Source organism: Sceloporus undulatus, chromosome 3 (assembly GCF_019175285.1).
Source record: "Sceloporus undulatus isolate JIND9_A2432 ecotype Alabama chromosome 3, SceUnd_v1.1, whole genome shotgun sequence".
In the NCBI taxonomy this organism is placed as follows: domain Eukaryota; kingdom Metazoa; phylum Chordata; class Lepidosauria; order Squamata; family Phrynosomatidae; genus Sceloporus; species Sceloporus undulatus.
This window is the reverse complement of record NC_056524.1, coordinates 125,535,657-125,665,696: the sequence shown is the minus strand read 5'-3', so window position 1 is coordinate 125,665,696 and position 130,040 is coordinate 125,535,657. Positions and strand designations below refer to the sequence as shown.

Sequence of the window (130,040 nt, the reverse complement as noted above, 5' to 3'; positions counted from 1 at the left end):
CCACTGCTACTGAGGGGGAGAGTCACTGCAATCTCTGGAGGGCCGATTTAGGGTCCGGTGTGGCTACTGAGTAAGTAGCCATGCCAATCTCTCCGGGTGTACTTTCCCACCAACTGACAGCCCCCTCCAGGGTATCACGTAGTGCAGTCCACATCCTCCAGACTCCCATAGTGAAACCATTGGTAAGATCTAGTTAATAGTTGCTTGGGAGACCACCAACTAATGCCCGGTACTGTAGACTATGGGGCTCAACAGACCGCCCAAAAAGGGCAGGCTGGAGCTGCTCGTTTTTGCTCCTGAGGGAGGCTGCAGCAGCCAACCCGTGCAGCCTCCTTCCACAGCAAAAAGAACTCACTAAAAGCAGGTTCTTTTTGGTGCACATGGCACACTGTCACTCATCGATGACACAAGTGCGGCACCATGACGTTCAGATGCTGAGCTGCTCTTGTCTCATCATGTGGATGGGGCCGCACCATAATGACGTTGCCGCTGTGAGGTAGGGCTCAAAAGCATGCGGTTGCTCCGCAATCCCGAGCCCTAAAATCAGCCCAGAATACCGCTTTCCAGCAGTCTGTACCGGACCTATATTTCAGAAGAAGGAACTGGCAAAACTATCCCTGAGTAATCCTTGTGTAAGAAAACCCTGTGAAATTCGTGGAAACAACATAAATTCCAACTGTCATCTTCTGACCTGGGAGGGAGTCAAAGGACAGGCCCAGCGCCATCGGGCCTGAAGAGGAAGAACCTTCCCCTCCCTCCTTCCAACTGTCATCTTCAGACCTAGAGGGAATGAAAGGACAGGCCCAACGCCATCGGGCCCAGCCTCGATTAAGAAGAGCCCTCCCTTCAGTCTATCTGCCTTGGTCCAGGCCTCAGAGGGAGAGAAGAATGCTGGACCTGATCCCCTCCTCTCCTCTCCCCACCATTCCCTTCTCCTTTTGTGTCGTGTCTTTTAGATTGTAAGCCTGAGGGCAAGGAACCGTCTATTATCCCCTCTGTCGTAAGCTGCCCAGATTTTCAGTGATTGGGCGGCATATAAATAAATCCTATTATTATTATTATTAATTGACAGTTGACTTGAAGACACACACACACACACACACACACACACACACACCCCTTCAGGGACCAGAGCCTTCTTCATGATCATGTATCTGATGAAGGAGACTTTAGGCAATGAATTCTTTTGCTAAAACAAATCTTTAACAGTGTTAGAACACTCTTCCTTTTTTTCTGACAACTCTGTGATACATCTTCTTGATTGGGATTACCACTGTAATCCCAAATAGATGTGGTTAATACAAAAGTCAACCAATTAAGAATTAAGGCAGTAGTCTAGTATCTGACACAGCCCTGTGTTTAAAAATAGAATTGCTTAGATCTTTCACTAAAGGAATCACAGGGTAGCTATCAAAGACAATGTGCATCTCTTTTGTGAGTTTTTGACACTGTTATATCTGCTTCACCAACTTCTTTTCTAAGAGCTTTTATGCTTAAATGTAATTCATCTCCTGTTTGAAGAAGAAAAAAAGCAGGTTTTGATGTTATACATGCTGTGTGTACTAAAGGTCCTAGCTTCAATCAGTATCATTTTTGGGTATGGCTGAGAAAGGCTCCTGTCTGACACTTTAGTGAGCTGCTCCTAATGTTCACTAGCCTTTCCCAGTTGTGGACTTCCAGATGTTGTTTCCTACTATCACACAGCATTGCCTATGTTGGCTGAGGCTGACCTATGCATGGGCCAAGCTAGGTCGGCATAGTGATCATAGTCCAATCTGTGGAAATCTAAGGATTGAAAAGACTTGCACACACACTACCAAACTAGACAAGCCAGTGGTCTGACTTGATATGTTTCTTACACGATAAGATCTTTGGTTGCACATGCTCAGCTTCCAGTTTACTTAAGTGACTTTGTCTTTTGTTTTCCCCAACTCTTTCTTAATCTAATTAGATGATACAGATAATGTAATCAAGGACTATGGATGTGTTCCTGTAGAGGAATCAAAAATAGTCGACACTGGCAATTTTTGAATCTAAATGTTTAAATCCCAGTTCAGTAATCCCTGTCAACATTCTGGGGATCTTTAGCTAATAAACTTGTAACAACCAGCCTATAAGTGATTAAGTGTTGAAACATTTTGGGTTGATTTCTCAATCGTTTCAAGTGGTACAGTCATCGGTAATGTGAGGTTTTCTTGAAGAAATAGACCGAAATGGCAAGTTCACAAGTTCAGACAGGAAGTTCTGCATTAGTAAAGGATGATCCACACCATATTTCACATCTGAATGAGACGGCTGAGCAAGTCGGTGCCCAGCATGTCGGTGTGTTGAGATGAAACATATATAGCAACAATACTAAAATACATGAGAATGCTTAACATTATAAGATTAACAGATCTATGGGTTTAGTGTGGAACTGAAATAAAAAGAAGTTTAATCCCTTCTCATCATATTTTGATCAAGCTTGGACTTGTATTGGGGTGTTCAGTGTCCATAAACTATGCTTCAGAACCTAATCTAGAAATCCAGTAAATACCTCGATTCAGTGTAGAGTGATTTAAAGGCCATTTAGGCCCCTTAGAAAAAAATAGAATATTAACATTGGGGTCTCCAGTTGGTTGTCATTTGAAATAAGAAACACAGCTATAATTTTTTTCCCTTTTTGCCAGAACTGGGCGAAATTTTCAGGTTTATTCGCAAGCACACATCACAGAGGAGATGCCATTTGCCAAACTGGTACAGGGAGGTTGTTTGCTTTCTGTTCACTTGGCACAAAAATCACCAAAAGTGCAGTAGAACAGAGTGAATGATAGAAATGAAGCATAATGTGGAGGAGGTGGAAGGCCTGGAACACCCATATTAGCTATATTATGTTTTAATTCATACTATATGTCACTTTGTGTATCATACTGGGAGACAAGTAGCATATGAATTAAATAAACTAATAAATAAATCCAGTATTTTCCAAGCAAGAACTTTTTCAACCAACCCCCAGTGGATACCAAAGGCCCACTGTATAAGGAAAATGTATTGGAAGTTGTCTCCTAAACCCACCTTAACAGACCATAGCAGCATTGGGCAAATAAGTCCTTTCAGATGCTCATCATGGTAAAAGGAGAAGGATGTTTCTGTTCCCTGCCACCAGAAAGGCAAGCTGCATAGGATCCTTGTTGCAATTCATGGTTGCAAGTGCAACCTCACTTGCAAGGAGTGGGCCAGAAACATCATCATCTTTGCACCCTGATTGGCAGCTGAATGGACCTCCTTTGCCCAGTTGGCTTCCGGCTATTAAGATGGAGTTGGGGGCTAAGAGATGTTACTTAGGCCTGGTACAAACGGGCGCTTTGTGGCATGGTGGCAGCAATTTTACGGTTCGGGAGCACTCAGCAATCGCATGCTCCCGAACCCTAATATGTATGGGCGATGCCATCTTGACACAGCGCTGTCCATACGGTGCGCGCATCTATGACGTATCTTGTGCGATGTAGAATGTTGGTAAATATATCCTTGTGTTTATTCCTAATGTGTGTTCATACTGAGCTTTAGTCTACATTGGGAGCAACATGGGGCTCATCCAGACTGATCAAATGCATCAGAACATGGTGGTTTTTATTGCTGTACCTACCACATTTATTTCTGAGATCCAAAATCTTGTCCTAGTGAATTTCCTGGTAATTTCTGTTCACTACCACAACATTTTACTCCTTAACTGAATATGAACTTTATGTTGTCCTGGGACATTCATTTTGAATTCCAAGCACTTATTATGCATTTAGGGGCTGCTGTGGCCCTGATCGGGCCTTTCTGTGGCACAAAAAGGAGCAGAAAAAAGTGGCTCCTTTTTGTGGTGCGGAAAGGGCACCATAGTCACCAGCACTGCAGCTTTTCAGTGCTCATTTGGCCCAGTGCGTGTACACACTGCACCATGGGAGCATTGTGATGCCTCTCACCATGCATGGCACCACACTGGCATGGGGTAGAGTCGGGGAGCACAGTATGTGGTCACCATGCCCCCATTCTGCCCTGATGCTGGCGTTTATCACTGGTCTGTACAGCCTCATAGTTTCATTTTGCTTTGGGGCAGTGCTTTCTCTATGTAATGACCTGAGCTGTGGATGTTAATCTTTCATGCATTCATGCTCCACATGAGAATTTCCAGTTACTTACCTATAGGAGCTAATTTCCCCCCTTTTCCTTTAAAATCTAGAGCAAAAGAGAAGTCTTTTTAATCCTGTTTAAAGGGAGGGATGAGCCAGATTTGGTGTGGAACTAGCCCCATGTTATGGGACAGTCCACACTCAAACTGGGGCTTCAGCCCTGTCTTGTGACAATTGGGTGCTGTCAAGGTGAGGGGAAGTTGGTTCATTTGGCCAGTGCAGACGTGCCCATGGTAATGGTGGCTAATAATAATTGTTCTATTGAGGCAGACTTTTAAAAACCTAACAATGCCTGCTATTTTTGCTATTTTTTCATGAGTTATTACATATATCTTCTGGCATAGCCACTATGGAATTCGTGAAGCAGGATGGGTGGATCAGTCTATCCCAGTTAAATGTGTTCCAAATGGGCCTTGCAAACACATCCTTTAATAGTATGTGTTTATAGTGGGTGCTGCAGCAGATCCAGGGCTATGAGGTGTATGTGAGAGAAAAGTCGCAAGTTTTAAAGCAACTATTTTGTGGATTGGGAAAAAAACTTTTTTGTGTCCTGTGTCATTTCATTTACCTGAGAATATGGAGAGTGGCCAGAGCTCAGTAACACACATTTTGGACTACAGGTTCCAGATTCCTCCATCTCTCATGATCTCTGGCCTCCGTTTGGGTGATTCTGAGAGTTGTCTTCCAAACAGTAACTTTCCCAAGCTCTGGGTGTAGCCACTTGAAATTGTGTTCACTACGGATGTGAGGGAGGGGAAGGGATGACAAGATGACAATGGAAGAGAACAAGCAGGAACTGTGGCTCCTTTCCTCCCACAACACTGAGAGATTTAAAAGTATAGGTTCAGTGCCTGTGGAAAGAGGTATCTGTAGGGCGCTGTGCATTTTGTATTTGGGGGCAATTCATATGCAAAAATCTGTCAAATGGAACCTGAAGCAAAAGAGTTCCTTTAACACAACTACATACAATAAGGGAATTAGAGAAAGGAATTGTGGCCAAATGCTGTAGTTCCTTAGTTTCAGATATGCATGTAACGATGTTTACAAATGTGTGGGTAGATAAACTTGACACTGAAAAGCCTCATCAATTAAAATGTGACTTTAAAAAAAGAAAAGAAAAACCACAATCTACATAGAATTCAAAGGTATAGCCATGCTAGTTTGAAAAAGCAGAATGCAAAGGGATCTTGTAGCACCTTTGAGACTAACTGAAAAGAAGAAGTTGGCAGCATGAGCTTTCATAGACTTCAACCTACTTTCTCGTGCATCTGAGGAAAGAGGCTGAAGTCTATGAAAGCTCATGCTACTATCCTCCTTCAAAGGTGCTACAAGATCCCTTTCCATATTCATAATTTACATATGCACTCTATTCTGTTACATAGAGGGTAAAACAAAATGCAATTAGGTGTGCTTTTAAAATATATATTCATATGTTTTTAATAGCGCTTTAAGTGAATGTTGTAAAAGTAGTGTTTTAACAGGGCTGATAGTTAATGTTTTTTAAAAAAACCTTTGCACTCCAAACTATTTTAGCTGTTTTGTTTTAACTTACATTGTAAGCTGCTTTGACTCCAATTTGGTAGAAAGGTAGGATACAAATAAAAATAATTGCTGAAATCCTATATGACCTTTCATTTAGTATAAATTTGCATACACTTAAATACAACTCCCATATAAGATAACAAAGATGCAACCTCCATACAGAGTCCAGCCAACAACAATTATTGTTGTTGTTATTTTAAAGTCTAGAGGGATACACCATTGATTGTCAAACAAACAATCTCAGATGCCCTTAAAGGAACACAAGATGGCACCATAGCTGAAGATTTATCATAATTCGTTCTCAACATCCTTGTCATGTTTCACGGCAGGATGTGGAGCAGTTCGTACCTGGCAAAATGGAAAGTAACTTTGTCAACTGCCATTAAAAAGATTACACTTTGTTGTATCTGGGCCATGGGATAATTATACCTAATATATGTAAATTGCCATGTGGAAATAGGGAAATTGCAGAAGAGTTGGGTGTAACCACATTGAGGGTGTAACCGTTCCAAGCATGGGAACCAAGCTTCTGGGCTTATTTTTGAGAACAATGCTATGCATGCCAGGCTATATCTTATATCTCTATGTACCTTTAAATATATGGAAACAAACTTAAAGTAGGATGGGCCACAAAATATATGTTACAGAACACTCCCACCCACAAATAACATTGCTTCTCATCTATTTATGATAGAGTCTGAAAGCTTATAGTCATCTCAGTTGCATATGTACACATCTCAGTTATATACATACAGACAAAAAGCCCTTAAGACTGTCTACTAAAGGAGATTCATCTGTTGATTTTAAGATGACACTGCCAGATATTTAAAGGATTTGGTATCTTAGGAAACAGATATGGTGTCGTGGTTTTAGCATTAGACTAAGACTTTGGGAGAGCAGGGTTCAAATCCCTCTCACCCATCGGAACTCAGTGGGTGACCTTGGGCAAGTTGCACTCCCTCAGCCTAAGGGGAAGGCAATGACAAACTCCCTTTGAATAAATCTTCTGAATATATCTTGCCACAAAAACTGTGATATGGTTGTCATAAGTTGGAGTGAACTTGCAGACACATAGCAACAGCTCTTTCTTAGAGGTATTGTTGCATGGCAAAGATTTTCAGGATTCACCATTTGGTCAGGACCACAATTCCCAAAAAGATTCAGTGGTCTGCTGTTAGATGTGTTTAAGATTAAAACGCAAAGGCCACATTTTTTGAGAGCATTTGAAGAATCTGCTTTTTGATGAAGTCCTGCAGCAAAAGGGCTTCAGGGACGGTATCTCTTGTGGGAGCCAAGAGTGGAAGATCTACCATCCCTCCACTTTTCACATTGTATTTTTTCTGGTATACCAATAGTGGCTGTTCTCAAGGCTACCTCCAGAGAACTTTTCTGAGCCCTTCTGCTTGAGCTGCATGCTTTTTGCTTCAGCGGACATATGACTAGAGCAGTGCTTCTCTGACTTTTTACCCTTGCAACCCCCTTTACATCTACATGAGAACATCGTGTGCGCCCGTCATGTAGATGTGAATCAAAATATCTTGCTCAGTGTGCATATTTTCATCCACATATTCATATTTTAACATTTAATAAGGAAATAAGTTTGTTCAAATCAGGACAGCTTTATTTCAACAAATTCAATACTTAACACGTGTAAATTTTACATATACTCTCTCTCACACTCAGCCACACTTACATGCACCAATGCTCACAGATATGTATACACCCAGGCTGAATCTGAACTGCAGAAAAAATGCAGTTTGACACTGTTTTAGAGATGGAATCCTGGGATTTGTAGTTTGTTGTGTCACCAGAGCTCTCTGAAAAAGGCTAAATATCTCACAAAACTACAAATCCCAGAATTCCATGGCATTAAACCATGGCAGTTAAAATGATGTCAAGTTGCATTATTACTGCAATGCAGCAGATTCATTCTTTCTTTTACTCATACACATCCTCATTTATTCTTGGCTCATGCCTGCCCTTCATAGAGCTCCAGCATGGATGTGTGGACAATAACCACAAAGAGGTAATTCAAGAGAAGGAATATCTCTTACTTGGTGTAACCTCTTTCTTCTACACAAAATTGTTCATTATAAAAGGTAAGGGTATTTATTCTGATGCTAACTGTGGATGCTAGCTTCTGCACTGTTATGAGAAATGACATTCCCTCATGCCAATGGCAAAACAAGCTTCAAATAACTGTATTTCTCAGAATGGTGGATGTTTACTTGTGTGAAATAGACCATAGAATTTATGGTTCTGAGGTCCAGAGAGCTAACAGGAAACAAAGTTAATTAAATTGTAATAACATGTAGGATTATTGGCACCATTTTATGTCTGAATGAGGTAAAAGCTCTCAATTCCTCTGTGTTTCTCAGATATTGCTACTATTATGTTTTTTAAAAATGAAAAATTAAAGAAAACAAAACCAATATTCCCCCTCCATAAGGGAACCCCTATCTTGTTTGGCTCAATGGTGCTGAATCCGTTTGGGGCAGAGCACACAATTTTCTTACTGCTTCAACAGGCTGTTAGAGACGTCATTTCTGACTTATGGTGACCCTAAGGCAACTCTATCACAGGGTTTTCTTGGCAAGTTTCTTCAGAGGAGTTTGCCATTGCCATCCTCTAAGGCTGAGTGGCACTTTCCCAAGTCCACTGAGTGGGTTTACATTTCAGAGCCTGGATTCGAACCTTGGTTTCCAGAGTCCTGGTCCAATACCACACTGGTTTGCTTGACAACAATGGCAGAGATTATTTTTCTTGCCTGATCATCTGAAGAGGAAGGTCAGCCAGCCAATGTGAGGGGCACTCACAGACCATGCTGGATGAGTGCACACACATCACAGATGACTCCAGTGCATAGAGGTTCTTTTGCTTGATGCAAACAGTATTATCACCTTTGGGACACTTTGAGACAGCTGCTTTCATAGCACCAAACTCTAATGTAAAATGATTAGCTCCTTGGCATTGGGACTAACAGCCATCAGCATTGCGATCAGTCTGGCTAATGCAGCATGCCTTACCCATAGAGAGACTGTACTGTCTAGTAGCACCCTAAATTCCAGTGTTTTCTTTAATGGAAAGATTCACTTTTCCACTTTTGCTGTTGTAATCACTTTGCTTCTCAATATATCACAACAAAGAAATAACACTGAGGCACTAAAATCGTTTTAAGATGCTTTTTTTTTATTTCCATGGTTGCACATTGGGTAATTAAATAATATCTCAACAAACTCATAAATGGGTATTTAAACAGGCTGCTAAATAGTTACAGTACATAGAATAGAAGGGGTTTACTTAACTGTTAGCGAAAGTATGCAGTGTAAATGTCGCCACTGATCATTTTGTATGGGCAAATTAAGGTATTTTGGTGAAGTGCTCTTATAGAAAATACAGAGACATCTCAAGTAACTTGGAATTATGTCCCAGCGTCTGTACTTGCTGACTATATTGGCCCATTTCATGGTTGAGTCAAGGGGGTTATTTAAAAATAAAAATAAAACCAATATAAGGTCCATTTACCATCATAAGACATTCTTTTTCCAAAATATAAATGAAGTTTGGCAAATAATATTTATACAGAAAAATAGTTTTAGATTTTTCCAAATTCAATGTACTCTACAAAATTACTCTATAATAAATAAAAATGCATGTACTTAATATTTTTATATTTATGCTAATTGATTAATCAATATTATTACAGATTTGAAGCAAGAGGCACAGAGATTAAACAAAGTGCAGCCGAGCATGGACAGAGTGAGAAGGGAGCAAGGGCTGGGTAGTGTGACTTTGCTTTTCTCAAGAAAATGCTATCCGAAGACAAATAGGCGCAAGACTATATTTGCAAGACCTCTGCTCTAGACAGCCTCACTGAACTGAAAAGGGGCAGACTGTCTTTGCAGGTGCAACTTAGAACTGGCATGCAGGTTCACACTGTTAGTTCGACAGATAGATACATTCTGGTAAAAACAAAGAATCTGGTTTGAGATTCAAGCCAAAGAAAGAAGCCAGAACAGCCAAGTCAGGCAAGCAAGAAACCAAAAAGAGGAAGCGACGTTTGATTCAGGTGCCCAAAGGGCTGAAATCAAGATACAGATCCAGGTACCTACTCCTATACACCCTGTTTGAAGAGAAGAATATCAGGGCAGGACAGGAAAGAAGGAAGGAGAGCAGGGAGCTGACTGGAGCACAAATAAAGGTAATTCAGTAGTGGAGCGAAGAAGGGCTGATAAGGCCTGCAAACAGAGAAGCAGGAGCAAAATAAAGTAAAGGTGCAGAAATTAGTGGGTTGACGTGTTATTGGTAAGCTGTAAGAAAGCAGGTAATGGTTTCAGCCAGGGCGACTACATTCAAGAGTGGCCTGTGTGGTTTTCCTTTCTGCAGGTATGGCTTTCTCTGCCTGTACAACCTCTGTGACTCATGCTCTTATACTGTGATACTCAAATCACTTATTCCAGCTTAGCCCCATTAAAATCAACAGAACTACTCTGGAACAAATAGCTTAAGGGTTCACATAAATATCTTTAACATGTAGGAACAGAACTCATATGCCAGTACAGCAGAACTCTCTTTTTTAAAAATATGTTCTCTTCTTTTTTTCAGGAGGAAAACTCAGGTAAGGTAATGAAAATTTGATCCTTAATGGATAGAAAATAATATTGGTGTGATTCTAATAAAATAATTGTTTAAACATAATATATTCACTAAAATGTTCTTTCTACACTTTAAATATTTAAACAACATATATAAATTGCCATTTAGTGTTGTCCAATAAACTATCAAATGTTTAAAATGGATCGTTGTTTAAAAAAAGAGCCAACAACTACAGATGTCAGTAAATGGCCATGTTACCAATCTAGTTATAGTGACTGAGAAAATTTACAAGTAAAAATAAAAAAGATACATACTCTTCACAAAATAAAACAAATGCAAGATTACAAACACTATGTTTACCATCAGTTTGAGGGCAGAGTGTTCTCCCCTTTAGGTGATCAATGCTAGTGTTTTAATATAAACAGATGAGACATTTGAAAAACAAGATTAACACTGAAAAATAATTCCATTAACAACAAAAAATCAATTAGTGCTTCTGTTCTCTCAGAATAGGCAGTGTTGCCAAAGCTAAAAAATTTAAAATCAATCTGAAAAGGCTAAGTTAAAATACTGCAATCATTTATCATGTTCACATGGAAAAAAACCAGATGTTTAAATTATACATATTTCCATAGGACAGCTGCTTTTTTGTTTTATAAACAATAATTTAAAAACCATGTACTTATGTGATCTATGTGCAACATATAAAATGTGAAATGTGACATATTTGGTACAATAGTGTAGGAAACAAAATTTAAAAACAAACCTCCTACATTAATCAAATGTATATAATTACTTTGTAAATCAACACAGTATTTAAAAAAGTAAACATTAAAATCTGTTTTGTCCATATATATGTATGTGTATATATAATATGTATATAGTTGTATTAAAGATATCTTCTTATTTCTGTGACATAAAATAAGCTTTTAAAGAAAAAGTTAAAAGAACTAGTTTCTTTCTCTGTGCTGTAATCCGGTTACAACTTCTTTAACCTGATTTTAAAAATACGGCAGCAATAACAATGGATTAAAATGAAGCTCTCTCTACATCCTGTTTAGTATTTTTCTCATCATTTAAATTAAAGTCACTTACCAGTTTTAACAATGACTGCATTCAGTTTGAGATAAATCAGAATATCATGCTAATCTTTACCTACAGCCCCATTTCTTTAATTGGGAAGAAGTTATTTCATAGCAAGTTCTTTTTGGTAACCTGATTGTAAATCTGAACGTTTAATCACTTGCTGTATTTTCAATTATAGACCGCAGTGTCACTTAGTTTCAAGTCTGGTGTGGCAAAATTTAGGCACTTCTGCAAAGGCTTCTTTTAAAAAATATTCTCTCTCTCTTTGTAAAATAACATAGTCAAGACTTTAGGGTATGAAAGTCATACCGTGCAAAGGTTTAATTTAATTCTAGAATGCCATGATTCTGGTACAGCTTCTCCATACATGTCCAAAATCAGCTCATGCGCATCTCTGCAATTTGTGCTTTACCTTGGATCCTCTATTTGGAACTTTCAGGTGGTGATGTGCAGGAATACCGGTTTCTGCTTTCACATCACCTCCTTTGTCTTGGCATCAACTGCCCAGTAGAGAAGTGAGCTTTTTTAGAGAGTACAAAATTGGCAAAGGGTTAAAAGTTAAATCTGCAGTTCATATGTATTGGCCAAGATCCAAAGACCTACCATGGTGTACCCATGGTCTTACAGTCACCACTTTGATTTTGAGTTCCCACCCTTTCAGCAAGAAACTGTTTTGCCTTATCGCAAACTACTTTTGAAACTCTCCATCCTTTCAAAAAGTAATTCATCATGCAAAGTAGGTGGGGTTGCTGTTCGACTAATAAGCATCCAATGTGACCGTGTCCATGTGGAACTAATCATGTGGCTCTTTGGACCCTGGGTTTAGTGGCCAATGTACATCACTTATTGCTAACATTGAAAGATTCATAAATTTGTGAACCCTATATATGAATAGGACTAATTACATTAGCTATAATTATGGTGGTAATACGGTATTTCTAAGAAGTAAACGGTGTTGTAGAAAACTTTTAAAACTAAAATGTTACCCTTTTATGTCTTGAACCATCACAGCTGGCACCAGGTAGTTAACTAGATTAGTTTAGAGTATACTAAGCATACCATATTTAATATTCATATATGATATAGCAGCACTAGCTCTTTGTGTTTGTGATTTGTCCAGACGAACAAACTCTTTACTCAGCATGCAGTTTGTGGCAATTCTATTGAGGAAGAGACAGGGTAGTATGTACAGTAACAATGCTTTGCTGTTCTCAATGAGGCCTCTTGACATTCCATTCCAATCCGGTTGACTATTTCAGGATTATCTGTTAGAAGAAAAGAAAACACTGTTGGATATGCTATTGGATTTTTTTCTCCACTTTTAATTGATACATCTTTCTTTTTTCTTACATTTACCTCAAAATGTAAACACAAAGATTCATTTAAGATTTTTTTTACCAACTAAAATTATATTGCATGCAAACAATTTACAGTACAAGTGTTCATTCATTTCAATGGGGGAAGGGGGGAGTGTTGAAGAATTCCTTGATAGATTGTCCTTGTCAGATGGCTCCTAAGACATTTCTGTGCCCCTAATCCTTAGTTTACTTAACAGACACTAGTAAAGGTTGGCTACATTCAGATTATCCTCTCCGAATGACCCTAAAGTAGGATGTAGCCTAGAATACCTCTGTGCCATATAATTTCTTCTTTCATGTACACTTCTGTTTATAGCCATGGTCTGGCACTGGTATTCAAAACAGGAAAGCTACACATATTAAAATCTAGGACTTCAGACTGGAGACTTGCTTCCACCATGTGAACAGCCATTCCCATTGTGCTCAATAAAAACTGCCTCCAAGTGTTTTGACAGAAATGAAATGGTAGTCTCTTATTTCATTGCACATGTGGCTAATGTATGTACAGTAGGCTAGTAAAATTTGTTCGTAACTTCTATGCACCTATTTGCAAGGTCAACTAATTTATACTGATTTCAAGACAGATCTCTCAGTAATTTCCTGAAGTTTCATATTCAAAATTCTGCTAATTGTTTGCCAGTTAGATTAAAGAATGTGCAATCTGTATGTACACCCTGAGAGACAGTGGACATCTAATTTGGGATAATCTAGGATGATCCAGGTTGATTTTCAACATTCTGTGTATAAGGTCTTAAGCATATACTGTCAACTAGGGAACAGAAGATACTGTGCTAGCATAAGGCCTACCAGTCAATCCTAAATATAAATATAGGACTACATTTTTTTTCCTAGGGAGTGAAACAATATCCAATGCTAGACAACAGAATTTATTAGAACTCTAATAAAAAACTCTAACTTTTTACCACTCACACTTCTTCTACAAAGGTGCTACATTTTATATGACACAAAAGATTCAATAATCAGAGAAAGATTATAACCCCAAGATAAAAATATATTTCCTATGCACTAGAAAAGGATTTATATTTTTGGATGAGAATTACCTTTATAAATAAACTATTGATATCCAAAACAAAAGTTAAAGTGCAGAATTGCAAATGCAGAATACAGTCATTCCTCCTTATCTGCGGGATAAGCATTCACAGATTTGATTATTCTACGGGCCCATTCCCACTATGGTTTAAACAGGATCTTGTCGAATCACGATCTGGTTTAAACCACCATGGTCCCCACTTGGGAATCAATTTGGAACCAATTTGGCAAGGGGGACCATAGTTTCCCCCAATGTAACCCATGTCAATAAGATGCTGTGTTTTTTTACTTCTTTTTGGGCTGAATCGATTTATTTGAGAATAAATCGATTCAGCCCAGTGGGAACCCAGGGCGGATTCGAATCCACCCTGGCAGCCCGTCTCCATCCCGGCCATGGCTCTCTCCATCCTTCTGGCCATACCGCCTCCCTTCTTTCCTTCTTTCTGCTCTCTTTTCTCCTTCCCTCCACCGACCTGCCTGCCTGCTGATGGCTTTGTGAGGCCCAGCAGTGACAGCAGCTGTCAGGGCTAGGTGCTGGCCCTCTCCATTGGTCCTCCTCCTCCTCCTCTGTCTGATCCTGGCCAGATCCTTCTCCACTGCCCGATATCCTTCTTCTCCTCCTTGGTAGACCTACCTTAGGAGGCCACGGAGGAAGGAGAGAGGCAAGCCGGGAGAACGGAGGCATGCATGCTGAGGCGGGTGGTGGAGAAGGCGTCCTCTGTCCTCCTGGCCTGCCTCTCTCCTTCCACCGCAGCCTCCTTCCATGCAAATAACATGGGTGCCAAGAGACATTCTGGGGACATTAAGATATCTGTGGTTGCAGCCATCTCAACTGGCACTTCCCTTCAGAGCACCAGGCCTTTTAAAAAGAAAAAGAAGATAATGATGAGGATGAGGATTCCCCCCCCCCCCAAAAAAAACCCAGAATGTCAGCATTAGTAGTATTGGGCCCCGGCATCTGCTCAACCATGTTGGACCCCAACACAAGGCTTGCTAGGTTAAATAAACCAACTATGAATCTGTAGAAGGGCTGCTTTTTATCTACTTATTTACAATAGCATGAATTTAAATGTTCAGTACAAGTCCTATGATGGAATTAGTGCTCACAGATACTACTATAAATTGCAGAAAACTCCAGATACCTTCAGTTTCATCCTCATTTCTATCATTTGCCAAGAAAGGCTGAAAAATGGCCAAAATTGATGTCCAAAAGCAATTATCTTTTAGATATTTTCTTGAATGTTACACTTTTCTTTTCTTTTCTTTTTTTTTTGGTTACATTTTTCATTTTAACAATATTAAAGGAGCTTCCCAATTTGAAGGAAATAGTGGGGTAAAAGGAAATTATTAATCCTACCAGAGTTATTCCTTCTCACCCTAAATAGCTTTCTGGTTTCTTCCTCATGTATTGCAATAAATTAATTGTTATGTTTACTGTTATAACAATATGAGAAGACACTATTAAGATACTTGGGAATGGAAGAAAATAAGATTGCATATGTACAGTATGGTGATGGATAAGAACATGTTACAAGAAATGTTGGTGTTAGCTAAAGACTAAAAAGAGCAACTGTCAATGTTCTAGTGTTGCACATAGGATTGCATATTTAAGCTGGACTAATGGTGAATATTGATGTGGAAAAGCAATGGGCAACACAGGCTTTAAAAAGAATGGGCTGTTTATGTGTGGCTACATTTTCCACATTATGTTTGAAGATATTCACCACATTTTATTTATAACACAGGAAAATGCTTTATACATAATCAGACCATTGGTCCACCTAGCTCAGTCTGCTGCCACATTGCAGAAATGATGCAGTTTGATACCATTTTATATGTCATGGCCCCATCCTATGGAATCCTGAGATTTGGACTCGGTTGTGGAACCAGAGATCTCTGACAGAGGTGGCTAAATATCTCACGAAACTACAAATCCCAGAATTCCATAGCATTCAGACATGGCAGTTTAAGCAGTAACATTAATTCTGCAGTGTTGATAGAGCCTCAATGTTGCTTTCTGCACATACTGGCAGCAGCTCAATATGTTTGTAGACAAGGGCCTTTCTCAGCCCTACCAGAAAATGCCAGGGATTTTTTGCTCTTTCACTAATATTTAACATTTGTATAGCATGTGCAGGCACTGAAAGTGCTTTACACACATTATCCAGTTGAAATCCTTACCACAAATCTGTATGGTAAATCACTATTATTATCCTATAATCCCTTCAGATGGGATAACTGAAGTTCATCCCATCTATGACTGACATAGCTCACTGCTTCTCCTTTGTTTTTAATAATTTCACCCAGGTCTTGGTAATGTGATCATATATCAAAAAGCAAAAGTAAAAGGAATGTAATTTGTCAATTATTCAAGGACCTTATTTAGCCTTTTTCTAAAATGTTAGTAACTGTAACTGCGGATATTTACTATTTACGATCACAAGCTGTTATTTGGAGCAATTCTGGAAGGAAAATATGAAGCAGAATTCACAGGACTGGATCCAAACTTGGTATAGGCAACTGAGGTGGCAGAAGTGGGTTTCCCTGGATCTATATCATCCTTTCCAGCCCACTGAAAAATGTTACACAGAGGATTTGGTAGATCCTGCTTTTACTGGGATAAACTGGAGTACATTGCGGGGGGGGGGGGAGTAATTGGAGAACACTCCAAAATCCCAGTGAGGACATCTTCTGTCTGATGAGCTTTTCTAGTTATGGCAGACAGATCTTGGATTCAGAACCCACATTTTCTAGTTTTAATATACAACGATATACATGCACTCTGTAGACTGACAAACAGTGTAAGCCCATACAAGCTGCCATTTTGATGTACATTTTCCTGGATCTAGACTAGGGGGCTGCATTGTTTCTCTGTTCAAAGTGCAATCCTATGCATGGGTATTCAGAAGGAAGTCCAATTGTGTTCAGCCTTCTAAGACAGCATATTTCACTCCCATGTAGCTTATACCAAAAGGACATTCTTCTTAATAATTAGTCCCCTTTCTTGTTATTTGAACGAGATGGTACAGATTATACTCTCTGAAGAAATGGCAAATGCATTTTCTCCATCATCTATGTGATATGCTTCAAATATTTGGCTATCACATCGGTTCTTAACTGTCTTTTCTCTTGATTAAACATACCCAGCCTCCCTCAAACTTTCCTTACAGAAAGTAAGGGAAAGCATCTATTTTCCTCACTGGGTTTGTCATCCTCTTCTGGATGCACCCATTTTTCAGTATCATTTATAAACTACCCACAACATAATATTCCAGGACAAAGCGAAGTTGAATAAAGTAACATCATTACCTCTTCTTAATAGGACACTATACTTAAGTTGATGAAGCCTAGAACTGCATTAGTATTTTAACAGATAAATAAAATCACTGAAATAGGGTGTCTAGAGTTGGGGGATCAGTATAATTGGTATGCCAATGATACAAAAATCTACACCCCTATTTAGCTGTGATGAAAATGTGTTGTATTGACATACAACAGGGGAGCACATTAGTCCTACCCTCCCTTGTCTCTGGTTCCACTGCTTTTCTTGCACAGAGAATGAGGAATCTGTACTGGAGTATCGTTCAGGTGAACTTTTGCATTCAACTTTGAAACAGGAAGACTAGGTTATGATTTCACCAGAACTGCATTTTGCACAACTCAGGTTATAGTGTGCCAACTACATCCTCTCATGCAAACACTGGATTGGGCCTCAGTGAAACATGAGTTAGATATAGCCTGTTGAGACTGCATGGAGCAACTTTGAAAAGTGTTCAAAAACCTCAGCTTTTCCAAAGGGCTTTAAGCCAGACTGTTGACCAGGGCTGCTGACAGAAAGCTTATGACTCCCTTGTTATAGCAGTTTTATGTACTTGCTATTGGTCTGTTTCCGGACACAGCTCAATGAGCTAGCTATGGCTTATAAAAGGTTACCTGAAAGAACGTATTTTCCCATACAGACTATTCAGGCTTTGAGATCATCAGGAAAGGTCCATCCCCTTGGTTCTGTCTCCTTCAGAGCCTAACCTTATGGGGATACAAGACTGGTCTTTCTTACCACTCACTCAAAGGCTGTGGAACTCCCCTACCAAAGGAACACCCTATTTGGCACTTAAACAAACAGGGTTGCCATAAAAGAAGCTTTTAATCTAGGTGTGTTCTGCTTTTTGAACATTCATTTAAGTGCTTTTAAATGTATGTAAATATATATAAATATTTTAATGTATCTCTTCTATGCTGTTAATTTGTTCTTGTTTTATTTATTTTATTTCTTGCAAACGAATCCCACTATTTTGTGAGTAAAGCATGGTGTAAATCTAATAAATAAATAAAACATCATAGCAATATGATCTTGAATCCTGTTGAATCGTCCTTTTCATCACAGGTCATCTGCAAATGTGATGAACTTTCTCTTTGCCCGTTCATCTTCCATATTCATAAAGTGGGTGAAGAACAACGGGCCCAAGCCTGAGCCATACATCCCACACCCTTCATCACTGTCTTTCCAGGCTGACAAGGAGACACCGATGAACCCTCTTGTGATGTGGTTTTTCAACCAGCTACAAATCTGCCTAGTAGCATAACCTGTCCTACAACTGACCAGCTTGTCAACAAAAATATTGAGGAGCTTTCTGTAAAAAGACTTGCAGAAATGAAAATATACTACTTCCACAGTATTAACCTTTAAGTTTCTGCTACTGCTTGCTACATTCATTTTCATCTGTGCAAAACAAAATACAACAATACAGCCTGAAAATTCTTTCCCAAATTAGTGGGATTAAAATCCTATTAGCTAAACGAGTTCCTTTTCATTACACAAATTACACAAACATTTCTAAATTTAAAATGGGACCTGTTCCTCTGTTAAAATCATTCACAATCTGAACATGAAGAATAAAAACCAAATTTATTTAATCCAAATGTACTATCAAACGTTGGTTTCCCTCCATACTCCTGAAAGTATGATACAGGAAAATATTATTTTTAATTATTAGCAAAAGCAAGTGCAAAGTACCATTATTAAAAATCAAATGTCTTTACAAATACCTATGTGAAATCAATTTTTTACAAATGCATTTGGTGGGGCATGTTTCAAAGATACCAAGAAAATACAGATTTACAAAATATGTATCCATGTGTTTACTGACTATATACTGCAAACCTACTGAAAGTATGTGTACACTTACCATTAAAAATAGGAAATTCAGAAGACAGTTAACTAGAATGAGGGTAACAGGGAATGCCTCTCTGTCTCTGTCCATATCCTTGCAGGAATATATTTTCATGGCCCTTAGGTGTAGATTTTATATCATTTGGCTACCCTGTACCATGGGTCCCTCAATAGCCCCATAAGCAGGAATTTTATTTCACACCTGAAAAGGAAGAGGAGGGGCCATGGACCTGGCTACAACATGGACACTTGTCCGACAGTCTTCCTTGCTTTTTATGCAGCAGTCTAACCTTAACAGACTAGAGACAAAACTACTCCAGCTATGAAGACTGCACATGTACAAGAGAGTGACAATCTGGTGTACTTTGGACATAAATGTTGGTCCTTACCTTTGATACATTCATTTCCAGCAGTGAAGGTTGAACATCCCCAAAGGAGTTGTTCCTTCCTCTTACTTCATTAGTCAGGAATGGTACAAGCTTTTCAGAGCCTCCCATAATAGGAGCAACCCCCTAAAAGGTCAGTGATTAGTAGAGCAAAACTTGCTCCAGGAAAAAAAAAAAGAACAGAAAGGCTAAATATTATAATTATATACACTAACTCTGATACCAACCTAGGACTGCCATTGGATGATCATCTTTCACCACTGGAAATGAATGTATCATAGTTAATACCAACGTTTTTATTCCCAGCAGTGAAAGGGAGAAACTTCCTGAGATAGCATATACCAGAACTTCCCCAACCATCTCAAGAGAAATTGTTGCTTCACTATGTGTAAGAGTACTTCCATCTACTGAATGAGGCTTTGACAGTGGAATGGCAAAAATATCCAGCTTGTAGTATTTTACAAAGGTGGAAGCTGATTTCCACATGGCTGCCCTGCAACTATCTATCACGAAAAGTGGTGATGCTCTTGATGGAATGGATGACAACCTTTCTGGGCAACTGCACGCCTAGTGACTCAAAACTGATTAAAACAGAAGTCTTGAGTCATCTGTTGAGTGAGGATACCAATACCTTTTTGCCCATAGATCATGACTCGAAGAAAATAGAGTCAGGCAATGTTTACTTATGCTTTTTAATTAAATAGAGATGTCTCTGGACATCAAAAGTATGCCAGATCTTTTCCAGTGGCTTGTCAGGAGTCCAAGTCCATAGTTTTTTGTGGGGTTTTCGGGCTATGTGGCCACGTTCTGGAAGAGTTTATTCCTGACATTTCACCAGCACCTGTGGCTGGCATGAATATTTTCTGAGTCCTGTGTAGGGAAGAATTCATTTTGAAAATAAAGGTAGGGTCCAGATGATGGAGTCTGTTCTGATGATGCAGAGTTCCTTCCTTGCTGGGAGAACACCCAACTCTGAGATCTTGTAGACAGAAGTAACAGCAGTTAAATTTTCTAAGATAGATATTTCAGTGGCACGTTGCATAGATGTTCAAAGGGGAAAACTGTAAATACTTCTAGGACTGTATGCAGGCCCTACAAAGGGAAGCAACGGATCATAGGTAGAGAGATGAATGATAGGTCTTTGAGGATTGCACATGTAGGGGTAGGAAGACAGTCTCTCTTCTGGGGGGGGGAATAGAAAGGAGAGGGTTGCTGCAATCTGCTTCTTATTTGGTCTCAATGTTCTGTAAAAGCACTCTTGCAAGAATTACAAGAATGGAACATTAATTCACTATTTTCATGTTTACACTATCTGTAGAAAACCTCTGAAGGTATACTCATATATCCTATTGCTGAGGCACATCTGGATGACATAATGGCATTCACCACCCATTCCCTTAGCATGCTCCATTCAACTTCCACATGTGAATTTGGAGCCACTCGGGTCAGGATGGCTATTTCTCCCTGAGCTAGGAGGACCAGAGTGTAGGATGTGCCATTGAGTCTAGGGCCACTGATATGATCTTGGAGAACCAAGCTCTCTGCATTTCAGATGGAGCTATCACAATTACATTGGCATCTTTCAATTTTATCTTAGTACCATGGGCAGCAATAGCATTACAGGTATGTTAGAGCATCTATCCTTTTAGCACCTTTAGACTTGTACCTTGACAGAAATCTTCTCACCTTGTTGTTTGTTGGTACTATAAAAAATGTCCATGTCCAGGGAGCCAAAACATTTGGAAGTCCTCTGGCTGGAGAGTCTGAGTCGGTCTGAGTTCAGGCTGCCCTAAAATGTTCTGCCTCTTTGGAAAGAAGGTGAGATTCTGCCCAAGTTAGTAAGAGGGATTCTGTCCCATGAGAATGTAGGACCAAGTATTTCCTTGGTGATTTATGTGGGCAACTGTAGTTGTTTCTGTTGAGGACTGCCTGACCTTGCACTATGCTGGGAAAGGCTAGAGTAGCCAACTTGACTACTTTTCATTCCAACCAACTGATGATGTGAGATCCTTGGTTTCCATCTGGCTGCAGCAGGCTCCTCAGCAGCATAGCCTGGCATCTATTGTTACTTGGACGTTTGCTGCCTACCAGATAGCTAGAGATACCTACTATCAGAGAAAGAACCAAGCCACTGGGGGCACTCCTGCTTTGCAACAAATCTTTTTAGTAATAGTTTCCTGTTGTAAGAAAAGAGAACCAGGGCAGTGATCTGGTATAAATTTGCAGTCTATGGCTGAGACAAAGAGGATTTAAAGATGTACTATGTGCATCCTTAAAGAGTATTTAAGGATATATGGTGTGTATCTGATTCTAAAGATAACTTCACTGAAGAGATGGGTTCTCTAATGGCCTCTGTTCACTCTGATAGCTATGACACTTTGCTCTGCTATATGATGATGATGATGATGATGATGATGATGATGATGATGATGATGATGATAGCAAACATCTCCTTTCTATCAACATGCTTGATCTACTGAGAAAGAACTAGATCACTCTCCCTAAGACTGATCTGAAGACCATGGAGAGAGAGGGAATGAAGCACCTTCTGCATGTCTTTTAGTCCCTACTAAAGATAAACAGAATGGATGCAAATCATTGAGATATGGATAAAAGTGAAGATGGACTTCTTCCAGGGAGCCATCAAGGCTATCATGATCTCTTGTGAATATACTTGGGGACTCATTAAAGGCCAAATAGAAGAGCCTTATATGACCAGTACTAGTTCATGTAGGCAAAGTGGAGAAGTTGCTTATGGGAATGGTGGAGCTGAGACATGGAAGTAAGTCCCCACTGAATCTAGAGAAGCTACACTTCAGAGAGGTTCCAATATAGGGTGGGGTTTTTTTTTGGGGGGGGGGGGGCTGTCTCCATTGGAAATTTGCTTTTTCTGATGAACTCAGTAAAAAATGGTTCTCCATGAGTCATTTCTCTTGGATGCAAATAAGAATACTGGTCAGGATCCCTTGTACCATTGAAAAGATGGCACTTTCTCTAGTGTTTCAGTTTGGAGCAGACAGTCAATTGCTTCCCTTAGATGGTCATGTTTGTTTAGTTTCCTGGACTTCCAACAAATAATGAAAACAATTGTGAAGCCTGTGAGTAAGAGCCATTAGGTTCCCTTTTCTTGGGGTGTTTAGCATCCATTAATCCAAAGTTCCCATACGTCCATAAACCATTGGAGCCTTCACCTTAGTGAAGGACTTCTGGCCCTTATGCTGAGGTCTAGAGGCAGAAGAGGGTTGTGACCTGCCAGAGTTCTGGGAGGGTTGATGCCTAACTTTGTACCTACAGATACCACTGGGTCTATAGCAGTGGTTCCCAACCTGTGGGTTGGGGCCTCTTTTTGGGGTCGAATGACCCTTTCACAGGTGTCGCCTAAGGCCATCGGAAAACACATATTTGCATGTAGCAATGAAAATAATTGTATGGTTGGGGTCACCACAACATTAGGAAATGTATTAAAGGGTCATGGCATTAGGAAGGTTGAGAACCACTATAGAAACTCTTGTCCCTACATCTAAAGGTAGAGTTGAAGTTAGAATTCTAGAGAGACCTGAGTGAAGAAAAGGAGGAGTAACCTTATTTTTTATGCTTCTTCCTCCCTCCTCCCCCCACCTCAGGAAGATGAGATTTTCTTTTCTTTCTTTCTATAAAGACAGGCCTCCAGAAATCTTCAAACATTTTAGTACCTAGTTAGGTTCTCCTTGGAACATGAATCTACATTCCAGTCTGTGAGCCAAATTTGCCTTCTTACCAGCAAAGATACATCCCGGTTGTTGGAACTATGATGAATGGCATCCAGACTGCATTTGATGTGAATGGGAGACTTTTAGTACTTTATAAATTCCATGTGTAAGTTTAACATTGCTGCCATAAACCTCCTCCAATAACTCCTTTGTCCATGAAAGGAAATCTCTAGCCATGATGGATATTGAGGTAGAAGCCCTTAGTGCTAGGGATGAGGCTTCATACAACTCTTTAAGAACACTGGCCTTCTTGATGGTGTCATCTGCATCCTTGGTGTAATAGAATGAAGAGATTAAGGCAGACACCAGAGCATTCACAGGAGGAACGTATACAGTCTGTCCTCGCCTTACGCGGGGGATCCGTTCTGGATCCCTCCGCGTAAGGTGAATTCTGCCTATGCTCGAGCCCCATTGGAAACAATGGGGCTCGTGCGCGGCGGCGCGCGGGGCGCAACAGGCGCACATGCCCATTCAATTGAATGGGACGTGCCGCCCCTTCCACCCCGCGCGCGCCCCGCGGCTTGAGCGCGTATGCTCAAGGCTGCGTATGGCGCGCCCGCGTATGGCGCGGGCGCACTGTACTTTAGTTATGACATTTGAGGGAAGATTATAACATGTCTTTACACATCCTTGGTACAGCCTGTTGGTGGCTAACTTGTTCCATTCCTCCCTAACTATATATATGAAGTCTATTGGAAAGGTAAAATCTCAAGGGGGTACTACCATGGAGAAGCACTCTTCAGTATCCTGGGACTGTTGTGGCTTTGAGGGGAAGCTAAGACCTAGATTGTCTTTTTCAGTACAGTGTTAGTCCTCTGGCTGGAAGAGCCAAATGGAAATAGAAAGGGAGAAAACTGCTGAAGCGCTATCCTCTTCAAGACTCAACAGCCCTCTCTCCTCCACAGTTGGGGCAGGCAAGAAGAGAACTGTCTAGATTATCCTCTTTGGACAAGTGTATTACTCTGGGGCCCTTACAAGGCATAGATTTTTTGTTTTTTGAGCTTCTTTGCAAAGAGATTGTCTTTGGAAAGGGAAGCCTTAGCATCCAACTTGAAAAAATATGCTCTGTGACAGTCAAGCTGGCCTCCATGTCATCTGGTGGGAATTCTGGAGTGGGCCAGAAGGTTGGTGCAAGACATTTTTCACACCTTCAAGCATCTCCTCCACTTGCAGGAACAGCTGATGATGCAGGAAGACAACACGCCTGCCTAGTCCTGGGTCCTTCAACTAAGACATGGCTGGTTGCAGCTGAAGCAGGTGAACTGGTAGAGGCAATGGATTAGGAGGCAAGAGCCTGAAGCCACACCATGACCTGGGGCAACTTTGCTATGATGACAGGAGAAGGGTATCAAACAGTACTCAGAGTAGTTTCCAATTGTCACCTCTTGTTTTGTGCTAGTCATCTGTGCTGTAAGGAAGCTGCAAGAAGGATTTTCCCTCACCAATCTGAGGCAACCTGAGGGCACCCCGAATTGATTGCCCATTGCATCACCTCTAATCCAGTCCTTAGCTTGATACTACTATAGTACAGAAGGATTGGAGAGGGAGTCCCTGACATTCCAGGGTATCCTACTCAGCATATGAGGAGTGGGATATTCCTGGCTGAAAAAGATTCTCCTTGCTGGGGGAAAAAAATAGGAAGCTCATATCTGACAGAAGGACAGAAGAGATGGGGAAAGGAGGAAAGATGAAGGGGGTTTTTTTACACACATATGCTTTTTCATGAAAAGGAGAGAAAGGATGTGGAGCTAAGAGCAACTTTGAAAGATAAGTTAATGGAGTGATAAGAAGGAATGACACTGACCTTTCCAGGGTTGTTTCCACTACGAGGTGCTCTGGAAAGGCCTGTACCATTCCTGCCCATTACAATAGGAGGTACGAGCAACCCATTTGAGGTTGTTCTCTTCCTCTTTCACTGCTAGGAAATTAACCTGATGTTAATTATGGCCTACCTTTCCAACCACACCTAGAATATTTTCATGGGACATCAGAATGAGTATCTAGACTCCTTGGATGTGGATTGCACACGTGGGGGTACATGTATTCATAAGGCCCAGTTCTCTAGATCAAAGCTAGCATGCTCGCTCCTTCCCTCCCTCTCTCCCTCTAAGCTGAGATAGTATTAAAGACATGTTGAATAAAACCAATAGATAATGTGTCCCAAATTGACCCCCATGCTATCTGTATTAGGGGATGACAAACAAAGTGTGGGAGGCACATGTGATACAAACCTCTCCTATTCTCAGTCAGACAGTCATAATTTATTATGGTCCATAGAACCAAAATTTAGTCAAGATATACAAGTTCCCAAAATTCCCCACAATAAAATTCCTCACAATAAATCAAGAAGGGAGGAAGCTGCTAAATATAACTCTAACTAGCTCGAACTTTAACTGTAACTCTAACTGTCCCTTTATCCATAGTGGGTTCTGATCAGAGAAAATTTGGCAACTACAAGAGTGACATTTGGGCATTTATCTTCCAGCAAGAGCTTTACATAAAAAAAGATCTGATCTTCTATTCACCTTACTTAATAATGGATAGATCTTGGCTTGTTCAATCTGGTTGTAAAGACTACAGGGCAGTAAAATAAGTTTTATAAACTTTACTTCCATGTTATTATATGGACATCTTCATTCGGTGTAAGGAACATCAGAAATTTATCACAAAGTAGTTCAATAGAATATACATTACACCTAGCCTCAGAGAAAAAATGGTAGCATGTGCCAAGAAACAGGTTCACTAAATAGTTGCCTATATGAAAAGAGCCATCATAATGTATATGCATCATAGTACTGTACTATCTAGTCTCTACTTAGCCACAGTAACATCTGTTACCTTCCAGGCTGTAAGGGATTGCTGGAAATGGGGAGTATTTCACCTTAGTCCTGTAACATGCTGTAGTAGATACTGAATTGTCACCTCAAGCCACTGTGTTAAAAAAGGGGTTTGATATCACACTATGGGTTCCAGCCTCTGCGTTATGTACATGATCTACTGGTAGCTCTTTTCAAACACTGTAGTTGCAAAAAGGAGTTCCTGGAAGCTGCATGCATAAAGTTCCACACTGACTGACATACTATATTCTCTCAGAAGAATGGATACTTCTCAGTGAAGTAACCTCAGGTAAGTAAGGGCGAGCCATAAGCTACATTCAAGATAGGAGACAGCATGAAGTATGTCAGAGAGAGCTTAGAAATTGTGGGTAGAGCTTAGAGAGAGAGATAAATAGCTGAGGCTTTGGGACTGCTGCTAGTTAACTGTGGCATTATCTAAATAAGTGGTCCATTAATCATCAAGTAGCATTTGTTAAAAGTAATTCATTCATCCTTTAAAAACAGCCCATGACATATTCTTTGAGTTTTCCACTGGTAGAATCAATTCTAAGTGTTTAAGATATGGCTGACACTGGAATATTTTTTATTAGCACTGGTTAACTATGACAAGTTCTGACATACACAATGTATTTTAAATTATAACCATATGAGAATTGTAATTTGAACATGATCAAAATATGACTGATTCTAATTACTGACTTTCTGTATTGATATCTACTGGGTTTATTGATATTATGAGCAATTTGTATTGTGACTTTTTTATGTTTTTGTTTCAATTATGCATTGTCTTATCAATTATACATTTCCTTAAGTCCACATTGTCCCAAACTGCCATCTAGAGTGTGTGAAAGACACTTCCACTATGTTTGAGGCCCTCAGGGGTAAAACCTCTTTGCCCCCAAATGCCATCTAGAGGCATGGGGTGCATTACTACCAATTCTGGGCCCTCCTAAGAACAGGTGAGGCCTTTTTTGACATAGGAATTGTACAGGAAGTGATTTTAATTCATTTTTTGTTGTGTACAAAGGCCTCCTCCCTATGCCTCCTAGGGCAAAAAATAAATGTTTTTTGGGGGGGCAGCTAGTGTAGTGAAGGGCACAGCCTCTCAAAATTTCATAGAGGGAAGCTAATGTTACAATTCTAAGGGATTTAACCAAAAAAGTAGTTAGCTCCTATTACAGTAACAGTGTAAAAAGCTATTTAATTTCTTATAATAAAAAAGGAATTCAATTTTACTTTTTAAAGAACATCAGGATTCTAAAAGTGTTAGCCTGTGGCACAAAGCACACTTTAAAAGGGACATATCCTCTATAACTACAAAGGTAAGAAAAAAACAGTTAAGTAACAATCATAATGTAACTTGCTTACTCCAAAAGAGGAATTAATTACAAATAATGATTAAGTAATAACTAAGAACAAATATTTTACAATACAGTGGGGTCTGGGCATCCAACAAAACCAACTAACACCAAGATAGGAAGGCACTTTGCCAGGAATGAGAATGCAAATCCAGAACTAGGAAGAATATTGCTTTAAAAAATCCACAGAATAAAGCTTCTGCTTAGTTCATTGTGGTTACACACCAAAAACCACAATTCACTGTTATGTTTCTGCCGTTTCTAAGTATAACCTCTGCTTCAAATGGACTCAGGCAGCTCAACATCTGTCTTACATTCCCAGCCATTATTATCTTTGTTAGCATTTTCCTTATAACATCAAACTAGCTCTCAAAATGGCTTGGAAGGAAGAGAATTTTGCCAGGCAAAAAACACAAGACAGAAGCAATTATTTTATGAAAAGTCAATCAGACTTTGCAAGCTAAAAAATCAAATATATTCGTGAAAGAGTAAATTTGTTGTTTTAAATTTTAGTAAATCACAGTTTTGAATAAGATGGAGTAATGATAAGACCAGTTGGGGAGATTTGTATGTTCACAAATATCTTTGTTTTTTATATGTTGAAAATATTGCGAGGACAATCAGTAGTTATCAGTACAAATATTTGAGGCCAAATATTGTGAGGCCAATCAGTAGTTATCAATACAAATTCCCTACAAGCAAATTTAGTGCTTCTATGGGAAAAGGAAGTCATCCATTTATTCCTTCACTCAACTTTTGAATTATATCCCAGCATTTCCCCCAGAACTGGGACCTAAGGAAGCTCATCATTTAAAACAAATAATATATAAATAAAAACATACCAAGAATGATCATTGAAATTTAATTAAATCACCAGTAATCCTGCCATGAAACCCCCGGGATAGGTTCACCTGAGGGTTGTTGTAAGTCAGAAACTACTTGAAGGCCATAGCAGAAAACATTTTTAAAAATGTAATGTGGGCATCAGAAAGCTGTTAAAAACAGTAGGATAATACTCCTGACCTGCAGCTTTCACCTTCTCCACTATTTGTCGTCATCGTTGTGTGCCTTCAAGTCATTTCCAACTTATGTCAATCCTGTCATAGGTTTTTCTTGACAAGATTTATTCAGAGGAGGTGGGCAACTGCTTTCCTCTGAACCTTAAAGAGTGTGACTTGCCTAAGGCCACTTAGTGGGGTCCCATGGCTGAAAGGGGATTCAAACCTTGGCATCGCGAAGTCCTAGTACAACACTCAAACCACTACACCATTACTTCTATCCTAACATGCTTTCTTCTCTTGCATCATGTACCTGAACAGTCTAAATCAGAGATGGGAATTACACAGTCCAAGGCTACAGTTCCCAAGGCCAATCTCCCCCTTTCCCATTTGAAAATGGAGAATCACCACTTCAGGAAGCCTCTAAAAGCAGTGGGTCGCAGCAAGAGGGAAGGCTTTTCTACTTATTTTGCAAGAACAAAAATGAACTTACAATTTGTTTTTGTTTTTTTAATGAGACAAACATATTTTCTGAGTACCCTGGAGTGGTGATAGGGTGGCAAAGTTAGTTCCTGGACTCTCAGAGCTTTCTGTACATATTTGGAGGATATAGTACTAAGAAAGCAAGAAAAGAATGCTAAAGAGCTAGGAAAAGGTTTCAGTTCAATTCACTTCATTCCTGAACTGAAATTTCACTTCTTTCTAAAGCCAAGAATGAAAACAAATGCAAACTAGAAATAGAAACAAAAGGACTCATAAAGACTATTAAACGTCATTATATATTCTGCAACTGTGCTGACACAAATCCTGCTTGGAGAACTTTGAAGTTGATTTCTGTTATTTGGAGAAGGAATAGAAATAGTCAATACACAGAGATATTACCTATAGAACAACAATTATTAGCAGGCTAGAGAATTACTAGTACATATGCAATTATTGGACAAATTTGATTAGAGTTCCCCCATCTAAAGATAATAAAATCCTTCCATACAATTATGGTAAGCTAGCACAAATATGAATGATTCCCAACTGTTAAGTGCAGCTGATTTTGGCATTTTGGAGCTTGCTTCAGCCTTTAAGGAAAATATCAATTAGTTAGTTATACTTACTGTATGGAGAAAAAAGTAGTCAGTGTTTGAAACATGATTTAACACGTTTAACCTCCACCTCCAAATTCACAAATTAACAGCATCATTTTTATATAACTAGGCCATCACTAAAATGACTGCGCATCATTTGGGTTAATTACACAGTGTTAGAAACAAAAAACAAACAGCGCAACATTAGACATAGCTACACCATTATTTGCAATAAATGTTAACTCTAAATAAGTGCAACCTGTCCATAAATACTTGTTGGAGAACTACTTCAAAATAAAGTTTGATGGGTAAAAACATGAAGAAAAAAAATTCTCCAGGAGAATTTTTTTAATAAGTACCAGCACTCATTTAGAGTTTGGGATTTGTGAAAGAAAGCTTTAAAAGGAGCAAACCTGATTGGCTGTGGCTGTTGCGGCGAAGGGGACACTTGTTGCAGGAGTTGTTGTTGCAGAGACAGTGGCGGACGTAGCGCTGTGCATCATGGGTACTTTCAGGAGGGGAGCCATGGAAGCAATGAACAGGAGTGTGTAGCATTATGGCAATGGAAGTGGAATTTTGGCATGGTGAGAATCAGAGCAGCAAGCCATCATGGGTTAAACCAGCAGATGGCATGCAATCACAATGCAAAGCAAGAAAGCGTGGCAGAGAAATAAAACAAAAGGGAAAATAGCTTATTACAAGTACAATTTGAAGGAACTTTGTCACAATTATCGGCGATTCCCAGAAAAAAAAACCCAAATGATTAATTCATCATATTTGGTATTTTAATTTAACACTGTGGATTTCAAATAATGCTTTCGTGAAAATGTCCTGTCCATCATGGTAATGACATACAGGGTTTTTTTTTTTCATCCTAAAATTCCAAAATTATCCTAGTATGGATTTTCTTGTCAAATTTTTAAAATATTACATGATAAAACTAGGGTTATTTGGAACATACTCATTTTGAATATGCTTAGTTTTCTGAATTTATTATTGCTAGGATTAAAATTTGATTTCTAATGCACCTCCGCATGCCACCATCTTACACTTTGATTTCATTTCACTTCAGTGCTCAAAAACAGCTTTAAGGGGACTCTGTGGACTGCAATTTAGAAGGTTAGGAGGAAAGGAACCCTATCCTGTTTTAACAGGATCCAATCCATTTTTACCCCCCCCCCCACAACCCTTTTTATTTTCAGAGCACTGAAGTTTTCAGAGTAATTAACAGCTGTTACTGTGCAATTATTATACTTTCGATCATCTTCGAACTGTTTGATGGTGAGAAGATTCTGGATATCCTTATATTTTGTTCTTATGCATACTACCACATTATAATTCCCTGTTTCTTAGATGTTACTACTTCCCTAAAACCTAATCCCGAGCCAATCTGGCCTGATTCTCTTCCTGGCCATAAACAGGATGTTATTATATTTTGAGTTACTTTTTGTGATATTTTTCAAAACAGCTTTATTTTTGGCAAGTAATATTAAAACCTGCAGGAAGTCCCTGATGAGTGAAAGAGACAGCACTCTTCCTCACTCAGTCCATTTCTGTCACCACCCTCCACTTCACTAAAGGAAGAAATCTTCTACTTATATAATGATTCTTTCTAGTTATTATGACTGTGTCACATCTTCCTTTAAGGCTACAGTCCTGTTCACACTTCTCTGGAAGTAAGATCCACCAAACATAGTAAGATCTTGCTTCTGTGAAGCATGCAAAAATTTTGCTGTCTCTGTACTGTCTCTCTGCAGTTTTCAGTAACCTACTGCCTTGTTTCTCAATCAGAATGACTGAGTCTTGATCAATTTCCAGTTTTCATCACTATTGTCCTGTAGTTTTTCCTCCTGCTTGCAATAGTTGTTGTGTCCCTACCTGTTATGTTTCCTTTTGTTATTGCAAAAAATGCATGTACAATGAGAAGAGTGTTCAAGAGATTGCTCTCTGAAAGTTCTCTGGCATACTGTTGCAATGTTCCCTCTTTCATCAAGTCCTTTTTCCCTTTAGCTCTGTTCACATTAATCTGACTAGTTTATTCCCTTCCACAACATTTTTAGAGCAGAGAATACTAGACCACTTTTTAAAAGTTGTATATGGAAAATATGAAATTAAAAAGATTAAAAGCAACCTGGTTTGGTTTGCATGTTTTCTTCAATAAAGTTTAATTTTGCCTGTTTGTGGCCTGTAGGGAGAGGCTGCAGGGTAGCATTTTGGATGGTATAACTTGCTGTCTTCATACCAAGTGCCCATATGGCAGGGAGAATCAGTCAACCAGAGGCTAACTTTTGACTGGAGGGAATGGGCTTTCAAAGCTGACTGGAGGTTTCACTCCAGTCCACTTCAGGGCATATAAACAACATCTGGTAGCTCTGAACAAGCAGTTGCCAGTGGCACTTCTTCCCACCTTTTGTCTGAGGCCTTGTGAGTATATAATTTACATTCACACTTCTTGTCACCACTTTGACAGCATTTTGGGGCTGGGGCTGGATTCAGTTGATGGAAGATGGGATTGGTGTGCCTGTCAGATTCAATTTTTGGTGGTCCTCTTAAAGAACGTTGAGGGTGTAGACAACCAGGATCACGCCCAGTTTGGGTGTGGTGGATGGCCCTATCTCACCTCTAGGTAGCAGGGAACTCATTGTAGTGCAGTTCACTCAAATGCAATGGCACAACTATCATTCTGGAACTACAGTTGTCCCTCCACATTAATTGGGATTAGGGGCGCAGCAGGACCCCTGTGAATGTGGAAAAACCACTAATAACAAAAAACACTAGGAATCTCTAGTTCCTCCAGTGCAACTCTGCAGTCAACATCTGCCAGACACTGACTAGAGAATTGCACTGGGGGAGCTACAAATGCCTAGTGAAGAGTTCTTTCTAGGAATCTCTAGATCCATCAGTGAGACTTTTGGTTAAAGTTGACCATAGTGTTGTGCTGGAGGACCTAGATATTCCTAGACAGAGCATATTAATAAAACCCATGAATAATCAAATGCACAAAAGTTAAAGCCACAAATGTGGAGGGATGAGTATATATGGAGTAGGCAGACTGGGGTGACCTAAATACCATTGACTAGGAGGTGAGATGGCAGATAGCCGAATCCAGGTCCATTCCAGGCCAAGCCTCTCCACCTGTACCAAAAATGTACTCTGTGTTTAATTGAGCAAATGAAGACTCTCATCTAGCCACTGGACTTGCAATTTATTTTATCTTTATTTAATTTGAAAGAGGAATTACGTAACATGCTACATTATTCTGTTTCATTTTTATAGATAAACTGTTATGTGTTCATTGGGATCAGATCACATAAAGTTTGAGTAGCTGAAAACAACAGAGCCATCAAACAAATCATTTATTGAATCTTAGGGGTTGAATACAGAAGTGAACTGTGTAATCTGTTGAACACATTTCTCTTTTGCAAACTTTTTTTTTTTTAGAAAACACAAATGTTGTGATGTTTTAATGGACAGGTTGTAATCCTATACACAATTATCTGATTGTTAAGTCCCATTGAAATCAGCAGCACTTTCTTCCAAGCAGATATGTGTAAGACTGCACTGTTGAGGTGGTTTTATTTTAACTTGAGATAAAATATTATTGTGGCCTAAGACTTATTTCAAATTTTTTACAGCCACTATTAAAATCATCCCAAGCTTCTGGGAAACGCTGATAAAACTTTCTTACAACACAGCAAAAAGAAGAAATAGGCACACCACTATGAAACTTCAGAACACTGATGAAATTAGACTGCTTTTTCAATATTTTATGATTTAATCATGCCAGCATTATAAAATATAGAAAGAGATTTTTTTTAAAACAGAAAAGCAGATTGGAATTCATGGTATTTGGGCTTTTTGCAGTGGATTTGTAATAGCAAGAGATGTTGCATCTAAGCAGCAGGGTTTTTTTGTTTTATTTTTAAAACAAAGAAGTTCAGCAATTTAACAGTTCAAGCCAAAGTCCAAATGAATAACCAGATTGAGTCAATTGTTGTTTTAAGTTATGTTTTAGTTCCTCAAAACAAAGGAAGCTACAGAATACAATAAAAAAAGAGATCAATAAAGTTTGAAACCTACCAATACTGGTAGCAGGTGTCATGCACAAAACTGACCCTGTGTGTCATGCAATGATAGGTGAAAAAAGTGAATAAAGGGAAGAAACAGGTTAGCTGTTTAGAGTTAACATTCAAAGTGAGATCCAAGCATCCCCAAGGATAAGCCAACAAGTTAAATACAACTTCAGAGAGGTTTTTTTTAGATTTTTTTTTTTTTTTTTGCTATTTTAAAGCATTTCTTTTCATAAAAGAAACAGTAATAAATACATAATGCAATGTGCACCCAAATCCATACAGCAAAGACTTCAATATTTTATTCCAGCAACAAGACTCTTGAAAAGCAATCATCCTGATTAGTATTACCTAACAAATATCAATGTCCTCCTAAGTTCAGTGAGCAATTATATTTAGTGTTGCAGTCTTATGGTGTATGTAATAATCTGTGGAAAGATTTAGGAGTAGGCCCTGCTGAACTCAATGGAACCTCCTTCTAAACATACATAGTGTTGCGTTTTCTGATCATTTTTTAAAACAAAATTTTGCTGTCAATCAGGGGAAGGTAATACTGTATATGGCTCCTGACTGTTTTTCAGGTCCACCCCACTTCCATCAAAGTTTAAACATTAATAATGTAATTTTTGTTGTTGTTAACTGGCATCAAGTCAATCTGAATTATTGTGTCTTATGTAAGTAATTTTTTTCTCATTGTTTGAAGAAATATAATTACATGTTATAAGATGAATACTTATATTTTTAGCAGCAAAATTTTATAGTAAGCATGTCTACTCAGAGGTACGTTCCACAGATTTTAACATGAATTACTTAGGAATGGAGTCTAGAAATACTAGTGGCTTCCTTTAGCAAGTCTCTCAATTTTGATTTATTCTTTAGCTTGTAATTTTAAACACATTTACTAGATAAAGAATAATGGTTACTAAATGCAATAGGCCTCACTTCTAAATAAATAGACATAGATTATGCTGTTAGTGTGAATTTCAAACTTGAGCCTATGGCAAATATTGGCATATCCTTACATTTTTCTTAATATCTTATGGTAACTCTGGAATCACTTCCTCCACCATACCTCACTGTTTTCTAGACCCTGATAGTCAGAAGAAATAAATATAAAGTATTTTGAAATCACTACATGTCCTGAAATTTCATAAATTAAATTTACCAGAATAATAAAAATATTTTTAAAATAATCTTATGTTAATAAACCCAATTTAAATTAACAATAGCAACAACAACAAAGCATCACCTACAGATGGCTATGAATGACCTTGTCAGGAAGGACCAACATTAAGGAAAAGATTTAATGTTTCATTTATTATGCTCAATTAAAAACACTAATCATTTGAAGAAAAGTATTTCTACTACATCTGGGATCATGAAACAACGAGGCACGAAAGACTGTGCTAACTGTATACTAATGAAGCCGACAGCCCACAATTATTTTACTTCACTGTTATTCTGGAAGAAGCAATGAAATGACTAGTATTTGGGGGCAATGGATTTTGGCATCATTAGTGGACAATGCTATAAGACATAATGGAAAACAGAGGAAAACAAAGACAGAAGGAGAGCGCATTACTCCACATTTTCCACATGCGTCAACCAAGCATTTCTGTCTTTAAAAAAATCCAGATGTATATTTTCCCCATACTTCCATCAGTCTTAATATTCCATCAATTTTAATGCCACTTAAAAGAAATTTCAGGATTAAATCTTCCCACTTTCATCTAAGGGTGATATATTAACTGTTTCTGAAAATACCAGAGTACACCCTTACAATTTTAAAGAACAAGGAAGACACAGGAACTTTGTTCCTAGAACATACTACACAATTCTATTCATTTAAGACCTCAAACGAGTTTACACCTGGGCCCTTTCACACTACAGAATTATAGTGCTATGATTCTACTTTAATTGCCATAGATCCATCCTGGAGTATGTAGTATTGTGGGGCAACGGAGTGCTCTAAATGCCCCTTTCTAAACTACCAATCCCAGGATACCACAAGATAGAGCCATGGCAATTAAAATGGAATTACAGCACTATAATTCTGTACTGTGAATAGTCCCCTGGTTTATACAGAAGGATATGACACTACTGTAGATTAAAACCACTACATGTGAAAAATTCATATTTACCAATTACATTATAGTCAAGAGATTATTTTGAAACAATGGGCCCAAACAGACAGGCCAAAATAAAGCTGCTTATGGTCACTTTGGAGATATGCTCTTTAAATGATGCATGCGTCCTAAAAGGTCGGAACCTGCGCCAAAGCCACGCTGCAGTCCTAAGGACTAGAGTGCAGCTTTGGTGCAGCTCCTGGCCTCTTAAGATGTGTGTGTTATTTAAACAGCATACCTCCAAAGTGACCCAAAGTAGCTTTATTTTGGCCTGTCTGTTCAGGCCCAATGTGTTCTACTTTGTTTTTGCTACATGGAACAATTTACCATACATCTTTATAGTTCTGGTACAGTGTTTTTCTAGGAGACATTGTAAATTATGTTCTAGATTTCTCATCCTCTTCCACATTATCACTTAAATGAGAAAAGTGCAGCCCATGGGCCACATGTGGCCACTAGGGCCCCAAACGGTCAAAAATATTTTTACAATTTATAAAAATGTATATGCTAGTAAAAGCTGGACATGAAAATTAATGTGATTTTTGTATTAAATGATAAACTGGGCAGAACAAACATTTGAAACTGATATAGACCAGATACCAACTAATTTATACGTTTCTATATACAAATGATATCGAGAATTCATAGAGCTAGAACCCACATAGTGGGAAGAAGTGAATGAGGACAGAATAAGTCTGACAAATTTTTTTTGTGCCTTTTAAATTTTGTCTGCAAATGCAGAAAACAATTTCTCTAGATAGCTTGCTGATACAGGACTTTGCAAGGATGCAGTCAGGGCATTTTTATCTTTGCTACATTTTAACTTTCAACTTAAAAGCAAAACCATTTGTTGGGAGGCTCTTAATGAAACTTTTGGAAAATAGATGCTGTAAAAATCCAATGGAAGCATTGGCTAAAAGAACATCTTGAACTCCTTCATGAACTTTTATTCTACTGCCCACTAAATAATATGAATGTAAGAACTACATACATACAAACAAAGCTTTTCCAACAAAGAATAAAGAATCCTGGTAATAATTTGTCAGTATCTGTTACTCATACTCACACTGTCACTCCCTAGATAGTACAGAAATTTGTCCACTTTCAAATGCAATACTAAACCACGACTGTGCTATTTACATTGGCAGCAGCGAACTTTGGGCTCACATATAGATCTTTTTCTGAGCTGCAAGGAATCTAGAAGCCTTTTCTTTCAGTTTTAAGCTAGCCTTAGCTGCTTGTGTTCAATTTCTCTGAAAGGAGAAGCTGGGAAGCATCCACGTCCTCTATTAAACTAACTATGTCTCATATGACTAAACTCTAGTCTATATTTTGCTTTGTTAACAGTTATGGTTATTGTATTCTGTTCTAGAAATGGAAGATACATCCCTACACTACCTGCTCAAGTTGCCAACAGAGGTTAATGACAGCCCCTTTCCTGATCAATTTATATTTGCCTGCCTTATCATTTGAACAGCTGGTGCTAACAATCACATTTTGAAAGACAGTGCATCAGAAGTTGAACACATGGAAGATCTCAATTGCTACTTCACTGAAATTCTTTAAAAATGGAACTGGAGGATTTATCTAGTCATCTTGCGTGTGCCTCTGTAAGCACTTCCCTATATATTTCTGAATGAAGACTTTACTCAAATATGAGGGTTCAAACAGTTGCAGCAGCTTGTGTATGAGGTGAAATGTTTGAAGTCACAATTTATCTCTTATTTTTTAAGATTCCACCTTAGATAAAATGAAGCTATATTGCAACACTCCTTCCATACAATTAACAATCACGTGGAGGGGACTCCAAGTACCAGGGAAAGCTTATGCATACACAGTATCTTCTCTGTGCCAGTGTCATCCCCACCTCCTCACAATCTGTACATTGGAGAGGCATCAGCACATGGGAGGATGCTGTAGACTCCCTCAGTGATTTAGAGCCATGATTCTGGATGGCAAACCTCTGTAAATACACAGACTTGTTCTCCTCCAGTGGAGCGAGCTATGGAGGTGACCAGCAGATGTGATTCCAGTCTCCTCTTCTGGATGATTTTTAACAACATGGAGTGTAGCCCTGCAAAAGTCTCATGGATGTGATATATATGAACATCCATATCTGCCATATAATCTATGGGATGTCTATACAACAAAAGATGCTGTATTATATAAACACAACACTGATAATGTGGTAAACATAACTGTCCACATTAAAAAACAAAATTTTCCATATTTTCATTGTACTACCATACAATGCATTTTACAACAGTGTTTCGAAGGCTATCTGAAATGGGGAACAAACTACCCCCCCCCCCCGGCAATGTGTCAGAATATCTTTCTAATGGGTCAGGCACCACAAATGTGGCTACAGCTGTTTATTTCCTGAAAACTCATTATGGACTGGCAGCTAATGGGTCCCAGACCAGTATTTGTCCAAGGACCACCACTTGTATCTGGGTAGCACTGCTCCACCAGAAAGAAACCTGAAGTTATTGCCAATTGATAACTCAGGTTCATCCCTCTGAATGAATTTTAGATATATTGAACTGTGATACATTATTTTTCCATAATTTATCCTGCTTCGATATCTGGCTTTTCAAACCATTTACAGTTTCCGGAGGTGACAAAGAACAATAAGAAAAGGGGAATAAAAAAGGGGCAAGCCATACAATTTAATGTTAAAAGTGTAAGAGATTCTTAAGAAGTAATATTCTCTGCCAGACTCCATACTGTATTTCGTGCGTTGTTTCACTTAAGTATATATATTCCCTGCCTATACTGTTTTGGATTGAGAAATATACCATCAGTTTAAAATTTCCAGCAAAATTACAAGTTTGAAAAGTATCAAGAAGGTGGATATGGAGTAAGAATTTTATTCTAGCTGGGGAACTGAAAAATTAGCCATGCAAGATAATGCTTGAACGACAGACCTAATAATTACATGTACTTAACATACTCAAATTCACTGGATTTGAATAAGTCTGCTTTTTTTCCCTCCCTGTGGATTCTTCTCAATTCTCAAAACACCTGTATAGAAATGTGTGTTGCAGAACACACTTCAAAGAGGCAGAAATGCTACAAAGACAAGTACTATGCTCTTTTTCAAGAGGTGCTATGACAGATATCAAAAGAGACTAACAATAAGCAACTCCTGGAATTGTTTAAACTCAAAGCCTTTTTGGCACTACTGACAAACACTTCTCAAATTTAAATACTTTTCCGAAATATTTTTAAAAAACCTCATTCCCTCCTTAATATCTGTTGCCATGAAAGATGTTAGAAAAGGATGAAAGCACAGTGAATGTGATAAACACCAAAAGTTTTCACTAATGCTGGAAAATGTTATAATATATTTTTTTAAAACTCTAAGGATAACATACCTGTTGGAATAAAGGCTGCATGTTGTTGCAACTGTGCACTAGCAAGAGCCTGTTGATAGTGCAAGAAACTGGGATTAAAAACAGCACTGGCACCATTACTTTTCTCAAGTGCTTGTCTCTTTGGTAAAGGATGAAGTACACCAGGAGGAAAAGCCTGTAAATGAAAAGAAAAGGAAACAAAACATAGTGAGTGTGATGGGACTTTTTGCAGCTTGTACCTTTTTATTTTTACTGCATTTCACTATAAAATTTAATAGTTGAAGATGCCTCGCCATGCACATTAATTCAAAACAGCAACAATGTCAAATGGATGGCATTTTTTTTTGTTATTGATAGTAAATGTATGGCACAATTAAACTAAAATTATAGCACCACAATAACTGAAACAACAACCAAAAAAAAGCTTTTGAAGACAAAAGGGAGTTTAGGGGAAACAAAGGTTCTCTCTTTATATAGGGGTGGAATAGTAGTAGAAGAAAAAAAAGCACTTGTATTTCATTACAATGTTAACATCTATCGTTAACTATATTAATTGGGATTAAATAAGCATCTTCAATCACAAATGCAGGGATTTTTTTTCTTCACTTCAACGTTTTTTATAAATATGATGATGAAATGTTGTTAGAAAGAAGCCGCTATAACTACATGTGAAGACACAATTGCTAAATACTGAAATTATTTTTGTAAAATTAACATGACAGTTCGGGTAACATTAAAATTATTTGCATCTTGGAAAAGCTACATGCAAAGCAAAAGGTGAAAGGTCAAAGTACCAGGTCTACAGTTGCCTCGAGAGGTCGCTTCATTGCTTTGGCAGTCGACTGAGTCTTTTAATAACAGGCAGCGAGCACATGATGGCAGTGGCCAATGGGATTCAAGCGAATTAACATACAGGTAAACAGCAAGCAGAGGTGCATCATGGGAACGGCATTGCATTGTGGATAGGTGAGAAGGAAAAAAATATTCTGAATGCAATATACAACATACAGAACACTAGGCATGCACAACAACAAAAATGTTTTGTTTTCTAAAGAGATGAATATTACACCTTGAATTAGTACTGAAGCAAAAAATGCATCTACTATACCTTAGTTAAAAGCATATAAGAGAGTAAAATATAGATGTTTGAAATTTAGGAAAGTTGAATAAAACAGCAGCTTGCAGACACCATTAAGCATTTATAAGCACCAGTAAGCATTTGTGCTAAATAAGAAAGCATAGTTATTTCAGGGATCGTCCTAAATGAATTTTTGATAAGTTAGTTAATGCCATATTAAAAAGCAAGTTAATTTCAAAATACTAACATTCAAAATATAAATCACTGAAAGATTTTAAAGCAGTCTTCCCCAGTTTGGTGCTCGCTAGACCTTTAGGAACGTAAAGTCCCATAATGCCTGACCAGTGGCATTGCTGGCTAAAGCTTAGGGGAACTGTAGTTCAAACTATGAGGGTGTCATATTGAGAAAAGGTAATTTAATGGAACAAGCTCATGTTCAAATTTAAAACATTATTAGGAAAATGAAAATATGAATGTGCTTTTATTTTTAAACTAAACATTTTGAAGTTTCCTTTTTCGGTACATTTAGTGAACATTACTTCCGATTCACTAACTTATCATCAAATTCAGCATGGGTTTGTTTCAAGGGGATTTGCTATGCTGAGACTAACAGCCTGGTCTTCTTCCAGTGAACTTACCACATTAAGTCAAGTAAAGCTGTACATTATTACAAATTAGGCATTTTGTTTTTTGTAATTTTAGGTCTTTAGTCACACAATTTACTTCCAATTGTTAATAGAGTGGAACGCAGGGAAGCATATCTTGTTGTGAACAAGTTCCATTTTCTGATCAGAACAGAAACCTTTTTTTAAAACAACAACATCCCTTCAAGTAAGTACAAAAAGCATAGAAAGCTGCCTTATACTGAATGAGATTACTTGTCCATCAAGCCCACTCTTATCTGCTCTTTTCAGAAGCGACTTTCCAGATTATCTTTTATAATATTATTTTCTAATCTTATTACTCAACATAATTTCTGACTGGAGCTGCAAGGAACCGCATGCGAAGCAACTGCCACCAAGCTATGGACCCTCCGTATTTTAGAGTATAGCTTGATTACACTCAAAAGGGGGAAAATGGGAAGGGGGCTTTTTCACATGATGTTTTTCTGCTCAGCCAAACCATTCCATATATCTGAATTCTACTGTATTTTCATATTCAGCACAATAGGTCTCTTCAGCACAATAAGTATTTGTAGTCTTTTTTCCCCCTTTGCCATAATTCTATGCTTGGAACAAGAGCACAGCCTGATTTTTCTAAATCACCCGCAAAATTCACTAAATCTGCTACAAAACCCTGCCTTAATATAAACAGGTAAGAGAATGGCTCTGAGTTGTCAAGGGGATGCCTGCAGAAGGCTCTTGCTGCAACTAAATCACTGCAGGATGATCAGCATTTTCCTCATAAACTATAACCCAAAAGGCCTTATATTGGCATATTCTCTGTGCATCCCTTTTTCTGGCAGAGTTTTGTGTTGAAAAGCAGATCTATCCACTCACCCTCAGCTGAAAAAGTAGTCTACACTAGACCGAAGCAGATTAGGGAAATGGCTACTGGTGTTTGAATGCTTGGGCTACCTTACCCTTGGATAAGTCAGCCCAAGAAAAAGAGGTCCTGGTCCTAGGTATGAATGACCCAGTATCCCCTCATATCCCTATATCCCCATAGTATCCATTATTTTTATTCAGCAATGCTAATTTCGTCCTCCTCCTCCTCTGCCTGGGCTTTTCCTCAAGAGAAAGCCAAGGAGCAGAGGAGCATTGCAAGTGTTCACCCATCCTCATCTTCCACCCAGCCTTCTTCTAAGGTGAATGCCTAGCAGTGGAGGACCTTTGTAAGGCATGTATTTGCCCATCTTCCTCCTCTGCCGCCTGGCCTCCTCCTCAGGAGAAAACCAGATGGTGAAGAAGCCTTGCATGGCAAGCATTTGCCCATCCTCCTTTTCTGCTGCCTGGCCTTCTCCTCAGGAGAAAGCCAAGCAGCGGAGGAGCCTTGAAGTCATTCCACATCCTCACAGTCCACCCCAAATCCTTTGGTGGGCCGCATGTGTCCCCCAGGTTGATGTTGTGCAGGCCTGCTCTAGAAGATTCCCTTTTACACTCAGTGCTTTCTGACTTGCTATTTATGACTTAACAAATCTTTACCCTCATCCACTTTCTCTTATCCGCTTTAGTATTCCCCTGTTTACACACAGCTTAACAAGAGAGTTACCCTGCAATAATCAGGCTTAATTCACTTGTTTGAGTCATCAGTAATGGTATATTCAGATGCATAGGCACCTTTCCATACGGTGTCTCCTTTTTTGTTTCTAATAGTGTACAAACCATATATGAAGGGACAATCAATGTAGAGATGATGCATGGCTGGTTCTGTCACTTAACAGATCTGCTGGTTTTTGATTGTTGCTGTTTCATTATGGGAATTCTGTACTGTGCTATGCTTCCGGAAGACACCTAACATTGGCACTAGATGCACTGTTTGTATCTATATACACAAGACAGAGCCCCAAATCACTCTTCTTCTTTAGTTACTTGTTGTTTGGATCTGCATGCTGCTAAATGCTTATTTTCTTAAGGTAATTTTTTTTTTGCTTGCTTTATCTAACCCTACTGATACTAATTTGATACCAGCAACCAATAGAAAATTAATCAGAAAGGGAACTTTCAAAACATTTCAGAATAGAAAGAAAACTCAGATGAACAAACCAGTCCTTTCAGAACTTCTTCTGAACCGAAGGAAGGTCCTTTTGGCATTTCTGACAGTCTTGAGGACAGCAATATAGCTTCATGTATGCTGATGCTTTCAGCATTACTTTTGAAACTCACTGAGATGCAATGAGTCACTTTTAGGAAGAGTCAAAAGCCTCCATGTGCCTGCAAAAGGCTTCCTATGCACTTAAAGGGCACTTGGGACTGTATCAAGATGCTACAGCCAGGCAATAAAGGAAGTTATTCAACAACATCAAGAGGTAACATAAGGAGGTTGCATTTTAATATAAAAACCAAGACCCTTTTTGATGGGTTGGTATTGTGACAAAGCTACCCTAAGTACTTTCTCTCAGTCTCTCTTTCTCCTCCCCTCTCCTTCCTTTTCTTTGCTGGATGCAGTATTAAGAGAGATCTTGTAGCACCTTTGAGCCTAACTGAAAGAAAGAAGTTGGCAGCATGAGCTTTCATAGACTATAGGGGCTCAACAGACAGACGGCTCAACAGACAGGTGGCCCTTTGAGCCCTGGAAGCAGGCCATGGCAGGATGAAAAGGGGCTTCGTTTTTGTGTCATATAAGGGGCGCCATAAGCATGTAAATGGGTACATGCCAAGATGGTGCCCCGGTGGAGGAAGAAGGACTTGGAGCTTGTGAACACTCAGCCCTTCTTCAGCCCTAGTACACGTTCAGTCCGGCACAAAGGGCGGGTCTGTAGTGCCTCTATAGTCACTAATCTTGTCATTGTATTCTTGTTCAGTCTTGGTTTGGAATATTTTTTCCCTAAGAGAACTTAACCTGTGTCAAAGAATTTGCAAGCTTTCACACTAAATGGTGGCATTTCTGCTATGTTACCTTCACTTTTAGTAAGGTAAGTGCATGCATGGGTTGCGAAAAGACAAAAAAGAGTTCAGGGTTATAGCTGCTTTAGTTTTAGACTTCATCCTAACAAACAAATACATACATGTTTTTCCTCCCTCCCTAGCATTTCAGGCACTGCTTTCACAAGAACACAAGCAGAATTATTTGAAACCCCTCCACTGTTACAAACATATTAAACACGCCCCCAACACCACCTTGCAAGTGCAAGTCTATGTTGGTAGGAGACCAGCATATTTCAATTTCCTAAATAGTTTAAATCCCAGAGCCATTTTAAAAAATGAAAAACTTTTCTAGGAAAGTGTACAATGAGACTATTAACAAGTTGTGTTCCAAGAAGATACATATTGTGCTGACATTGCTAAATAAGAAAGGAATATTGGTTTGCCAGATTTCCTGTTGCTTGGTCAGGATTAACAAATTAACACAAAACCATATTCTAGGGGAAAGGCAGGAGCAGTTTAAGCTAGAACATACCCTTAAGCAATCAAGGCTGTCTTACCCAAAGCAGTAATTATGCAGCCCTGCATTCTTGCACTTACCATCACTGTAGCAGCTGCAGCAGCGGCCTGAGCTGCCACTGCAGCCTGGTTGGCTTGGTGCTGAGCAGCTTTGATTTTGGCCTGCAAGTGAGCAGGAGGGTGAAAATATTTGCATTTCTCCCTCATGCAGCGCCCCTTTATGTAATCCATACAAACAGTTACGGTGTTGTCATTTGTATCAATCATTGTGCTGTCTGCAGGATGTGCAAAGCGGCAGTCTGTTTCGCCCCGTGCACAGTTTCCTCGCTGGAACTCCCTGCAAACCTGGTGCGCAAAACAATACTCATTATGCATACTAGAACAACAGGGGAGTGGTGGGGCAATTATATACTAAACAAATGGAGAAATGTTATGACACAGCTTTGGAACTGTGATCTATAAAGGACTTTTGCCCTTTATAAACTCTACTTTTAAATCCAATCTACAACATGGGCCATACTTCTGGGTCTGCATCTTGAATGTACATTTGCCTTTGTACACATGCTTTCTCTCACTTCATTCTCTATCATTTTCTCCTCCCTGAAGAATAGTTACTGTGCCATTGGTTTATGGTAACTTAGGCAAATTCATGAAACCATGAACTGAAGAACAGAAATTTAGATTTTCCTAAATATTACGCATTGGGAGAATGGTTCTAACCATGTATGTGCCCTCACAAACTTACAAACTGCTTTAAAGTTGCCTAAATATTTTTTGAAAGCTAAAAATTTATATGCGTATCCAGAAATAAAATTAAATATTCCACTGCTGCTCCTTGTCAATATCAGTAGAATTATTTAGTAGGGATCTGAAAGATGTGACATTTCTATTCTTGGCAGTTCACACAACAGCAGTACTGAATAATATTAAACACAGAACTACGTAATGGAATCATCCCTTCAACTCACTGTCTCATCTTAGCATATCTCATCTTGAGACTGCCTTCTTATCACATGCTAGAGTCATACCTAAGCATTCTGCACTTGTCACAAAGTCAGGGTGGAAGCTCAGATTTCCTAAAAGACACTGTTTCTCAAAACCATATAGCTTGTCTGAGAATAAAGTATGCAAGCCACTGTGTATGTTTAATTTACAATATGTTTGCAACCAATTGAAGCTTAGGATGCTTCCTTGGGTTTACTTTTTGTTTTTTATATTTTTAAAGAGTTTTTTCCCCCATTAAAAGCCACTAATGTGAAGAAACCATTTCAGAATTACACAATACAACGTACTAATTACAGTCAAGCCCTCCTTATCCACGGATTTTATATCCATAGATTCAAGCATCCATGGTTTGAAAATACTGCAAGAAAGTATTAATTCCAAACGGCAAACCTTGATTTTCTATTTTATATAAGGGACACCATTTTGCTATGCTATTGTATTTAATGGGACTTGAGCACCCACAGATTTTGGTATCCACGGGGAATCCTGGATCAAACCCCAGAGGATAACAAGGGCCCACTGTACTTCTGCACTCTTGTTACTACTTCATATCAGAACATATGCAACACTTATGTTTAGAAATAACTAAAGTTAGAAAAATTCTTCACTGAATTTAAAAAACCCCAAATAAAATCAATTTGTTCATAAACCTTTGGTGCTAAGTATCAAAGAACTGCATGCATTATCATAATGGTACTTGCCATACCTCTAGTTTATCTGTCCTGAGGAGTTTCTGTGTCGTAGTTGACCCAGGGACTGTGACAGGGGGGCTTCCTGGAACAATGACAGGTTGTGTGGGGACAATTTCTGTAGGAACTAATCCAACCCCAGGAGTGACAGGTGCTAAATACGGTGCAAAACTTAGAGCTGTGTTGGATCCTATTGTTGGCCCTACAGGAAATGAGGGCTGAGAGAGGGGAATGGAAAGAGATGAAGAATAAGCACGTAACTATTATAGGCAAGCATAGTTCTATACTAAAATTTCCATGAACTGTACAAAAATTCTAAACTTAAGTTCTATATTAAGGTTCATTTGTCTAAACTGGCTGCAGTTCATATTTGGGTACATCACTTTTTGCTACTCTAGGGACTAGACAGAATTCTGAAGAAAATAATCATCTTGGTTTAGATATTTTGTTCAGGCTGTTTAGTGTTGAAAACATCTGTGACCATGCCTTGCATTAGGACACCAGTGCAAATGATGTATTTTCTGACAAATATCTTGGCCTTAACAGAAAAATAACTTAGGGCCAAAAACGGACTGAAGGGGCAGCTTAACTGATCTGGCTTTTTGCTGGCTCAAAAAGAAGCGGCAGAAAGACACTCCTTTTTGAGCTGCAAAAAGCCAGCTTTTCCGCTGCTGCCATGGCTTTGTAGCATTCCTGTGGCATGCAGTGTATAAATGAAATTCTGCCAGAGCGCCGCAAAGCTGCCTGCTGTGTGGTAGGGTGAGCGGTTTCATGGCTGTTTCCTGCCAGCTTGGGGATATGTGCCGGTAAACAACATGCCCCCAAACTGCTGGGAAGCCACTGCAAAGGTGCCGTCTGTTTCATCCCATAGACTCCAAAGGATTCTGACAGTGATATTAAGAAATATGGATGTCTAAATTTACATTCTACATCATAAGGATTTCTGTAAACATGTCAGTGTGCAACTGCATGTGTGTGTTCATACATCTGCATGCACACACTCCATAAAGATGGAGGAAATGGCAAAATCAAGTTTGTCAATTGGCAAAACAGACCAGGTAACAAATCAACAAATTAAGTTGCCACAGACAGGACACCTAAAGATATTTGGCACAATCTTTATATATTTGGCATAATCCTTCTGAAATCAGCAAGAACTACACAGATCCCTATTTATTCCATGTAAACTACACCACTAATCAGATACACAGTTAATGACACATGGTGGTATTACACACTTCCTGTTAAGAGGGATAAGTAGCAACATAGTTACATACTAAGGAACTCACAGGAATTATCCAAAACTCCATTCTGTCCCAAATGAAGGAGTGAATATTTTTCCTTCTTAAACTTTAATCTAATAAAACTATTTTGCTTCAGTTCTCCAGATTTAGATATCTCAGAGTTGTATTTTAAATAAGTAAATAAGTAAGTCAAAATATGTTTGAAACGGTGATGATAAAAATGCTAAAGGAGAAGTAACAAGGAAGCTAATGAAAAAGCTCAAAAAACAACATTTTGGCCCAGTGCAACATATATTAAAATATTTGCTACCTTAATTTAGGATGTCCACAGTATAGACTAGATTTTAAAAACAAAATTATTCTAGAATAGGACACACACACCAATATCCATACGCTCAATAAGAATGCATGCAATAATGTTGCATAAAAATATAAATTATGCAGATTAGCTGCAGCTCTATGAAAGTTTTCCCTTGTAATCCCCATCGGTCCTAAAACTAAAAATCTCAAAACAGTTAAGGAAATTTATGTATTGAAAAAAAGCATTAATTTTTTTAAATGCACAAAGATGATCTAGATTTCTTTTAATCCTGTATACTTTAAAATAGTGATATTGTAACATAAGATTTAAAGCAGGAATCATGAGATGTTCAAAATGTATAAGCCATTTCTCACATTAGCAGGAACTGGTTTATGAAACATTAGCTGCCATTTTGTTAGAAATACTTACCATTGGCTGAAGGGGTGTTCCTGGGAACATGAACTGCATCTGCTGTGCAAGCATTGCTGCTGCCGTTTTCTGTTGGATCAGATTGTTTCTACCATTAATTTCTAGCTGGGTTTTCAAATGCGTTGGCGGATGAAGGTATTTGCAGTTCTCCCGCGTGCAGCGGCCCTGGGAAATAGTTATAATATTATTCATGTTACTGTTACTTCATCTTACAAGGCAAAATATTACTCTGTCAAAAAAGCATCTACAATGGTTAATGTTTCACAGACATCAAATGACAGTCTGGACAGCACCATCTTCGGTAGTAAAGTGTTCCCTCCACACTCACTGGGATTGAAAATGAAGGACTCCAGTGAATGTGGAAAAACCACAAATAAAAAAAAAACCTATTCTTTTTATCTAAGAGAACACATCTCTAGGAATCTCCAGGTCCTCCAGTTTAATTGTGTGGTCAATATCTGCCAAACCTTGACGACAGGATCACGCTGGAGGACCTAGAAATGCCTAGAGAAGTGTTTTCTCTAGGAAGTTCTAGGTTCTCCAGCACAACTCAACAGTCAACTTATAGCAGAATTGTGCTGGAGGACTTAGGATCAAAATAGATGGCCAAAAAAAGCCTGCTTCTGGGCATCATTGGGCCACGGTGTTTACACACTGCATACTCTGATGATGCCCGGACTCTGGGCAGCCCTCCAAACATGGACAGCTTCATGATGCTATGGCAGTGCAGTGGTTATATGCCACATGGCACTGGAGCATCTTGAGGCTGTAATGAGCTGGTTCTTTCCGGGCCCAAATAGGAAAATATTTTTTCCACTCCTATTTGGGCTGGGTTCAAGGTGAATTGGGGCTGTGGTATGTGTTTGCTGCAGCCCTAATCCATCTTCAGTGGGGATGGCTTCAAGCCGCCCCTTCTTGTCAGTCTGTTCTGGCCCTTAGAGATGCCTAGAGAAAACATATTAACCAAAAAAATCAAATAGTAAAATTTACAAAAGTCAAACCTGCAAATGTGGAGGGCCAATTGTATTTCTCCAGTCCTAATAATCTTAAACAGTCCGCAGAAATCAATGCTATTTCCATGTATTAGCATAGTATTAGCAACCAGCTGCTTACAAGTAATGATTCTGCCACTAGGTGGAACCTCTTCTGTTTCTTATATAATGAGGAGGAAGGAGTAAATAGAATAGGCAGGGGCAGCATGCTGAGCACAGAAATGTTCCCAGCCATGCCCAACCCAAGTTCCAAAGACGCAAACTGCCATAAGGCTATTGATAAGGTCTACTGTATCCAGAACTGTATTTCTCATGTACTCTCAAGAAGGCCAAATCCTGCTATCAAACGAGAAACTGTTGTTCAATTCCTGGCTCACTCCACCCACCCTCAAAAAATACATCCCAAAGGAATTCTGACCTCCAAACACAATGCCTAACTTTAGGAGTAGTCCAGCTACATGGAACTCATTTTGCCAAAGGGAAGTTTCTGAAGATTGCTTTTTGGAATATGTGCTATCTTGGAGAAGACTGGCCAACTACAGATCCTATGGAGAAAAAGAGATGCCCACCACTACCACTGGTTTCTAGAGAGCTAAAGTGAATGGAAGACACTGGGACCATTTTACATTTCTCAGAACATATAGACTAAAAGGATAAGGATACCATTTACCATCAGGCAGCAGAAGCTGGTCACATTTTAAATTGCAGAGAAGGGGCAGGGTGGCCAGTATCAACAATGGTTTTAAATCTTCTAATGTGCTCTTTCCCCAAGGACACTTTTTTACATTAGGCAAGTACATGACCACATTAAAACAAGAAGGGGTTGTTAACCTTCAGGTACTCTTAAGAGGCTTCAAGGGGTTTGAGTGTCCTGAATCTGGGGAGAATCAAGAGTCCTATTCTGATGATTCTCCTCTGCTTCATGACATTCCCCTCCCAATAGGCAAGCAAGGAGATCTTCACTCCCTTTCGAGCCCCCCAAATGTTTGGATATTTAATAAAGATGCAGGTGCTTTCAATCCTAGTGCTGCATTTACATTCTTTCCCATTCCCAGTGCACCAACGTCAAAAGAAAGCCCATAGGTGATTAAATATTCAGTGGATAAAGAAGAGCTAGAGTGCATATGGCAGCTAAAAACCCCACAGAGGATTAATTTACTAATGATCCATAGCAGAACCACTCTAGATTTTTAATTCATACATGCTTCCTGAAGATAATGCACACTAACTAGTTGCACTAACGATTAAAACACACACACACCATAGGATCTTTATATTACCTAGCAGTAAAATCCAAACCTTTAGTCATACAACCCATATGGAATTTGTGCAAAAGAATAATAAACAGAGAAACAATTTGAACAGTTTCTATTTGAACATGGTCATGTATAAGAACACTAAACAAGCACACATCTTTGAAGAAAGCTCTTCAATTGAACTCCCCCTAGAAACCAAGAAGACTAAAACTGTCATACTTTGATCCTATCATGAGAAGACATAATTCCCCCCAAAAGACAATCATCCTTGGTAAGGTAGAAGGCAGCAGGAAAAGAGGAAGATCACACTGCAGATGGATAGATTCAGTCAAGGAAACTACAGCCCTGAGTTTGGAAGGCCTGAGTAGGGCTGTGGATAAGAAGGTGACCTTGGTGTCTCATTCACAGAGTCACCATAAGCTGAAGTCAACCTAATGGCAGTCAACAACAATAACAATAAAGTTGCTGCTGGACAGGCCACAATGATAAGAGTTGGAGGTTGTAATATATGGAGGGGCAAATGTTCCCCATTCCTGATCTAAATATCCATGCCACTTAATAACTTCAAAGTGCTGGTCATTACCTATAAAGCCCCACATGGCTTGGATACAGACTATTTGAGAGACCATATCTCCCCATATGAACCTGCAAGAGCCCTAAGATCTGCAGGACAAGGCTTTCTCTCGGTCCCATCAAGATGAGAGAGAGCCTTTTCGGTGGCTGCTCCCATCCTCTGGAATGCCCTTCCTTGGGAGGCTGGCCCTCTCCCTGCTGGCCTTTTACTGGCAAGTAAAAACATTGTTATGCGAGCAGGCTTTCTGTACATAATGCATAGCAGGATGGTTTTATGGAGCATTTGACTTTTAAATCTGGTTTTAACTTGTGCATATTTTATGTAATTTTATATTGTGTATATTTTATGTGATTTTATATACAGATGTTTTAATTGTTTGAATTCTATTACAATTTTAAAGGTTTTATCGGTGAGCCACCTTGGGTCCCTCTGGGGAGAAAGGTGGGATATAAATGAAATGAAATAAAATGAAATAAATAAATAAATAAATAAAATATATAAGCATAACAGTGAGGCTCCAGAAACCAGTCAGTCAGCAGAATTCCTTCACCTCTTCTATTCCTAGAAGCTTGCAAAGGAGGAGCTAGGAGGCATGTGCTTGGGCAAAAAGCTTGTGTGTGTCTCATTTAAACTATAGAAATTAATTATAGAAAGTAGTTGTTCAGCCTGGAGCATTGTACCTGAGGATTGTAAGTGTACAGACTCCATTATATTTTGTTTTTAAATGTCAGATTTCAGTTTTAAACCTTTTTATTTTACGAACACGTTTTATATATAACCACATCAAGATCTGGATATATAGATATAAATATTTTTATTTGCCTTCAAAAACAGCATTCCACCTTAGATCGTGTTCAAGTAGGCCAGCTTATTGGTACATACAGAGACGTTTCATTACTAAGTAATGGAGTAGCACCCCACCCCCAATATTTTAGACAGCTGTGCTTTTACAGAGACTCAAAAACTAATTTCACATATATTATGAGCACCACCTAGATGCCTTAGAAAACAGCATATGTATATCCATTTAGAAAGAGACATTTTAGTTAGTTTGTAGTTTGCACTGTTGGTTTTTGTTGTTGTTGTTGTAAGTGGTTTGAATGTTGGACTACAACTCTACAGACCAGAGTTCAAAACCCCAATCAGCCATGGAAACCCACTGGATTTATTTATTTATTTATTTATTTATTGGATTTATATTCCACCTTTCTCCCAAAATGGGACTCAAGGCAGCTGACCTTGGATGATCTTGCACAAATCGCATTCTCTCAACCTCAAAGGAAGGCAGCAGAGGCAAACCTTCTCTGAGCAAATCTTTCCATGAAAACCCCATAGGTTCATCTTAGGGTTGACACAAGTCAGAAACTACATGAAGGCACACAACAAAAAGTCTGCATGCTGAAAAGTACTATTACAATTAATATGTTCTCCTCTCTGGGAAATTCATCCTTTTGCACAAATTAAGAGGTGATTTACTAAAGGGGTACTGTAAGTATGCAGAGAGGGGGGAAAGGGGAACAACAATTATTTTAAAAGTGATTATTTGGTTAGTCAGATAAGCAGCTTATTCAGCTATGCCACCTCCTTTGCATGAAGTCAGCACACCAAATTTCTTGAATTCAAAAACTGAATAGGTAAAATGAAAAGAAAAAGTCTATTAAGGAGCTGATCAACAGAACAAGATGTATGGTCAAAGTACTGTATTATGTAAAGCACATATGTGATATTAGGACCTAGGATGTGATATTAGGACCTAGGATACTATGAGAAGCATCTAAAGTTAAGTATTTTTCAGCAATGTTCATTGTTGTTGTTGTTGTTGTGTGCTTCTAAGTCATTCCCAACTTATGGTGACTCTAAGGAAAACCTACAATTGGGTTTTCTTGGCATGATTTGTTCAGAGGAAGTTTGCCATTGCCTTCTCCTGAAGCTGAGAGCATGTGACTTGCCCAAAGTCAGCCAGTGAGTTTCATGGCCGAGCTGGCAAACCCTGGTCTCCAGAGACATAGTCCAACACTCTTAACCATTATGCCATTCTTAAAGGGACTTAAATGCACTAACTTTGGCTGGGACAGTGAATACTAATGGCTCATCTTGCAGAATCTTACAAGCAAGGTCTCCGGTTTTACTACATATGTGCCAAGTGCCTGGTACATAGTGAGTCTGATTTCATCAACAGTCTCTAAGCATTACTGTATCATGAACAATATACAGAAGCTTTATTTTTATGTGACAGCCTCAAAGCTCTGGGCAGCAAGAAGCATTTCCAGAACACGCACAAAAAGGCGGAGGGGTATATTATTGTAAATAGTTCAATTAGATAAAGGAAAATATTACAATTATTCAAGTTTTTAAAATATATTGTCTTGTAATTTTTAAATGGAGAGACTGTCTTAATATTAGTGTGGAAACTACAGTTGTGTTGTTAATTACCATAACTTTAGTTAACCAAATTTACCCATGAAAGAGCATAGTAAGACTAGTGTTCCCAGTTTATTGAGAATTTTTTTTTAATGCATAAGAAAACATTAGACATAAATGGAAGAATCCTTATTTGCCAAGTCATGGATAAAGTTATAATGAGGGGGGGGGATGAGGTAAGTCAGCTTCCATTCACTCATATTTATAACTGAAATACGAACCTCTTGCAACAAGCGAGACTTTATATGTATCCTGTCTTACTCCTGTGAAAACACAATGAACAGTCTTAAAACACTGCCTACTGGGATTTACCTTAGAGACCGGGGGGGGGGGGGGGGAGAAAGCCTCTCTTCCCTCTGCCAGTATACTCTCTTACCCCCCTTCAAACTGTCAGCATTGACTCTGCAGTAACTGCAGTAAGAAGCGTGGTGCTTCCATTACCTGCCACTGCTATTCCTCAGTCATCTGACCAGAAGTGAAGATGACCTCCTCCTCCAACACAGTCTGCATCACATAGCCAAGTTATAAATGGAAATCTTTCAAAAGTGATGGAGAAGAGAGTTAAGGAAAGAAGGGCAGGCTGCATTTCTTCTAGCCTGTTATTAGCGCCCATGGGTGCCCCAAGACTCCCTCCTATTTTAATATCAGAAATGTGATAAAACATATACTGGTTGACCCTTCTAGGAAATAATCCCAGCACGCAGGCTAGCAAGGCAGGAGTTGCATGGGGGCCTGGCTTGATTGATCAATTCCGGACACTCTGGAGAAGTTAAGGCAGGGGTAGGCAACCTGTGGCCCGCGGGCCAGATGCGGCCCGGCAAGGCATTGGAACCGGCCCCAGCCCGGTCCTGCCGCCGATTGCCGCCGGAGCCTTTGGCCTCTCGCGTGAGGGCGTGGGGCCTTTGGCCTATCAGGAGAAGGCGGGCAATGGGGGGCAAGCGGCAGGCAAGAGGGGGAAGTGTCTATAGAAGCTTCCAAAACATGCATTTATATTAACATTTTTTTAAAAAATCAGCAAATTTGTTAGTGTATCCTCCATTTGAAATTTTTGTCCTACATTTGTCCCGGTTTATTTAATTAATTAATTTTTTTAAAAAAAATATTTATTTATTTATTTATTTATTTATTTATTGGCTTCGGCCCCCCAGTTGTCTGAGGGACAGCAACCCGGCCCCCAGCTCAAAAAGGTTGCCTACCCCTGAATTAAGGGGACCCAAGACAGCAGGACAATGGGCTGCATCTATAAGGTAAACAAGGCATAGGCACTAATCCTCTCTGCCTCAGAAATATGCATCTATTGCCCTCCAGTCACACCTCAGTGTGACAACCCTGGAAAATCATTTCAAAGTGACCCCAACCCCATTTCAACTTGATTCCAAAACAATTTGGTCTTTTCAACCCCTTGGAATATGCCCTAAGGCATAATTTTGGTATATATATTGGGACTATTTCAGCACGTCCCCGGTTCAGTCCAGCAGCAGGCCGAAATGCTGTCTGTTTGCTTGGCTAGCACCTTGTTCACCCGCCATCCCCACCTGCCACAGGAGCTATTGAGTCCTCTTTCTTTTCTAGACCCTCAGCGACTGGATTCAAGATCCACATAGGTAATTATCACTGTTAGTGAAGCCTCATTACTATTCCAACTTCCCTCCTTTGATTTCTCTGGTCCTTGTGTGTGTGTGCGTGGTCATCTGCTTGAGTATGTGTTTATTTCCCTTTTAAATAAAACCCATTCTCATTGGAAATCTGGAGTTCTGTGCTTTTGGACCCTGTAAAAGTTGGGATGGATCCCTTAAGACTGAGTTACCCCAGTCATTCTATGGTGCTGTACAGACCGGCAGATACAGTGCCCCCATCATGTGCTAGGGGTTGGCCGAGGACGCACCGTCCATATTGGCCTCACCCCTAGCACGTGACGGGGGCGTCAAAATGGCAGCGCCCTGTATACATGGGCGCTGCCATTTTGATGCGATGGAGGTGTAGCGTCCACACTTTCTGTCGCACTCACGACGTCACGAGTGCACCATTTGCACACTTGGGCGTCGCAAGCACGATGCAAAAAGAACCCACTTTTTGTGGGTTCTTTTTCCTCCTACGGGAAGCCTTGCCATTTGGCAGCTGAGGCTTCCCGCCGGCGGAAATAGAGGCGGCAGCAGACTGCCCTTTTTGGGTGGTCTGTATCCTGCCTATATCTCTCTATTTGAGCTAAGTACAAATTCCTCTAAATACAGATTGGTTTTGGAGTGTCCTCCCCGGACACAGAAGCAGTGAGGATAACACTGTGTAGGCTGGAAGAATCATTTAAGCATAATCCCAAGCATAGCTGCTTCGAACTAAGTGTCAGTGAGTGCAACCATGTTTATTTCTGGTATGAAGTAAATGATCAGAGAATCACAACTTCAGAACTACTAATCCACACCTAGCACCTCAGTTGGTGCTACACTGAATATCCCAGTGGACAAAGCTGGGACAGATCAACTCCTTCACCCAAGAGGAGGATCATTCACCCAGGTCTCTATGATACATACCAGTTCACCCCTTTCCTCCGCAACCAAATCATGGATAGTGGTTGTTCTGTTACAGCCCAACCTGGCATTCAGGAGAAGCATCAACAGATTAGAGGGTGAACTGACACGGCAACCAGAATCATGAGGGATGAGGGAAGGACGAAAACACAGACCAGATTTCAAATATCTGTCCCGCTTTCTCTTATCTAGCATGCCCAACCCACAGCACCAGACCCCCTCTGCCTGAAATTACCACAATAGGGGCACCCCACTTCATAGTGTCTTCAACTGCACTCAAGGGCACCAGGCTCACTTAAGGAGTACAAGATAGTCTACAGGGCACATACAGACCTGCTCACCAACAGAAAGAACGCCCAAGAGGCTGCTTCCCCAGCATTTCTTTCTGCATAATAGAAGAGTTGGCCCTGACTGAGCCATTTCTTTTATCAGGAACATGAAAGAAGGGAAGGACAAATAGACTATTAAAACCAGTGGCTGGTTGGATTGTAACCGCTGATAAAGTCGTTATTTTGAAGTACTAGGTTTGACCTCTTGATTAAAGCTTTCCTTTGATCACGCCATATCAGCAAAATTTTGTGTGAAAGTAAGGTGGCAACGGGCAAAGAATATTAAATGTTTTTGCATCCTCTCTACTTTCCTCCCTGCCCCCAAAGACTTTTAAGAGAAAACTTATAGTTCTGGAACTTCTCCAGAAATCACCATTGAGGGCATTTAGCAGCTAATCAGCTATAACCCTTCAGGTTAAATGCCTGCATGTTTTATTTGGCATTACACTGAAAGGGTATGAAGGCAATGGCTGGAATCCCATTAGTTATTTCCCAACTACTTCTCAAGTAAATTCATTGAATTTATTGTGGAATGATGAACCAGACTAATTCAATGGGCCAGGATAACATTTGAATATTTTATCAAGAGATTGAGTTTGATATATTGGTCAGACTTGCACTAATTCTGGATTGAAGTTTAACATTAATGAATGGACACAGGCTAACCAGATTTCAAGCTGATCAAGGTTTCATACAATCCCAAACAAAATTGACACTGTCCGTATTTATAAAATGATGTTGATGATGATATGATGACACTGCCCTTACTTTAAAAAAAAAAAGACTTTTCAACTGAACTATTTTCCATGTAAAGCAAGAATGGTCACCCAAAGCAGACACAGGGACCACTTTGTGCCCTCCTGATAACAGTCTGTACTGAAAATGACTGAAAAATGAAAGCAGTCATTACCTATCATACATCTGCATTTGCTCTTGCACATTTTTTCACATTATAGGATACGTGGACTCTGAATGTTAAAGGTAAACTCAGGGGGAAAGCAGACCGTGAGTAAGAGCTGATTTGGAGGTGGTGTGGGGGCATGGCGTCTGCCCACCACCTGCCCCGATTACTGCAGCAGTAAAGAAAGGGGCGCCTTTTTTCCAGCCCAAAAAGGAGCAGCCCCAATCCAGTGCTCAAAGGGGTGGCATTAAGCCGCCCCTTTACAGCCATCTGTTTAGCCCCCCCCAGTTTGCTATTTCTTGTTCATTTGGGGGCAAAAATTACCCCTAACCTTCAAATTGTGGTGTGGCAGCATTTGGAAGTGTTTTAGGGAAGAATATGAGAGTGTACAAAAAATACGGACAATGCATGAGGTCCATGGACCACCCCTTCCCCACCCCTGACACATACCTTATTCAGCTCCTTTATATGGAAAAGAGGAACATCTTTTCCAACACACACAGTGTTTTGTGATGCTAATAACTTCAAAATAACACAAAACATGCAGGGGTAGCTGTGTTGGCCATTGAACAAATCCAGCCAAAAAGCCATCAGTGATACCTATATTGGCCAGCTGAAATGCACAATATACTCCCCAGCATACCATCTTTACTAAGGACTGAAACAACATGCATCTGACTAACATCTCCATTTGTGTTTTCCCCAGTCCTGCTTGGTTTTAACATCTTGCCTGATGAAGAAGCCCGTGGAGCTTCAAAATAACACAGAGAGACAAAAGGAAACAAATTGCTACTCAGAGTGAAGATTTATTCAGGAAAAATAAAATGTAAATTTGGTCATAAAGGGGGGAAATGGCAACTAAAATGGGACCCTAATTAGTATAGTGAGCATGTATTATAGATTAAGTGACTCAATTCAAAATGTCAACCCTTTGAACCAGAGTAATGTCACAGTCTGAAGATGTCAAACTAACATCCAACTACTTCATAAGCAGCCCCATTCACAAGTAGGCCTAATTTTGTCAAGACTATAATCTTAACAAAATACACCTCTGCATGTGGATTTTCAAATTGTAACAGACACAAAATGCAACACTCCTCTGGCCAATCTGTACTATAGTTATTGCCAGAGTAAAGAAAAATTGCATAAAGAGTAAAGAGTACATAAATTACACGAAGAATAAAGATATACAACTGAATATTAAAATCTGAATTGTCCAAGCCATTGTATTACCCATCACCATGTACAGATGTAAGAGTGGGATAAGGAAGAAAGCAGATAAAAAGGAAAATCACCTCATTTGAGATGTGGTGCTGGAAAAGAGTGCTGAGGATACCATGGGTAGCCAAAAAGACAAACATGTGGGTCCTTGAGCAGATAAGAGCCAGAAATCTCTCTGGAAGCCAAGATGATCAAATTGAGGCTGTCGTACTTGGGCAACCCTATGAGAAGGTATGGCTCATTCGAAAAGGCTCTGACCACATTGAACTCATTTCAGCTAGCATCTTTTGAGGTTTCTTACATTCTCCGGCCTAAACTCTGTTATTACTTCAATAATGCTAGGAAAGGTGGAGGGCAATAGAAAGAGAGGAAGATGTCAGATAAACAGAATCAATCAAGAAGGTCAGATGTATGAAATTACAGGATTTAAGCAGTACAGTATAGGACAGAGTGTGTTGGGAGATGTCTGAACCCCAGAGTCAAATATGAACTGAGGGCAGTTAAAACAACCACAAAGGAAAAATTACTTTTTGGACTAGAACTCTTGGAATCCCAGCCAACATGGCCATTGACATGTCATCAGGGGAATCTGTAAGATGCAACACAAAAAAGTAACTTTCTGGCATGCTGGCATTACTTAGAATCATGCAGATCCATGTATAAATAAAACTGTACCAATAAAGTACTGTACACAGTGGCTAGCACACTGTTGGGTAATGCTAACACAAGTAGACCTATTCAATCAATTGTTGGGATAGTTTTTGTGGGTTTTTCGGGCTATGTGGCCATGTTCTAGAAGAATTTATTCCTGACGTTTCACCAGCATATGTGGCTGGCATTCTCTGAAGATGCCAGCCACAGATGTTGGCGAAACATCAGGAATAAATTCTTCTAGAACATGGTCACATATTCCAAAAAACCCACAAAAATTATGGATGCCGGTCATGAAAGCCTTCAACTTCAAATTGTTGGATGGTTTGTCAACAAGTAGGTAAATCCCACATATTCAACTGGTCTACTCTGGTTAGAACTAACAACAGAATTTAGGCCAGGGAATATATGAAACCCCCAAAAATGCTAGCTGAAATGAAGTTAAAATAGTCAGAAATTGGGCAGCACTTACAAAATGTATCTAACAGAAAAGAAAGAAAATGGTTTTAAAAAGTGGTAAATTATTTCAAGATAAATTCCAGAATACTGTCTAGCTACAGCAGAATTCTATGCATGCTTATTCCATGCCATTAGGGCCCATTAAGCATAACATGATTTATGCTCAGGTTAGGTATGTACAGGGCTGACGTCAAAATCCCGCAATTCAACTCTATTTATTTTTATTCAGCCCTGGCAGCCAAGAGGGATACATAGATGGACAAAGCATTGCAGCATAAAGCATGTTGATTTCTGTCTTTTTGCCACAGTTATTCTCTTACAAGACTGGATTATTTGTTTCAGACATCTCTTTCTGACATTCATTTCATTTGTTGTTGTTGTGTGCCAGTGAGTGTCCCAGAAATAGAATTTAATACTTTTCTGATTTATGGTGACCCTAAGGCCTTGCCCAAGCGCACCCAGTGGGTACCATGATTAAAATTACCATGGTTCTTCAGATTTGAACTGATCTGAAAGACATTCAGGTTAACATTATAATAAAGTTTAAACTGTGAATCATCATCAGTCCTTTGGGTTTATAATTTTTTCACAGCACTTTTGAAATTACATCTCATCTAAAAATAACTGATTTACTTGGGCAGAATATTTTTCTTCCTCTGTCTTTCAGCAGTGCGTGGTAGTAAAATTATGATGGACGAGTACCCTTCATCAGAAGAAAATATTCATGCTGCTTGATCATTAGGCAACCTCTGGATTGGAGGGTGGAACCAACCCTATGGCACTCTGGATTTCAAAGAGTTTACTTGACAGGCAGAAAGGAAGAGACCGGTTTCTTCTAGTTCGCTGGTGGAAGGAGGAACATATAATTGTGAATAATTTTTCTGTCATAGTGACAGAACTGTCTCAACAGAATTATTACTATACAAAAATGACCGCAACGCTGGTTTATTAGCAACTAATAAGTGACAGCAACGTAACTACCTCAATGTACGCTTGTTTTCTGTGGCACTGGGTTTTGAAATATTTGACTGCATCCTAAAATCTCTTGCTAGGGAGTAAAGCTCGGTGAACAGTGGAACCTCCTTGAGTAAACATGAACAGGGAAGCACTGTCAATCAAAGTATTACATTCTATTCCTGGTACACTCACTGTATAATCAGGAAGAGATAAGTAGCTCTGAAGCACTATCTGAAAATTCCTGGGCATTCCAAAAGAGTTCTAGAGTTTTCAGCCAAGTTCAGGTTGAGCCTCCCTTATCTGAAATTGAGAAATCGGAAATACTCCAAAACCCAAAACTTTCTTCATGGGTGGCTGAGATAGTGAAACATTTATTTTCTGATGACTCAATGTACACGAACTTTATTTCATGCACAAAACTATTTATAATACAGTCAGCCTTTCTTATACACGGATTTTTTTATACACGGATTCAAGCATCCACAGTTTGAAAATGTTACAAAAAGTATAAATTTCAAATATCAAACCTTGATTTGCCATTTTTTATAAGGGACACCATTTTGCTATGTCATTATATTGAATGGGACTTGAGCATCCACGGATCTTGTTATTCACGGGGGATCTTGGAACCAAACCCCAGCATATAACAAGGGTCCACTGTATTCTATAAAATTACCATCAGGCTATAAGGTGTATACAAAGCATAAATGAATTTTGTGTTGCGTCCCTCCTATCTACAAGATATTTCATTATGTACATATATGCAAATACAGGCATTTCAAATCTCCCCTTCCCCCCCCCCCCAAAAAAAATAAGCTAAAATACAGAACACTTGTAGTCCAAAGCATTTGGGGTAAGGGATATTTAAATTGTACATATAATACCTTACATTTATGAATATCACCTGTGTCTGGTCATTTTTCTTTTCAATCTCTTTCTCTCTGTTTCCAAACACATTTGCTTTCGAGGAAAAATAAGCCATCTAAATCTTTGTGAAGTCGAAGGCTTCCGTAGTTTTTTGGTGGGATTTTTGGGATATGTGGCCCAAAATCTAATTAATTTTTTTTAAGGCAAGGGTGAGCAAAATGCAATCCTACAGATGTTGCATTGTGGCTTCAGGAAATCCCATCCAGCACAATGCCCTCAAGGGTGCAGCATGACGGAAATGCAGATCAACAATATCTATACAATATACAATATTGCCAAAATCCGACCATATCTCTCCGCCTCTACTGCCAAGATCCTGGTTCATGCCCTAGTGATCTCACGACTCGATTACTGCAACATCCTCCTGGCTGGGCTTCCTCTCTCTCACCTCCGTCCTTTAATTTCTGTCCAGCATTCAGCTGCACGCATTATCACATCCACCCACCGATCTGACCACATCTCTCCTGTGTTGGCATCCCTTCACTGGCTCCCACTCCCTTTTCATATTCAGTACAAGCTCCTGCTATCAACGTTTAAAGCCCTCCATGGGCTGGCCCCTCCCTATCTATCAGACCTTATTTCCCCTCACCTTCCAACCAGGGCCCTCCGTTCTGGTAGTCAAGGTCTGCTGTCACAGCCCAGGATTTCCTCTGCCCCATCTCGGATTCGCCCCTTTTCACTCGCTGCCCCTCACTCCTGGAACCTTCTTCCCCCGCGAGCAAGAGCCATCACTTCCTTAACCAGCTTCAAAACGGAGCTGAAGACCATCCTGTTCAGAGAAGCGTTCCCAGGCATTGCATAATTGTCACTTGCTATTTGATGTTCTTTTGTTGTCTGTTTTATTGAATCATTTTCTGTATTGCTATGTATTTTATATGTATTATCTTAATAGACAGGCCCCTTCCCCACCACCACTCCCTTCTCCTTCTGTGTCGTGTCTTTTTAGATTGTAAGCCTGAGGGCAGGGAACTGTCCAATTAAAAAGATTGTATGTACAGCGCTGTGTAAATTTACAGCGCTTTATAAATAAAGGTTAATAATAATAATAATATCTAGAGAGTGACACTTTGCATACCCTTGTTTTAAGGCCAGTCCGACAGCTATCAGAGAGCAAGACCCACTGAATAACCAGGACTATACTGTAAATTAATTATTGTCTAATGATTAAGAAAATACCATTTTTGAAATATTCATGCTGTTGCCACACTGCAGAATTAATGCAGTTTGACGTTGCTTTAACAGTCATGGCTCTATCCTAGGGAATCCTGGGATTTGTAGTTTTTGTGCACCAGAGCTCTCTGACAGAGAAGGCTAAGGATCTCACAAATCTACAAATCCAAAAATTCCATAGCATTGAGCCATGGCAGTTAATACGGTGTCAAACTGCATTAATTCTGCAGTGTAGCTGCAACATTAATTTCAAAATAAGTCATGATCTCAAACTTAAAAAGAAGCAAACATATTGTTTTATTTTGTGGTTCTCTTTAAATGAATTTATGGCAAGATGCGCATTTAATTACTCATTTCAGTATAAGATGACAGACACTGCTGTTAGTGGAAGGCTACAATTTAAAAGAAATCTATAATTATTAAGACAAGCTGTTACAAGTCAGTGAATGTGTGTCTTTATATCTTGACGTTTCTACACCAGGAGCTGCTACAACTATAAGAACGAAACTCCCAAAACTCTCTTAATAAATGCAGTAATTTTATGATTTGATGAACAGCATTTTTTGACCGCTTCTTGCAATTTAAAGGTTACCAGCCAAGTATGTTTCATAGCCGACCTGGGAATTAAACCCTGGTCTCCAGTCATACTCCAACACTCAAACTACTATGCCACACTGGCTCTCATGTCTTCTATATATGAAATCTTTCCTTCCCATCTTATGGAAAGATATTATCTTGGGTTTATCATCCTTATGTATATTCAGCGTCCAGCAAACAGAATAGGAAGGCACTCTGGAATCTTACACATAACTGCTCAAAAATAAGTCCCACTGAGTTTGGTTAGGCTTGACTCACAGATTAAGTCATTATTGCAATGCAGCCTAGAGTGGTAAATCTCTGACCAGGGAAGTTTAATTTTAAAATAATGTTTTTTAAACAAGTGTTTTTTTCTGACTTGATTTTCTAAACTAACACATGCTGCCACACAGCCTGTAGACTGTGCTGTACATATTGTGCAACACAGCTGATTTTAGTCTCAGAAAGGAGAACTGGGATTCTTACATTCCATATGGAGTGCTTTTTCTATCATATTTGTAGCACTACTTAGCGACAAGAGAAAAAAGACTGCACTTAAGTGTAATTCTATTTATGCAAATATAAGAAGCAAAGAAACTCTTCCTGCACCAGTGGCTTACAGTCTAAAGATGTGTGTGACACACGCCAATATTGTGGGATACACATGCATGCATGAATTGACGCACACACACAAACCAGCACCAGTCAGACCACAGGAGTTAGACCTGTTTTTCTCTAGTTAGCTTTAGTAACTGAAATTGAATCAATTTCAGACATATGGATGTATGCCTACATGCATTATCTCTGCGTGTGACAGGAACTACAATGTAGTTATGTATTCAATAAATAAATAAAGATGAAGAAAAAGTTGTATGAAGATCTAACAGCTAAACTGCAGCCTCAATGGATTTATGGTGTTGTTGACAGAATTGTAAATCACATCACAAATGATTTGGTAACACACCTGAGTTTGTATTTCCCAAAAGCAGAGTAAGGCAGAAAAACCATAGAAAAACAAACAAACAAACAAAAAAGAACACCCATGAACTGCTTCCAATATGGCAAGTGCACAATAATTTGTGCCACCCTAGTTTGCCTGTGGGGCTGGTTAAGCCCAGGCAAGTTTTAGTGGATAACTATGCTTGCAGTGGGAAGCAATCTGGCAAGTCAGGTGAGTCTCAGCTCCATTAGTTACTTACTGAAAAAAAGGGTGTGTTGCTTAAATAGAGGCACAGTTCCTTATGCAACTGATAGGCTGTACAGACCAACATTATACGCCAGCCTCAGGGCAGTGGGGTGTGGTGTCTGCACGATGCACACCCCGACACCGTTGTCACACCATGTGCCCAACCACACAGTGGGCGGCATCACAGCGCTCCTCTGGCGCTGTGTCCAGGTGCGCCGGAAAATGCCACCGTAGCAGTAACGGTGCCTTTTCCACAGCAAGAAAATGAGTGTCATTCTGCTTTTCCTTTCAGCATCAGGGAAAGGCTGGATTGGGGTCATGGCATGTAGCTGCCGCAGCCCCGATCCAACACTGAAAGGGGCAACAGCAGGCTGATCCGAAGGAGCAGGCTGTTTAGCTCCTGAGACAACAAAGGTGTATTTTTATTTATTACAATGTTTAAAACTGTTTTCATGTTTGTGGGTATCAGAGTACAATAAAGAGGATGGTTAGGCTTGTCATAAAACCTATGATAAAAATATTAACATCATCAAAAGAGAGGCTAGAAAATAAGAAAGACAAAAAGTAGAAAAATCATATCCAACATTTAAAACATCTGAGCAAACAGAACAATTTGCTGTTGCTATATGAGGTATACCATAATGGAGGAATCACCCTTAAGTGGGCGTTCTTTCCGGTCATTACATCTGCACCTTTGGAGAAGAGCTTCTTCTAACCAGCTCAAGTCATAGACAGAATGATGACTGAAAATGGGCTCCTAAAGATTAGTCCTTGAAAATTTAGAGCTTTAAAAGAAAATCTTGAATTGGGCTCAGAAGGAAACAGACTCCAGTGCAACCCTTTCAGAATCATTGTGATGCATGATTGGTGTGGTCCAGTTGTCCCTGGCTATTTCTGGCAGCCAGTTTCTCCAGTTGCTGAAGTTTCTGAATCATCTTCAAGGGCAGCCCCATGATCAAGCAGGGGGTTGCCTGGTTGCATTTTGGTTGCAACCACCATGATCAGACTATCCTTGTCCATGGACAGGAATAACTGGTAAACCAGCCAAAGGTGGTAAAAAGCATATCACGTCTGCCTGGACCTTAATATGAATAAGTCAAACCATCACTGTTTCCTGAATTGATAAATCACATAGAGGCTGCTTGAACACCACATACTTTGCTGAAAAAAGCTGGGGCTCTACCTTTCCTTCTCTCTGTGGACTGGCAGACAAACGAACAAACAAATGCCACTGTCATCATGCCCACTTTGGCCTTGTAGCATGGCTGGAGTCCAGGTCTCTTGGTTTCACAGATCATCATGCAACCTGCTTGCATAACAGCTGATGCAATCATTATAAAAAAAACATACTTACAACAAACCTCATGAAACTTTGGTTACTTGGGATTGCTGGTTTTGCTATTAAATAATAATAATAATAATAATAATAATGACAGATCTTCGCTGGTACCATACAAAAGCCTAATATGCATATTCTGTGCTCATCTAGCTAACAATTGAAAGTGGATACAGAAAACAGTGGAGGAGAGTGGAGGGATTGCCACAGAATAATGGAGATGATCAAGTCTGAAGCTATTGTAAATGGTAAAAGACCTAGGTTAATGTGGCATGACAAACTCCAATTTGAGTTCTTATTGGCAAGCTAAGAGCAAAGAGTGGATATGCAATATCAACCAAATATGCTTACTTCCAGTGCCCTCATCAGAGCTAAAGCATCTCTAAAGAAGCTATTGCAATTCAATACCATAATCCACGGATTAAGGTCATTAATACTACACAATGACAATTGTTTGCATGAAGGACTGGTACAGTATAAAGCCAGCATATTTTCCTGAACAGATCTTTTCTTTTTCTTTGGACTTTTTTTCATGTTGCTTCTCAACCATCTAACAACCTCTTTAAAACATACACAGTTCTTTACAACAGGCACACACAGAAGTACCTTAGCAGAAGGTTATTTTGTGACCTTATTCAACACAAGATATACAGTGCACTCGCGCCATACGTGAGCGTACTTTACGCAGCTTCCAACTTATGCAGAAGCCACACAACGATAAAAGCAATGGCCGCACGCACTGCCCCAAGCAACAAGCACACACCCCATTGTTTCCAATGGGGTGCGAGCATATGCGGATTTCCCCCTACGCAGGGGGATCCAGAACAGATCCCCCCACTGTATATTAAAAAGGTAGCTTCCATGTTTTTGCTGCATAAGCATCATGGTAGTGATTTAACACATGTGCATTTCTTTAAATGTCTTTGTGCATATCTTAACATCTTAGAACCAAATTGAGTAATAATGAAACAAGAACAGTCCAGATCCTATCAAGACAAACAGGAATAGGAGGAGGAGTGGCATCATATACATGTCTACTCAGAAGCATGTCCCAGGGAATTCAGTGTGACTTAGGGGATATGCAGACTGGCCATTAAGGCTGGCCTGAGGGTAGAGTCAGGGCATCATGTCCATATGAAACATGACTCAACTCCGCCCCCATGGCGGTATAATGCTGCACACCGCACCACAGTACATGGCGTCACGGTGCTCCTCTGGCACTGTATTTAGATGACGCAGCACCAAAAGAGTGCTGTAAAGCCACAGTGTGGTGGCTATGGTGTCCTTTCCAGAACGCAAAAAGAGCTGCTTTTAATTCTTAAATTTTAAAAAAAATCAAACAACATTGGACTTAGCTATCTGACAGACCCTTTCATCTTTAAAAAACTGTTCAGTCCTTGAAGTCACCTGGAGAGGCCCACTTAGCTCCATGCTTTTGGAGCCAGGTTTGGCATGGTGACATCAAATATGTAGGACTCTTCCCCATGATATCAGACACAGCTTAATAATTCTTATTTTTAGGCACATACTGAAGATGTATCTGTTTTGTAAGTGTTCTTAATGCAGTCCCACTATACCATCTACTTTTATGGGTAAACAGAGGTAAGTGTCTCCTGATCTAATGTATTTTTAATAATAATACGGGCTCCTGCAGTCAGTGCAAATGTCTTAGGACATGGCAGCATTATTTGCTGTATCACTTTTTTGTTTTGAAATGTCCAAATGATACTTGTGTCATCCCAGACTATTTTTTGTCAATTCCCAGAAACACCTGTAACAGTTTGTTCCCACCCTTAAGTGGATTTTTTAAAATTCCAAGACAGAATCAGAACAAAAAAGATATCCTTTCCTTCTCCTACTTTTTCTTTCTTTTTAAAGATATAGTACTATAATTCAACAGTGAAATTGCACTTTTGCATTATGACTTCATGATTCTAAGGTTTTGGGTGTTTTTTTGTTTGTTTTTTGAGAGGAGAAAATTTGTTCTTCAAATCATAGGATCATCTCACCACACCGCATACCAGTTTTACAAAACCTTTGAAACAGCCCTAGCGCTACAAACTCTAAAGTACAAATCACTAAAAACAATGCCCTCCCCAAAAGTGGACACAGAGGCAACAACAATCAGCAAAACTCAATGAGCTCAGTTGGCCCTCCACATTTGGGGTTTTGACTTTTGCAGATTTAGTTATTTGTGGTTTTAATTAATGTGTTCTCTCTAGGAATCTCTAGATCCTCCAGTGCAACACTGCCAGACATTGACAATAGAATTGTGCTGGTGAACCTCGAAGTTCCTAGAGGTTCTCTAGGCATTTGTAGGTCCTCCAGCATGAACTTCTGGCAGATGTTCACCACAGAGATGCACTGGAGGACCTGGAGATTCCTAGAAAGGTGTTCTCTCAGATTAAAATAATAGTATTTTTTTATTTGCGGTTTTCCACATTCATGGGGGTCCTTCACCCTAACCCCAGCGAATGTGGAGGGACCATTGCATTATGAAAATTCATGAGATGAATTTTTTAAAAAAAAAGTTTAATGTTGGATACCACTCTGAAATCCTCAGAAATATCATCAGTTTATAAATATTTGTAAATGAATGAATGAATGAATGAATGAATGAAGGAAGGAAGGAAGGAAGGAATTCAGATTAGGAATATAAAGAATCCTTGCAGATTTTCTTATCCTGGACAAGAAGTTTATTGAAACATATCAAGACACCCCACTGAGAAAATGGTCAGTGATCATGACATTTTTTGTAATCCAGGATTTTTTCTTTTCTTTTCTTTTCAACAACAACAACAAAACATTAATTTTTTCACCAAAAAGGTTTGGAACAAAGTGAGTTATTTTGTGCAAATATTTTTTTGCAAAAAATCTTGAAGTGCAGAAAACTATCTTAAAATGCACAAAAGCTCTTGTAATTTCACCTTCTAGGAGGCAATTTGTTTATATTATTTGTTCTTCCATAAAAGAATGAAATAAATAAATACTTACATCCTAAATTCAGCCAGCATCCCCATTTTAACAATGCCCACATTGGATGTAAAGCCAAATTATATTTGGCCTTCATGAACGGCATCCAATCCATATGCTCCCCTCCTGCTAACATGTTCTATTTTTTCTCTTGCTTTGTCGCAAACCATGGCATACTATTATCTTCAAGTTAGACAAATTATTAGTATAAAGCATAGGTAAAGCGGTCTCAAACTGGATTATTTCTGCAGTGTGTTTTGGTCCTCAGTTACCATGGTTTGCCACAAACCAGGAACTCACAGCTAAACTAGCAAAGAGAGGCAAAGAAGAGGCACACATGGGCGTGAAGCAATTCATGTTGAAATACAGGTATAATTTCATGTGAAATCTAAACTTTCAAGCTACAATTACAGCCATTACTTTATAGGCTTCTGCACAACAGAGATGAGAGTGAACATATGAATAATTACGTTTGGTGTTGAAAGGCTAAAAATAAATAAATAAGACACAGTTTATGAATATCTGTATGAATATCTTCACTGAAGAAGATATTCAGTGAAAATAGAGATAATGATGATCCTTAAGATTTCCTTATTTCTTCTGTCATTTTGTTCTTCCAAATATAACCCTCATTATCCAAAGCAGTAGGTATCAGAAACCTCCAGAGAACTCATAAAGTGTCTCTTATAGTCATGTAACTACTACATAGTAGAAATTCCTAACTGTAGAAATCTCTTCCCAGGGAGACTAGCTTGACACGAAGTTAATGTAATGTCAGCACAGGTGAAGCCTTTAAAAAAAAATTCCCAGCATTTTTTATTACCTCTCCAGGATTTTATGCTACTTTGTATTTGACTGATTGTTGTTTCAAAGCTTAAAGTGTGTGTTTTTAACAAGTTTTGTTTTAAATTGATAAAATTGCCATGTTAACTTTTGTAAGAAGCCATGGGACAGAGTACAAAGTTTTAAAAACTAACAAATTCTGAAATCAACTGTAAACTCTTATGGGAGCTGTACTGTAGATTTGGTTCATTTTCAGTGCTTTATCCTGCATCTGCTACTTTAGGTACGGTTGTATACACCCATATTTTATGTAACTTTACTTCTAAATAAATTTGGCGGGGCTTACTCTCATGTTTAGAATGGAATCCTTCCCCATACCCATCCCCTTTAAACTTATAATCTGCAATACTGCAAGGACAACATGCATGCTGAAATAGGGTTCTTGCTTTGGAGTAGATCTTTCTGCTTACCCAAGCAGTAAACTGTGGGGAATATAAGTGCATCCAGAAACCAAGGGCTTTGGCCCCATTGATGAAATCAAGTTACATAATCAGTGTCTATTCACACTGTCATATGTGAGGCTCCTGTCTCTCTTACCCAAAAGCTCACCTCTTGGAAAGGTGGACAGACACCCCTGTCTCACAACAGATGACTGGCACTGAGTCATCTCTGTGGTAGTAGAGATGGCTAAACATTTCTAGGTCAGGACTGAAAGTTTCAAACAGAACAGTTCTAATCAGTTTAAAGTGAAATGGTAATTGCCTCTTCTGAGATAATGTGGTGAGAATTGTTGTTCTTGTTGTGTGCCTTCAAGTCATTTCCAACTTATGGTGACCCTAAGGCGAACCAATTATGGGGTTTTCTTGTCAAGATTTGTTCAGAGGTGGTTTGCCACTGCCTTGCATGGAGGTTGAGAGCAAGTGACTTGCCCAAAGTCACCCAATGTGTTTCAAGGCCGAGCTGGGAATCAAACCCTGGACTCCAGAGTCACAGGCCTTGTTCCCACCTACTGGAAAATCCATCTCCTGAACCAATTCTTGAAACCGCTTCTGAAAAAATGTGGTTCCCACTATGTTTGTACCAGTTTCAGAAATTGGTTCAATGGCAGGGAGGCAGCTTGATGGCCCGTCCCGTCTCTGGCCTCTCCTGGCCCCAAAATCCTTGGCCCGGACTCTTTACTGGCTTCTTTGGCCGCTGACCGGGTTCCCTGGGCTTTTTTTTTAACTTCCCACTGCTGGACAGGCTGGAAGGAGGTCTCAGAGTAGGTGGAGGAAAGCCAGGAAGGAGATCGCAAGACTTCTGGCTTCTCTGCAACCTCCTTCCAGCCTCCCCGGCCATGGGGAATTTTTTTTTAAAAGCCCAGGGAATGCCAGTCAGCAACCAAAGAAGCCAGTAAGGAGGTTGGGCTGGGGATTTGGGGTCCAGGAGAGACCGGTCCATGCCAGCTGACCCCTGGGCCAGGTTACCAGTGGAAACCAGGGCAGATTCTATTACGATTCAAATCCGCCTGGTTCCTACTTGGGCTGAATCGATTTATTTATAAATAAATTGATTCAGCCCCAAAACACCCATTTTCCCAGCGTCTTTTTGATGTGGGTTAAATGGGCAAAAATGGGCAAAAAGCATGGCTACCTTTTTGAACTGATTTCTGAAATCAGATTCAGTGGGAACCATGCCCGTGGAACCTGGATCACGATCCGGATCTAAACGTAGTGGGAACAAGGCCACAGTCGAACACTCAAACTGTTACGCTATGCTCGCTCTCATATGGCGAGAATTCTGTACATCAAACAATTAGCTGGAAATTTTTTTACACATGTATATACCTGAACTATGGTTTTGCAGGTACAAAGGATGCTATTTTATAAGAAAACGCCACAAAGCTCAAAAATTTATCTTAAAATATATGTACTATAACATTCCTATGAGTTTGCAATAGAAAGGGGCAGGCAGCAAATCAGTATCCAAACTGGAGCCCAATCTGCAGCCAGTTTCACACATTCTTCTTCTCTTCTGGGCATGTACTCCTTCAGGCATATCAGTCGAACAGGAAGAGCTTGGGGAAGTTACTTTTTTGGACCACAGATTCTAGAAACCCCTATCCAGACCTGTTGCCATAATGGTTGAGGGATTCTGATCACCGGTGTCCCAAAAAGTAGTTTTTCCAAGCTGTGAGGATAGACTTCAGCCTTACTCATACTTCAGATTCACAGTGTTCTGGACTGATAAATATATGGGTCTTTTTAATTAAAATATCTTAAGCCACTCTTCAACAAATAAAGGAAGCCCTTATAAAATGGTTTCTTACCACAGTAAATAAGCCTATTGCATTATTCTTACCTTTAGAGAATCGAAGCAGGCAATAACTCTTCCATTTTCAACTTGGCAGCTTTTGGGTGGATGTGCAAATTTACATTCCTCATCAGAACGTGAACAAGTTCCTCTCTGAAACTGCCTGCACACTTCTAATGTCAGCCATTTTGTGTCTCGTACAGGAGCAACATTCAAAGCCATGATGTAAAGCTGAATTAAAGAGTAACTATTAACAGAATCACCTTCAGTTATGAACTCCAACAGGCCAGGAAAACCCTTTTAATGAAAATATCTCCAAGCAATAGTGATGTAAGAAATGCTTAAAAGAGGCCACTGCACATAAAGCTGAATTAAGTAACAATTTATCAATCAGTGTGTCAATCATTCATCAATGTGACTGTAGGCTTGTATACATTTGGCTGCAAAATATTCATGCTCAGTGGCATTTCTCAGTGGGTTTAAAAATGTGATCTCCTTGACTGTTTTGTTAAGCAACGTTGTTTTCATGCAGCAACTCTCCTTGATAACATTTTGTGTCCTCCTTGTTGGCATTGATTACACAGGAAGTGCTACACATTCAGCAGTTTTCATGCCCAACGTAATACTGTCCTCAGGGTCTGCAAATGCTGGAGTCAGTTTCACATCAAGCAGCTGGCAAAGTACTACAGATGACACATAAGGTAAGAGCAGAATCTAGCTGGCAGAAATCATCTTGGAAAAGATACAGTTGTCTTTTGAACAAGCAGCTTCACAAAGGCACTTACAATGCATGGGCCTGAAAAATAAAGAAAAAATATATATATTTAAACAAGACTCATATTATTTCCCTGTCCATAAAAGATGTTTTAATACATTAGCTACATCGTGCCAAAGTCTGCATGTTTTAAAACCGAAGAGTATGTCAAGGAAAGCAAGGAAAAATCAGATAATCAACTAAATCAGTTCTTTCTATTATCCAGGCACATTCACAATAACAACTGTTATAAATGCTTTCTCCCTTGTAACTGGCTCCTCTAGCCTCACCTCAAATATGTGTTTTCTGCCTGTATCTGTCTGGGTTGGTATTCAGAGGTCAGAACTAAACGGATAGAGACTTTATGTATTACCATTTATCGTTCTCACCACCACCACCAAACATCTGGCACCTGATCTTGGGATTACACTAGCAATATGTTTGAAGTTCCTAAAAATATTAAATAAATAAGCATTCTAGTTCTAACATAACAAAAAAGAATGTACTCATTACCCAGCAGGCTGCATTACAGTTTCTATTTAAATGGATTATCACTGCAGTGCAATCCTATTCCTGTTTCCTTTGAAGTAAGCCTAGTTGTGTATTGTGTTTAGGATACCTGCCCTAGATAGCATTATTTAGCCGCTATCTATGAACAGCGACTAAATAGTTTGTCACTATTCCCTCATTTTTTGAAATTATGCAAGTTAAGATGTTCTGTGAGGTTTTTTTTTTCACACCACCTCTTAGCAGAATCATAGTCTGCAACCCTATGTAATATTAATTCAAAATAAAATAAGCATATGTATTATTTTTAAATCTGCAAGTTGTAACAGCACTGAGCCAAAAGCAAAAAGGTGACCAAAAAAAGTTATCCAAGGAAGCAACCAGATACAATTCATTTGCAATATTACTTGCCTGGAATCTTGTGTGTGCCTCTTAAAATACCCTTTCTTGACTATATCAAGCAAACAGCAATTTAATTAAAATGAACTATGTCTTCCATGCCAGGATTACTTAATTTGATATCCTGATCCACTTGCCAGTGTGAAACTCTGTTGTTGTTGTTGTTGTTAAAATGTTTCATACATTTACAGGATAGGAATGGGCTTATTAAGGAAATCTATAGGGTTTACATTAAAGCTGGCTTTATATTATGATAGTACTGAGGGTGCATAGGTCATGTGGGAAAGCAGGAGGAAAAGTATATCACCAGCTGCAAAGGAAGTAGCATCATGCTGCTACAATGACAGAAACATCCCTGGAAAGAATTCCTTTTTGCAGTACTGGATTATGTGTTGGGTGATCTTAGCTGGTGCATTTTCAAATGTGTTGTGACAGGAGCAAGCACCTCTTTGTGCCTAAATAACAGGAGTTATTGAGTGTGTACCACAGTTCTTCTGTCAACATAACCTCTTGTCTCACTTTAAATGAAGTCTTAATCTAGTCCCTGAAAGAGGGCGCAGGGAACCTATATTGCTCCTTACTTGGTTAGGACCTTCAGGGTATAACGTACTCTGCTGCACATGATCTTGGTAAAAATGTCGATAAACCAGGGGTTATAGAAAAAGAGACAAGGAACAGACTCTGCAGACAACTCGCAACTTCCCCGTCAACCTTCTCCTAGAAAATCTGGGGCTCTCCAGGACCTACCACCATTACAGACCAAAGAATACTTCCCCTTGCATGATCAAGATGGTGGTTTGAAACTCTCTAAGCAGTGAGGAATGGCTGCAACCCTTGCTAGTCTTTCCATGCAATGGTTTAATCTTATCATATTCAGGTAGGGCTGGAAGAGACTCCTATGTGAAACCCCAGAGAACCACTGCCAGCAATGATGGAAATATTAGTGAGTCAATGGTCTCACTCAGTATAAAGGAACTGCTTGTGTCTTTATGACTTCCTCAGGAGGCCCAACTCTTTTGCTGTTGTCTAGGAGATGACTAGAATTATTCCCAGCACCCTGCACTTACATTTGTAAACTTCTAGACTTCCATCTCCCATTCAAAGAGATAAGAGGTATTGTAAAATACATTTTACAACCATCTCCCCCTGGAAGTTACACTAGCAACTTCATTTGTCTCTTATGACAATGTCCTCATTTGGACATCCTGATAAGCCGAGAAAAAAACATGAAAACTCCTTAGGCGGATCATGCCCAATCACACATGTTTAGAGTGGTAGCAGGTAAACATCAAGAGTGACTCCACATGCTGTTCTGTAACATTCTTCCTGGCTTCAATAAAGCAAGTGTCTTGCAAGTCTCTGGATTACAATATTGCCCAAATATGGACAATGAGTTATACATGTACAGAAGGACCTTGGCATTTAATGGTTTGGCATCTGGAGCCACTCCCTAGCTAAGAAGCAAACTCTAGGAACTGTGAAGACATGTTCATATAAACAGGGGAGGTGGTAAGAAACTATTATGATACATAACATATATTTTGTGGTCTCATAGCAATGATAGGTTTGTTCAGCTGAAATGCAAACCATGTTTTGTTCAGACATGGCCAAACCACGTTTTGATGCTATGGCCATGGCCAAACCATGTCCCCTCTTTGTCTCCAGCTCGGAGGTCCTCAAGGGGGAAATGTCACTGCCACCACCGCCGGCACCTCTTTGCCTTGCCTGGCTGTCCCTAATGGCTGCACAGCATCTTGCACATGCCGCCATTGGGAATTTGAGCATCCACAAATTTTAGTAGCTGCAGAGGCATCTAGAATGGATCCCCTGCAGATACCGAGAGCTGACTGTAATTAGACTGGGGGCAGAGTGTTTAAAAATGTTAATGATAACTTGATGCTGCAGAATAAACATACCATCAATATGTATTTTACAAGCATAGGATCTTTTCCCATCAAATTTGTACCCCTGTTTTCCCCCCAACAATTCAAGGTATATGAGACCACCGTAAATACAAATACAAATACAAATTGGACAACATATACTAGACACTTCATAAAGCTTTCTGGCTTCCTAAAAATACTTCATGGGGTTGCACAATGAAATTTCAACTCAGCAGTGCAATTCTTATAACATATGAGAATGAGCCTAGCCAAGCTCTAATTTTTATTTTCGAATTTTAGTCTTCCCTTGTAAGAAAATTAATACAGTATAAAATTACATCCAGGCCACCATATAATTCAGGACTGAAACTTTCCTATGGAGTGCATCTCTCTGTTTTTAAATCTTAAATAGACACCACCAGGCACACAATCATTACAACTGGAAACACAAAGGAAGATGGATGAGTTGAGAAGAGCACATCTAACAAACATGCAAATATCTGCTCAACATTATTTTTATTCTTTTTACACTACAGAATGTTTTACCCAAATTAAGTGTCCAATCCTTAATTTCCAGAACATGTGATCCTTTGATGCCCTGAGCACCCACCTACAGATGAAGTGGACTATAACTTTTCTGCAGGAATCACTGCTTCTACTCAGAACAACTAATTCTGCCACATTTTTGCATTAGCCACCACTGGATCAATCACTACCAATGCAAAAGAGTCGCATGAGAACTACCTGCTATTAGGACACAAACACATACCATGTCAGGAATGCAGTTGCCACTGGCAACCATGAAACTTCTCCTGATAAACATCTACCGAATCCCTGCATGGCACAAGGCATCCACCCTTCCCTACCATTCTGTGCGCATTGCAGAAACTGTGTGTGGAGGGGAGGGGAGAATCTCTTGCTTTTTACCAGGTAAGAAAGATCTCCTCCAAATCCTTGCCAAAAATCTCCAACATATGCAGAAGAAGTGCAGGGGCCAGCACCTGACTTCATAGCCACCAGAGTGAGGGCTTCTCACTATTTTCAAAGGAGTGCAAATGCCTGATTTAGTCTGAGATAGTGTTCCCACTCCACCCCTGTGTCTTCTGGAGCTCAAGAAAGGAAAGGAATGATTTGGACCAATGAGACACAATGGTGAAGACATAGCTAGCAGCAATATCATTTTTAAAAAATATGGAGAGTACATGGGGAACAATTTTCCTCAAGAGCACACCGCATGGCAATATTTATCTCATTCCTCACTCCGCATGCTCATGACAAACATCACCTCTCTGCTATTAGCCCACATATAAGTTTCCAAACCCACTGTACTGACACCCTGACAAAACCCAAGGCCTTACATGCTTAGAGTTTCCAGATTTTGTTTTTGAATGAGTAACATATCCAATAGGCTAGAGAGATAGTAAGGTGTTGTCTCAATACCACAAGGTTTTAATTCCCACTCAGTCATACAAATCCATGGCCAAGAACTTGGGCAAGTTGCATCTCTCACCCTCAGAGGAAGGCAATGGAAAACCTCCTCTGAATAAATCTTGCCAAGAAAACCCCTTAGGGGTCTAAGTTTGAAATGACATGAAGGCACACAACTACAACGACAGCAAAACCCTCAGCAGCACATCTAGTATGACCATTAGAATCATTACAAATCATGTAGGGGTGTGGGGATGTGGGAACGTACACACATGCACCCACACACAATTTAAAAAACCCAACTAGAAATACATTATCAAACCCACAGAGAAAACCATTATCCTATTATTTTTGTAGGGTTTTCATTATTCTACCAAAATTGGGCAACCCCATGAAATGAGTATAAAAGTCAGTTTCTGTTCACAGCATTTTGTGTTTGCCATGGCAACACTAGCGTTCCACCAATTTTTTCAACACACACCTATCAAGATGGAATAAGAGAGGCTTAAAAAAACACCACCACCTATCCATGCATTAAGAATTTTGATTGACTTATCAAATATATTCCAAAACATACATGTCTACTTTGCATATTTCCTCAAGAATCTAATAGAGCAAACACAAATGCCACACCAAAGATCAAGGTATTCTACCCTGCTCATCAGAAGCAAATCATGGAGAATCTGCAAAATGTGTAATGAGGAATATAGTACAGTAAAATGCAAAACAATAATCTTTGCACATTTAGTTACAAATTCTTTAAAATATCTTTAAAGTTTGTGTACACTGTGCTGATAGGAGCTGTCTGAGGAAGTAACCAAGTCTATAAAAGCTTATGCTACAACTTCTTTTGCAAGTTAGTTTCAAAGGTGCTATGAGATGGCTTTGCATACTGATATTCCAGACAAACACAGCTATGTCTCTGATTTCTACCTCCAGGAAACTGGTTCTATTTATCAGGAGGCACTCTTAAAAAATAAAAAATCAACACATTCTGTTGGAACACACACATCATTGGTCCAGAGGTTATGATGACCTGACTTCCAGACAAATGTTTGGAGACTGTGAAGGGGTATCACATTCCTTCTTCCCTATCTCCTTTATGGGCTGCTTCATCCCGTCTTTCCCTAGTTTGTGATAGCTATCGTTTGCCATGGTGTTCAAGTAACAATAACAGGCCAAATATAATTGACTATTTCTAAACCCACATCAAAACTTGGATTCGAATCATGATTCAGAGGCAGGTTGTAAACTCTTTAGAAAAAAAATCTGTCATGCTAGGTCTACTCTGCCTGTGGGCTCAGTCAAGTTCAGTCAGGATTTTAATAGATAATAATGCTTACAAAGGAAAGTGATCTGGCAAATCAGGTTACTCTCAGTGCTATTAGGGACTGACTGCAAAAAGCCAAATTGCTTAAGTGAGGGTATACTTGCTTATGCCTCAGAGGCAACAGAAGAGAATTAAGTCAATTTATGAAAAGAAAATGCAAACATGAAACAATTCTGTAAGTAGAAAATTTTATAGGATGTTTCCAGACAGAGCTTAGAAAGCTACTTTTTTGGACTACACCTTCCAAACTCCTCCAGGCAATCTCCATAATAAAGTTTATTTATTTATCTACTAGGTGATAAATTCCCAAAGTACAAAATTCACAGTCCAGACACTACTGATTAGTAGGTCCATGTATTTGCTCTTAAACAAGATTTTGTCACACAAATATTGTGGGAGGCATGGGATTTCACTGTGAAGCAGTAGCCACAAATGTAACATTTCACTTGCACATGAAATAACTCAATCTTGATTTATCTTTAAAAAGCAACCCCAACTTTTTAAAAAAAACCTGAAACTTAATTACAAAGCTAATTCTCTCTGATTTTTTTTAAAAAGATGATTTCATTTTTAAGATAAAAAAACACAACTGTGCCAAAATTAAGATCTTTTAGCTCCTACTGATTCCAGCTGAAGTTTTTAAAATGTGTGATTAACTCTATTAAAATCAATTTATGTGTTCAATGTACGTGTGTTTACACTGGATCATATCCTAGTGTTCAATTAAATATTGAAATCGGACCCAAAGCAATTTTCAACAACTTTCCCAATAATCAGAGCATCTATGAAATGTTCATGTTTGCCAGAATATTTTTCATTTTTCATATTTGTAGTATCCTTCCCCATCATGAATGAGCTCCATTCTACTTGTGGCCTCAGGGTGCGTTCACAGGTTGAGTCCCCCTTATCTAAAGTGCTTAAGACCAGAAGTGTTTTGGATTTCAGATTTTTTCCCCCAGATTTTTGAAAATTTCCATATACATTGGGAGATATTTTGCAGATGGCACCCATGTCTAAACATGAAATGCATTTAGGTTTCATAATCTGAAGGTAATTTTATGCATGGAACAAAGTTTGTGTACGCAGAACCATGAAAAAGCAAAGGTGTCACCATTTCAGCCACCCATGTGGACAATTTTGGATATTGGAGATTTCTGGATTTCAGAATTATGGACAAGGGATACTCAAACTGTACATGACTAAATGAAATTAAATACTTTTTGTGGGGATTTTTATTTTTCTGACTGGCATGTCTGACTTCTGTACTTTTTGACACACACTGTTTACATAAGTATATTCTTCACATTTTCCTTGTAAACTGGATTGAATCACAGAAACAACATAAAAGATGCCTGTAAATTTTCTTGTGCTGTACTTTCTAAATCAAAAGCATTCATTACCTCCGTGGTTGACAGACGCACCCCAGGAAGGGTCAATAATTACAGAGCTGGAAGTTGCCACAAGTGTTCTAGCCTCCTAGCTAACAGCAGGACTGCCCATTCACTAGACTTGGCCGTCCAGACTACAATGTGCCACAAGCAGAGAGCTGACGCACGGCATGAAAGTCCTTACACAGTAAATAGCTCATGATAATTCAAGCCAGAGGACCAGAGCACATGCTACACAGGAATGAAACTCCTGCCTAACAGTATCCAGCTTATACTGTATACCCCAGCAGAAAAACCCTCTCTAAAACCAGTCAGATCCCAAGTGAGAATAAAGCAAGGAATTGGCCAAATTGGACATCCTGGTCTGTACAATTCAATACCTCTCCAAATGTGGCAGTGTTAACTCACACATTACCTTCTTAGTGAGGGATTATGTCCCGCTCTGCCTATATGTTTCACTAGAAGAGTGCAAAAATCTTTCTTCACCAGTACCGATACTGTCAACAGATGCTCTGACTTGTCCAGTACTCTTGCCAAGGGGAATTTCCTAATGTCTATTTTGATTCTTCCACTTTTGCCCCCATGCTACAGTTCCCTCTCATTTGCTCTGGCATGAATTGTTTTTCACCAGACAATCCACCAAAGTTCTAGGACTGTTTGTACTTGCTCCTCTGTTTGCTAGGTTGGCAGTAAACATTGCAAAACAAATCATTTATGAATCTTGGATCCACTCTAACCATTTTTTTTTCTTTTTTTAAAAAAATTAGATAATGGTGTGTTTTAGCAAAATCTCACTTATTTAAATTATAGATCTACAGCCAATATTTTGCTATCGTTTTCAATAAATGGATTCCAGTTAATGTTTATTAACCATGTTGTTGTTGTGTGCCTCCAAGTCATTTTTACTTGTGGCAACTCTAAGGCTCTATCATGAGGTTTTCTTGGCAGGTTTCTTTGGAGGAGCTTGCCATCACCATCATCTCAGGTTGAGAGACTGTGACTTGCCCAAGGTCACTCACTGAGTTTTTATGATCAAGCTAGAGATTTGAACCCTGGTTTCCAGAACCATAACACCATGCTGGACCACCTTATTAAACATATATAGCTTAAAAATATTGAACCACAGTAACTGTATAATTATTCAACCAAATTGATCAGTTAATAATATCAAAGGTATAACTGATATTCAACGATTTAAATAAAAATATTTAAATCAATACATGTATGTATAAACAATTGTATCCAGACAAATTTAATGAAAGAACATTTTTAAACAGATAACACAGTATTATTTCACTTCTTATTGTTCTCATTATTGTTAGGTAGCAAACTATACTACTTTTAAACTGGCAATCTTGTCATTCATGTGTGTTTATTACAGCTTTCAGGAGCATCAATCACCACTCAGTCACCAGTCATCATCCAGAGTGTTGCACAGTATGTTCTGTGTATGGAGTGGGCCTGCTTCCAGTTTTGTATACGGCCAGGCAAGAGCCTTCTGAATTTCAAGAAATTATCAAGTCAGTTTGGAATGCAATGCAAGAAAGAAACATAACAGATACCTAGGTATTCCAAAATGCACACCATGTATTGTGGCGATTGTTTTCATCCTAATTTCAAAAGGGCAGATTAGGGATGCTGCCACACTGCAGAATTAATACAGTTTGACCCTGCTTTAACTGCCATGGCTCCATCCTATGGAATCCTGGGGTCTGTAGTTTCTTGTAGCACCAGAGCTCTCTGACAGAGAAGGCTAAATATCTCACAAAACAATCAAATCTCAGAATTCAATAGCATTGAGCTATGGTAGTTAAAGAAGTGCCAAACTGCATTAATTCTGTAGTGTAGATGTAGCCTTAGAAAAACAAAACAACATGTATCAAGCAAAATCGTCCTGCAACCTCTCCCAGGAATTATGCTCAAATTTTCATTTAGAGTTGTAGCAATGGCATCATTCAGCTGGCAGAAAGGAAGGATCCAGAGAATCTAGGAACCTCTCCTTCCCACTATAGCTTGCCATGTCTCCCATACCAGATGTGGAGATCTTGAAAATGCTACTCAAGTGTGTTTTCAGCCACCAGAGAAAATAAGAGGAGAGAGAATATTCCACCGCAACATCCAATAGAACGTTGCATTTAGGCCTGGTAGCCCATTCTTATTATCACTCTATTCCATCAAGACATAACATCATTTATTCCTCATTTAACATACACAATGTATTGCAAGTTTGGATTCACTAAACATTATACAAAACTATTTACAAGTGCACATTTTCCGATGAGACAGTCTCAAAACTTTTCTGAAATCACATTGATGTTGAAGTGAACAGAAGCACCTTGATAAATCATCAAACACGCACATTAACTTTTTCTGTAATGCCAGACAAAATTGCTTTGCAAAACTGCTTTGTTTAGCAGCATTTAAATAACATTATTTTCCAGCTCTGAATACACTGTAAGCTTAAGTGTCTTTTGTTTGAAGCAGGAAAGGGCTTGCAAAAGTGGAGCTTAAGCATGGACATATTCACAACACATAACAAATAACTCCCTGCTTACACTTCATTTATTTCCTCCCACCACCACAACTTCATAGATGCATGGAGAAAAGGCAAGTTTTAATGCATGGAAAAGGTGAGGAAAACAAGGAGTAGCAATGCTCGAGAATGTTTTTAATAACCCCAGACTAACATCTTCAAGATGGTACAGAAGGCAGTGACATGAACTTGAAATTCTGTCTTTCCAACCTCAGCCTTCTGTCCTTTATAGAATTACAGTCTTTCATCCCAAAATCTTCTCCATCATATAATTGTGTTTTTAAATATAAATCCTCCTTTTGCTGCCTGCAGCTAATTTTTATCAAATAGGTTGATACATTTCTGCATGGTGAAACTATAGTTTTTAAAAGCCATTTCTTCCACCCTATTAAATTATTCTGCTGATAGTGTATTGTTCTCATTAAAAATGTATATAGATGCAGTAATTGTCACTAGCCTGCCCTTTTCTGCTTTTAGGTATGGTTCCCACAGTATTTTCAAATTTGAAAGTGACTAGAAAAAGGAAAATGAACTAAAGTAGTATATCACATAATGCAGAACTATCCTGGAAATTTGCCATTTCTTCAATTAAAAAAAACCATATCTCTTGCTATTTATGGTACTTTATTTCACTTTACTAAAGAGCTCTATTTTAAAAGCAACAACTGACATTTCAGTTGTAAACCTATACACCATTTCCTGAGAGTATGACCCACTGAACATGATGGGGTTTACTTCTAACTAAATTGGAATAGGACTGTGTTACTACTTTTGTTAGATTGGCAGCACCTTAAAACAGAATATTTCAATTCCATGAATTCTCTTTAAAGCTATCTGTTACAAAGCCCACTCAGTCCCCTTCCAAAACACTGTACCCAAAATTCATTAACACACACATTCTTTAATATTTAAAGAAATATTAACTTTGCAGGGTCTTTAAAATATTTGTGAGAGGGGTTGTATACAGTACAGATGCAGAACTATTAAAATTGCTTTAAAGTGGTTTTTTTTTTCAAAAACACACACAAACACATGGATTCATTGTGCCTTAAAAATCTCTTCTCTGACCCCCCCCCCCAGCAACACATATGGTATGCAGCATACTGCAGCAAACTCTTTAAACATTCAGTAAAACAAAACCAGCCTCTTGCCTACCTTGTACAGCTCTGCCTATTCAACACTTCAAACAACCAAACATACTCCTCTAATGCAATAGTGGCCATATCTTCTCGATTGCATCATGACGATGAAAAAGTCTCCTGTGAAATGATTATTGCTGCTTATTTTCTCCCGCCTCTCTGAAAGCCATATGCCTTATCTGGGGATTTTCCTTTGGATGATGAAGCAAAGGCTGGCTGAACTCGGTTGGTGAACGACTGCAGCCCTTCCTTCTGGCAAAATCCCTCCCAGAATACTGTAGCCAATCACACAGACATTCGGTAGCTCTACTGGTCTTAAACTGGTTGGAATACAGTGATTGACAAGGCAGCACGGCTTGCCTAATGTGCAAAAACAATGCATCCATGCCAGTGAAAAAGGAATCTCCTTCTCCCTGGAAAATGGTGTTTCTGAGAAGGCAAAACAAAAACCTACAAGAAACAGAAATGTAATGGTATGCCACCAGACGCTAAAACAATGATTCATTTGTACCATGATTACAAGCAGCTTTTAAAGCATACACACAAGAATACACACACAAGAGATGCACACTGAATACAGAAAATAATTTCTATTTAAAAAACAGAGCAGTGCTCAAAATTTAACTCCACTCCACAGAAGCATTCCTACTGGTATTTACAGGCCAGCTCCAGCATAGAAAGGTTGTGGGCAGCAGGATGCCATCTGTTGATGCTGAGATTTGTTCATGCATATTAATTCAAGTACTGTAACCTTCATTTAAAAAAGAATGTTGCTAGGATGAATCAGATGAGTTCAGACTACAGGTTTACAATTTCCACACTGATGTGGCAATTGTATTTCTTTCTTGTGAATATATTTTGCCACAAACACACCATGCATCAAACACAGTTCTTCTCTCCTAATTTTAGTAGAAGCTGCTGATATTATTTTTTACTGATACATTTTGTGCACATTAGATAAGGAAAAGGAGACATGTCTACAACATGGGGTGCTAAAACAACTGCTGAAACACTATTCCCGCAGCAAAACATATGTTTTCAGTCATTTCCAGGTCTTCACTTTTGGACTGCTGAATGACTCTGAACATCAACAATCCAACACTGAACTTCTGGAATGAATGAAAACATGTCTATAGTGTATGCCAAGAGTGCAAATTATCCAAATACTAGCTGAACAATGAATAGGTTTCAACAAGTTGTAAAATCTAATAAGGATATGGACTTCCTAAATTCTCAGGGAGATAGCAGAGCTGGTGATTACCACAGTAAAGCTGATACCACAGCTTGCAAAAGTTCATCTTCTTAATTTATAAAGTAACATTCTCCATATCCCCCAGCCAGCAGTGTCACTTGGCTGGGAGATTCTGGAAGTTAAGGTCTACAAAAGAAACCTTTCCATGTTCTGGGATCCTCAACGTAACTGCCCCCTTCCTAAATTGTTGTAAGGAAAAGACTGTAAGGGGCTGTACAAACACCCCCAAAGGGGTGTTTGTAGCTGCCCCTTCTTCAGCCAGATAGGGGTCACGGCAACCTCATGATGTGGCCCTAATCCAGCCTTTCCTGGGCGCATTGTCGCGACTACACGGTGCTCCTTCGGTGCTGCATGATGCCGCACGCTGTGTGGAGTGGCACGCAGCGTCATAGCTGGAGTGTGCATCATCTGGAAGTGATGCCCTGACTCTGCCCCAGGCTGGCCTTTCAGGACAGTCTGAACAGGGCCTCAGTGGCCTCTACTGATCTAATTTCGAAGATTATGTAGGCTCATAATATGTGTTCAGAGACCCTTCAATTAACAATGCATCTGAGAGTGAAGTTCCTGTTTACAAAATCTTTTTACAAGGTCCTCTTTTCCCCTGGATGCATTTTGAAAGAAACCATCAATCAGTTTCTAGATGATTCAAAATGTTTTTGTCTACTCATGAAAGGCTTAGCTGACATTTTTATTTCATTTCACATGTGCATATTATTAGTTTAAAATAAAAAGTTTGCTGAAACATCTTCAGCTACTTTTTTTGTGTAGGAATATTGTTCATTCCATACTGTTTCCATTCCATTCCTCTGATACCAATTGTTAAAGAAGTAATGTCCAGGAACACACCTATTTCATTAACTCTGGTATATCTATACTTCAGGATAACTATGATATTGCTAGTTAACAATACTATTGAAAAGAACCTAAGAATAGGGGAAGAACAGACAAAGGTAGCTATGTTGGTCTGTGAGTAAAAATAAAATCTACAGTTGGGCAATACCTTTATTAAAACAAACCACCAAGAGTACAGGCTTCTGAATTCCCCTAGAACTCTTCATCAGATTAGATGGCGGGGGGTGGGGTGGGGGGGTGGACTGAAGATAAGGGAAGAAACAGAAAGTGTTTTTAAAAAGCTATATTTCAAGGCAAGCCAAGTGCACACATCTAACCAATCCAGTAAAGTGATATCCTTCTTTAGCATTTGGGGTGGGGTGAGACACCCAAAATGATGATTATCTAGTACATCCTAGCCTACTTTCAGTCCCTGCAGAGCAGGCTGCCATCCTTCTTCCACTTACTTCTCTGTCAAGGCAATCCTAATTTTGGGACATTTCTATCTCCCTCCCTCACATGACCTGGCAAGAAGTCTGGAGAGCTTGCCCAGCTGAGACTAAGAAGTAATAGTGATCATTTGGTTTGTGTTTAAGCTTTCCAGATGGATGAAACTGGATAAAAGACAAAAGTCAAAAGTAAGCAGAACAGTTGCCGGATGCACCATCACAGAAGCAGCAGATCCACTCTTCATTTTGCCAGCCCTCCTCCTGCAACTGCTCTGAATTGCACCGTAGATTTGCCAGTGCAGAACCTCAGAGCATCTTTGGTCCAACATTGATAGAGATCCAGTACAAATCAGAGCAGCTGCAGGAGGAGGGGTGGCTGCAGGAAGAGTGGTCACTGCCACAGCACTGGATCCACCAGCTGTTCCTGGATGACCTTTACCAAGCATGTCAGAACTTAGCTATGACCTCACAAACATCATCAATAAAATTTTGATTACAGTTCTATTGGTGAAGTGGTGGAATGGCTGCAACGCAACAGAAACAAAGGCATACATAAGCTGGCTGGAATGACAAAGGACCACAACTTCATTGGTTTCAGCTGAAGGGCTGGATCCAGACATCAGAAATCTGAAACCACATGATTCAATATACATAAGAGAGAAAACTGACATTTTAAATTTATGCATCTTGTGGAATTATTTCTTCCTCCAGTACAAGCTACCAAACTAAACAAATCAGATTTGGAAGAGGAGAACAGGAAGAAAAACAGTGAACATCTTGGTGCAATGGTAGAGAAGAGAAAAGTGAAAATAGGGCAGGTATTTCAGGAATCTTTTTTTTTAAAAAAATACCTCAATGATATTCCAGATGAATCATTCACAGAGGCAGGAGAGATGAAGAAAGCACCTCAAGAGTAGAAATGAAAAATGTCATTAGGTCAATAAAAAGAAGAGAAGTTGAAACAGATCACTGAAATGACATCAGTGCTATACAAAGTGATGGTCCATGGACCAGGATGGGTCTGTGATTCACTGGCTCCCAATTGCTGGTAAAAGTTTCCAGAAAAGAAGGAAACAGTTGTAGCCAATGGGGACAAATATGGTACCACTTCCTTGCACATTAATTGGGGGGGGGATTCTGGCCCCCCAGATCACACAGCCTGAGCAGCAATGACAGTAACAATGGTCCCTATCCAAGATGGCTAGAATCTTGGTGCTAACCAGTCCACAAATGTAAGTCTTACAGTCTTCCCAGAGGATACTTCATCTTGGACTTTGGTGAGTTTCCTAAGGTGAGGAAATTCTAGACTTGCATAGCAGCCCAGTAACAGACTTCCATATATTCTGTCACTGTTTGTTGTTTAGAGACCAGCCAGGCAGAGCTTGGGATGTTATTGGAGACCTTCATCAATGCCTGAACTAGCTGCGAACAACTTCCCATCTTCTTTAAAGATGTCAGGACTGGGGGGGGGGGAGTCAAAAGGAGATCCTTCACATGCCTTAACAAAAAACAAAACAAAACTGGTGAACAGGAATGACCAGGAAAACTTTAAATTTGACTGCAACTTTCCTTTTATGAATGTATGATGACTAACATCTGGCCTACTTAGATTGGATGTATTTCAGTGATTAATGATCTAGTGATGGCAGGCACTACAGTAGCTTCAGAAACTCTGATGGACAATCTGGAGCAAGGAGCTCTTGCCCCACTGTGGGCTTTAATACTTTCTTCAGATGAGTAGACAATGCTGTGAGAATTGCTGGACTTTCTCTTCAGTGATTCCAGCCTGAGCCTGACGAATTCATCGAATTGCAGCAAGGCAAACTCAACCCCTCATTGTTCTGTTACATGGGGTTCTACCAGGATAATATTTATGAAGCACTTAAAAACCAACAAAAATTTTAAGAATGAGCATCCCTCCTTATAATTTAGACCTATTGGATAATAGCAGGATTGGACATCAGAAACAGCTACTGGACAATAACGTTTCACTAGTGAGTCCAGCAAACATTTATAATCATAACTGAAAATATCAAAAGCAAAAGAAATAAATCCAGTAAGGTTTATTAGTGTGCAATTACTTCTATCAATTCTCTGAGGAAATTTTTGGCCAAAACCATAGGCATAGTTACAGTGCTCTACTAATGAAAAACTTGATTTGCAATTAATCAAGGAAATCCAACAAAGCATCAGATATTTTTGAAGCTGTCATCTGAAAACCTGTTCTACTACCTTGTAATGAAAGCTAGAAATGGATCAGCCACTAGCTGAACAATCAAATCAAGAATAGATTTTGGGAGTGGGTGGAAAGTGATTTTTGAGCCCATACAGTTATTTGCCATATGAGTGAGATGCTTTTGCCTTTGACAGTTAAGAACCCCCAAATGTCATCATTTCAGTGACTCGGCTAGATGGGAAATCACTCTTTTTGATAAATATGCCATTAAAGAGAGGTGCTGATAAAGTGTCTTTCTTGCTACCATCATGTCTTAAAGTGGAATACAGAGTGGCATAGCAAAGGAATGCACCAGTACCAATGCACTAGTAATTAATGGATTGTGCATGGTTGAGTTGTGCAAGCCCATCAGACGCTTCACTACTTAATGGCACTTTTGAGTACCATGGGAAATCCAAGGGTGCAGGAAGAAAAGCACAACTAGGGTGCAGTGCTTTTAAAAACTATTTAAGTTGAGTCAGATAGTGTCATAAAAAATCAAAGGCCCTCCCAGAGGGCAGCAATGTGTAGCCAACAGCAGGTACCAATACAACTTTGCCAATACTATTTTCTCAACATTCAGGGTTGTGGTTTAGACTATGAACTGTAAATAAAATTCCATTTCTGAGCTGAGAGTTCAGGATCAGATGTTGAGCATGAGTGTTTTAAACTACTGTTACTAGAGGTGTCCACCTCTCCAAATGAAAATCTTTGTGTGTTTTGTTTTTACTATCCACAGCTGGCACAAACTGATGGGCAATGCACAATATGCCAAAGAATGATCAGCTTTTTGCTTTACTGTACACATACCTTAAAGTAAGAGCCACTCGAATCAATGTAACTCATTTCCACATAATGCCCTTAGGTACCTGACTTATAAGCACTGAGAAAAAGCCATATGGCACTCTGTGTCACTCACTGACAGTATATTCCCATGATGGCAAACCTATGGTGCACGTGCCAAAGATGAGACGCAAAGCCATTTTCCCCAGCACACAGAGGTCAGGGAGGAAGAGGAAGAGGTGCACCCCTGTTCCTCCTCCTTCCTGTCCCTCCCCAGCCTTCAACTGCCTCTCTGGAGACAACTGGAGGCTAGGGACAGAACAAGAGGAGGAAGAAGAGGCGCACACCTGTCTCTGGAGAGGCAGCTGAAGGCCTGGGACGGGTTGGGGGGAGTCCCATCCCAGAAGTCCTGTCCCTGGGGGATGGAAATCCCATCCCCAGTACTGGGTAACACCCAGTGCCAGAAGGTCTTTTGGTTTGGGCACTCAGCCCCTAAAAGCTTCGCCATCACAGGTCTATTCACTGATATCAGCTTAAAGAAGCAAGTAATTATATGAAGATTCTCCTAGGTGATATCTGCATCTTCCTTACTGACATTTTCCTGTACAAATGTGTAGAGTGAAGTTGGTTTTAAAATCCACCAAGAAATCTGGGAGAAGAAGAATGCAGTAAGTTTCAACCTTGATGAGGTTACTTCTTACTCTGAAGCACAGTGCAAGGAATAAACGAGGCATTCGTTCTTCTACAAGCTGAGAAACTTTATCCATACTGCCTTGTTGAGGTAATAGACCACAGAGTGTACAATATTCCATGTTACAAAACCAACAAAGAAGTACAATACATCTGAATGTAGTGGGAATGTAAATTCCCTAGGGAATTTAGGGAACTGTAGTTTTGTGAGATGTTTAGCCTTCTCTGTCAGAGAACTCTAGCGCCACAACAAACTACAATTCCCATGATTCCCTAGCACTGAGCCAGGGCAGTTAAAGTGGTCTCTAAGTGAATTACTTCGGCAGTGCATTTTGGCTTCTAGTCCCACAATCAAACCACTCTGCAACACAGTGACTATAAATAACAATGTTGTTGTATACCATACAACAACTCTGTTCTCTGACAGAGAAGGCTAAACATCTCACAAAACTACAGCTCCCTAAATTCCCTAGCACTGAGCCAGGGCAGTTACAGCAGTCTCAAACTGGATTGTTTCTGCTGTGTGTTTGGCCCTAGGATTCTGGAAGGCCAGGAATGAAATCCCTGCTCCATCACAAAAATATACTGGGTGGCCCTTGATAAATCCGACTCGCTCAGCCTTAGAGGAAGTTAATGCAAACCACTGAATAAATCTAGAATAGGATTATCATGAGTCATAATTGACTTAAAGGGACACAACAACAACTCCCATTAGGCCTAGCTAGTGGTGAAGGATGGGGTTGCAGCCTAACAACATCTGGGAGGGATGCATTTTGCCTACTCCTGGTATAAGCTAATGGTTGCAGATCCTAAGAAAATTTATTGAAGGATTGTGCCAATAAACTAAAGGAGTTAAAACAATAATATCTGTTAATACCATCTCACTTTTCTGGAATATAGGCATTACAGTACTTGCCCACATCCTGAAAGAGACTCCACAGCAACTATAGTGGGCTAATTATACAACATCTAAAACTACAATTTAATGAAGAAAGAGTTATTATGCATGGGCTCTACTCATACACAGTCATTCTTAGTGTGCAATAATGAATTCAGAACTTCAAAAGGGACACCATGAGTCTAGACACAACTCAGCAATTTAAAACAGGAGAATATTCCATATATACACAATGTATTTAATCACGTTTTGTTCAATTTAATCTGATACAGCTTTCTAAAGTCTTAATGAGCTGTTGGAAACAACGTTTACATTTACTTACATTGCAAAAATTTTCACCGTATGAAAAATGTAATGCAATTTTTGAAGTATTTCATTATAACTTTAATTTGGAAACAACACTTAGACATTTGTTTTCTTCTATTAGATGTGAGAGGTATCTCCTTTTCACCAACATGTTTTGAAGGGGTGCTTTGCCTAGCAGGCCTTCTCATAAAAAAATGTAAATATTTACTATAGAGTGTGTAAATATGTAAGTAATGTAAACACGTAGACTGTGCAAGACTGTCAGGAGGACTGTGGGCTGGACTATCCAAACTAATGTAGGCTCCCCCCCCCCCCCCCTTTAGGGAAGCTGAGACTATACAATGCTCCATGAACCTAAACATGTTTACACAGAAATAAATCTCTGTGACTTTGATGGTACTGACTCTTTAATAAGTATAAGTACTGGACTGCAGCCTTAATTGCATTTTCATAAATATAATCTTCTCCACCATTCAGAACTACATTACACTGCATTTGGCCTTAATGGGATTTTATGGATTGTGAGTATCTAAAACTTTGGAGACCAGGTTTCCAATCCCAGCTAGGCCGTGAAACCCACTGGGTGACCTTGGGAAAGTCACACTCTCTCAGCCTCCTCTGAAACCTCCTGTGAACTAATCTTGCCCTATGATACGTTCGGCTTAGAGTCCCCAAGAGTTTGAAGGCAGATAACGACAACAATCTAGCATGTATGTGCAGCCTCACCTTTGGAGCTCTTTTTTATGTGTCATTTCTTTGCCTCCTGTGGTCCCTTTTTTTACTTCCCCTCCTAAAAATTAACTTGACAGGGAATTCTTAAGAGAGGAGACAAGAACACGTTTTACCGCCTACCTCCATAGGCTTAATTTCTTGTCAAATCTTGGTGACATTGAGGAGTGTTATTTTTTGCATCAGTCTTGCAACCCACTACAGCTACAGTGGAGAAACGTGAAAGGAAACACACACACTCACACACACATAGAGGCTAGGGCCCCAAACACCTTGCCAACAAGCTCTCTTCCTTGCTAGAGCGAACTCAGTCAAACGCAAACATTAGTTCTGCTGGTTGGTGCTGCCTCCCGAGCCCCAGGTTGCCAACTGCTGAGTTAACAAAACTATGAATCAGCACTGAACCAAAAGTAATGGGGAGAGAGTCTGTTGCTTTCTTTCCACACGTTCCAAGAAGCGTGCAACTTGTTCTTCTGCCCTGGACAAGAAGCAGGCACGTCCCTTTCTCCTCTCGCCTCCTCCCTCTCCTTCTTCTCATGAACCCAAGAAGAGACACAACGTGTGCCTAAGCTTCTGAGATGGTAACACTTTTGCGCCTCGGATGCCAAGGCCTTGGAGTTACAAAGGCTCTTCCTTTCAAAAGAAGGGAAGAAAGGAAGAGGGAGAAAGCAAAGCTGGGGAGGGAAAAAAAGATCTGAGTCAGTTTCCCTTTTCAGAAAAGCTTGGTGTTATTGAAAATAAACCCCAGGGGGGGGGGGGGTTATAAAGGGATCATTATTTTTTCTCCACTATAGAAGCTGCACCAAGGAGGAAAGGATTCGGCTATTATTATTATTATTATTATTATTATTATTATTATTAGGACTCTGGAGGCCAGGTTCGAATCCCAGCTTGGTCATGGAAACCCACTGAGTCACCTTGAGTCACACTCTCTCAGCCTCAGAGGATGGCAATGGCAACCCCACTCTTGACAAGACAACCTGAGGGTTGCCATAATCTGGAAACAACCTGGGGGCATACAACAACAACAACAACTATTATTATTATTATTATTATTATAGTGTATCTCCTGCTTTCCTCCCAAAATTGGGACTCATCATTTCAAAGCACAAGGCAATGAAAAACATACCAAAGTGACCACGAAAACAGAATTCAACGATTAAGGCTCTCAAGCCAGCGTGGTCTGGTGGTTTGAGCTAGGACTAGGAGACCAGGGTTCGAATCCCTGCTTGGCCATGGAAACTCACTGGGTGACCTTGGGTGAGTCACACTCTCTCAGCCTCAGAGGATGGCCATGGGGGGGACCCTCTGACGAAACTTGTCAAGAAAACCCCATGATAGGTTCACCGCCTTGGGGGTCGCCACAAGCCGGAGGCAGACAACAACAACAACAAACTGCAACTATGACGCTAGCCTAGTAAAAAAAAGCATGACACAATGAAAAAACACACCAAAGAGGCCATGAAAAGAACAGAATGTATGACAACTATCTCCCATTAAAGCCCAGTACTGTGGAAGACACACCAAAGGGACCATGACAAACACAATTTAATACAACCTATGATCTATTTAAAAAACAACACCACCACATCCCAGTGCAAAACAGACCAAAGTGGCTATGAAAAAACCAGAATGTGTGACAACTGCCCCCAGCCCCTCTGAGAGCCCAGTACAGTGGAAGACACACCATGGCAACCATAATGCATTACAACCTATCCCCCTCCTTTATGAAAGGCTTTCACTGCATGTCCTCTATGTGTGTGTTTTCAATGCCACCCTTCTCCCCACCCCAAAAGGAGACAGCACAGGGGGGCATGGAAAGGGAATGCGTGGCAACCACCACCTTGAAGGCGCAAGCTCTGGGCATCATCCCAGGCATTTTCCTCCAAGAAAAGGGGCTTGAAAAGAGGAGACTGGTCTGACTTCCCCCTTCCCCAAAAGGGAGGCAGAGAGGGAAGGAAGCAGGGAAAGAGGAAGGGAGGAGGGAAGCAGCAGGAGGAGCCTCTCCTTGGGCGCCAAGTGCCTTTCTGCCCCCAAAGAGGCAGGAAAAGAGCCAAGCTGAGGCCAAAAGGGAAGCCCCCTTCTTCCCTCCACCTCCATGAATGGGGCAGGCAGCCCCCTTTCCCCACCTGGCCTCTCCAAGAAGCCTTCCTGCTCCAAGCAGGGTCCTCCATTTCCTCCTCCTGCCCAGGAAGGGGGAGGTCCAAAATGTCCTCCCTGAAGGTGGACATGGTTAGGAGTATCTCCAGCCTTTCTTTGGGGGCTGTGAGGGGGATGCCTCTCTGACCACCCTGGGTTCCCCCTTCCCCTCTTGGCTCACCTGATGGGAACCCCAGGGCTGGGCTGGTGCTGGAAAGGGTCTGGTCGTCTGGCCACAAGAAGGACCCTCCTCCCAGGGATGGGCCAGAGCCATGGCACCGCCTCCCTCTTTCCCTCCTTCTCTCCTTCTTCCCTCCCTCAGTCCTTTTCCTCCTCCTCCTCCTCTTCTTCCTCCTCCACAGCCGCAGCCTCCATGGCAAGGAGGGAAGAGAGAGAGAGAGGGAGAGAGAAGAATGGCTCTTTCTCTTGGCCACCAAGGTGGGGATGGTAATGGTGGTGCCCCTTGGCACACAGGGGCATCCTCAAAGGAGGAAGGCAAGGCACTGGGCCCTGAGGGGCATTCAAGGGGAATGGAGAATGGAGGCCACATGACTAAATCAAAGCTCAGAGCACTGGCAGACATGAGAATCCATGCTCCTCAGGCAGGCTCCAGATGGAGGGCATTCAACAAGAATGGAGGGCCTGACCAAATCAAAGCTAAAAGCACTCTCAGAAATGGGAATTCATGCTCCTCAGTCAGGTTCCAGATAGGGGACATGCAAGAAGAATGGAGGGCCTGACCAAATCAAAGCTAAAAGCACACATAGAAATCAGAATTCGTGCTCCTAGGTAGGCTGAAAATGGAGGACATTCGAAAAATATGGAGGGCCTGGCCAAATCAAAGCTCAGAGCACTGGCAGAAATGGGAATCCGTGCTCCTTAGTCAGGCTCTAAATGTAGGACATTCAACAAGAATGGAAAGCATGACCAAATCAAAGGTAAAAGCACTCTCAGAAATGTAAAGTCATGCTTCTTAGTTAGGCTCAAAATTGAGCACATTGTGGAATTCCTCTCTTGGACATGAGGCTGGAATGGAGGGCATTCAAGAACAATGGAGAACATGACTGAAGAAAACCTCAAAACACCCATAAAAATAGAAATGCTCAAAATGGAGGGCATTTTGGAATTCCTCCTGGACAGAAGGTTGAAATGGAGGACAGGCCCTGGAAAAGGAGGATATTCTGGTCACCCTGGCACAGGGACATCTCCGCCAGCCATGCCCAAGCATAGCCTCTGCTTCAGGAGGAGTCAGCACACTGGAGTCCCATGTGACCCTCCTTGGACAGGGAAGGACTGGTTGGCAAAGGAGGTGCCTGGTTCCTGCTTCCCACCTGCCTCTTATGGCCTGGCCTGCATCTGGGAGGGAGAAAGGCCCAGGAAGAGGAAAGAAAGGATGGTTTCCCACCAGAGAGCCTGCCAGGCCTGCCATCTTCAGATGAATGGAACCTCGTGCAGGATGACCAGATATCCTCACCACAAAGGAGAACAAGTCACCACACAATGTGGGACATTCCAGAAAAGTGGAGAACTGACTACATAAAAGCTAAAAACACACAAAGAAATATAAATTTATGCTGCTGCTTCTTGTTGTGTGCCTTAAGGTCATTTTGAAGTTATGGTGAATCATAGAATAATAGAGTTGGAAGAGACTGCAAGGGCCATCTAGTCCAAGCCCCTGCCATGCAGGAAATCCAAATCAAAGCATCCCCGACAGATGGCCATCTAGCCTCTGTTTAAAGACCTCAAAGGAAGGAGACTCCATTACACTCCAAGGGAATGTGTTCCACTGTCGGACAGCCCTTACTGTCAGGAAGTTCTTCCTAATGTTGAGGTGGAATCTCTTTTCTTGTAGCTTGCATCCATTGCTCTGGGTCCTAGTCTCTGGAGCAAGTGAAAACAAGTCAGCTCCCTCCTCAGTATGGCATCCCTTCAAGTATTTAAACAGGGCTATCATATCACCTCTTAACTTTCTCTTCTCCAGGCTAAACATCCCCAGCTCCTTAAGTCGTTCCTCATAAGACATGGGCAAGATTTGTTCAGAGAGGGTTTGCCATTGCTATCTTCTGAGGCTGAGAGAGTGTGACTTGCCTAAGGTCACCCAGTGGGTTTACATGGCCAAGCCAGGAATCGAACTCTGGTCTCCAGAGCCATAGTCCAATGCTCAGTCCAGTACACCACATTGGCTCTTCATGCTTTTTAGTCATACTCAAAATGGAGGACATTTTGGAAGTCCTCCTGGACAGAAGGCTGAAATGTAGGATTTCTTTTGGAAAGGGGGGACTGTCTGAATACTCTGACCTTGTAGAAACAGGAATCGGTTTGAGGAAGTTGGCTTGACTGGCATTGTTTACAGCACTAAGCCTTTTTTGATCTTGAAAAATAAAAATGCACACACACTGAGGCTGGGTGCCCATTCCTCTTGGCACTGTGGGGTATAACCGGGGTGGGGGGTGAGGAGTGTGGTGGTGGTTTCTCAAAAAATAATACAGATGGAGAGTGTTTGGGATGCTCAGCTTCAAATTAGGGTCTCTCTATATCACATCCTTCCTCCACTCATCCAAATGAATTGATGGTTTAATGGTGTGTTCCTTCAAGTTGCAACCCTAAAGCAAAAGGAGAGGCTGGATGGCCATCTGGCCAGAGTGCTTTGACTGTATATTCTTGCATGGCAGGAGGTTGGACTGGATGGCCCTTGGAGTCCCTTCCAAGTCCAAGATTCTATCATGGGGTTTTCTTGGCAAGATTTATTCAGAGGTTTTGCCATTGTCTTCCCCCTGAGGATGAGGGCACATGATTGCCTTAAGGTCACCCAGGGGATTTACATGGCCAAGCAGAAAATCAAACCCTGGTCTTCAAAACTGTAATCCAACACTCAAACCATTGTGCCATGCTAGCCCTAGGCCATCCTAAAGAGACTTCCCTGTCACAGGCCATAGATGACAGGCCTTGAGCTTGTTTATAGACTTCACCACCCTAAGGGCTTCATAGGAAAGATGACATGGCAGGCTCTATCATCTGAAATGTCTTCTTCCAAATAGACTGGCCAGAACAGGCCATACAACAATGCTACAGGCACAAGGATGACACCTAGATGCCAGCCATTATCCACTTTGGCATCCACTTATAAGACCCGTGGCACCAGTGGCTCATTCTGTATGATATGTATATTGGAAGATAATATTTGTGTGTATGTGCCTTCAACTCACCTGGCAACCTCATATGTCACCTTTATTTATTTATTTATTTGATGAATTTATATTCCACCTTTCTTTTGAGATGGCATCCAAGGCGACTTACAGCAATTTAAAACAAGATTTAGCTAAAATCATATTTTACAAACGTTAACAAAGAATTGAATAGCAATATTATTTTAAAACATGGTTCAAAACTGTTTTTAAAACATAATTATTAATTACTGAAATACAAAAGTAGATTTTATCAAAAACCACTGTTATGGATCTCACCCCGTGATGCATTTGATAAGATGGAAAATCTACACGGAGGTAACTGGCTTACTTATAGAGAACTGTTCTCTTCAGTTCTGGGAAAAGAGCAGGATGCAAATAAATAAATAGTATTGAAAAAAACAAGAAGACAAATATCAGATGAAAATGAGTAACAAAGGTACTATCTGTCGTTGGTTCCTAAACCGACAGCTAGCTGAAAAATTCAGAAAAGACATGAAATTGGAAGGTATAGAAACCATTAAAACAGAATTGGAGACTTTCTTGCAAGCTGGTAACAAGCAAAGTTTTAAAAAATTAAATGAGATGATAATAGAAGTAGAAATGGAATAAGAAGTAGTTAGATAACATAAATAAATCGTCTTAGAACATCAGACGCACAGTTCAACTGGAACATTGGGGAAAGTCTTAGTATATAAAAACTTGACTTTTATAAGACGCTATGGTTTAAAATAAAATTATTATAAAGTGGTTTCATAGATGGCATTTAACACCAGAAAAAGTAGCCAACATGCACAAAAAACATGAAGGATAACTGTGGAATTGTGGTGAGGAATAGGTACATTTATTCATTTCTGGTGGCAGTGCAAGAAAGTGAGAAAAATTTAGAAACAAATACATATTATGATAAGAAAGATGCTAAAAACTGACTTCCCAAATGTACTCACTAAATACGTTAAACATGCTCGACAACAAAATAAAAAGAAAACACTGGAAAAGCTTTTTCTACATGGTCATTATGTTGAAAATTTGAAAAATATAGAAATAACTTCAGAAGACGATTGGTTCTTCAAACTATATGATATGTCTGAAATTGAGAAGCTTTACTCAGTTAAAAAAATTAAAACAGCTTAAAAAAGAATGGAAGTACATTACATCTATAAAGGAAAATCAGTGGGGAAACAGCAATAGTGGATTTTGAAAAATGATGTGGGAATAGAAAGAAAGAGGATAGATAAGAACTATATGGAATATGTTAAGAATGGAAGAACATTAGATATGTAGAACCCAATGCTGAAATGGGAAGGAATTGTGTCATTTTTGTGTGTGTTTCTGTACAGTATATATTTAGGTAGGTGTATTAGAACAGGTTGTGTATGTTCAAGCTGCCTGTCAACTTCATGGCAACCCACTGGATTTCACAAGGTTTTCTTAGGAAAGGAATACCCAGAGGTGGTTTTACAGGTTCTTTCCACTAAAATACATCTTACAGCACCTGGGATTTGTTGGTAGTCTACCATCCAAGTACTAACCAGGGCTGACCCTGCTTAATTTCCAATATCAGACAGGATCTGCTGCCTTTTGGATATTTAGAGCCCTTCACGCAAACTACTATTTTGTTTAATTAAACTTTATGATTCTGGGCGTTGTGTGTGTGTTTTGCAACATTGCAGTGTTGAATACTTGTGTACGCCAAATGGCAACCATGCCGGTTCAATCCATTTCTATTCCAAGCTATAACACAACAAAATGTAAAAAACTCAAAGCAGGGAGCAAATACTTCTGAAAGGCACTGCAGTTATTCCCATTGCCCATTCACAAAATGATTGCTGATAACACAAGCATCCTGACATTAAGCAGGCCAAATTAATACCTGTGATGTGATAAGAAATTCTGATTCACACCTCTGATTATAGACCAGAACATCTTGATGAATTGTAATCCTGTAGCCTCTTGCTCTAATCTTCCCTTGTGAAGTTTCTTTGCTCTGTAATGCTTATTTAAGAGCACTGACCAAGTGTTCTAAAAGACAAGTATTTCCCTACTGTTCTTTTTCCCTTTTCCTTTTTAAATACAGTACTGCTTTTTTAAAAAGTCATATCTGTGCCCATACTGGAGAATTAAAAAACTGGGACTTAACTCCTTGAGGTTTCTACTGTCATCCTTTTCATAGGAACTGCATTTCGTGGGTTTTACCTATGCAGAACCTAAATGTTTTTTCCAGTAAAGAAGCTATTCTCTGCCTCAATGGGGGACTGGTAGCCTCACACAGGGAACAGCTTGGATCTCAACAGAAGTTACTTTTTTGATTGGTAATGGAGGGTTGAAATTTTATTGCTGGATTTTAGGATTCTTGTCTCCCAGTGCCCACATGACCAGAGGGAAGTAGCCTCTGCCTGCATTGATACCCTCCACACTACAAAAACAACATCTAGACAGGCCTGTGACTCTAACATCACCATTGCCTTTTGATTCTCTTTTCACTCTTTTGCCTGATGAAGAAGCCAGTGGAGCTTTGAATGCTTGCGTTATGCATTTTATGCATTTTTGGTTGGCCCTACAACGGTATCGCTGTTTGGGGAATTTTGGATGTTGCTGTATTTAGCTGTATGGCTACCCCTAGATATTTGCAGTCTATGGAATAAGAATTCCCTGCCTCTTCTTTTGCTGCAGTATGAACTTGACAGCTTCCAGCCTCTACCATTTGAATGACAGACACACAAACCAGTGAATTGACCAGTAGTCAGCTTTTAGCCTTGTCATTCTCTCTCCCCCCGGTGCCCACAGGGCATTACTAATAAAAGACTCATGGACAGCCCCTTGTATTAGGTAGAGTGAGACAGCCACTGTAGGTGTTTTTGGGTGTCAGTTGTTGGTTATTTCATTTATTATTATTTTAGTTATTTTCTTCTTTTTTATTATTATTTTAGTTTCCTTGCAAAGGATGAGGACAGGCACTTCTGGTAATTCTGCCCCTGGCGCAAAAACAACTTGATGGAATAATGCTTCTGTGGCTTGGGGCTTGACCTTTTCACAAAATTGTGAATATTATTTAGCATCTCTGATATTATTTCAGCAAATTAGAAACTGAAGAAGGTCATAGAGGAAATTGCATGTTACCTGAAAGCCTATTGTCTATCAGCCAAAGTACCTTCAGTACTATTCAGTTCAGGGGCAGCTGGCAGAACTGCTGCTGTAGGGATAGCAAATTTACTCTTAATTCTACTGGTTCTCTGAACTTGAACTCTCTCAGTTCTGGATCTGGATCCTCTCCTTTCAGATCTTAGTCATCAGTAGAGCTTTCATTCAGTTTGGAGCAACTGTGGGAGGAGCAGCTGTAAAAGGCAGATTGGATTCACTATCCTTGTGGTGACAGACTCACCAGCCATGCCTGGACCAGTGCATTTACTGCTAGCCATTTTGGAGGTAAAATTATTTATGCTGCATGTATACTAGGAAAGTGCTTCTTAGGCTATCTGGTGTGGTGGAACCTGGCAAGTGTGCCAAAGACCAGCATACCTGTGCCCATTGGCAACAATTGTTTCTTTCCTGGAAGCCCTGCACGGACCATCAGCCATTGTTTTGCAGATCAGCACTGGTTCATGGACCACCACTTCGAGTACCACTGGAGTAGAATGTTGTATTGACACATATGTTATATTGGCACACTATGTTTGTCCCCCCCCCCTATGAATTCAATTTTGTTTTTAAAATTGTTTACATGTACAACTTTGATGTTGGTGTCCAGTTATTAAATATGTATTTAATGTGTGTATTAACACTGTGTGAGTCCTGCTTATCACTACTGTTTTGCAAAAATAATAAGAGCAGCCTTGGCTGTGGGAGGTGGGTAGAACTTGCTATTCCACTGCAGGGAGCAAGGAGCTAGCAGGTTATTGTTCTCTGACTTAACCAGTGGGACCTGGGACCAAGTAGTCCTTAGCTATGGCTACTTGCTGTTCCTTGTTCTGTGGCAGGGATAGGCATTTGTCGTGACCCTATCGTTTGAAGGGCAAATTTTCTCCTTTCTAAATTTTTAATATATATTTTTAAAAGAGTTACTGAGTTCAGAAGTGGCATTTCACTGATCCAAGCATGCACTATGATTTTTTAAAAGATTAAAGGAGAGAAATAAAGGAAATACTGTCTACTGTTCTAATATGTCTCAGAATTAAAAAGAAACCATTTAATAGCAAAAACAAAGTGTTGTAGCTAGTGCCAGGAACTGCCAGAAAATAGTCCAGGAAATCAGAAACAGCATTTGGAAAAGAACTACAGCAAATATCATAACTTTCTGACACATTTGTCCCATTTGGATTTGTGTAATATCGGTAGTTCTTAAACACACTGGGCTGGAATTTCCCAAGAGACATTTCAAAGTATACTGGAGTGAACTTTTTGTTTTTGACAGTGAAGGTACTTGAAGGGCTCCGTCATTTCCGCCTGCCCATGGCTTCCCTCAATGGGGAAGATTATATAGCAGTTCAGATTGGGAGTTTGGGCAATGGGAGTCTTCCCTAGTTTTTGGCCTACTGTGACGCCAACTTATTTCCTGGCTTCACTTCTTTGAGAGTGACCAGTGGCTCAGTTTTGTCAATTTGGGATATCTGTGAGGTCCACCTACCACACTGCCACCAAGACTTTTAAATAATCCAAAGTGATGTTCAGTTAATGATTTCTCATCGCTATGCCCAGTTATGGAAATAAATAAGACAAATACAGATCAAAATTAATTCAATTAATATTTGTGCCCCCCCCCTTCCTTATAGATGCTAAATTTATTTTGATCACATCCTGAGTTATCCCAGGCATATGCCCAGTTTCTCTTGGTAGAACCCCCTGCTATATGTGAAATAATTCATAAACCTTTTATTTGCTGCCTTGTTCCCCCTATTAATGACTTAAGTGGTCAAACATAAATAGGCTGTCAATTGTTCTCATTACTTCCTTCTTCATTCAACAAATAAAAGAAGGTGGTGGTGGTGACTGTTTCACTTGGTGAAGAGCTCCAATATGTCTGCAACCTCCAGGATTCTTGGATATAGATGCTCTGGTGGTGTTTAGTTGTTTCATTTGTGCTACTGCAGTTCATCCCAAACATTGTAAATAACTCATTCAAAGCAGAACATCCCTTCGCCATAGCATCCTGTCATTATTTTGTACTGCAAGCTGATTTCAACAATACTATAGTAAGGCTGAAAATTGAACATTACTGTCTTTGGCTAAAATGAATGATGTTAAATTTTGCTGCGCGAGGATATTTAGAACACAAGCTAATTAGCTGGAAACACATATTCGTGTGGGCTTGTGAATAACCAAATTGTGCAGACATTTGTGCATGTCTTGTGATTCCATGTTGTTAAACTGTTACTTTAATGGAGTTTCTTAGGGTCAGCATCATTACTAGGGCCAATGAGCACACTATGAAGCCACAGTTGCATACTCTTCATTTGCCCCCAAATGCCTCTAGAACCATTGACTGATTGACTGTATAAACTGCATCCTCTGGCTGCTTTGTGCACAGGGTGATGTGCAACAAAAAACAATGCAACTTTCAGATAATGTTATGTGAACATCATGTTAAGCTGCTTCATGGTTGTTTTCTTCCTTCATATCCTTTGTCTCCCTCCCTTGTTGAAATGAAACTTCCATGGCAACATCATGAATATGTGTGAAATATGCTCTCTTTGAGCGTAACTTTGGGGCAGTGGTACTCAAAGCATATGGCTATTCAGTTGTATGTCCGTTCAGCTCTATGTCCTATTTCTGGGTATTGTAAACCCAGGCTTTTCAAGAAGCAATGTCCACTGAGAACAGCTGAGGAAAACTCTTTGCACATTTCAACCATCAGTTCCATAACCCTGTTATGGTACCTGTATGTCTCCCCCAATACAAAGTTATAAGAAAGGCTTTAAAGTAAACATTAAAACAGTACAAAAACAATAAACATGGATCATAAACCATTAAATCAAAAATTCTTTGTGAGCATGAGCACCTGTACACATGGATATGTTGTGGAACTCCTATCCATGCTGATCACACAGATTTATCTTCTTTGGAGGGTTGAGGTCAAATATTTGATCCATGGAAGGATTTGAACCAATTATCCTCATAACACACACACACACACACACGTGTGTGTGTGAGAGAGAGAGAGAATGACACACACAGAGAGAAATCACACTTTAATCTAACACTGCACACCAAAGTCCCTTTGTCTGCGATTGCTGCCTCTGTTTGAGAGTCTGTGTTCAATGAACATCTGCTGGAATGTGACAGACACACAGTGCTAGTTCTGACAACGTAGATGGGCTCCCTCTGTGTCTATGTGGTACATGGATATTGTCACTAGGATGGGTGCTGCCTGGGGTCTGTTTCCAAGCAAAGTGTATATGAGCTTAAAATATAGTAGTCATTCCACCACCATATCAGCAGTGTACCTCCAACCCTGGTATAATATGACTATAGGATAACTGTGCCCATCAAAATAAGCACATTGATTGGCAGCCTATTGGTTAGTCCCAAATATAATGGGCTCCATTCAATCAGTTGTTGAATAGCAAGTCAGCATGTAGGTAAACCCAATTGATTCAATGGGTCTGCTTTAATTGGGACTAGCAACAGGGATTAGGCCATTCTGTCGGTGCTATGCATGTTTACTTAAAGTCAGTGGTACTCAGACATTTTACCTTAGGAACCCCCTTTCCATCTAAATAATAATAATAATAATAATAATAATAATAACTCTTTTGTTTATATTCTGCCCTTCTGTAGCAAGACAATCTTAGCGGCTCCATGCAGATGTCAAACCCCCCCTTCCCGACATGAGTTTGTGTACACATTCGGATATATTCAGATTTTAACCTTTCACAAGGAAATAACACCGTTCCAATTGGAACATTTTTATTTAGGTAAATTCAATATTTAACTCAATGCATAAAAGTTTGGGAGAGAAGGAGGAGGAGGAGGAATCAGAGCCTCCAAGTCTCATTCTCCCACCACCACCTTGAGCAATTCTCATGCCCATCTGGGGGTCCCGCCTCACCATTTGAGAGCCACTGACTTAAAGTTATTTATTATTATTATTATTATTATTATTATTATTATTATTATTATTATTATCTTTTATTTATAAAGCGCTGTAAATTTACACAGCGTTGTACATACAATCTTTATAATTGGACAGTTCCCTGCCCTCAGGCTTACAATCTAAGAAGACACGACACAAAAGGAGAAGGGAGAGGTGGTGGGGAAGGGCTTCCTTTGAAATAAGCATGACTAAAATTGTAGCGTTAGTCTTATTGATTTCAATTAAAAGATTTCTTTTTTAAAAAGAAAAAGAAAAATAACCTTTGATTGTCATGGATTCTATCAGCTGTTGTTCTTCAGTGACTTTCACCAAACTGTTCCCATTCTGGTTTTTAATTATTTAATATTCCGTAGCGATGGTTCCTATATTTCATCTTTTTGACACAGTCTTTGATTGCACAACATGAAGGGCACAATCTGGTTTGATTAAATGAATCCCATCAAGGTCAATGGACCTTTAAAAAGCATAACCTAGCAGTTTTAGCCTCACCAAGTCCATGGTTTTGAAACTCTGTTCTGCCTAATTATATTCTAGTGATGCCTCTAGATATACATAAAGGTAAGAAAATGAACATAAGAAACCTTTGACTGAGAAAATAAGGCAAAGATAAGTGTATTGGGAAAAGTCTAATCTGCATCACTTCAGTTCTGGACTTACTAAAAATGCTTCTAAATGCACGAGCTATTTCTTAATGGTTGGAACAGATGTTGCTGATAACACTTTAATGGCTTGATATTATGTAAAGTCACTCAAACTGCACTTCAGCTCACCTTAGGAAAGCAGCTAAGGAGGGCTTTTACCAAAAGACAAAAATGGCATCATGTGTGGCAAGCCTGTAAATCTGAATCATCTGTAACACTGAAACACCACACTTTTATACAGAATCCTGCTTAAAGCCTGCTATCCTAGATAAATTTTCTGGTATATGGCGCACAATCTACATTCTACTGGCACACAGCCAATGCACACATTTCCATTTAGTGGTTCTGGACTGCATTAGCGTTGAGATACAGCCTGATTCTGGTGCTGCTGAGATGTCCTGGGGCGGGGGAATGCCCACCTGGTATCCAGGTGCAATAAACAAGCAAGGTTTAATAACTTGCCCATGCCATTTCATGTGGACTTAACACTTTGTTCCCAGAAGAGGGCTTTAATTATCAAATGGTTTCTGTTTCTTATAGGACATTGGTAGTTTTCTCATGTCACAGAATCCTATCCTGAAACAATGAGTGGGAATTGCTGGGATGGTGCCTTGGACTAGTTCAGCTCTGAAGCTCTCCAAGTAGCCTTGGTTAGTTTACTCCCTTTTAGTATGTCTATGTTCTTTATATCTTGCCGCCCTGGTATCTTGCAGAAGGCAACATGAACAGAGAAAACACATTTTAAAAGATAAGGATGATTACATATAGTTTCCAGACATTAGATTTATGCCAGCAGTTATGAAGCACTTGGAAGTGAGTCATTCTGTGCTCTTAGAAAGTTTAGCCTCAAGTTCAGCATAATCATGTCTCTCTGACATCAGGATTTAAATGAGCCCAACAGTGGTGATTGGAAAAATAATGTTCTCTCCAGCTATAAAGAGCAAACTAAATTGTGGAAAAGCACTCTGAACAAAAAAAACATTTGTCAAGCTGCTGCTTTTATGTGAAGAAAGAGCAATAGCACCTTGCCAGCTCATGTGGTAAACATGTGTGGCACACACAGCTTGAAAACAAATCAATGCAGGGGCTTCATTTTGAATAAACACATTCCCCTGAATTATACAGAATTGCGCAAACGAGATTCACGGTTCTTCACAATGAAACATGTTCTATTTGTTTGTTTCTTTTCAAAAGACAGCTACAGCTCAGTCCTTAAATTGCTCTGCCCACATGCACTTCTTATTAATTGTCTCTGGAGAAAGTCTGGAGGCCTTGCCAACTTCCTCTCCTTTAAGCTCGGACTCTTGACTCTCAACTCTGCCCTCTTCTTTTCTAATCAGCTTACTGGCTATCTCCTGTCAACTCTCTCTACATTCAGTTTGTGTACTAAGCTCCTATTCCCAGCCTTCCTCTTTGTCCTTTATTGAAGAGATTATCCCAAAAGAAAGAAGGCATCTTCCTTCATCCACAGCCATGCCATAACATTGCCTTGTTTACAAGTCTTTTCTCTGGAGTGCTCTTTGCTTGCTTCTTTTCTTGTGTACCTCTGTTCTCTGTGTTCTTACTCAGAAGAAGTAAGTCCCATTGAGTTCAGTGGGGCTTAAACCTTACAAGGGGGTAAACCCCACTCAACTCAAAGTGACTTTTGAAAACGGATACAATGGTTTACACTACTGGGGTTTTATATTAGGAAATGGTTTTATATTAGGAAAAGGCCTATCATTGTGACATGTGTGAAGCTTAGGGAAGGCCCAGAGGTTTAGTTATGCAGGGAGGGTATTGGCCCCTCAATAAGAACACTGCCTCCCCTAAATCAAAACTTTCTCTCAGTCCCTCAATTTCTAGGATTGCAGAAACTTAAATTTTCATTTGCACATTTGGAATTACAGTTTAGACATCCAAAGAAAAGGAGCAGGCAAAATTCACAAGGGACATGCAGATACAGCAAATATAACAGTTCTAGGTGTGAATGATTTCAGTGCTCACTCTCTGCAATGGCAGACATTTTGGGACTGAAGGAAAATTTCATGGGGGGTGATACTCTTGGGGGGGGGATGATGCCCTCATTCCAGCCCCATCCCATAGTTGCATCCCCACTTAGATCCACTGAAACTCTTGGGGTTCCTATCAACAAAAGCAATGAACCAATTAAACTAAATTAAGTGAGATTTTTTAAATGAGAAAGGGAAAGTCAAGAAATAAATGTTAATTTAATTGAGTTGTATAAGATGCAGTTTCAGTAATAACCATTCTAACTATTCAAAAAAAGATCATTTTACTCAAAGTCCAGTTCCTTAAAATAACCCTATTTCTTAGTTTTTTTGTCAGTCCCTTGGTGTTGGGGAATTACAGTTTGTAGTGAGAAGATCCAAACCACTGAAATGCAAATGGCTCTAGGAATCTTTGTTTATTTTCATTCAGGATTACAATAATAATAATAATAATAATAATAACAACAACAACAACAATAATAGGATTTATTTATATGCTGCCCAATCACTGGGAATCCGGGTGGCTTACAACAGTGGGGATAATAGACGGTTCCCTGCCTTCAGGCTTACAATCTAAAAAGACACAACACAAAAGGAGAAGGGGGAGGGCATCAGGTCCAGCATTCTTCTCTCCCTCTGACGCCTGGACCAAGGCAGATGGACTGGAAAGAGGGCTCTTCTTCTTCAGGCTAGCCCTGGTGGAGCTGGGCCTGCCTGGTCATCTCCCTCATAGGCTGGAAGATGACAGTTATGGAGGGAGGAGTCTCTTCTTCCAGGCTAGCCCTAGTTAAGTAGTTCAGTTTGTTCAAAGATTAAATTTTTTAAAACCAACAAGTAGGAAGGTGGTCTTCTTTGCATCCAGGTGACCCTCTGGTTTTGTACACCAGACACTGCATAGAGAGGGGAAAAGGCTTACAGGAAGAAAATCAACTCATTGGAAATATGGTGCTGGAGGCGAGTTCTATAGATCCCATGGTCTACTAAAAAAGACAAATGATTGGTGCTACAGCAAATCAAGCCTAAACTCTCTCTCTAGAAGCTGACATGATTAAACTTAGGCTGTCATCCTTTGGACATTACTGATACAAAACTGGGAAGGATGGCTTACATATTGGAAGATAGGAACAAAATTCAAAAGAACCTAGATACACTAAAACAGTGGTTTTCAACCTCTGGTCCTTCAGATGTTTTTGATTTCATCTCCCAGATTCCCTCATCATTGGCCATGCTGGCAAAGGCTTCTGGGTGAAGTCCAAAACAGCTGGAGGATCAAAGGTTGAGAACTTCTGTAGTAGAAAATTGGGGCGAAATTAATAAAATGATATTCAGTAGACAAATGCAAAATTCTACATTTAAGACACAAGAACCAAACACACAAATATAGGATGAGGAATAAACGGCACAGCAGTTCTACATGTGAGAAGGATCTTGGGATTATTGTTGATCGTAGGTTGACCATGAGCCAGCAAAGTGGTGCTGCACCAAAGAAGACGAATGCTCTTTTAGCATGCACTAATAGAAGCATAGTTTCCAAGTGGAGGGCAATAATAGTCCCACTATATTCTGCACTGTTAAACCTAATCTGGAGTACTGCATCCAGTTCTGGGTGGCTCATTTTAAGGATATAGACAAGTTGGAGCAGGTTCAGAAAAGGGCAACAAGGATGATAAGAGGCATGAAGAACAAAACATATGAGGAGAGGTTGAAGGAGCTGGGCATGTTCAGCTTGATGAAGAGAACACTGATAGCTGATATGATTGCGCTCTTTAGGTACACCGAGAGCTGACACAGAGAGAATGAGGTAGGTCTGTAGTCCCAGAAGGTAGGACCACACTAATGTTTGAAGGTTACAAAAGGGTACATGTTGACTGAACTTTAGAAAGAAGTTCTTGACAGTAAGTGTAGTTTGGTAATGGAGTCAATTGCTAAGAGAAGTGGAGGTCTCCTTCCCTGAGCATCTTCAAAAAGAGGCTTCAAAAAGAGCCCTCTTCTATCTATAATCACATTCTACCAATGCTCCTATCTGTGTTTCCTGTCAAGGTGGCTAGATTACCCAGACTTCATGGCAGCAGTTAAATTTTGGTCTCCTTCTCATTACAGTCACGAAGGCAGATCTTGACAGCTACTTTTTGGACTACCACTCACAGCATACCAGAGCCAACATGACAAGCAGTCATATTGGGTGGGTGATTCTGAGAGTTGTCATCCCAAAAAATAACTTTTCCAAGCAAAAGAAAAGCTTTCTCCCCAGGAGTGAATGGCAAGTAGTCACTTACATGATGAAGCATGAAGGGTGAGCTCAATGATTCCATTGAGATGAGAACTAAACATGTTCCCCATTGACTCCCAGCAAATAAGAACCAAGCCTGATCCTGTCCATATAGCCCTAATTCTTCATAGGACATGCTCATGCCCAGGACATAAACAGCACTGTCACATGCACTATGGTTCTTAAGTTTCTTTATAATTATACTGACAATCCTACATCAATCAGAATGTACTTTTCCTTCTAGTCTTTCTCACATTAAGAATAGTAGTAGAAAAAAAATAGGACAGATGAAAAGGTGCTTCTGAGAAGAAAAAACCCATTCTGCACTAACACATTCCTAACATGATGCTAGTGTTTGACTACATCTCCCATCAGCCCTGACCAGCATAGCCAATGGGGATCAATAACAGGAATAGTAGTCCAACAACATCTGAGGGACACCAGATTTCAAAATGCTGCTCTGCACCTGCATGCCAGAAAAAAATTTCCAGTGTGTATTGAAAAGGAGAATCAACAGGGCTTCCCACTTCTATTTCAATGTTAATAATGCTTACCTCTCATTCAGAGAAGGAACATACTGCACAGGCTTGCAGATATGCTTCTCTTTCAATGCAGTGCCCCTAAGAGCTCAGTCATGGTAGTCATCATTTATGTCAGCAAAAGAGAAAGGATGGGAACAGCACGACTGTGCCATGCAAGCTCAAAATTAGGTTCAAGCAGGGGGTGTGATGAAACTGGATGGAGAGAGGTGACATTAGTCACATCATATCCTTGTTCCAAGGACTTTGCTCACAGAATGATAAAAATACACAGCATTTTGAATGTGTTTGCAAGAAGCAAAAGCACTTCACATATATTATTCAGGCTCTTCTGGCACATTCTTAGCCATTACATTCACATGCCTGTTAACTTGAATCTCTAGCACAAGTGTTATCACAAAGCCACCTTGCTAAGCAGCTCAGAACATCTTACACCATGGCAACACACACATAATGATTACACAACTGAACACAAGTGCTCCACATATTCACATATCCACAAAATAAATAATAGAATATAATAATAGGAAGAAAAGGTGAGAATTTCCTACCTTACAACATTTAAACCAGACTCCTGTATGGAGTATAGCAAAAGCTGATTTAAACCACATAATGTGCACACAGTCTTACTCCCGCAGAAGCAAACTTAACCTGATTTCGACACTGCTAGCATTATTCATCTACAGCAATGTTTCCCAATCTTGGGTCCCCAGATGTTGTGGAATACATAGAATCTCTGACCATTCGCCATGCTGGTTGGGGATCTGGGGAACTGAAATGGTGGCTTCCACATAAGTGGAGCAGTGGACTTGTTCCAGCTCTTACTCCATGCTTTAAAGATCGCTCTGTCCGAAAGTACTTCAGCACCTCGGTTAGCTAATTTAAACTTCAGCCAAAAATCCCAAAGCCCATTCACATGGGAGTTACCAGCTGCCACTGGTAGGGACACAAGGTGAACACTGGGCTACAGTTCACAATACAGCCAGCTATGGCTCCTGCATTATCAGCCCTAACAACAGAAGATAGCAACTGCCAATAGTGTATTTACTGTAGTTCTGTGCTATCAGGCTGGCTTCGATTTATGGCAACCCGATAAATGAGAGACTTCTAGGGCTACATCTGCACTGCAGAAATAATCCAGATTAACGTCACTTTAACTGCCATAACTCAATGCTATGGAACTCCAGGAATTGTAGTTTGTCGAGGTACAAGAGCTCTGATGGAGAAGGCTAAATGTCTCACAAAACTACAATTCCCAGAATTATATAGCACTGAGCCATGGCAGTTAAAGTGGTGTCAAACTGGATTATTTCTGCAGTGTGGATGCAGTCCAAGACACCCTGTTCTAAACACCCCTACTTCCATTGAGTCATCCCACCTGTGCTATTGCCTTTAACTTTACGGAGCATCATTCTCTTTTTGTTTCATATGTCCAAAGAACAAGAGCCTCAGCTGAATCATTTTGACTTCTTTTTTTTAAATACAAATTTTATTGAATTTTAAAAATTAGCACATATATAAAAGAAACCATCCCAGTCTCATTCAAACATTAAACTTACCATACAGAAGAAGAAGAAAAACAAAACAAAAACAAAAAGAGACAACACCAAAAAATTACAATAGACAGTATAAAACATACATTACATAAATTGGTCTAACCTTCTAACACACCACTCACGTTACTTCCTAGCTATCAGATTAGAATTTGATTCTGTACAATTAGTTTACTCAAATTATGTTTGTATAATTAACATAGCATAAAATAATTCAATTCTTTCCTATTATTCAGAAAGGAAAAGAAGAAACATTTTGACTTCTAGCATCACTGACAACTTGCCACAACTCATCAGGAACACAGATCAGTACCTGTCACAATGGCAGTCACACAAAATCTAGTGACCTTATCCACAGTCTGTGTGTCCTACTGGGAGATCAGAGGGACATAGATCTAAATACTCTAAAGCAGCGGTCTCCAAACGGTGCTCTTTAAGGAATTTTGGACTTCAGCTCCCAGAATCTCAGACTATTGGCCAACATGGCTGAGGTTCCTGGGAGCTGGTGTCCAAAATATCTTAAAGGGCACAGTTTTGGGGACCACTATAAAGGCAGCAGATCCAGTCTGATCTTGGAAGCTAAACAGGGTTAGCTTTAAATAGTACTTGGATGAGAGACCACCAATGAATACCAGTTGCTCTAGGTTACATTTCAGTGGAAGGAACTGGCAAAATCACCTCTGAGTACCCCTTGTCTAAGAAAATTTACAAAACTCATGGAGTTGCTTTGAGTCACAGGCAACTTGAAGGAATGTACATAGAATCATAGAATCATAGAGTTGCTCCCTCCTCAATATGACATCCCCTCAAATATTTAAACAGGGCTATCATATCACCTCTTAACCTTCTCTTCTCCAGGCTAAACATCCCCAGCTCCCTAAGTCATTCCTCGTAGGGCATGGTTTCCAGACCATTCACCATTTTAGTCGCCCTCCTTTGGATACGCTCCAGTTTCTCAGTCCTTTTTGAATTGTGGTGTCCAGAACTGGAAACAATATTCCAGGTAGTGCCTGACCAAAGCAGAATACATTGGCACTATTACTTCCCTTGATCTAGACACTATACGTCTAGTCTAAATCACATTGGCCTTTTTAGCTGCATCATCACACTGTTGATTCATGTTCAATTTGTGGTCCACTTGGACTCCCAGATCCCCTTCACACGTGGTCTTGTTCAGCCAGGTGACCCCCATCCTATATCTGTGCGCTTCATTTTTCTGCCCTAAGTGCAGTACTTTACATTTCTCTGTGTTGAATTTCATTTTGTTAGCTTTGGCTCATCTTTCTAGTCTATTCAGGTCATTTTGAATTTTGATCCTATCCTCTGAGGTATTAGCTACTCCTCTTAATTTGGTGTCATCTGCAAATTTGATAAGTATGCCCCTAATTCTGTCATCCAAGTCATTGATAAAGATGTTGAATAGCACTGGGCCCAGGACAGAACCCTGTGGGACATGGCATAGACATGGCAGTGACATCCCAGAAACATGTGGCAGGAAGACAGCACACTTCCTCCTTCATCTTGTCAGACTGGCACACAGGTAGACCTAAAACTCTTCCTACTATTTTCTGTAAGTTTCCTAAGGCTTCAGACTTTGGTAAGTAAACAAAAATATCTAAATATCAAAAATATCAAAGACAAGCCTGCTAGGGTCTAGCTTTAAATCTGCAGAGGAGCAGAAATGTGCTCTTGTCTAACTGTGCTTCCTAAGAACTCAGACTGACTCAAAAAACAACACACACGTAGCTTGCAGTTTAAACAAAGGTTTAGTAACGGTTTTACTCTACATATACAGTATAGAAAAGCTATATCCTAGAATAGTTCAGGTAAAAAGAAATCTTTATCTCACCATCCTTCCAAAGTAAGTTGAGAGAGAAGGAGCCAAAAAAGAATACAGGTTGCACCTACACTGCGGAAATAATGCAGTTTGACCACACTTTAGGTGCTGCAGCTCCATCCTGAGGAATCCTGGGATATGCAGTTTTACAAGGTCTATAGCCCTCTGCCAAAGAGTGCTGGTGCCCTACAAAATTACAAATCCCAGGATTCGGTAGGATGGCAGTTAAAGTGGTGACAAACTGCTCTATTTCTGCAGTGTAGATGCACCAGCTTAGAGTGAGCCAATGTGGCATAATAGTTTGAGCATTGGACTATGACTCTCAAGGCCAGGGTTTGATTCCCTGTTCAGCCATGAAAGCCACTGGATGACTTTGGCCAAGTCACACTCTCTCAGCCAGAGGATGGCAATGGCAAACCTCTTCTGAAGAAACTTGCCAAAAAAAGCCCCGTGACAGATTCCCCTTAGGGTCACCATATGTTCAAAATGACTTGAAGGCGTAGAGCACATAATGAGGCACCCTCAGCCGTGGGAGTCAGAGATGAAGCTTGTGGGGGAGCCAAGGCGACCGCCTCAAAAGTAATGCCAGGCAGTCCAAAGCACACTGCAGAAATAATCCAGTTTGAGACCGCTTTAACTGCTCTGGCTCAATGCTAGGCAATTTTGGGAACTGTAGTTTTGTGAGACATTGAGCCTTCTCTGTCAGGGAGCTCTGGTGCCACAATAAACTACAACCCTCGGGATTCCCTAGCACTGAGCCAGGGCAGTTAAAGCGGACTCAAACTGGATTATTTCTGAAATGTGTTTTGGACCTAAGGCACTGGGATCTCCACCAACTTCAGAGTTAGTTTTTTGAGAGTTTTTCAGGCTATGTGGCCATGTTCTAGAAGAGTTTCTTCCTGAGGTTTCACCAGCATCTGTGGCTGGCATCTTCAGAGAATGGTTCGAAGGAAGAAAGGAGAGAGAGAGAGAGAGAAGGAAGGAAGAAAGAAAGAAAGAAAGAGAAAAGGAAGGAATAAAGGAAAGGAAGGAAGGAAGGAGAGACAGAGGGAAGGAAGGAAGAAAGAAAGAAAGAAAGAAAGAAAGAGAAAAGGAAGGAATAAAGGAAAGGAAGGAAGGAAGGAGAGACAGAGGGAAGGAAGGAACGAGGGAGGTAGAGAGAAAGAAAGAAAGAGGAAGGAAGGAAGGAGAGAGAGGAAAGGCAAGAAAGGGAAGGAGAGAGAAAGAAGGAAGGAAAGAGAGAGAAGGAAGAAAGGAAAGGAAGAAAGAATGAAAGAGAGAGAGAAAAGGAAGGCAATAAGGGAAGGAAGACAGAAGAAGGAAAGAACTAGAGAGAGAGAGAAGGGAGGGAGGGAGAGAGAAGGAAGGAAAGAGAAAGAGGAGAGAAAAGGAAGAAAGGAAACGAAGGCAAGAAAGGAAGGAGGGAGAGAGACAGAAGGAAGGAAGGAAGGAAGGAAGGAAGGAAGGAAAGAGAGAGAGAGAAGGAGAGAAAAGGAAGAAAGGAAATGAAGACAAGAAAGGAAGGAGGGAGGGAGAGAGAGAGAAGGAAGGAAGGAAAGAAGGAAGGAGGAAAGAGAAAGAAGGAAAACGGGAAAAGGGGGAGCCTGGCGAAACTTTGCGGGGAAGGGCCTTGCAGGCGACGTTTTGCCTTTTACAATAAACATAGAAAGGAATTGAGTCTGACGGAGGAACCGTTTGAAAAATGGAGGGAAAATTCTGGGTGCGGCTCTGTCTTCTTCCCTCGCCCCGCCCGCCCCCGCCGCTGCTGCTGCTGCTGCTGCTGCTGCCTCTCAGGGAAGGAAGGCCCAGGCCAGGGAGGAGGAGGAGGAGGAGGGTGGCGGCTGTGAGAGGGAGGGAGGCCGGCCTGGGAGCGCCGCCTCCCCTGGGCCCGGCTGAGTAGTCCTTCCAATATGGAGGATTTGTTCCCTCAGCCTCCGTTTTAGGCAAAGCCACCGCCCTGCCCAGCTGTGTCCTCCTCACTGCAAAGGAGGACGAGGCACTACAAAATGGAGGCCTTATAAAAGGCAAAAGGAGGGCCTGGCCCAATAAAAGCTCATAGAAAGTGAACCAGTCATTCATGGTCATGCTCAAAATGGAGGGCATTATGGGGTTCTTCTTGGAGAGGAGGCCCAAGTGGCCTTTTCCAGGACGAGAAAGCCCTGGGAAATTAAATGAGGAGGCCCTCCACACTACCGCACTGCACTCTTACAGTGCTGCTATTCCACTTTTGCTGCTCTGGCTGCCTCCTGTTGCATTCTGGGGCTTGTAGTTCAGAGTGAGACCTAAGAGCTCTCTGGCTGAACATTCTCAATGCCCCTCCTTAAACTACAAATCCCAGAATGCAACAGGAGGAGGCAGCCAGAGCAGCAAAAGTGGAATAGCAGCACTATCATTATAAGAGTGTAGTGCGGTAATTTAAGGTCCCAAACATACTGCAGAAATAATCCAGTTTGATACCACTTTTACCGCCCTGGCTCAGTGCTACAGAATCCTGGGAACTGTAGTTTATTGTGGCAGCAGAGCTTTTCTGGCAAAGAGGAGGCTAATATGTCTCGCAAAACTACAGTTTCCAGCATTCCCTAGCATTGAGCCAGGGGCAATTAAAGCGGTCCCAAACTGGATTATTACTGCAGTGTGTTTGGAACCTCAGTAAACAAGCAACTTGAAGGCACATGCATGTGTTGTTGTTAAGTGCCTTTGAGTCGTTTCCAACTTATGGCGGCCCTAAAGTGAACCAATCACAAGGTTTTCTTGGCAAGATTTGTTCAGAGGAGGTTTTCCATTGCTTTTAGAAGAGGCTGAGAGTTTGTGACTTGCCCAAGGTCACCCAGTGGGTTTCATGAAACTTATGTGCTGTTCCACATATTCACTTTGAAGTTTGATGCGCTTGGCACAACATTTCTCGTTTCTTTAACCCTTCAAAACAAAACTGATATCTGGTCACAAATACTGTACTCCTCTGCCGCAGCTATCACCTTTGAATCATTTGAAAATATCCTACCTTTCAAACTCTTTTTAAGGCTTGGAAACAAGAAATAGTCAAATGCTGCCACTGCAAGGATTGTTATTTGGTCTCAGGATCATAATGGTATAGAATCATAGAGTTGGAAAAGACCCCAAGGGCCATCCAGTCCAAGTGTCCAACCTCATACCGCCATGCAGGAACTCACAATCAAAGCACCCCGACATGGCCATCCAGCCTCTGTTTAAAGACCTCCAAAGGGGGCTCCACCATTTTCTGAGGGAGTGTGTTCCACTGTCAAACAGCCCTTACTGTCAGGAAGTTCCTCCTAATGTTGAGGTGGAATCTCTTTTCCTGTAGCTTGCATCCATTGCTTCGGGTCCTGTTCTCTGGAGCAGCAGAAAACAAGCTTGCTCCATCCTCAATGTGACACCCCTTCAAATACTTTAACGGCTATCATATCACCTCTTAACTATCTCTTCTTCAAGCTAAACACCCAGCTCCCTAAGTCTTTCCTCATAAGGCATGGTTTCCAGACCCTTCACCATTTTGGTCTCCCTCCTCTGGACACGCTCCAACTTGTCATCATTTTTGAATTGTGGTGCCCAGAACTGGACACAGTATTCCAGGTGGGGCCTGACCAGAACAAAATAGAGTGGCACTATTACTTCCCTTGATCAATACTGCTATTGATGCAACCTAAAATCGCATTGGCTTTGTTAGCTGCCGCATTGTATTGTTGACTCACATTCAGTGTGGTCTACTTGGACTCCTAGATCCCTTTCACATATAGTCTTGTTAAACCAGGTGCCCCCCATCCTATATCTATGCATTTCATTTTTGCTACCAAAGTGCAGTGCCTGCCATTTCTCACCATATAACCGTTGTTGTTGTTGTTGTTGTTATTGTATGTCTTCAAGTCATTTCCAGCCTATGGTGACCCTAAGGAGATACTATCATGGGGATTTTCTTCGCAGGTTTCTTCAGAAGAGGGTTTGCCATTGCCTCCCTCTGAGGCTGAGAAAGTCTGAGCTGCCCAAGGTGACCGAGTGAGTTTCATGGCTGAGCTGGGAATTGACACCTGAGTTGTAGATTATCACACTTCTCTTTAATAGTGGGATAGAAGCACAACATTCACTCTAATGGTGGGATCCTAATGCACAGCCTCGTAGCTGGGCAATAGATATCCTGTAGGTAATCTGTGCTTCTGCCACAACTTTTAATGAGTGAGAAAATCCTGTGAATAACTGTCAATCACACACTTAACCTATTATTAAGGATGTGTGACAGGTCATCCTGGGGTAATTCGGGACTGATGATCTTCTGTGGTGTGAGTTGGCATTACTCCTTTCTCTCCCCCTTCCTGTCCCTGAACATCCATAGCCATGCTTCTTCAAGTGCTGAGAAGTATTTAGGTCATTACTCAAAAGCGTTAGCCTTTCCTAAGCCTTCACTAATTTACTTCACTATGGGATGTTTTCCCCCCATACAGCAAATAGAGCGCTAGAAAAAAATGGTTTGCTGGATTTTCCATAGAGTAAAACCACACATGTGTGTGCAAGTTTAACCTCAGATAGCTGACAAGTGAATCCCGAATGCAATGGCTCAATGCAACAGTGTGTGATAGAAATTTGCCATGGACCTGTTATCAATTCACAATTATGCAATTGTATGAAAAGAACGTTGCTGTTTCAGTAGTTTTAAAATGTGCAATTATGAATCGGGAGAGAAGCTTCATGCGATAATCTCTGTAGTCCAACACTCAGACCACTACGCCATGCTATAACCATGCATTCTACAATACTCTTGTAGAATACAAGCTGTCTATGGTTTGAAGAGATGGAAATGTATTTGTTTTTAAATTTCCAGTCAGTTTTCTCGGCTTCTTTCTGTTCTAGGATTCCTCAAAGATATCAATGATCTTGATAGCAGTTTCAGGCAATCACTGAAAAGTACTTTCAGCCTGTGGCTAAAATGAAGAGTGCAAATATACAAGTGGAGAGGGAGTAAAAAGAAAATGATATAGAATGAAACGTGAAATGTATCCCTTGAATGTCAATACTTTTCTTTGAATCTGTTTTAGTTTGTAGTCTTTGTTTAGTGTGGGGGGAATAGAAAAAATAGATTAGTTTAGGTATCTCACTAATCTCTTAATAGCATAAAAGACGAAACTAGCTGCTGGGAGTTAAAGACGAAGCAAACGACATAGAAGTATCACCCTTTGCGCGTTGGTTTTCTGTCTAAAGACAAGTTAAAAATCAAGAGAATTCAAGATTCAAGATTTAAAAGTACAGCATATGGAAGTCTGCAGCTATGGAATACCAAGTATTTAGGGAAGTGTTTCCAAAAATTAAAATCAATCACCTTTTGCATCCAAACTCAGAAAGGAAAAGGCATATTATTTTCTCTCCCTATCATCTGCTGGAAGAAAGAAAAGACACCTTATTTTATAACTAAAGGATTACCTAGCATTCTGTGTTGCCCTTTCTTTGGGGCTGAGAGAAGGAGTGTTCTTTCTGGAGAGTGAATGTGTTTTTGGAATTGGATTGTCTTTCACTCTTGGTGCAGGTTGCACTGGGGAATCCTCATGGTTTTTTCCTCAGATGATATCATGATAGTCACAACAATGTTGTGGTCCTGTGGTGACAGGGCTGAAAGAACTCGATGCATCCAATCTGGTCCCTTGATTTTTCAAAGAACATTTCATAAACTAAGAATACACAGGCCTTGTTCATGTGCAAGAAATCACATAATGCCAGAAATGAGCAAACCAGGAATTTTTCAATTAACTACAGTTTCCTGTTTCATCCAAACAGGGGAAACAGGAGTAACACATTTCAAACAAGTCAAGCTATTGAGTCTGGCTTTTTCTGAAGATAAAATTTTCCAGTTCAGATGATATTGGAAACTGTAAGTGATGGAAGATTTCCTGGTTTGTTTCCTCACTTCAAGAAAGGGAAGAACAGGGGAGCTGTGTACTGTACATGGCCTGTGGCTCTGGATGATACGATTGTTGAAAAGCAGCCATTGTTTTCTAAACACTGGTTTAGAATGTATTGCCAGCTTATCTTCTTTACATGAAGACAACATCCTTTCAAACAAAACCCCCTAAAAGCTGGGATTTTTCAGAACTTTTGAATGCTGTCCCTTTTTCAATTCTATACCACCAAATTTCAATTTCATTGCATTATAACTGTAACAGACATATCAAACATATTTTTGCAGCTACATGAAAACACCCATTTCCATATTAAAGTGGGTTTCTATATATGCACACATATCAATTTACCCCATAAATTCTTGTAGTCGATGTAGTTTCCCTCACCCTAATTGCATGAGAAAATAAAGTAATAAAATAAAGCGATAAAAGCAAGGTACTTCTATGTGAATTTATCTCTCTTAAATTTAAGTTGCCTTGACACTATATAAACATAAATAGACTTCTTTGATAAATGGAGAAGGAGTTTAAACATAAATGGAATTTCATTTCTGCTCATCCTTATTCTAAACCATGGAAATTCAGATACACAAAAGAAACGTCTTTATTGATTCTCTGGCAGAAAAATTAATCAACAAGTAGTATTAGGGCTAAATAAGATTTTGATATTGTGAAGAATGGAAATCCTTATGATTACAGTGGAGAGAATAAAAGACAAAGAGGTTTAGAATGCAAGAAGGAGGTTTCTAATTAAAAACTTTGGGTGCATTTACAGTGCAGCAATAATGCAGTTCGACACCTCCCATAGTTAGTACTGGTATACAAGGTGAAACAATCCCTTAGGGGTTACCCAGCCTCTTGCAGGCCTCCTCTGAGCTAAGCAATTCCCCCAACATTTAAGAAGACACACAATTGGCAGGGATTCCAAGTCCTTTTCTTGGGTAACAAAGCTCAGGCAAAAACAAACTGCTGCAGCCTCTCCAAGCTGTAGTGTACATTGTCATTAATAACCTTGGCCACCCTGTGAGATTGCTTGCCCACATACGTCCCAGTTTTCATCTGTGAAATGCTGAATGGTACGGAAAAGAAACATTTCAAGAACCAAACTGAGTGTTACTGGTCCCTCTCAGGAGAACTGATAAAACAGCCAAGCTTCTCTTCCTCCTTCAATTGCCAGGTGACCGACCATTAATGGAGGAAGCCGGCTTCTTGAGAGCTACAGTAGAGCTTTGACAAGTACATTTGTTCCCAGGGCTCAGTTAGAGAAGCAAGATGTTAAAAAGGACAGGGTTCATGTGTAGCAGAGGGGATTTTGCAGGCCTCGATTATTATGAAAGCTATTTTTTCTTGCTGAAATTCTTTCTTGTACAAAATTCCCTCTTTTATAAGAAGGCTTGTCCACTTCTGCAGGAGGCAACCCTATGCTCAGTTGAAATTATTGGTTTTAAGCTCTTGGAACTGGGTACTTAAAGGACTCTGTCCTCCACCCCTGCCCCCATTTGCTTCTGCATATTCTAGGCTGTTCAGAAGACCTTTGCCAATAGATTTGTTCCTCCCTTTTAATTATGTCTGTTTGAAATCAACAGTCTATGAAATATGTATGTATATTTGCATTTAAATCTGTAAATATAGAACACCTCCCCCTTCGCTGCCAAAAAACACGGGACCTCAAGTCTCATTGGTTTTAACAGCAGCGCACTGTGTACCTAGCCATGGCAGCATGGCCACATTTCAAATCTGTGGATGGCAGGTCCACGGTTGAGGCGGGCGGATTGTATTAGCTAGCATAATGTGGCATTCCAAAATAGATCCACACCTGGTACCTGTATGGTGTGTGTATGTCAGTGGATGGGTTGAGTTGGAATTGTTTCCCCTTTTCAGCTGCTCATAGTTTCTCATTCTCCTTCTCTCTCGCTCTCGCTCAATCCCCCCCCCCCCCCATTTTAGGCCAGAACTGAGAGAAAATATTTTTGTTGTTGTTGGCTCCTTTATACTAAAGCTGATCCTTTCCCCCTCTGTTTTTGAAAGCAAACACAATGGCAGGAGAAGAGCCTATCCTAGAAAGTTCTGCAACTCCCCCTCCTTCTGTAGTGCTGAGGCCAACATGTTTCATTTGTTTGTACAAGTTGAGTCTCCCTTATCCAAAATGTTTGGGACCAGAAGTCCCCAGACTTGGGGAGTTTAGATTTAGATTTCAGGGTTTTGTTTTGGATTTTGGAATATTTGCATATATATGAGATATCTTGGAGATGGAACCCACCCAAGTCATGAAATTTATTTATGTTTTGCATATATCTTATACACATAGCCTGAAGGTAATTTTATAAACAATATTTTTAAATTTTACAAAAAGGTAATTTTGTGCATTATACAGCTGGTATCATTGAACCATCAGAAAGTAAATGTGTCACTATCTCAGCCACCCATGAAAAAAGTTTTGGATTTTGGAGTATTTCAGATTTTGGAATTTGAGATAAGAGAGATGCAACCTGTATTTACTAGCTAGGAGACTGAGGAACCGAGCAGGTGTAGAAAAAGGATATGGGGAATGATCTCTTTGCAAAATGGTGAAACTATTTCTGAACGTGTTTATGTTTATTATGTTAATTTCTACTCCTTTTAAAGCCATCTTAAACCACTGGAATGCAGAGGAACCATTGCAGATCAGAAGACTGAACATACCCAACTGCCAATATTCTGTGCCGGGCAGATTGGATTAATGCCATAGAGGGTTGTTTTCTTTGCCTGAATCAAGCTATTTCCAGTGTATATAATTATGCCAATATTTATAATGTGAGATTTTAAAAGACAACGATGGACAGAATGCTATATCAGCTACTTAGGCTGAATCAACACAGGAGCTGTATTCCAACTCCACTGCATAGTATCTCTGACCTTGTTTGATCCCTTTACTGTCACTTAGTAATCCAAACTGAAATCAGTTTTGAAAGCAACGTGAGACCATCATTATGTGCCCACATCAGTGCAAGGGGGTATTTCTACTGGTCATACAACCACAGCAACTGTGGGGTTTTTGATTTCTACAACACATGCACATATCTGCTTAATCAAACAGCCTTTCTGTTTGATTAAGTGAAGCTGATAGAACAGTGGGAACAGTGAGATTCCAGCCAGCTAATATGTGCATAAAAACACTAATTTTTAAAAGACAACACCACCTTTTTCAGGTGCTGATACAGTTGCTGATCCCACCTTCTGGGTTGGGGGAAGCAGTCAGGTGACCTAGGTAAGTGATGGCAAACCTTTTAGGGACCGAGGGCCCAAACTAAAAGGCCTTCCAGCACCAGGTGTTATCCAGTGCCAGGGGCAGGACATCTGAGGGGGGGATGAGACTTCTGGAGCAGCACTTCTGCCCTCCAAGGGCAGGACTTCCAGGGTGGGACTACTTTCCCCTCCCTCCCAGGCCTTCAGCTGCCTCTCTGAAGATAGCTGAAGCCCTAGGAAAAGAAGGAACAGGTGCACGCCTGCCCTGTCTCCTTCGCCTGCACCCTCCTGTGCCTTCAGATGCCACTCTGGATGGCCAGGAAGGAGGAACAGGCACGTGCCATGAAAAATAGCGTCACATGTCATATCTGGCACACATGCCATAGCTTCGCCACCATGGAGCTAGGTGATTACAAGACCTAGGTGACCACCCACCAACCTGGCCCCACAAACCTCCCACCCCTGATTCCACTGCTATCCCAATCTGAGGATCAAACTACATATTTTAAAAATCTGGTTCTTCCCAAAAAATAGCGGAGTAAACTGGAGGTAACCTCTAAGTAACCTCTCCTGGCCTGACCTACCCAAACCTGATGGAAACATCTTTCTGCCACACTCCAGTCAATGGCATAATGAATCTCCTTCTCCCCATGTAGTTGATGACATGTAGGTTTGGAAAGTAGTTACGACCATGGCAATAGCGTCACAGTCATGGCTAAGTAGTTCTTTCATATTCATAATTGCTACTTAGTCATGATTGTGACACTCTTGCTATGATGATAACTCTGCCCAAAAATGCTACTTTACTGGGCATCAGCTGCATGGGAAGAAGGAAATCCATTCTACCATTGTTTGTCGTATGGGTGAATGATGTTTCTGTCAGGTTTGGAAAGACAGGGTCAGGCCAAGTAATGTTACCTAATTAAGTATTCTTGATCAAGTAGCTGGCCAACATAACTATCCTATCTTATTGTTGCTTTATTCTTAGCAACATTTTTTAAAATTCCTAATGGCTTCATGGTATGATTGCAGCTTCTGTTTTGTATCCTCCATTACACCAGTAGTGATAAAATGACAGAATCCCATAAGCTATTGGAGCTTACTTGAGTACTTCTATGTCCCATCTATCACATGGGCCTCTGTTAAACAAACATTACTAGGGAATCATGGCAGACAAAATCATATATGAAGGAGCTGTACAGTCTGCCCTCTGTATCGGCGGACTTGCCATCTGTGGATTTAACCACCTGCAGATGGCAACCCCCCATTTTTCTTAATAGCCGGCACATTTGCATTGTGCTGCCATTAACTAAAATGAGACTTGAGGACACACAGATTTTGGTATCGGGGTGTGGGTGTGTCCGGAACAGCTCCTGCGTGGACACAGAGGTCCAACTGTAATTACACCATATTTGTAATATACTTAAAATGGTCCAAAAATTCCCTTAATATCCTCTGGAGTGGATGTTGGGGCACTTTTGCTGCATATGGGGGGATGGGGGAATCAGAAATGAAGATGCAGACAACTGAAAAGGAGGCACTCTCCCCCTTCATGTGTGTATTTTGGCTCAGCTACTGGCCAGTCACAATCAGGGTATGAAAGTAGCAGCTCATCTCAGCTGGTGTGTCCCCCTCCAGAATAGAAATTCAGGGCTTCTGAAATGTAGACCCCATTTAGGTATTATGGATAGACATATCCTCCAGGAACATGTCCCCTTCCCTTTTAAAGTGACCTAAAGCCTATGGGGAGAATCAGGGTGGCATAATGGGTTCAAATCTCCACTCAACTATGGAAGTCTTCTGGGTGACTTTGGACAAATTACACACTTTGCATAAGAGGAAGGCAATGTCAAGCCACTTCTTAATAAATCATGCCAGGAAAACCCTATGATAGGTTTGTATTAGGGTCACCATAAGGCAGTGGTTCTTAACCTTCGTCTACAAACCCCCAGGTAGCACAATGTCCTCATGACAGAAGCCAAAGTAAAGGCTGACTGGCCAGCTGGGCCTGCATGTTGCTGTTCAATGAGCTCCGGCTGCAAACTGGTGAGAAGAAGCAGGACAAAAGTCTTCCTTCCCTCAGTACCTATGAGGGAAAGTTTAATGGATGGTGTAATGGTTAATGGTTCAGTGTTCAGGTTGTGTTGTTGTTATGGTTTTAAAATTTGAGCTAAGTCTTGGGAGCTCTGCAGCAGCCAAAAATATTTAAAGTGGGGCGGGGGTCCCCCCCTGGTAAAAGAAAGGGTTGAGAACCACTGCCATAAGGCACATAACAACTCCAGCAAAGCCAGTGTCCATCAACACAACTTGTAAAAGAAACTACGCTTTTGCCTGTTCTATATTTATCCCAAGTACTAGTATTAGGAAAGGAGGAAAATTTTAGAAAGCAGGTCCCATTTCTCTATCTACTGTCTTCATGCTCGGCATAATTCTGAGCTGCACAAGAACTGCCCTCAGTTTCTAGTGGCTGGAAAGAATCTCTTAGGCTGCATCTGCACTACAGAAATGATGCAGTTTGATACCACTTTAACTGCCATAGCTCAGTGCTATGGAATTCTAAGATTTGGTGAGATAGATAGCCTTCTTTGTAAGAGAGCTTTGGTGTCACAACAAACTACAAATCACAAGATTCCACAGCACTGAGCCATGGTAGTAAAGCAGTTTCAATCTGCATTAATTCTTCATTGAAGATACAGTCTTAATCATGTGAATTTCACAGGGTTGTACTCATTTGAAAAAGGACTACACCAGAAAACCTGGAGAATCACTGCTGTAGAAACAACATCCTTGGCTGCACAAGTAGCTGTATGATGGCAGCCGTTTTGTAATAAAAAGCCATTAACGATTTTCCAGCTTTCCCCCTTTATATTACTAGACATCTATAATAATGAAAGAGAATGTCCATGTGTTTATGGCAGCCATAAAATGTCAGGACATCATGCCAGATGCTTCAAAATATTTCAGAGTTTTTTGTTGCTATCCAACTCAGTGGAAGCTGCAGTTATATATGTGGGTTCGAGAATCTGCTCTGAATTTTAGTCTGAGCTTTTTGGTGCTAAACTTATTTTGAGAAGAAGGATCCACACTGTGGGTAGCTCCTTTAAAATTCCAACTAAATCCAGGGTAGATTAACTGCTCAGTTGATATGGAGGCCATCAACCACTGATCAAAATTGCAGTGCTAGAGTTCAAGTAAACCTTCCTAATGCTTGTGTGTGCTAAAAATTTTTTTAAAGGGGTGATAGCCATAACACATCAGGAAATCTTAGTTAATCCCAAAAATATGGGGATTATTGGTTATTGCCCAAATTCTGGTGGCTACTTTCAAGCAGAAATTGCAAATAGCGGGCTTCTCAAAAGGAAGTAAAGGGGTCCTGCCATTGCTCACCCGCAAATAATTGTTCTAAGGGGCTACTATAGGGAAAGGGTCTCTGAAACTCTGCTGCTAAATTTCCTGAAGCAGGCGGAAAAGGAGGAAAAAACAGGAAAGGGATAAGGACCTGCTGCTTCCATTTCTGAGATTTAAGAAGTTACAGGAAAATGGTACAGGGTTGTGAAAGTTTTTGCTAGTGACATTCTAGCAATTTAAAGACCATAAGAGATACAGGAAGACAGAAGTCCGAGTACTAAGTATGAACTCAGTGGAATTTGATACACTTTAGCTAATATAACATACTGTAAATGGAAGAATCCAACCTAGCAAATCTTGTCTGGTAAATTATGCCTCTTCTACCACCTACACTACTCACCAGTACAGCCCAAGCGTATAAATATCTTACTAACATGGTACTAACAATTCAAAGGATGCAGAATATAGCTAGGGCATATAGGTCACCTAATTTATTTTAATCTAGATATATCTGCTGACTATTAATGCCTGAGAGGAGAGAAGCAAAGAGATCTCTTGCCAAGGACAAAAGGAAAAGCAAGCACAGACTAGCAAAGAGAGGCAAGACTCGGTATAATGTTTAGTAAATTGGCCAGCAGCCCAGACTTTAGGTATTCCTTCAAACAGACCGATGTTCAGGACAAGATTAATTAAAGGGCAAATGAGGACACTGTAAAATTCAACAAGCACTGCAGCTATGCAAGATTCATTCTGTTTTTAAAAACTAGCATCAAGTAACACTGCAGAAGTATGGTAAAACACAATTCAGAAAAGAGAATAACCTTCATTCACTTCAGACTGAGTGTTAATAGCGTAAATCCAGTTGCTACTCCCAGTTAGAGTAGAACAACGGAACCAAGTAGTGGATATAAACTTATGTAAACCTGACTGATTGAACTTTTTTTCTCTAGTTGGGACTAACAGTTGGATTTAGGCCTATGTGTTAGTCTTCTGCCTGAGCTGCAGTGAAACTGATGTACAAAGAGCAGTAAAGAAGCTTGGTAGATTTGGATGAATTGAAGGTCTACTCTAAGAATATCACTACAGGAGTCCTCTGTGCAAAACGTTTCCAATGTTGATCACTGTCTTCTTTTGATTATGGCAGATTTTGAACTCAAAACAAACTGTTAAAGGGATGTTGAATGAGTGAAAAAGTACACACTATAACAGGGGAGGGGGAAAGTGCAGCCCACTAAGCTGCATTTTGCAACTCCTGAAGCTCACAAAGCCTCCCCCTCCCCAAATGTGTGTGTGTGTGTGTGTGTGTGTGTGTGTTTTTTACCACAAACAACAAAAATGGCTTGAGACTACTGCCAAATGCAGCAGTTTAGCCTGTATGTTCCTCAGTTCCGAATGTTAAACATCCCACCATCCAAAATAGAAATGGGCTGTACTGTAACATGATGTCACTTCTGGCTGCATCTCAAGCACCGGTGCAGCCTCCACAAAGGAGAAGGTTAAGGGGTGAAAAATGGCAGCTGTCTACTGCTGCACTATAAGAATCTCCAAAACTAGAACATTTGGAATAATCTTGGCCATTTTTAAGCACCCAAATTTAACTGAACTAGTATAAAATAACAGTGTGAACATAAGCTATGAATTTCTAACTCAAAACGACACTGCAGGCCCTTTCACATGACAGAAATAGAGCCCCGTGATTCTAGTTTAACTGTCATGGCAACGTCCTATGGAATCCTGGCACTTGCAGTTAAGGGAGAGCCTTTAGACAATGGCAAACCTCCTCTGAACAACTCTTGTCAAGAAAACTCAATGATAGGATTGCCTTAGGCAATGATGTAGTCAAGGGGGGATCCATGGGGTCAGGACCCCCTTCTGTTAAATACAATGAATGGCTAGCGTCGCCGCGCCTAAGCCCCATTATAATGGTGGCACTTAGTCTAGACCCCCCCTCTTCTCAAAATCCTGGCTACGTCCCTGCCTTAGGTTCACCATAGTTCAGAAACAACTTGAAAACCCAGAACAACAACAACAAACCTTTATAACTCTGAGCCTTGAGAGTCCCTCTGGTCCTTTAGCAGAAAAAGAGGATCAGGCACTTTCATTAGAGTTTTAAATCTTTATTTATGATTTTTTTTTATTCTGTATGGCTCTAAATGGTTCAGAGATCTAAAAGAAATGTAGGACATCCTTGTTTTCATTCATAAATTGATACATTTCATCCTAGATTTGTCAGGATTTTGACTACGTTCATCAGCATGGTCAAGGAACAGAAGTTTCATGGACAGATTACCGCATCCCCCAGCCCTGTCTTTAGAATGGTTTCTCTAGTTTGTTCAACAGAGGAAATAACAGGGAACAGATTAATGTACAGTACGTGTCCTTTGTGTCCACACAGTATTTTTAAAAATGAAATTCAATAAATTTTATAGCACAAGATAAGCAATACATACACACAGACACATACACACAAAGATACAAGCAATATTTTGTAAGTGTGAGTTATATAGAAATGGACAGTTCAGATGAATTAATTGTCCCATATATAACCATGGACAGTTGGAGCCTATCATCTTGGGTCTCTGTTTTGTTTCCCTTAACAAATAATGGCTACAATCCAACATCCCCTCAGCGTAGCATAAATATCAGCACTCAGCCAGCATTATAAAACCCCCTTGCAGAATGATAACACTGCACAACAGATATAAATGACCGGAAGCAGTTGGAAAATGCACAGTGCACACATGAAATGCACAGTGTGCAGCAGCTATGTGAAATGCACATCTGCAATGTGAAACTGCAATGCACAACATTGCTGCATGTCCAGTTCTGCTTCAGCTACTCTCAGCTGAATATGTCTCCATTGCAGTGTGGAAAACAATTCACTCTGCATACATAGGACAACTTAAACAGCACACCAGCCAAAGAGGAACCCCATTTCTATGAATGAGACAGTGTCTGTGTCTTAATTTAAATAAATGCACAATACTTGCATGCATGAAAATCTCCACATTTGCATGAGCACACGGCTTTATACTAGAGGATATACTAATATTTGTGATTATTGGCCAAGTTCCAATATGTACTTATGCTAGATGTCTCAGCTTCCAACCAGAAACAGCAACCCCCACCACCCACAGACTTGCAAAAATCTGCTGCAGAGGACAAAGAAACTCTTCAGAGCAGTCGTTCTGTACCATGGAGGACTGCAGTGGAAAGGAAATGGGGGGAAAGTCCTAATTCAGCTAGCCATGTACTGGAAACAAGTCCACCATTGGATCTCGGCTTCTGTATTTAGGAATCTATATTCTAGAATGATAACCCCCCCCTTGTTCACATTTTTATTTGTTTAGTTATAAACATTTTAAATTACTGTTTCAGCAACACTTTTCCAAGATGACTAATATCAGTTAAAATCAGACATAAAAAAGAACAGACATTAATAATTAAAACACAGGGGAAAGACCAACAGCACACATCAAAAAGTCAATAAAGCAATAAAGCATAATTGTTTGAGTCTAGACTGAGCTATCCTTAGAGCAAATCTACTTATCTCAATGGGACTTGTCTATCATGTTTCAGGGTCAAACTAGATTTTAAGGGAAAAGTGTATTCCTTTTTCTTAGCATTCTTTTGAGCCAATGTGGTATTGTGGTTTCAGTGTTGGACTAGGACTCTAGGAGACCAGTGTTTAAATCTCTGCTCCACCATGGAAACCCAAGTCACATTTGTATATTTTTAAACTATATGTGTTTTGTTGTATTCACTGTCTTTTAGCAAGCTGCCTTGAACCTGGGAACTTCCTAACCTGGGGAAAAGGTAGGTTATAAATAAAGTGATGAATGGATGGATGGTAGATGGATGACGGATATATACCTCAGCAATCACACTTGCAAATTAAGGCCATGTTTGCCTTCTAATGATCAATCAGAGAACGAGATACTAATCTTTGCAAGTGGAGATGTGGAAAAGCATGTTCCTTGTCTATGTTTTTCACAACTTAATGGAACGCAAGTTTAATAACGACATGTGTGAAAATCAACCGGCTTTTTCTACCTTTTAAATCCTGTTTTTGCACGAGATTTCCTCCCTGTAAAACTTGTAAAACAGGGTAAGCATATTACCGAGTTGGACCCTCACTGGCTCTGCCCTGTGTATGATGAGTGAGTCTGTGGGACCATATACAACCCAGCATATCCATTTTATGTCCATTGCTGGTAAACATTTCTGAGCTAATTAAGCATATGTTATGCCCTCACTAATGCTTCCTAATCAGCAGCATGATTCTTTGAGGTATGTCCCATTGAATTAAATGTAGATACCTTGCAGATAACTGCATGTGAGGTTTTTTTTAAATGCAGTTTTCAAATACCAGTCTTCAAATTGCAAGCCTAAGCTCACTTAAAAGAGAGTAATAGTATACAGCCAGAGTGGTAATTCTAGAACAGTGGTTCCCAAAATTTGATCCTCCAGGTGTTTTGGACTTCAATTCCCAGAAGCCCTAGTCAGCTTGGCTAACATTCAGGAGTTTGAGGAGCTGAAGTCCAAAACATCCGGAGACCAACGTTTGGGAACCACTGTTCAAGAATCTAGTCCACACTGAGTCATGAACTTCACTGTGTGACCTTGTATTAAAGAATCCTTTTCTCTCTCATTTTGACCTACCTTATAGGACTTTTGTGAGGACACAATTGGAAAAGAAAAACCATGTACACCAACTGGAGAGAAAGCAGAATGGAAATGAAACTAATGAAATAAGGATCAACCCAAATGTAAGTCCCATTGGGTCATGGATGGAGAGGTACTTTCAAGAACTTGGGTACAAGGTTACAGGCTGAGTCACCCTGAACTTCCTTCTAATCTGAGTAAATGTGAATCCAGTTGTACACTTTATAATATACTGGATCATGTTCTTCAGATAAACATGGATGAGGCTGAATAAATGTGCAACACAATTTCACACAGAGGGCTAATGTCTACATATATATCTAAAAACAAAAGTGTACAGTACAAAATGATTGTGCTGCTGAGAGAAGGAATGGAACAATGCCATTTGCGGCAGCATTATTCCAGTTGAAGGGGAAAGGAATTAAATGAAAATGCTTCAAAATGTTTATTTGCTTCTGTAGCTCTAATTTTTAATGAGTAATGCCTCCTCTTTGTAATTTGATAGTTCTGGCAGACAGTGCTATGGCAACCAGGCTGGGAAAAAAGGGCGGAGGGGGAGACGTCGCTTAGCAACTCTGAAGCTTTCCTTGGGCAAATACTAGCTTAAAGCACAAGCAACATCCTCCCCCCCCACACTTCTCTTTCAATGCCAGTTTCTAATGAAGATGTGATAACATTAAAAATAAAAACCCAATACAAATCCACAGATCTTTTGCATATGGTCCAGAAAAAGGAAATAGACGAGAAAGCAAGATAAATTTAACTTGCACTCTACATGAGGTACAAGCACTTTCAGGAACATGATCAATCAACCAATCAATCAATGCGATACAATCAAAATGGTTTATTAAATAAACAGACGGTGCCGCGCAATGCTTACCTTTGAGACACTACGTCTTTGTCGTGGC

At 40.1% G+C, this 130,040-nt stretch overlaps 1 protein-coding gene across 10 annotated transcripts; it reads right to left on the bottom strand.

The window, feature by feature from the left end:
• Positions 1 to 8,867: 8,867 nt before the first annotated feature.
• Positions 8,868 to 93,164, bottom strand: MBNL2 (muscleblind like splicing regulator 2). 10 transcript variants are annotated; one of them, XM_042460275.1, is made up of 10 exons: positions 93,071 to 93,164; positions 71,285 to 72,032; positions 47,708 to 47,872; positions 45,751 to 45,951; positions 44,121 to 44,384; positions 39,713 to 39,766; positions 38,940 to 39,093; positions 33,447 to 33,482; positions 29,780 to 29,874; positions 8,868 to 12,646 (listed from the first exon to the last, which is right to left on the bottom strand). In XM_042460275.1, the coding sequence occupies exons 2-10, from the start codon at positions 71,456 to 71,458 to the stop codon at positions 12,632 to 12,634; spliced, it is 1,158 nt and encodes a 385-aa protein (XP_042316209.1). In that variant the 5' UTR covers positions 71,459 to 72,032; positions 93,071 to 93,164; the 3' UTR covers positions 8,868 to 12,631. The 10 variants fall into 10 exon arrangements, with proteins under 10 accessions (XP_042316209.1, XP_042316208.1, XP_042316211.1 ...); XM_042460274.1 differs by lacking the exon at positions 93,071 to 93,164 and adding an exon at positions 82,614 to 82,834; XM_042460277.1 differs by lacking the exons at positions 33,447 to 33,482; positions 93,071 to 93,164 and adding an exon at positions 82,614 to 82,835.
• Between the last annotated feature and the right edge of the window lie 36,876 nt (positions 93,165 to 130,040).

Coding starts and splice junctions, on each gene's coding strand:
- MBNL2 (XM_042460275.1), bottom strand. CDS start 71,458: ATGGCTTTGAATGTTGCTCCTGTACGAGACACAAAATGGCTGACATTA. Junction 45,952..47,707: donor GAACACCCCTTCAGCCAATG/GTAAGTATTTCT, acceptor CCCCTCTCTCAG/CCCTCATTTCCTGTAGGGCC. Junction 33,483..38,939: donor TGCAGCCTTTATTCCAACAG/GTATGTTATCCT, acceptor CATGACACACAG/GGTCAGTTTTGTGCATGACA.